We start from the raw sequence: 121,896 nt of genomic DNA on the forward strand, positions 1-121,896 counted from the left end.
GAGTGGAAGGAGAGCTGTACCCTACTGGAAGCACAGTGGCCCTGTCCATCCAACCCATCTTTGGTAGCAGTTGCAGAGATGGAGACCAATTCCACAAAAGGAATTACTTGTGGAAATAATGAGTGCCCTGTCACAGAAGGTATACAAGAAGAGGCTGGATGAGGGGTTATCTCTATTTACTCCCTCCTGGGAGATATAGAAGAAGTGGACCATGGCCTTAAAGAATCTAAAAGGCCTTAAAAAACTCCAGAGGCAGGATAGTACAAGTGACCACTAAAGACATGTCTGGTGGCCATGACCCCAGCTTTTTTAGCAGTCTTGTTTCCTTTGAGAAGGTTCTATGTCTCAGCATCACTTGGCCATAGTGGCTGTGGTCATATCCTGTCCTGTCTCAAAGGATCATCAAAGACCAATTTTTAATAAGCCCAGAGTTGAGGAAAAACAGATCTGGAAGAAAAAAAAAAGTTCTTGAGACGTCATCTCAACCAATAAAAAGATGTGCATAGTGGAGTGTGCTTGTCATCCTAGGTACATGGGAAGTGTAAGTAGGAAGATTGTCAGCTGGTCCTAGCCCTGCCTCTCCTCCCCCACAAAAAGACTCTATTTGAAAAATAATGAAAGGAGAAAGGGTTGGAGGGTGTGTGATTAAAGTAATAGAGCACTTGCCTAGAAAGCCTGTGTTCTAACCCCAGTACTGCAGTAATAAGATTTAATAGCAATAATAGCAATGACAATATTTTGGGTTCTTTTCCAAGATTAGATAAATCAGAGTTATCTCTGGGAATATCTGGTGGTTAATTGGAGATAAGAGTCTCAGACTTTCCTGCCTGGGCTGGTTTTGAACCGAGATCCTCAGATCTCAGCCCTCCTGAGTAACTAGGATTACAGGTGTGAGCTACTGGTGCCCAGCACTCAGGCCTCACTTTCTGACCCTCTCAGAGCTTCTAGAAGCCTTCGTGCAGCATGTTTAAATTTTTCAATGTCAACTTTTATATCAAGCACTATAAACCTATAGAGAATGTCATAGGTCCAAAGCTACCAGCTCAGCAAATTTGGACAAAGTAAACAACCTGTGAAATCAGAACCCAGATCAAAAACAGAACTCAGTGCCTGAGTAGCTTCCCAGAACCCCTCATGTGCCACCACCATCTGGAGTTCTAGATTGGTGGTTGTTTTCTTTTTTTTTTTTAACTTTTCATGAACAGGGCCATGTATATGCATTGTTTTTGTTGTTGACCATACTGGGGTTTGAACTCAGGGCCTTATACTCACTCATCTTACTTGCTCAGCCAATGCTCTACCACTTGAGACACACTCCAGCTTAGCTTTTTGCTGGTTATTTTGGAGATGGAGTCTCACACTCTTGCTGTCACTCCCTGCCTGTACACAAGGACATGCAACAAGCCCCTGTTCCTGATCTAGGGTCTGGGAGAATAATTCAGACCCAACCTAAGTGAGCAAGTCGATTGGTTGAGAAAACTTCCATGCAATTCTCTCTCTTTAAACCTGAAATCAGGTCTGGAGAACAAAGCCAGACTCTGATTGTTATATTGGGTGTGTTGGGGCGCTTTGGCTACTCCCGGTTGTTATTTCTTGGTTTAGGTTCCCCAGATGACCCCACTTACAGCATCTAACCCTGGTTCCCTGCCTTTGAATTTGAAATCACCCTTATTTTGTCTAACTGGGTCAGGCTTGATGCAGCCGAGGAGAGGGCTATTTGTATTGGCTGCTTTGCTCTGCTAAGTGGTATGCACAGACCCAGCATCTGAAACCCAATTTAACATAAATCTTGACATTTGGACCAAGGCAAATGGGCTTTATTCAAAGCTGAGCAGTCTATTCCTCAAACCAGAGAAGCAGACAATAGCTGACATATTGTTCAGTTATACCCATTCTCATTACAGAAGAGACCTTCATGCTATGACATTTTTCAAAGTGCCACAAAATTTTTAGAAAGAATTCCTCCCCCCTCCTTTAAAAAAATACAGAAATGAAAGGGATGAAGGTATTCATTGTATTTATTAGTGGTATAGACTGGATCAATTCCTGAATGTCATGTATTCTGCTCCTTCCCTGCCAGGTCTGTCATGAGGATGAGGTTATGGTGGAAGTCTTTGGCAAGTGGCAAAGGAATAGAGTTATGGATCATGCATGCCTCACATGGCACTGTGCCCATAGCTAGGACAACTTTCTGCAGGCCCCAGGCTCTCCCCTCACCAGCCCCCCTCCCCTCCATACCTGCCCCTTTCCTTGTAATGGCTTCTCAACATTCAGGTGGCAACTGAAATGCCACCTTCCTGGGGAAGACCTGGCCTATCCTTCCTTGTTGCAGTCTCTGCCCTAAGTTCTCCTGCTCCTGATCCTGTCTGAAAGTGTCCCATGAGTGTTCCCAACAGTGTCAGCTCCATGAACATGACATGGGACTTTGTTTGCCTTGTGAGACTGCAGTACAGTTTGGCTTGGATAGCAAAGGAGAAGTAATAAGCTAAGGAATTAATGTATTCAGTATTATCTAAGTTACCTGGTAAAGTGCCTTGAGGCTCTAAGTCCTTAAATTGGAAGAGTGTTTGGAGACAGTGCCTAGAGCCCCTAGGTTCCCTAAATATCCACAGATGTAGGGGGGGGGCATGCACTGCTTGTCATCTCTGACAAACAGAGATGGTCCCTAAGCACCTACCTGGACCAGTATGTAGGGCAGTGCCTAGAGGCCCTAAGGATCTTAAATATGCGCAGGTGTGGGGACAACACTAGAATCCCTGGGGATCAATGGTACCAGTGTCTGGAGTCAGGCCATTATGAAGGGTCGTGCCTGAGAGGCTCTGGGGTCACTAAGTACCTGGAGAAGATGTATGGAAATGTTCCTGTAAGACCCTGGCTTCCCTCAGTACCTGAAACAGATGTCACAAAAGTCCTAAGAAGCTTGCAGATTAGTTAAGAAAGGAGGAATTTCCAGTTGTCAAATAGCTTGCACTGATAACAAGGGTTGTCAGGTCACAGTAGCTAGGAAGTAAAGTTAGAGTGATACCCACCAATGGAGACATGGTTATTTTCTCTTCAAGAGAACATGGATGGCTTCACTGTCATAACCTCTGGTGTGATCTTGGGGAGCACAGCTCGGTCTGGCTTTCTAATTCTTTTCCAGGGGACAGCCCAGTGTTGTCCCCAGTCACTCTTTGGTGGCAGCTCCCTGTCCATCTCTGCTCAGAGACCTGGCTCTGAGCTGATGTTCACAGTGTAACCTTGGCCCTTCTGATGCTAGAGTCCAGACTCTGGGCATCTCTGACGGGCCAGGTCCAGTTAGATTCAGCATACAAATCAGTGCTCTGCAAGGTCTGTGGCCAGGAGCACTGATGGCAGGAGGATGTTACGGAGACAGCAGTACTTGAGTTGGCTTGTGGTTTTGTGCAAGTTGAACCTGCTTTTGACAGCTTTTTCTTTTCTCTCCCATTGTCTCATAGCAGTTCTCTGGAAGCACTTCTGTGCATGTCTGTCAGCTAAGAAACCCTTAAGCATCTATGTTTAACAGGGATCTTGATTCTCATGTTCAAAGGAAGCTTTGAGTGACAAATTGAAAAACCTGCCTGGCTGAGTCTAAGAAAATAATGCTTACTATTTGCACTAAGTAATTTAAATTGAGGCTTTAAAAATAAAGCTATGTTTTTCTATCTATCTATCTATCTATCTATCTATCTATCTATCTATCTATCTATCTATCTATCTATCTATCTATCTATCTACTATCTATCATCTACCTGCCTATCTACCTATCTCTCTACCTGGATTTAACTAATTAAGGACATCTGAACAGAGAGGAATGACATCTTGCTAATGGCTTTTTGCTTAGATAGGTTGCTGGTCCCCAACAGAATGGAGTTTTCCTCAGAATCTCAGAATGGCCAAACAGGAAGAAGATGCTTCAAGAGCCAAACTGATCCTGTCTCTCTGTCAGAACTTGTTCCTCACCTGCCCAGCACTCCTGTCCCTTAGGCTCCTGTGGAAGGAGAGTATGGGGAGGAGGAAAAGGAAAGGATACTTTGAATGGCAGTAATAACCATCCCAAATGAAGTGAGGATGGCACATGTACCAGCAGCCCCTATGCTCTTGAGAGATGATGTTCCTCTGTCCTGTTCTTCTATTTTCGTTCCTGCAAGTCTTCATTTCAAGGCTCACCTGCTCCACCAGGAGATGCTCTCAGGCTGCAGATGGGGAGGTAAGGTCAGCAATCAGCCATAGTTCTTGTGGATTTTTTTTCCTTCCCAGAAACCCTGCCATTTTCATTTTATGTGCATGGCTCAGTCTCGTGGGCTGTCTCTTCCCTCTTCAGTGGAATGCAAGGTCGTTGGTGGAGCTGGACATGGCAGATGGGGAATAAATAGTGACTATGGAAGGCCTCCCACACTGGGACAGGCAAGAGGACAGTGCTCAACATCACTAGCTGTCCTGTGATGGGTGCTGACCAGAGTTAAGATCATTCTCTGTCTCTGTCTGTCTGTTGGTCTGTCTGTCTGTCTGCCTGCCTGCCTTTTTCTCTCTTTCACACACACTCACACATACACACCCCTCTGGCACCTAGTAGCATTACTGGAGGGATTCTAGGGAGAACATTCTAGACTAGTACAGCATTGTCATGTAAATTCCAAGAGGCCCACTGCTTCCTAGAGGAGAAAGTGTATTTGCAAGAATTTTTGCCTCTGAAAAAGACAAGCTTCAAGTCTTCTAAAAGTGAACCTAAGTGAACAGGTGTCCAGGGAGGTGGGGCTTTATCCACAGTTATATGGAGAGTTTCTGTTCTCCCCTAGAAAGACGGGAGGTTCGTGGCCACTATTCTGTAAGTCTCTGGGTCCACAAGTACAAACAGGCATGCTCTATTGTGATAGGGCTTAGTGAAAACCACAGTCATTTGGCGGAGACTACAGGGGCACAGTCAGGCCTGAACTACTTGTTTCGTGGACTAACCTATAAAAGTTAAAGTCAGGTTGGAAGAGGGGTACCAGCTCCCTGCTCACATGTGGTCCTGGATAAAGATTTTATTGACACTTACTCAGAAGAGGCCTTAGAAACTAAACAACATGTCTTCTTTTCCTGATGTATTAATAGATCCAGAGAGGTTAATAATAGTCACTACCATCACTATCACAGCCAATACCACCACCACCACCACCTCCATCATCATCATTATCCACATCATCATTTCCACTACCATCATCATCACCATCATTGTCACCATCATCACTATCATCACCAGCAACATCACTATCACCACCACCATCATTATCACCATTAGCAACATCACCACTACCACCACCATCTCCATCATCGCCTTCATCACCACCACCATCATCATCACTGTGGTTCATCATCACCACCACTACCATGATCACTATCATGTCATCACCACCAGTATCAGCACCACCAGCACCAGTACTATCATAATCATTGTTCCCATGATCAGCATACTATCGTCATAATGGTTATTATCATTGCCATTATCAGCATTATTAATTACTTTATCACCATCATTACACCTTCATCTTCTTCATCACCATCACCACTGCTAACAATTGTTAAATGTTAGCAAGCATACATACTATTTTCCAGGCATAGTGCTAAGCACTTTCCTACGTTAATTGAATCCATCCTCACTGAGACCTCCCTGTGAGGAAGATGTGATTATTATTCCAAATGGAGCAATGAAGAAATTAGTTTTCCTGCCAAAGGAGTTTGTTTATTATCCAGAAAGGACATGTATGAATGGAACTCACAGCTGGCCAACAGAAGGCATCAGTGGACAGTCAGCCATTATTAGTGATCCTCCAGGCTCAAGTTGCTAAATCTAGCTTTCCCAGTTTTTCTACAGCCAGTGATGGCATGCCATTTTGTGTTCTTCATGGTTTAAACACACATGTGTGTACATGTACCACACATAGACATGCACACATGCTTCTTTACAAAAAGAGCCCTTTAACAACATTAAAGTAAATTGTACCCCAAATAAGAATTTGGAGGTTAACTATTAGCCTTTGGCTTGCTATCCCTTTTTGTTTTTTCTGGTTGTGGGGCTTGAACTCTGGGCCTGGGCACTGTTCCTGAGCTCTTCATGAGTAGCTAGGATTCCAGGTGCCAGTGGCTTTCAATGCTATCCCTTAAGTCTCAGAGAATCACAGCCACAGGGACTGAGAGTAAGAAACAGTTCAGCACCTCCCTTGTGCCAGGGAGGCATCCTCCTTCCATCCAGTTTCATGGTAGGGTTTTACACAAAAGCAGCAGAGGTGATGCTCTTTCCAGGGTCTCTTAAAGGGCCTTCTCACCTCTTCCAGATTCACCCTCAGGCTAGCTTGAGGGATTTGAGAACAAAACACTTTTTCACCCAGCTCAGAATGGAAAGGCATTTGCATTTCCTAAAGACTGATTTTTGAAGAGCAGTGAAACTTTCACCAATGAATGATAGTCATTAGAAAAGTTCCAAACAAGGCCAGTAATCCTAGCTACTCAGAAGGCTGAGATCTGAGGATCGTGGTTCAAAGCCAGCCTAAGCAGGAAAGTCTGTGAGACTCTTATCTCCAATTAACCGCTAGAAAACTGGAATTGGTGCTGTGGTTCAAGTGGTAGAGCTCTTGCTTTGAGCTAAAGAGCTCAAGGACAGTGCCCAGACCTAGAGTTCAAGCCCCATGACTGACCAAAAAAAAAAAAAAAAAAAAAAAAAGAAAAGAAAAAGAAAAAAAAGAAAAAGAAAAAGAGGAAAGAAAAGTTCCAAATAAGTCCATCAGAAAATAGAGACCGAAATTGCCTTACCTATAGTGAACAATCAAAAACTAGTAACAAATATAGTTTCTCAGCCAAGCCTTTACCATAACATATATTCCCACCAAACCAAGTACAACACTCCAGTTCCTAAAGCAATCCACACCTTTATTCTGGAGGTCCCAGCCTATAAAAGAGAACAAGAAAAAGTAACACCAGAAATAGTAAAAGTATGCTGGGCACCAGTAACTTACACCTGTAATTCTAGCTACACATGAGACTGAGAACCAGAGCATGGAGGTTCAATGCTAGCACAGGCAAAAAAGTCCATGTGACTGCATCTCCAAATTTCCCAGCAACATGTCAATCTGGATACATGTCTCAATATTAGAGTGTTAGCTATAAACAAGAAAGCTAAGCAAGAGCACCAGCCTTGAGTTCAAGTCCTGATACTTGCTAAAAACAAACAAGAGTAAAAACATGAGATAAACACACCATTGCCCATGGACTGTTGGTGATATTGTTGATGATCTAGACAATTAAAAAATAATACATTAAAAAACTTATTAGGACTGGGAATGTGGCTGAATGATAGAGCATGGCCTAACCTGTACAAGGCCCTGGGTTCAACCCCTATACTGGAGGGGAAGAAGACATTAGAAAATCAGATGCCAATTAGGTGCGTGTGGTCATGTGGGTGGTCATGCTTGAAATCTTAGCTATTAGATCCTCTAGTCTAGAGGATCCCAATTCTAGACTCACCTAGGAAAAAAAGCCCAAGAGACTCTATCTTCAATTATCTAGTAAAATTCTAGACTATGGTCAGGGCTCCAGTGATACAGTACCAACTGAAAGCCAAGTGAAAGCCCAGGGCCTTGAGTTCAAATTCTAGTTCTCTGTCTCTGTCTCTGTCTCTCCACACACACACACACACACACACACACACACACACACACACACACACACACACGATAAAAACACACCATGCACTGGTAGCACACACCTGTAATACTAGCTACTCAAGAGGCTGAGATCTGAGGACTGAGGTTCAAAGCCAGCCTGGACAGACACATCTGAGAGACTTATTTCCAATTAACCAGGATAACAAAGCCAGAAGTGGAAGTGTAGCTCAAGTGGTAAAGTGCTATCAGAAAAGCTAAGCAAGGGCTGGGAAGGTGGCTCAGTGGTAGAGCGCTTGCCTTGCATGCCTGAGGCCCTGGGTTCGATTCCTCAGCACCACATAAGCAAAAAGAAAAAAGCCTGAAGGGGCGCTATGGCTCAAGTGGTAGAGCGCTAGCCTTTAGCTGAAGAGCTGAGGGACAGCACCCAGGCCCAGAGTTCAGGCCCCACAACCGGACCCCCCCCCCAAAAAAAAAAGAAAAAAAGAAAAAGAAAAGCTAAGCAAGAGGCCCTAAGTTTAAGCCCCCAGTATCAGTATACACACACACACACACACACACACACACACACACACACACACACACACACAAACACACACACACATACACACACACGATAAAAACACCACAGGTGATGAAATGACCATAACAGACCCTTGAACGTCTTCTTTTTCCTGGACAGTGTGGTTGTCTTAGAAACTAAGCTGAATGCCTTCCTCAGCCTCTCAGGCCTGCAAGGGTATAGGAAGGTTAGGAAAGGAATGAATGAGTGAGTGAGTGAGAAGGACCAGGCTTTATAGCTGTGCTTTGGGAGATCTAGATGTCTGTGACATTTTCTCTCTGCAGCTCTCGGGTCTTTCTCCTCCTGTAGCAGCTCCTTCCAACCTAGCAAAACCTCTAGCTCCTGGGCTAGTGTACTTAGGGTAAATGCCAAAACCCAGCCAGATACATTCAAGGCCACAGTGTCAGGAAGATGTATGCTGGGCATGTCCTTCTGGTACAGCTCGCTCTGATGGTATCAGAGCCTGATACCATCCAGGGAAAAGCAAGCCTTTAGAGAGCAAGGGCAGCCATGACGTTTCTCAGCCTCATGTGGCTGTTTGCACTGTGGGGGAAGCAAAACTGAAGAACATGACCCAGGACTTGCACTTGAAGCTTGACTTTGACTGGACTGTTTATCAATAAGCAAAAGGGATGAGTCTCAATTTTCCACTGCCTGCAAGTGCTGCCCTCCTGGTACTCAGAACACCCTGTACAGAATTGGGAAAGAATCGCTTCGCAGAGAAATGATTCTGAGACACCTGGTCCAGCTGCTGTCACTGGCAACAAAGCGCTGCAAAGGGTGGCCCTGTGCAATGCTCCTTTTGTGTTGTGTTCTTGATTCTGCTCAGGGAAGGCACTGAGACAGGTGTGGTAGGAGGGCCTTGGCTACACCACCATGGCTGGAGCCCCACGGGGAAGTCTGGGAGGCCAAAGGAACTTACTGTGTCCATGAGGCATGAGCCTCAGGTGGGTTGTTGGCTAGAATTCACATCTGGCCTTATGGCAGAATTTCTCTACAAGGACTATTGGAGTTTTCTCACTCATGGAAATTGTATTGCTTTTTTTTTTTCTCCTAGTAGTATGTGTTAGCTTTCTATTTCAAATATCACACTCAGGAAGTGCTTGTCAAATTCAAGTTGAAGTCTGCAGTATAGCTCAGGAAGCTTGCTTAGCATGCAGGAGTCCCCATGTTCATTCCCAGTACCAGGGAAGAAAAGAAGAAAGGAAGGATGAAATGTATTGAATGGATATGTTATTAATAGTCTTTGTAGTTGGAGCTATTTTTCTCAAAATCTTATTTTGCCCATAATCACCCATCAATCTCTCTTTGTCCCTCAGTCTCCCTCTGTCTTCCTCTGTGCCTCTCTGTCTCTCCCTCTCCCTTCATCCCCTTTGCATGTTGGACTTCATTTTCCTGTCTTATAAGCTAGAATTTTATTTTAATCAACCTTCGGGGAAATTATCTGGGAATCCAATGGCTTGATTTTAATTCCAGGGAGAAAGGCCAAACCTTGCCCTTGACCATCATTTCTAATCTTCCATCCCTTGTTTTTGTCTGTTTATTTAGACTATAAACTCACCTGTGGGAGCTGTACTTAGATTTCTGATTGGAGCAGTGAATGCTGGGAAGTTACCCCTCAAGGTCCTTTCTGGGTCTTTAGGCTTTTGATCAACCTGCAATGGGGGTTTATGTTTTACTGCCTGCCCATTGGGGCTTCACCAAGGTGCCTGTTGCCAAGGAAACAAACACAGCTACCACAGTGACCAGGGACAGAGAGTGGAGGGTTGTGTCCTTTTCCAGTGGCTTCTTAGGGTGATGCTGTACTGCTTATTGCTTGTTCCAGGCTCTGATGAAACAAGAGTAGAGGAACGTGTACAAAAGCAAAGATCCATCTGTTCCATACTCAAGCAAAATTGCACTCATCAGCCTGGGAGGGAGCAAGATGAAATTGTCAAGAGTGGTCCTTCTCTCTACCCGGCCACCTCCCACCGAGCAGTGTTCCCAGGTTTGCCTCATGATGTTCTTGCCAGCAATGGCTCAGGTAAAGAGCTGTGTATAACAATTTGTGCACTTTGGGCACTCCAGTAGATGCATAAATGCAGTTAATTTTGGAAATCATATATATTTTCCCTTTGAGATGACCATTAATAAATAATTTTTTTCTTTCCAGAAAGTTCAGGAGACTAAAATAGGATTGAAGGACAGCATTTTTCCTTTCCTTTCCTTTCCTTTTCTTTTTTTTTTTTTTAAGGAATCCCTTGCTGGGTACCAGTGGCTCACACCTGTAATCCTAGCTATTCAGGAGGCTCAGATCTGAGGATCTCATTTGGTTCAAAGCCAGCTTGGGAAGCAAAGTTCTTTTAGCTTTTTCAGCAGAGATATGCCAACCCCCAGATCAGTTCTGCTGTTTCCTGCCATCTGGTACAGCCTCATTTTCCTGGAGACAATGCTCCTGCCTCAGAAACACTTTTAAGAGTGATTTCATCCCTATATAATTGTTCTTTCCCACACCCCCACAAGGGGCTGAGCTGGCCAGACTCATAGACATGCAGAAATAAGATAGGGGAACAAATATATAGCCATGCCAGTGAGTTTTTGGGCCAATGGTGGCCCAATGGTCTTGTCATTCATGGGATTTTTTCCCCCATCAGATTAAAAGCTTCCTGAGGAATCTACCACCATTACACCCTCATAGCTAATAGCATGTATGCACAGCAGAGCTCAGTAAATGTGCTCAATACCTTAATCTCCCATCCCTAGAACAGGGTCAGCACTGACAATGTGACCTTGTGAGCCTGATTGCCTGTGACATTTTGTAGCTGACATGTGCAAAGCACTGGAAGAGAGATGTGAAACGTGATTTCTATTTGCCTTTCTGGTTATCCTTCCCCATAATTAGACTAATTAGGAACCATGGATGTGAAAAAAAAAGAAAAAGAAACAAACCATGGCTTTGACCCAGAGCACTGTGCTGGGCACTGCACATAACACATTGTCTCTTCCTTGGGGCAGCAGGATACATGAGAGGGGGGTAGTATCACATACTCCTCCTTACTGTGGAGAAACTCAGGCATAAAGTCACAAATAAGATTTGGATAAATGTCACCCATAAGTGTAGCCCATATTGCCATATGCCAAAAGCTCAGTCTCTAGACTATGCTATTGGAGGCGGACAATCTTTTAGAGGTAGATCCTAATGAGAAGAAGTTAGGTCATTGGGGGTATATTAGGACTCTGTTCTTCCAATCTTTTTGCTTCTCTGCTGCTCTGAGCCAGGTAGATTCCTCCACAATATGCTCCTACTATGATGATTGAACCACCAGAGAGTCAAAGTTACAGACCAAGAGACTATGGGTTAAAACTTGTGAAATCTTGATCCAAAATAAGCCTTGACTCCTAAGATTCTCTTGGGTGTTTGTAACCGTAACAAATTGCTGGCTAACAGAGTCACAGAGTTGGTTTATGGTACCTTGAAACTTTGTATCTCCTCTCCTGCTTAGACTCTCCATAGCCAAAGACCAAGTAACAAGGAGCTGCCTATGACTGGTTACACTGTATGGCTTCCAACTTCCTTTCCAGGCTTCTTAACTTACTCTATCATTTCTCCTTCCCCACCTATGCACAAAAAGACAACTTTCACCTATGAAACTACTCTTGAAGGAAGTGGTGCTGAGCTGGGAAGGTGGCTCAGTGGTAGAGCACTTGCCTAGCATGCCTGAGACCCTGGGTTCGATTCCTCAGCACCACATAAGCAAAAAGGAAGTGGTGCTGTGGCTTAAGCAGTAGAGCTCTTGCCTTGAGCTGAAGAGTATAAGGACAGTGCCCAGGCCCAGAGTTCAAGCCTCACAACCGACAAAAAAAAAAAAAAAAAAAAAAGAAAAGAAAAAAGAAAAAAAGAAAAAAAAAAAAAAAAGAAACTACCCTTGAAGACTCTTTGGGCTGCTATAACAAAAGCCCATATACTGGGTGGCTCATGGACAATTTGATTTATTGTTCACAGTTTTGGAGGCTGGAAATCCAAGATGGAGAAATGTGTAGGTGCCTGGCACTGGTAGCTCACACATGTAATCCTAGCTACTCAAGAGGCTGAGATCTGAGGATCAAGATTCAAAGCCAGCCTAGGCAAAAAAAAAAAAAAAAAAAGTCACTGAGACTCTTATCTCCAGTTAATCACTAAAAAGCCAGAAGTAGAGCTGAGGCTCAAGTGGTAGAGCATAAGCCTTGAGTAAAAGAGTTCAGGGACAGTGCTTAGGCTCTGAGTTCAAGCCCAAGGACTGACAAAAACAAAACAAACAACAAATGTGCTGGCACATTTGGTGTCTAGCAAGGGCTGGTCTCCTGCTTCATCAATATTGCCTTTTTACTGCCATCACAGATCAAGAAGTAGCCAAAGAACACACTGGAGCCTCCTTCAGAAGGGCACTAATCTCAGTTCTGAGGACTCCACCCTCAAGCTCTGATCACCTCTTAACGCCATTATCATGAGGGTTAAGATTTCAGCATAGGAGTCGGGTATGGACACAGGCATTTAGACCATCGTGACTAGCTTGGCCTTAACAAGCAGTTTTGGGACCAACTTAGAGGAGGATGCTGACTTCTGGGAGCACTTGGTCTGTGACTGGCTTTGCCTTCCTATTGTTTCTGAGGCCACAGCTACTTCAGGATCAGCAGTCACCACAAGTCCATATGCTTGCCTGCCAAGGAGGTTTCAAAAGACATCCATGAATTCCTCACCCTCTGCTGGGGATGGCTCTTCCCACACTTGCTTTTCTGTCTGTGCTTACAGCAATCCCCAGCAAGGCGGTTACATAAGCGTCCCTCTTGCCAACTGTCACCAAGGCCACCTGGAAAATTAAGACATACACAAGCCAGCAAGCGCTTGCCAGAAGCTCATGGAGGCTTGCGTTGAGCCCTCTCATTACCATCCCTGAGTTTTTCCAAAGCAGGAGAAACAACAATGTTGTGTTTTCTGTGAATTTAAAACCAGTTAAGAGGCTGGCAACAGTAACATGACTCCTGAAATCCTCTGTCCCTGGTCCCTGATTTCTTCCTGAGGTCAGGATCATACAATTGCTCCTGGTTTCCACGTCCCACTCTTCCACAAACAGACACCGTGACCTCAAATGCATTGTTCCGGTGCCCTTACCTCCCCCACCCCAACTCCCCGTCGCGTGCAGAATGGGGGATGTTATCCCCAGGTGCCTCTACAATGAAGCAACAAGTCAGGGGTGCTCCCTGCCTCCTTTTACCCACAGGTCCAGAATGGATCCTGGCAGGTGGATGGGCTCACATGGTATGTGCACAGGTAGAGGGTATTTCAGTTCTAGATCATATTGTTTGTTTGAACCAGGATTGAGCTCATGAGCCCTAGATTTATTCTGCTAGATATAATATGGCCACAGAGGCTCTTCCCAAGTCCCCACATTCTAGCTCAGCCTTGCTCGAGCACTTCTAGCTCCAAGAGAGATGAAAAAATGGTATCCATGTTCTCAATCTGCAGGCGAGGAAAGGGCACTGAGAGAAGGGGATGGATGACCTAAGCCTGCAGTGTCCAGTGGGTGACATCTCTGTCCTCTACCCAGAGCATGTTAAAGAAGGGAAATAGGATCTAGGGCACAGGTGCTAGCTCTACACTGCCCCATTAGCTATGGCTCATTCTTTCAGCCCAGCACCTCTCAGGAGAGCCCCGCTGCTCTCTACCCACATATCAGTCCCCTGTTGGCCCTACAGCCCACCTGCCTTCCCTGTCCTCACTACCTCCAAAGTGAGCTGTCTTAGCTAGAGAGAGCCAGAAGAGAGGAGCAGATGGTGTCCCTGCTAGGAGGGCAGCTGGAGGCAAGCGGGTTTATTGGAGGTTGGACTCCATCAAGGTTCAGAGGTCAGAAAGAACCACAATGTAAGCCGCTAAAAGAGGGAGGTCCACCCGAGTCTCCAGCTCACCCTGTGCCTGGAGAAGATACAGATCATTCAGAGTAGTCTAAGAAGGGAGTAAGCTCATGTAAAATACCTAGCACAAGGCTGATCAATAAATAACCATTAGCCAGGTATGGTGGCACAAGCCTGTGATCCTAGCACCTGGGAGGCCAAGGCAGGAGGGTCATGAGTTCAAGGCTATCGCCTGGGCTTTATAGTGAAATGAAGGCCATCCATAGCTACATATTGAGACCCGAATCAGAAAGCTAAAGAAAGGAGGGTCAGGGGTGAAAATCAGGTGCAGAGCTCTAAGAGATACATTTTTAGGAATGTGTTAAAAGGAGGTAAGGAGTGATGAGCACGGCTCATGCTTAGCACTGCTTCAGTATTTCAGCTTGGGATGTGTTTCCTTCCACAGCTTTAGATGGTTTGGAACATCTGTGTCTATGTGTCCTGCCCTTCCATTCTTTGGTCTGAAGGCCCAACCTGGGTACTGTGGCATCATCAACCAGCTGCAAGTACTGACATAGTTCAAGCCAACATGTGCCCTAACATTCCAATTCACTATCCTACTTTTAAATTTTATTTATTTTATTTAATTAATACATTCCCAAAACAGTTTAGAGTTAAACCCAGGGCCTTGTACATGCTAAGTACATGTTGTACACCAAACCACAATCTGAGTCCTATCACTTTTAACTGTAATTTTGAAAGGAGTAAATACTTGAATGGAAAGAGTTACAATAAATCCAAGAAGGTAGTTAGTTACCAGTTGTTCATGCCTGTAATCCTAGCTACTCAGGAAACTAAGATTTGAGGATCAGTTTGAAGCCAACCTGGGCAGGAAGGTCCATGAGATTCTTAATTCCAATTAACTACCATAAAATTGGAAGTGAAGCTCTGGCTCAAGCCATAGAGCATCAGGCTTGAATGGAAAAGAAGAGCTAAGGGACAGCATCCCAGGCCTAGAGTTCAAGCCCCAGTATTAGAACAACAAAAAAAAAAAGTCCAAAAATGCAAAATAAACTAATTTCTGGAAAAGGGAAGGAATGAAGAATATAAATAAATAAATAAGAAAGAAAGAAACAAAAAAACAAGCTGGGCCCTGGCGGCTCATTAATGTAATCCTAGCTACTCAGGAAGATCTGAGGATCTTGGTTCAAAGCCAGCCCAGGCAGGAAAGTCTGTGAGACTCTTTTTTTTTTTGGGTCCGGTTGTGGGGCCTGAACTCTGGGCCTGGGCACTGTCCCTCAGCTCTTCAGTGCAAGGCTAGCACTCTACTACTTGAGCCACAGTGCCACTTCCGGGCTTTTTTCGTTTTGCTTATGTGGTGCTGAGGAATTGAACCCAGGGCCCTACCACTGAGCCACCTTCCCAGCCCTGTGAGACTCTTATCTCCAATTAACCACCATAAAACTGGAAGTGGCGCTGTGGCTCAAGTAGTAGAGTGCTAGCCTTGAGCTGAAGAGCTGAGGGACAGTTTTCAGGCTCAGAGTTCAAGTCCCATGGCCAACCAATAGTAGTAGTAGTAGTAGTAGTAGTAGTAATAATAATAATAATAATAATAATAATAATAATAATAATAATAAGAAGAAGAAGAAGAAGAAGAAGAAGAAGAAGAAGAAGAAGAAGAAGAAGAAGAAGAAGAAAGAAAGAAAAGAAAAGGAACAGGAGGTGTGCCTCAAGTGATAGAATACCAGCTGTGAGCCAAGAAGCTAAGTGAGGAGAGTAAAGCTCTGAGTTCAAGCCTCAGTAGTAGCACAAAAAGAACAAAAGACAAAGAAATGAAGTCTTAGTTCTGGGGCTATTGTCCAATGGTATATAGCTGCTTGCCTAGCAAGCAGAAGTATACAGGTTTGAGCTACAGGATGAAATTGCAAATAAATAAGCCTTATATGTTTTTTAAATTAAGATTTCCTAGAGAATGGCATTAAAAATAATGAACAAGGGGTGAAGTTTGAGGCTTTGGGGGGAGCAGCTGGCAGACTGAAGAAGAAAAAAAAAGAAAAGAAAAAAAAACCTTGGCTAAAAAATAATTTGAATGAAAATGACTTAGTTAAGAGATTGGAAAGAATATGGTCTCCAAACAATAATGAGGCATTTTAGACAAAAGCTAGTTCCTGGAACGGATTGCTTCTCCCTGTATTATATGAAAAGCTGTTTGGAAATGTAAAGGGCAGCTGGTGAGGGTTTGACAAAAATATCACACACACACACACACACACACACACACACACACACACACACACACACACACACAGAGAAGGAATAGGGACTAAAAGAAAAATTCTCTGCATCTAAAAGAAATGTAGACAGATTTATATGCTGAAAAGCTCCAAAATGAGAGCTTCTGAGAAAGAAAGCCACATTAGTGGCTGTGAGTGGAGAAATGAGGCATAAAAGCACTCTTTGGGTAAGAAGAGGCAATTGAAAGGAAAAGAAAGAAAGAAAATCAAAAGGAGTTCAGAGACAGAAGAAAGGCTGAACCAGGAAAGCGTTTTTGTTTGGAGCTTAGACAACATATTGTGGGTGGACTGAGCTGATTCCTGGTAAATACTGAATTTCCTTTGGCTTGAGCTATGATTGCTGCTTTGTTATTATTTTTTAAAACTCACACCTACCCACCCCCCACGCACAAATCAAAGCATCCTCCTGCTCAATGCTCCCAGATAATGAAAAGAAAAGATGAATCATATGTAAGAATATAGCTTTGGTGAAAAACTGTCCAGCCACACAATGACCTGATTGGTTTAACAAGTCCCACAACGTCCATCTGACGGAAAGAGATCACTATTTTTGGACTTTTCATAGCAGAAATATATCACAAGCAAGTTCATGGTATTTGTGATGCAGGTCCACTTTAGATGTCTGAAAGAACAATTTTTAGATCAGTCTGGTTTTGGTATTTGGTCTCAGTAAGGCAGTTTAAAGTAAAAAAAGCATTTATTATGTGTTGGGCACTTCTCAACAAGCTCTTTACATGCACTGACTCTGATTATCTTTAAAGCTCCAGGCCCTGAGTTCAAATCCTAGTACTGCAAAGAAGAGAAAAGGAGGGTGAGAGAAGAGGAGGAGAAGGGAAGAAGAAGAGGAGGAGGATGGGAAGGAGGAGGTTATTAAATGTCTTACCTAAGCTTATACAGAGAGGAGCAGGGGCTGGGAAGGTGGCTCAGTGGTAGAGCACTTGCCTTGCATTCCTGAGACCCTGGGTTTGATTCCTCAGCACCACATAAGCAAAAAGAAAAAAGCCGGAAGTGGCGCTGTGTCTCAAGTGGTAGAGTGCTAGCCTTGAGCTGAAGAGCTGAGGGACAGCACCCAGGCCCAGAGTTCAGGCCCCACAACCGGACCCAAAAAAAAAAAAATACAGAGAGGAGCAGAGCTTGGTTTTCATGTAGCAACCCCCAACCCCATATTGTGGCCATGCTTCATATTTTTCCTATTTGCCTCAAAGAATTTGTGAAAGGAAACATTCACTACACAGGAAGTTTCTGAGCCTATCATACTTTAATTACATCTTCCAACCCCTGTCTCCTGCATAAGTGTACCCTCCACTTCCTTTTCTTTAAAAAAATAATTTTATGATTACTTTTTTGTTTTGGTTTATATGGTACCAAGGAATTGAGCCTAGAGCTAAATACATGCTAGGCAAGCACTCAACCACTAAGCCACATTCCCAGCCCCCTCCACTTGATTTTTCAAATATTTTTATGTATCTTGTCTCATATCTAGCTAGGGACACTATGTAGTTTTGATTTTTATATTTCAAACATTGACATAATGCTATGGTTTGGGTGCAAGTCCCCCCCCATAGCCCCTGTGTTAAACGTCTTAGTTCCCAGTGCCTTGTGCTGTTGGGAGTGGTGGGACCCGGTGGAAAGTCTTCTGGTTATTGGAGTTATGCCCTCCAAGAGGATTTTTGTTGTTGCTGTTGGTTGTGGGACTTGAATTCTGGGCCTGGGCACTGTCCCTAAGCTCTTCAGCTCAAGGCTAGCGCTCTACCACTGGAGCCACAGCACTACTTCCTGTTTTCTGGTGGTTAATTGGAGATATGGGTCTCACAGACTTTCCTACCTGGGCTGGCTTCAAGCTGCAATCCTCAGATCTCAGTTTCCAGAGTAGCCAAGATTACAGGCATGAACCACCAGTGCCTGGGAAGTCTATTTTATTTGTTTGTTGAGGGGCTTGAACTGTCAGCCCAGGTCTGTCCCTGAGCATGTTTGCTAAGGCTAGTACTCTAACACTTTGAGCCACAGTTTCACTTCCCTTTTTTCTTTCTTTCTGCTGGTGCTGGGCTTGAACTCTTGCTTGGCTTTTTCACTCAAGGCTGGCATTCTACCACTTGAGCCACAGGAACAAAGGAACCACCAAAAAACTGGGAAGTGGAGCTGTGGCTCAAGTGATATAGCACTAGATTTGAGGGAAAAAAGCTAAAGGAGAGTACCTAGGCCCTGAGTTCAAGCCCAGAACTGGCACAAAAAAATGAAATTTTAGTTTAATAATAATTTTTTTTGTTGGTCATGGGGCTTGAACTCTGGGTCTGGGCACTATCCCTCAGCTCCTCAGCTCAAGGATAGCCCTCTACCACTTGAGCTACAGTGCCACTTCTGGTTTTCTAGTGGTTTATTGGAGATAAAGAGTCTGCCTAGGCTGGCTTTGAACCATGATCTTCAGATCTCAGCCTCTGAGTAGTTAGGATTACAAGCGTGAGCCACCAGTGCCTGGCTTAATCATAATTTTTAAGATGATGTTTTAGTTGCATTAATTGGAGATATATATATATATATATATATATATATATATATATATATATAATTTTATTTTGTCGGTCACGGGGCCTGAACTCTGGCCCTGGGCACTGTCCCTCAGCTCCTCAGCTCAAGGTCAGTGCTCTACCACTTTGAGCCACAGTGCCAATTCCTGCTTTTTCTGCTTATATGGTGCTAAGGAATTGAACCTAGGCCTCATGCATGCAAGGCAAGCACTCTACCACTGAGCCACCTTCCCAGCCCGAGATATATATATTTTTAAACTGTTGTCAGTCTGGGTTTTGTTACCTGGTAAGGGAGGCAGTCCTGCATCTGAGTAATTAAAATTAATATTTACTGTGCATAGATAATTTATTCCAAGTCCTTTGCAAGTTTCTTAGTCTATTTTATGCTCTACAGCAGAATATCAGATTGGATAAATTACACACAGTTCTACAGGCTAGAAGGACAGTATTGGAAGGCCATATCTGGTGAGGGTGTTTGTGCAGAAAGCAGCAAAGGGTCAGAGAGTATGAGCAGTCTGATAATAAAGCCACTCCTTGCCATAACATAAATCCATTCTTTTTTTTTTTTCTTTTTGTTGGTTGTGGGGCTTGAACCAGAGTTCAAACTTGGGTGCTATCTCTGAGCTCTTCAGCTCAAGGCAAGCACTCTACCACTTGAGCCACAGCACCATTTCCGTTTTTCTGGTAGTTTATTGGAGATAAGCGTCTCATGGACTTTCCTGCCCTGGCTGGTTTGGAATTAGTATCCTCAGATCTCAGCCTTCTGAGTAGCTAGGATTACAGGCGTGAGCCACCACTGCCCGGCTCATGCATCCATTCTTAAAGGTGCCACTTTTCAACCTTAGGGATCATTACTAATGCATGGATTTGGGGGCCACATTCTAACCACAGCAATCTGTTATAATCCTGCAAAGTTGCATGGCTGATCCAAGTGAGATGAAGTAATTGTCCAAAGTCATACAACTTCAGAGAGGCTGCGCTGGGATTGAAGTCTGGTCTTTTAGCCACTAACCTGAAAAGGATGAGGTACTATAAGGAATAGTGAAAATCTGCCCAAGAGAGCAATGGCCTTGTAGTTGAATTTGATGTCTCTGACAATACATCCTCCTTCCCTATCAGTGGAACATTAGGCTCTTTTAACATTTTTTTTGTTTTTTTTTGGGGGGTGGGTCCGGTCGTGGGGCCTGAACTCTAGGCCTGGGCGCTGTCCCTCAGCTCTTCAGCTCAAGGCTAACGCTCTACCACTTGTAGGCTCTTTTAACTTTTAACAGAGCAGATATGTAGATACATACTTTTTTATTTTATTTTATTTTATTTTTTTGTCGGTTGTGGGGCCTAAACTCTGGACCTGGGTGCTGCCCTTCAGTTCTTCAGCTGAAGGCTGGTGCTATACCACTTGAGCCTCAGCCCCACATCCAGCTTTTTCTGCTTATGTGGTGCTGAGGAATCGAACCCAGGGCCTCATGCATGCAAGGCAAGCACTCTACCACTGAGCCACCTTCCCAGCCCCTAGATACATAATTTTTGCAGCAATTTTAGCTTTAATGAAATCCTCACAGGCAGTATTTTTCTGACATCTACTTGCAATAGTATGAAGTCAGCTTTACTCTTTGCCACTAATTATATTAGCTATTTTTAGGGCAAAATGCCAATGCCCCATATTTATTCCTGCTTTTTACGTTTTCAATTTGTTTTCTTTAGCCATATCTATTTATACCTAAAGTGTTTTATTTATTTTAAGAGATGTCCTCATTATTCTGTCAATGATAAAGTTAGGGCTTATAATTAAGTTATAAAGCACACTGGGAGGGAGTAGACAACGTGCGGTTGCCATGGGAATATTATTGATGACTATTGGATTGCTTTTAAAATTCTGAATAAAAACTCACTTTAATGTTAAAGTTGAATGTTGAATCATGAAGTTACAGAACAAGGAGGAAGCTAAGGTCACCAAAGTGTAACTTTAGATCACACTTGGTGTTTGGCAAGCTTTGTGACCAAGTGATTTTGTAGTTAGTGTCATAAACCTCAATTCCTTATCTATAAAATGGGGAAACTAATACATAGCTTCTAGAGCTCTCCTGTGGATTAAAGAAGATGGGGGTTTTAACTCTGTTCATTGTATCTACATTTATTCTATCACAATTGTGGTAATTGCTACTATTATTACCACTATTCTATCAACATTATTTCTCCAAATGACTGCCCAAAGTATCCAGTTTTTTCAGGCACATCTGGTCCTATTTCATCATGTTTTATTCACCTTTGTTCTCCATTATGACTTGAACTCATTTCTTACATAGAGAGCTATATGGTTAGAGGGAAGAACATCCTATGGGCTTTCCTTGCTTTTCCAGCTGGGGAATTCTGGGCAACTTTAACTGATAAAACCTAGCTGGGCTGACACCAATATCTTAAAATCTCTCCAGCACTCCTCCAATGTCCACTGTAAGGACTAGCCTGTACTTGCTCCTCCCAATGCACTTGAAAATACTGACATCTAGCCAGGAACCAGTGACTCACGCCTATAATCAAGCTACTCAGGAGGCTGAAATCTGAGGATCGCAGTTCAAAGCCAGCCCAGGCAGGAAAGTCCATGAGACACTTATCTCCAATAAATCACCAGAAAACAGGAAGTGGCGCTGTGGCTTAAGTGGTAGAGCGCTAGCCTTGAGGTGAAGAGCTGAGGGATAGCAGCCAGGCCCAATCAAGCCCCTCAGCCAATAATAAATAAATAAATAAATGAATAAATGAATAAATAAATAAATAAATAAAATTCAGACATTAAGGAATTAGCTACCTTGGCCTTCAGTGTCTGGATTCATCTAGATTGTGATAGTGAACTAATGCAGGATGAGCTCTGTCAACTGACATTTTCCTTGCTCATCTCCTAATTTCTTGTCTTAGGATGCCTATTCTTATTGTCCCAAAATCTATAATACATTTCCATATCATATGTGTTTTGAGCAACATGAGCACAAGCCTATCATAAGTCCATTTATTTGGACCAGGATCCTAGAGGATCTCCATGCCTATAAAACCATTTGAAGAAAACTATGCATGCAAAATTAGAATGTAGTTTAGGCTCTACAATGACCCTGGACTAACTAGCTTAGAGGTGAGCCAAGTGCCTCAAAAGTAGTGAGCGTATTAGATGCTTTCTCCTAAGGCAGTGGCATTTATTCCTGTCCCAAACTCCCTTCTGCCTTGTATGGAAAGTTGGGACAGCATCCCCTCAATTACAGACACATACACACAACCCAGCACCTGTCAGACAATAGGTTCAGGTGCATATTAAATATTTATGGAGTACAGTTATTAGTTTCTCTCTCTGCAGTCATGTGGAACTGAGGAAAATGATTTCTTTGTTCCGTGCCCCTTGCTCTTGCCTTGGGGTCTCCAGCCATGGGCCAGATTTACAGTTTCTCCTGGAAGTCAGCCAGCATGGTAAGGAAGCTCAGGTCTTTTGTCTCTGTATGGACTCTGTGTCTGCAGAGACTTACAGAAGTGCTCCCTAAATGTCATCTACTCTTCCCAGGGCTCCACTTGGGTCCCTATGGAGCTCTCAACAAACTGGGCCATGTGGTGCTTTATTATCATAGAAATAAGAAAATAGTTATTCTGAAATAAATCTCCAACCCCTTAGAACTCTCTACATTTTTTTTGTTTTTTGTTTTTGTTGTTGTTGTTGTTTTGGGGGGGGGGTCCAGTCATGGGGCCTGAACTCTGGGCCTGGGCGCTGTCCCTCAGCTCTTCAGCTCAAGGCTAGCGCTCTACCACTTGAGCCACAGCGCCACTTCTGGCTTTTTTCTTTTTGCTTATGTGGTGCTGAGGAATCGAACCCAGGGCCTCATGCATGCAAGGCAAGCACTCTACCACTGAGCCACCTTCCCAGCCCAGAAGTTTTTTTTTTGTCGGTCGTGGGGCTTGAACTCTGGGCCTGGGCGCTGTCCCTCAGCTCTTCAGCTCAAGGCGAGCGCTCTACCACTTGAGCTACAGCGCCACTTCCGGTTTTCTGGTGGTTTATTGGAGATAGGAGTCTCACGGTCTCTCCTGCCCGGGCTGGCTTTGAACCGCGATCCTCAGATCTCAGCCTCCTGAGTAGCTAGGATTACAGGCGTGAGCCACCAGCGCCCGGCTCTATATTTTTAAAATACATTTTTTATTTGGTTCTGGTTCTGAGGCCTGAATTCAGGGCCTGGGCGCTGTCCCTGAGATTTTCTAAAGACTAGTGCTCTACCTCTTGAGCCACAGCTCCACTTTCAGCTTTTGATGGCTAATTGGAGATCAGAATCTCAGGGGCTTTCCTGCCCAGGCTGGCTTCAAACCTCGATCCTCAACTATCAGCCTCCCAAGTAGATAGGATTATTAGCAGGTGCCACCGGCGCCTGACACAAAGACTATTTAATAACTCTGCTGTCGCAACCCAATCCAAACCCTTCCAGATGGGTCCACAGCCCGTCCCACAGCCATTGCTGCCCCCGCCCATGCACCTGTGCCCCGCCCACTCCAATGCGCACGCGCAGTCGTTCTGTCCTCGTATGGCGCGCGATAGTGACGTGTATAGTCTGCGACGTTCTCGGCGGGCTGATTGACTTGTTGACTTGTGTCCCGGCGCTATGGCCTCCGGGGTGGCTGCCGGGCGACAGGCGGAAGACGCGTTACCGACGGGGTCCGAGCCGCCTCTGCCCGAATCAAAGCCATTGCCGCCTCCTCAGCCGCCACCGCCAGTGGCGGCGCCCCAGCCGCCACAGCCCCCCGCGCCGCAGCCTCAGTCATCGACCGGCATGAAGGAGGAGGAGAACCACTCCTTTTTACCTTTGGTTCACAACGTCATCAAATGGTAAGCGCCCTGGAGACACCGAGCCGCCGCGTCCTTCCTCGCTTCCCGTCTCTCCGAGTTCAGACCTAGCTTCCAGAGATTTGGGCGCTCCTGGGTATGCCCCCATTTCACAGGTGGGGAAACTGAGGCCCAGAGCGGGAAGAGACCTGTCCATGAGTCCAGCATGCGCCTTGAGCCCCGTGGGTTGCAATATGTTTAAGAACGAAGCCTGCGGATTGACCAGATGAATGCACAGGCTCTTCAGTGCGACGGTTCAAGTTTGCACCCCAACGAGCTTGAGGAAGTTTACGCTTGTTTGAGCCTCAGTTTCCTCGCTTTTAATATAGGTTAATAGAGATTGCGTATCCCTTATTTGAAATGCCTGAATCAAAAGTATTTCAGCTTTAGGTGTGTTTTTTCTTCTTCAGATTGTGGAATATTTACATATACCTAATGCAAGAGCTTGGGGATGAGATCATGTACACACAGCCTGAAAGTACTTTTATATAGCTGTAGTTCACCTCGTGTTTTATCTGAAACTAGTCACATGAGACTAAGGGTGAAATTTTCCACTTGATTACCCACTTAAGTTTTCAGATTTTTGTGTATTTCTGATTTCAAAGTATAGATGTTAGCTGGGCACCAGTAGATCATGCCTGTAATACTAGCTACTCAGGAGGCTGAGATCTGAGGATCACAGTTCAAAGCCAGCCTGGGCAGGAGGGCAGGAAAGTCCCTGAGACTCTTATCTCCAATAAACCACTCAGAAAACTGGAAGTGGTGCTGTGGCTCAAGTGGTAGAGCTCTAGCCTTGAGCTAAAGGACAGTGCCCAGGTTCAGAGTTCAAGCCACGACCAAAAAAAAAAGTATAGATGTTTACCTTATCCTCAGTTTGGTTCACTTTTTCAACATATATGCATAATCTTTCTTGTGTGGCACACTGCACAGGGGCCAACTTTTACCATCCTGTACCCAGCTCAGCATGAAGAACCCATAATTTTTACTTATTGTTTTTACAGTACTTGCTGGCAGATGCTCTACTGCTTGAGCCATGCCTCCAGTTGTTTTCATTGTGGTTAGTTTTGGCTAGGATATAGCTTTTTGCCTTTTGGACCTGGTTCTCCTATCCTCCTAATTATACTTTCCTCGGTAGCTGAGATGACTAACAAATGCCATTGTGCCCAGATTTTTTGTTGGCTAAGATAGTGTCTTACTTTTTCCAAGATTCCTTCACCTGTGATTCTCTTTGATTTTAGCCTCCTGAGTAACTAGGATTACAGGCATGAGCCACCATGCCTAGGTAATATTTCCCCTCCCCCCTTTTATTTTATTTATTTTATTTTATTTTTGGGTCCGGTCGTGGGGCCTGAACTCTGGGCCTGGGCGCTGTCCCTCAGCTCTTTCAGCTCAAGGCTAGCGCTCTACCACTTGAGCCACAGCACCACTTCCAACTTTTTTCTTTTTGCTTATGTGGGGCTGAGGAATCGAACCCAGGGCCTCAAGCATGCAAGGCAAGCGCTCTACCACAGAGCCACCTTCCCAGCCCCCTCCCCCTTTTTTTTAATTGAGAAAAGACCTGATCATGGAAAACATTTGAGGCAAGAAACCCCAAATGGTTAGATCGCAGTAGTAACATAGGATCCAAGGATGTGGTCAATCTTTTGGCCCAAAGTCTCCCTGATTATAATTTTTGTATACTTTATTTCTTTTATGTTACTTCCTTACAAGTTGTATTGCTTAAGAATGGGAACATAACTGGGCACCGGTGGCTCACACCTCTATTCCTATCTATTCAGGAGGCTGAGATCTGAGGATCGAGGTTGAAAGCCAGCCAGGGCAGGAAAAGCCATGAAACTCTTATCTCCAGTAAACCACCAGAGAACCGGAAGTGGTGCTCTAGCTCAAGTGGTAGAGCACTAGCCTTGAGCTGAACAGCTGAGGCACAGCTCCCAGGTCCAGAGTTCAAGCCCCATGACCACCACCACCAACAACAACAAAAAAAAATGGGAACATGTTGAGGTGGCTCACGCCTGTAATCCTACCTACTCAGGAGGATGAGATCTGAGGATCACAGTTCAAAGCCAACCCAGGCAGGAAAGTCTCTGAGACTATTCTCTCCAATATCTCACCAGAAAACCGGAAGTGGCGCTGTGGCTCAAATGATAGAGTGCTAGTCTTGAGCTGAAGAGTGCAGGGACAGCGCCAAAGCCCAGAGTTCAAGCCCCACGACCAACCCAAAAAAAAAAAAAAAGGGAATATGTTTCAAGAGGTACATCCTGGAAGATACTTCCCTAAAACTAGGTGGTAAAGGTCAACTTCTCCTGGGGAACTCTTGATACAATCAAGAGACTTGGTAAACAGATGTATGAGGCTGCTCTTAGTATCACCTGACATACTGCCCTTTAGTGTCACATGATACACTGTGTTTGGTGGACTTTTTTTTTATTAAGTGCACCCTAAAATAACAATAAATACAGTATAGTATATACCTCAGTAGCACAGTCTTTTTTGGGGGGGATCAGGGGTCAGTCATGGAGCTTTTACTCAGGGTTTAGGCTCTGTCCTGGAGCTCTTTTGCTCAAGGCTAGTGCTCTACCACTTTGAGCTACAACTCCACTTCCAGTTTTCTCATGATTAGTTGAAAATAAGAGTCTCAGAAATTTTCCTGTCCAGGCTGGCTTTGAACTGTCCTTAGATCTCAGCCTTCTGAGTAACTAGGAGTATTATTACAACAAGTGTGAGCCACTAGCACCCAGCTTAGTACAGTCATCATTATCAAGTATGATGTACTGTCTATAATTGTACCTGCCATACTTCATACTTCCACAGTAGGCTGGTTTTCTCAGTGAGTGATGCCTCATGCTGCAGCATTATCACAGCTCCTGTGTCAGTGGACCATAGAACTTTTTAATTCATCACAGTATAATCTTATGGGATCATCATAATAACTGTGGTCTGTTGTTGACTGAAAAGTTCTTTTTTTTTTTTTTTTGGGTCCGGTTGTGGGGCCTGAACTCTGGGCCTGAGCACTGTCCCTCAGCTCTTCAGCTCAAGGCTAGTGCTCTACCACTTGAGCCACACCGCCACTTCCAGCTTTTTTCTTTTTGCTTATGTGGTGCTGAGGAATGGAGCTCAGGGCCTCATGCATGCAAGGCAAGCTCTCTACCACTGAGCCACCTTCCCAGCCCAACTGAAAAGTTCTTTGGCACATGACTGTATAGCCACATGATAGTAGGCATAAACTCCTGAGTTTATAACTTCTCTTTTAGTTATTGTAAAACCAAAATGGCAAATTAAGGCACAATTACCCTTCTCCAGTAACATTCAAATGAGCATAATGTGCTCTTGTGAATTGCTGCTCCCAACGTGGAAGCTGCTTTTGGGCTGGGTAGTTGAAATTCACGTGAGGTCAGTTCTCTTCCGTCACTTTTCTCCTCAGGTGACTATTGAGGTGAGAAGCCTTTGCTCTCACATTAGACTTTCACTTTGCTCAGTGTGAAAATGCTGTTGGTAGTACAAGGCCCACTCTGTTGTGTTTGAGTTAGCTGAGTGCAATAAAGTGGCACTACTTAGCAGTATCAAAATCACGAACAGACTTACAAATGAAGACCCAAGCCCCAGGGAAAAGCTGGATTAGCAAGGGTTATCCAGATTAATCCAAATATGCTGGGTTTGAGAAAGATATGGAGCCGGGCGCTGGTGGCTCACGCCTGTAATCCTAGCTACTCAGGAGGCTGAGATCTGAGGATCGCGGTTCAAAACCAGCCCGGGCAGGAGAGACCGTGAGACTCCTATCTCCAATAAACCACCAGAAAACCGGAAGTGGCGCTGTAGCTCAAGTGGTAGAGCTCTTGCCTTGAGCTGAAGAGCTGAGGGACAGCGCCCAGGCCCAGAGTTCAAGCCCCACGACCGACAAAAAAGAAAAAAAAATAAAGATATGGAAAAGAACTATCATTCACAAGTCATTCACAAAGACTTGGACTTTAGAAGGGGTATTCTTAAATCCTTATAGAGCATTTGGGTTGGGCTGGCCTTCAATATGGGGCAGTAAGATATACTAAGGCGAACAGGCTTTGAAGTCAGTTGGTCTTGAGTTCAAGTCTGTGTGCTGATACTTGCTGATACTTAATTTCCCCAGTTGTCATTACCTGTCTCTAATATGTGAATACTGGCCACCTCAAATAATAGATTCACATTAGAGTTCTATAATGTACTACCTGCGTGGCCTTGGGCAGGTAACTTAGCTTTCCAAGCCTCTTTTTCTTGACATATGGAACAGTGGTACTTGTCATAGAATTATGAGATATACTCACATACACACCTGTGAAAGATGGCAGGCTGATCATATGTGTTGTCTTAAAGAGTAACTGAAGTGATTTTTTTTTTTTTTACTGAAGTGATTTTTTTAAAAAGCATAAACCAAAAAGAACAGGATAGGAAATAGTTGGCTCAAAGCAGCTAGTCAAGGGCTGCCTCACCTAAAAGCCCTGAAACATCTGCCGTTGATCATAGCCTCCCACAAATCTCAGGACTTGGCTGCCAGAAGCCTCCCTAAGAGAGTATAAGGTAGGGTGTGTGTGTGTGTGTGTGTGTGTGTGTGTGTGTGTGTGTGTGTGTGTGTGTGTGTGTGTGTGTGTGTGTGTGTGTGTGTGTGTGTGTGTGTGTGTGTGTGTGTGTGTGTGTGTGTGTGTGTGTGTGTGTGTGTGTGTGTGTGTGTGTGTGTGTGTGTGTGTGTGTGTGTGTGTGTGTACACTTGTGTGCATGCTAAGAACAGAAGGAAGTCTAAGAAACAAGTACTCAAAGTCTTGCGTTCTCCCCAATTCTTGGTTATAAGCAGATGGGTGACTGCCCTTCTTCCATTTTGGCAGACAAGGAAAGCATTGCTCTTCCTAAGATTTAACATTTGGAAGGGAAACTACAGAGGATCTGTCCTGGGACATAGCAGGCACTTTGCAAGAGTTGGTAGGGGGAACCATGTCAAAAGTAGGGATTGAGAGCAAGCTCCCAGATTGAATAGTTAGCCCTTTAGTCTTTTTCCCCTGGTGTTACTGCTAAAAGTAGCCAGATTAAGGTGCCTCCTTTGGGGTATCTGACCAGCTAAATAGAAAAAGCATTGGGAAAGAAAAAAAGACACTGAATGAAAAGACTTTGTTTGGGGTTGGGAAGGGGCCTCAGTGGTACAGTTTTTGCCTTGCATGCATGAGGCCCTGGATTCCGATTCCTCAGTACCACATAAGCAGAAAAAAGCTGAAGTGGCACTGTGGATCAAGTGGTATGGTACTAGCCTTGAGCTGAAGAGCTGAGGGACAGTGTCTAGGCCTAGAGTTCAGCCACCATGACTGACAAAAACAAAACAAAACAAAACTTTGTTACCCTAAGAAAAGCCAGGTCAGTTCATTGTAAGAGAATCCTAATGTATCACTCCCAACTTAGACTGCTTTATTTGTAAGGTATGGTCTAGCAGACCACTAAGCATGAGAGAAAAAAAACCCAGTAAGAAAAACACGACAGTGCTCACAGAGAAAGTGATTCTGTCTCCATGACAGAACACTAGGAACCTGTCTGAAAGCCTTTGGTGTCTTGTGTATTTGCGTTTACTGGCCAATGAGGGGAAATGTGGACTGTGATAAGGGCAGGGGGCTGGCACAGAAGACCTCAAAAGGCTTGAAGGAGCCAGGGGCTGCCTTAGAGAGAGCAGCATCTACCATTAAACTGAAATGAGGAGAGAAAGGGAGAATGGTTTGGTTTAGACAGCAAGGGTAAGAATGTGAAGCCAAGAATTAACACTGAGTTTTTGTTCAGAAGGACCACATAGGAGAAGAAGGAGCCAGGATACATTCCCTTTACGGACAGGACTTCTGAGGGATAAGGAGCTAGCAAAATTTATAGGGACACCACCCTGGCAGACCTAGTCAGAGGGGATGAGGTCCAGCGTCAAGTGTGGTCACCCAGGACGGCACCCCCCCCTTCCCCACCCAGGGCCCTGGTCTCAGTATTTGGTAGCTTAGCAATCTGTTATGACTTGCTCTTTATCAGGATGAATAAGGGAAGGAAGGCAAAACTGATGTGAAGTGAGTGTCACCTTTCTTGTTCTCATAAAAAGCTCAGCATTACATCATCAGGTTAGTTTTGTTTTGCTTTTAAGCATTAAAAGCTATAGTTGCACAAGTACAGAAACGTGTAACTGCCAGGAATACTTTCCCAAGGTTCCTTCCAGAAGTTGTTTGCTTATGACCTTTCAGAAAGTCCCTCAAATAAAGATAAGGCCTAGCCTTTTCATTGATAAGCCTGGCGAGGACTACGTGGACTCTGTTCTGTACTCAGTTCAGCCCCCTTTCAGGCAGCTGCAGAGAATTCCATCTCTCACATGTGCTATCATTTACGAAATCCAGTCTTAGTCTTGCACCTAGGAGCTTCTAGGTGTTTCCCTCTTTTGTTGCTGCCAGCAGTACTGGTATCAGCAACCTTTAGGCAGTCAGTGAGGTAAGCCTCTATAGAGTAATTATTGGAACAGGAGACACATGCATTTACTTACTTACTTCAATAGCTATTACTCACTGCATCTTCCTTTAGCTAACTCCTCCAAAATTCAGTCCCGGAGACTGGCTGCTTAAATTAACCTAAAAGTTCTATTAACTTAAAATGGTTCATAAACCTACCACCTTAAAAGTATTAAAAAAAATTGAAAGCCATAATGGACTCCTTGAGTAGCCAGCTGTAGATATAAAATGGGAAGTGAGCCGGGTGCCGGTGGCTCACGCCTGTAATCCTAGCTACTCAGGAGGCTGAGATCTGAGGATCACAGTTCAAAGCCAGCCCGGGCAGGAAAGTTCGTGAAACTCTTACCTCCAATAAACTACCAGAAAACCGGAAGTAGCCTTGAGCTGAAGAGCTGAGGGACAGCGCTCAGGCCCAGAGTTCAAGCCCCACGATCGACAAAAAAAAAGGGAAGTGATTCTTTCTGCTGTGGGCCTCTCTGCTTCCTTTCTTGTCTCAAACTCCATTTTATGACTGTGCCATCACGTACTCAAACAATTTGTTTAAGGGCAGGAGTGGCTGGTGTTACTGTTGCATTTGGTGCTACAGTGAGCATCTGTGTCTGTGGTTCTTTTCAGATTTTCCAGAATCTCTGCAGGACAAGTTTCTAGCCATGGATTTAACTTTTGGGGGGGGGGGGTCAGTACTGGGGCCTGAACTCAAGGCCTCGAGTTCTCTCCTTAGCTTTTTCTCTAATGGCTGTGGCTCTGCTACTTGAGCCACACCTCCATTCCCTGCTTTTTGTTGGTTATTTAGAGGTAAGGGTCTCATTTTCTTTTTTCTTTTTTTCTCCTGGATTGGCTCCAAATGTCTATCCTCAGATCTCAGTCTCCTGAGTAGCTGGGATTATAGGCATTAACCAGCATTGCCCAGCTAGTTTTTAGTTTTAATCCCTGGGTGCTTTCAAAATTTATTTTGGTGGAAAGTACTAGAGAGGACAAGCTTTTCCTCAGTTAGCCACCTCTTCCCATGGCCACTTACTGAATATTTATTATTGTCCCTGCTTGAGTTACTGTCTTTATCATCTACTGAATTCCCAGATACGTTTTGGTCTGCTTCTAGACATTCTCTTTTCCTCTGGCATCAAGCCTCTATATTCTAAACTTCATGATGCATTTGTGTTCCTTTTAAAGCAGGCTTCCCCTCCTCACTCTTGCTGTACTTCCCTGTGGCTTCTTACCATTCCAGTCCAGTTTCCCAGTACCCTTTCTGAGGTCATGATACTTTTGGTTAGTGGAGCATTTCCTTTTTAACTTGCTCTTTTACTCCCATGCTTGTGGATACCACTCATCATCCTCATCTAAACCTCAGTTTTGGATCTAATAATCCCTTGATTAGTCTCTTAGACTTCAAAGTCTCTGTAGTTTATCAGTGCATGTTATCAGGTTAATATTTCCTCTGCTCAAAATTCTCTAGGGCTCCCTCTTCTCAAACTGAGCCCAAACTTTTAGCCTTCCAGTCAGGGATCTCAGCAGACAACCTTTCATAGCCTGCTTGGAAAGCCGCTGTGAGGCCTAGAGTGGGGTCTTTGAGAAGGGGGACTCCTCATGGGATCCTGTGTGTTCTTGAGGAACTCGCTCAAATGTGCCTCCTGAGCTCAGGGCTACAAGCTACAGCGTTCCATGGGATGCGCCTATAAGAACTATTACAAATCCCAACTCCAGGGAAGTTTGTAAGTTTTTCCTTCAAGTACAGCAAATCTAATCTGAGTCTAGAACTAAGTGTCCCAGCCTAGGAATTCTGAATTGTGGTTGTCTCTGCCTTCCTGCTGTTTTTGGCCCATCCAGTTCCCATATTCTGTCAGTATAGGTACTTTCACAACATGGCTCTAATTAAATGTTTTACTTCTGCACAATGCCTTAGGTTGCTAGTGGGTACAGGGGAATCATCCTTGACCCCACAGAGAGCTCAAGTGATGCACCTAGCAAGCCGGCCCCCTGCCAGGCCGGGCTGCTGAAGCAAGTCCTTGTTTTGGCAGGTCAGCAAGACCTTGGAGCTCCAGCAAGACCTCTTTCCTGGGAACAGGGTGTTATTGACCTGCCTCTTCCCACACAGGGTCTTTTTTGATCCGCCTGGCTCTCCAAGCCAGCTGAGACCGGCTCTGGGCTGTGCAAGAAGTACCTGCACCAGCACCACAGTGGAGCTGCGCATCATTACCGCAGCTCCTCAGGGAGGAGGAGGAAGGCCAATAGGGCATGTTTGGAGACTGCTTCCAAAATTGCTTCCGGGTGTACTTAAAAGTTTCTTGGTTCTCTGGCTCCCACTGCTACTTCATATGTAAAATATATATCCTTTGAACAAGAATTCCCAATGGTAGAAAACTATCTTACTAAAATACTTGCACAGGTATACAAAGATGTGTGTGTAAAATGTTCATTGCCATTCTGATAAATTGCAAACACCCCAAACACAAATAATTTCTCTGTTTGATTGTATGCCTGTTAACACAGGCATATTCCATCGTGCATAGTTATGTGAAGAAGCAACAATCAGAACCAAGTTTGGTCACATTCCTGTCAGTGTAGGTGAACAGAAGTCTGCGTACATTTGTATGTTACTGTGAGTTTTGAAATGCTCTGATAATGGTGTTTATGTCATTACCATAGGCTGTCTCTGGTACTAAAGGAGCTTCCCTTTTCTAAGCCTTGGTGTCTGTCACTTTTGAGGTGTGGTTTTTTTTTTCTCCCCCTCAATCATCCATGAATATTTAAAAGAAAAAAAAAGCAGTTTTGAAAAGATAAGGACCACTGGTGTCAATACAGTGGGAAGAAAGACTGTGAGTAGAAGAAAGGGCCAGAGCACTAGTCATGGGTGAGAAAGCAGGCATGGGTTGGGGGCATGTGGGTGAGGGGGTGGAAGTTTTGTGGAGAACATATGGAGGACCAGATGCCCAAAGGAAGGACTATTGCGTTTGGGGACCAGGTTGACTTCAATCTCATGGGTTTCCTCTGCTTCTGAGTACACACTGCCCAGTTGTCCATTTGTTTCTTTTCTTTTCTCTCTAATAAAGCATAAAGAAGAAAAAGAAAGAGAAAGAAAAGTAGGAGAGGGAGGAGGAAAGAGAGAGATGGGGGTGAGAGGAAGGAAGGTTGGTTGTAGTGTGATTGTTAGATGCACTCATCTGACTCCCATGCTTTTTGCCTAGAATCTGGAGACCCAAATGTCCTTGTCTGCTGGAAGGGTGCCCTGACTATCATCCACAGCTGTAGTATTTTTGCCCACTTTCTAATAAAGCATAGTAGGTGGGACCAAAGTGCCCTAACTTTGCCCTTGTTTGTATAATTTTCATCCTTCTTGACCTAGTCTCTTTTTTTCCCCTTCTAAAGTTGGATGATGACTAATGTTAGGCACAAAGGCAGCCCCATTTAGAGCTTTGTGCTCTTACTCTCTCAGTGTTTGGGCCTGTTCCTTTCCTTTGGGCCTGGGTACTTCACAGTCATCCTGGCATAGCAGGTTCCCACTTGGTTTGAGCTAGTTTCTGAATAGAATAGTGTGTTTTCCTCACCCCGGGACTTCTGTGCTATTTACTGCTACCAACTAGGTCAGGTGAGCAGCTCGAAGAAAGGTACTTTTCATATGGCTTCTTATTTTTTTTATCTGAAGACCACCCCATCTCCCTAAAGTTTAGTGGGTGAAGAATGGGCAGTCCTGTAGATTTGGAGGTTTTCAGAAATCACTATGTTAAACATTGCCCGCTTTTTGCTTTCAGATTTAGAGCACTGCTTTAAGAACTGGATTGCCAGTTCTTCCTCTTAAATTTTATATATTTTTGTTTGTTTTTATTACGTCCTTCTAGACTCATGAGAGTCAGTTTTCTTTAAATGAATTTAAATTCCCAAACTTTCTGGACATAAGTTTTTTAGTGTGTTAACACACATGCCATCCAAGTGTAATGCTTTTGGAAGTAAGATGCTTTCTGTCCAGATTTGTGTATTTGAGCTGAAACTGAAAGAAAGAAAGAAAGAAAGAAAGAAAGAAAGAAAGAAAGAAAGAAGAAAGAAAGAAAGAAAGAGAAAGAAAGAAAGAAAGAGAAAGAGGAAAGAAAAGAAAAAGAGGAAGGAAGGAGAGCTGGGAAGGTGGCTCAACGGTAGAGTACTTGCCTCCCATGCATGAGGCCCTGGGTTCAATTCCTCAGCATCACATAAACAGAAAAGGCCAAAAGTGGCACTGTGGCTCAAGTGATGCTGAAAAGCTCAGGGACAGCACCCAGGCCTAGAGTTTTAAGCCCCACAACCAACAAAGAAAAAAAAAAAAGAAAGAAGGAAGTTAAAACATACTTCCCTGGCTGTGGGTAGAACACTTGCCTGGTATGCATGTGGCCCCAGGTTCTATCCTCAGCACAAAAAAAAAAAAGAAAAATAAAGGAAGAAAAACTCCGTGTTTGCCTCCTTCCAAACCATTTGTAGTTCTCATGAATTCCAGTTACCCTCCCTAGCAATTGAGATAAGGTATAGTATATCATTAGTATACCATTGTTTTTTCTCTGAACTAAGGGGCATCATAGAGGAAGAAGAAATGTTTGCCTGGCTGCTCATTCCCTAGAAGAAATGATTGATTCTGTCTACCCCGCCTCTAGAGCTATTGATAAATAGCGAGCAGACCCTAGTGGTTGACAGATTCACGAGGTGTGAGACACAGCTGACAGATTGCCAGGAAAGAGAGATACTCTGTCTGCGTAAGCAGAGAACTGATGAATAAAAAGATGAATTAGCACCATCTGGGTTGAGATTTCCCACCAGGAATAAATGCATATTAAAAAAAAGATAACTGATCATTTATAGTTTTCCCTCTTGTGAGCATCGTTTTAGAACATTTTACTGAATTGGCATTTTGGTTTTACCCTCAACTGCTTGTTTTCTAAAGCTTGTCCAGGTTCTAATTTCTAAAAAGAAAATGTATAGGAACATACATTAGTGAAGTTTCTGTTTGTGTTTTGCTTTAATTTGGTAGGAGAGTAGGAGAGTAGAGCTCTCTGTGTAGCTGACAATAGCTGAGAGAGGAGATGATGACCTGACTTCAAATGAACCTAACCCAAAGGCAAGGTGCTTTCATGACTAGAGGCTGATAACTGCTAAGCATTTTCCAATAACTTGTAAGTGATTTAAAATTTATGAACAGCTCTATGGAAATTTGTCGTTATGTTAATAGGCATCAACCCTCAGCTAAAATTAGCTCTTGCTAACTGAAAGAGTCTCCTGATTGGCCTAAAAATGGCTCTCATTAAACAAACTGGAGTATATCAATAACTTTTTTGGGGGGGGGGCGGGTCTGGTTGTGGGGCCTGAACTCTGGGCCTGGGCCCTGTCCTTCAGCTTTTCAGCTCAAGGCTAGCGCTCTACCACTGAGCCACCTTCCCAGCCCCTCAATAACTTTTGTTTGGTGTTGGTCAGCTGATAATTTGTTCCTTCATGCAAGACACATGTATTCTGTCTTCAGTGTCCAGCACACCACACCACAGTGGGAGGGGATACCTGTGAGGCTGTCCTCAGAGCTGAAGAGTTTAGAGTGGAAGTGGGTTTGCTAGATGAAAGGATGCTTTTATGGCCTGGCTTAAAGCTTATACAAGAGCAAGCCAGTCCCAGCCCTCTGGGGTGCACATCCTAGTCAGAGGACAGATACATCAAAGAAAGCATTCTAAACCATATCATAAGGTGCAGAGCAGGGAAGCCAGCATGAAGGTGAACTGTGTGTGCTAATGACTGCCCTCTGCTCCTGCAGCATGGACAAGGACAGCCCAGATGTCCACCAGGACCTGAACGCCCTAAAAACCAAGTTTCAGGAGATGCGGAAGCTCATCAGCACCATGCCTGGCATCCACCTGAGCCCTGAGCAGCAGCAGCAGCAGCTGCACAGTCTCCGAGAGCAAGTCAGGACCAAGAATGAACTGCTACAGAAGTACAAGAGCCTCTGCATGTTTGAGATCCCCAAAGAATAGAGGGAGGCCATCTTCCAGGAATGCCTAAGATGCAGGAGGCAAATGGTCTGCCCTGCACACTCCCTGGGTGTGTAGCAGCTAAGGACCACAGCTCCGAACCAGATAGCCGAGTGGGGCTTGTGGAGAGCCTCGGAGCTGAAATCAGCCTTGTCTGTGTAGAGCACCCTCGAGCTTGTACTTATCCATATGTCTGCTGCTGGAATGAGAATGTTCCTGAGGCTGCGGGGAGGGGGACTGCTAGAGAGGGGCCACCTGCTGTGCCTGGGCCCTACTGGCAGATCAGAAGAACACAGTAGGAGTGGAGGCTGCTCCCTCTTCCTGACACAGCTCCTCCTACCCTGATAAGATCCATGTGCTAGGTACATATTGTTCCCCAAGCAGCAATTTCATGAATATTTGCATAGAATTCACTGGGTGAATTAGGCCTGCACTCATATGGCACAGATTTAATTTGATTAAAGAAGCCTGTGAGAGAATGAACATTGTTTCGAAAAAAAACAGAGGGTGGGTGGGTTTTTTTCCCCCTCAAATAGTATGGTTCCATTTATGTTTGAGCCAATGAATGGAACTGTATCCGTGGGGGTGTCAGCCCAGAGTTCCACTACACAGCCACTGACTCCAGGCTCTATCCTTCCACATTTGACTCTTGCTTCCTTTGTCTCTCCCACCCCCTCACCCCCCATTACCTCTGGTTAGTGCCCAACAATAGCCAAACCACTACACCTGCAGCACTTCTCTGGCATGGAGAGGACTCACCCTTCTTAAACAGGCTCAGGGAGTCTTTTAGGCAGGCAGCTTGCTCTGTTGTTTACACTGGCCTAGCTTAAACCATTATCTCTCCTCTAGTCCGCCCACAAGAGCCAGCCACATTTGCTGCCCTGTAAACAAATGGATGGCTGAAAGTGGCAGTGGGATCGTCCCACAGCCAGCAATGACTGGATGCTTCTGGAACTGTTCTGAAGAGTTAGATGGGTTAGGCCTAGAGGTTCTGGCCAGGGCTCAGCCCCATTAGTGTCCAGGTAGGCCTATGACTGTCAGACTGAGGAGAGAGAGCAGTTCTTTCCCTGCAAGGTGAGAAGTAACCGAATAGTGCTTGGATTTAGAAATGGGCACAAGCCCTGTGCTGACCACCAGTTCGGGGCTTAGCAGGTGCCTGTCACTGACCTTGTTGGCAGGAGTGCTGGCTGGAGATGTTTTTAGGAGTTCCAGTGGCATTAGCCTATAGCCCACTGTCAGAAGGTGGCTGGGACATTGGGACTGGAGTCTGTCTGTGTGTCTTGGGGCTGGGGGGAGGGTTGTGGGTAGGAAATATCAGGTTTCAGTGGCTTTAGCCAGAACAAACTCGATTTAGACAGTTCTACAGCTCTACATTGGGACTATTACTTAACTGAATCAGTTATTTGAAATTTCATTCAGAGTAGTGGGTGGGCCAGTTGTAAGGCTCAGACCAAATACCATGAAGCACATAGAGGTACAAGAACTTCAGGATCATTTCTGCAAGGCCGGAATGAGAAGTGTTCCTCACAGGACTAGAGGGAGAGGCAGCCTTCCAATATTCTCATGTCTTCACTTGTGACATTTTTTAAAAATGTGTAATTAAAAGAACTTAGGCTCTGCTCTCAGGACACTGTGGTTTTTCTCTTTGTTTTTGCAGTGATGTTTTGCAGGATCATGGTTTGTATCCTAAAGAATTCACAATGGGATAGCCCTTGGATAAATTAGAAAAAAAATATTTATTTAGACACATCCTTTTTTCCCTTTTCCCAGCACATGTCCCTAGTTAAGCCAGTATAAAAGCAGAATAATTACTCTGATAGCAATAGCATCTGTCCCATGGGTGCTGTTAGCCTGGTGGGTGGTGCCTGCATCTGCCTATGGAAGGTCTGGGTCATCCCTTGTATATGGGGACAGGTGCCTTGGGTGATTTTTTGGCGGGGGTGGGGGGGTCCAGCCCTGGCAAGGGATAGCCTTCTCCAGAACAGCATTGAGTGTTCCTCACAGTGAGCAGATAATTGAAGCCACCAATTATTTGGCTCACTGGGCAGCAGACACTTGTGCTAAGTACTTTTCAAACATTGCTCTTAATCCCCACAGCAGCCCATGCAGAGGGTGTTCTCTGTACTACTCAGGTGAAGTATTGGACCTTGGTAGTGCCCCTTGCCCTAGGTTTGCTATGAGGAATGGCAGGGAGAACGAGTCACAAGCAGGTACCCTGAGCCACTAGAGACAACAAGGTGCAGAGCAGTTTTGGAGCCCACTCACTGGGGTAGAAGGTGGAAGAGCTTGGGGGTTTTACTTGGAGCCAGGGGCCAAGGTACTAATACCAGCCTGCTCCCAGATGCCTCTCTCAGGCTCAGTGTTGTATCTGTGGCATCTGGGCCTGTGTGACATGTGAAACAATCTGAGTTCCAAATATCTTTTTTTTTGGGGGGGGGGTCTGGTTGTGGAGCCTGAACTCTGGGCCTTGGCGCTGTCCCTCAGCTCTTCAGCTCAAGGCTAGCACTCTACCACTTGAGCCACAGCGCCACTTCCGGCTTTTTTCTTTTTGCATATGCAGTGCTGAGGAATCAAACCCAGGGCCTCATGCATGCAAGGCAAGCGCTCTACCACTGAACCACCTTCCCAGCCCCCCAAATCTCTTCTTATGTAGCCTGCCCAGAGTTTAATGATAAATTGGCTCTGAAAAGAGGAAATACAAACATCCTTCTAGAAAATGAGGCTCTTGATAGGCCAAAAGACTAGGCAGGTGGATTCCTGGAAGGATCTCCAGGGAAGTCCTTGAAGTCTTGCATGCATGGTCTTCTAGAAGCCTGATCATCTGGGTCTGCTTAGAGCTGTTTCTCTCATGCATCCTCAAGTGATTTCCAAAAAGGGGATGGTAGTGTTACTTTCCAGTTCTTTTTCTTTCTAGTTCTTTTCTAGTTCTTCTAGATGCAGACCCTACTACTTGAGCCACAGCTCCACTTCCAGTTTTCTGGTGGCTAAGTGGAACTAAAAGTCTCACGGACTTTTTCCTACCGAAGCTGGCTTCAATCCTCAGATTTCAGCCTCCTGAGTAGCTAGGATTGTAGGTGTGAGCCACCAGTGCCCAGGCTCTCCCACATTTTATTTTTTTTTTTGTTTTTGGGTCGGGTCGTGAGGCTTGAACTCTGGGCCTGGGCGCTGTCCCTCAGCTCTTCAGCCCAAGGCTAGCATTCTACCACTTGAGCCACAGCGCCACTTTGGCTTTTTTTTTTTTTCTGATTATGTGGTGCTGAGGAATCGAACCCAGGGCCTCAGGCATGCAAAGCAAGTGCTCTACCACTGAGCCACCTTCCCAGCCTCTCCCACGTTTTAAAATTAGCACCACTTGGTTGTACTCTGGGTTTCATTTTAACAAGCCCTTATATGCGTACAGTGTACCTTCATTGGACTCCCTTGTCCATCTCTTGCCCGCATCCCTTTCCCCTACCCAAAACTGTGCCAGCCATTTCTAAAAGCAAGACAAAGCCAAGTTTTCCATTTTAAATTATTTTATTTTATAATAAAAAAACAATAACGTTAAAGACCTCACACAGTAGAAACACCTGGAGATTTTGTTCGTGTCCATGTGACACCAGAACTACTAGTAAAGTGCAAGTTTTGTTTTTCCTTTGTGCGACTCCACACACATGTAAACAATTCACTTCGTTATGATTGGACCCACACCCGGCCAGTGTCCGGAGGGCAGAGGCGGCTGCCAGCTTGTCCTGACAACGCCCATCACACACATGCTAATGCCCGTAGGTCCTGACCCTCAGGTGGGCACAGGGCCGCTACTTGAAGCCTCATACATGGCTGATGAACTCCACACCCCTCCCTCCCCACTCATGCTCAGGTCTCTGAGGGGAAGAGAAAAGTCAATGTCCCTCTCTGTGGGGCTCCCGGGGCCCCCACAACGTCGCCGGGGTGTGGACACTAATGGAGAGGCTCAAAGGTGGAGAAGTCCCAGTCTCAGCTAGTACTCGTTTCCTTCCACAACAGATGACCGTCCCTTCTCGGTTCGGCGGCGCCTCCCCAGCGCTCGGGACCCGGGTGGCAGGGGAGGAAGACGCCAGTCGGCTTGCGCTAGCGGGGGGCCCGGAATGCACGGGGCTGACCGGGGCGTCGGATTTGACTTTTAAACAAAAAAGGTCCTCCTTGGATCGTGTCGTGGGGTGCAGCAGGGGGCTCCTAGCTGATGACGCAGCGCTCCTTGTCTTTGGTCTGGCCGCCGCCGCTGGCCTTCTCGCGGATGTACATGAGGTCGCTGTGCACGCTGGGTCTGCGCGCGAAGGGGGCCACGATGCCGAAGGCGTCTCCGGTGTCGCCGCCGCCGCCGCCGCCGCTGCCCGCCCGCAGCAGCTTCTTGTTCCGCAGGGCTTTCTTGTGCAGCACGTCGCAGTACTGCACCGACACCTTGCGGTGCAGGTCCGGGCTCATCTCGCTCGGCAGCTTAGCCATGGCGAAGAGCGCGCGGAACATCTGGTCCAGGCTGCTGTTCTTCTTCGCCGAGATCTCGAAGTAGGCGCAGCGCTGGGGGTCGTCGCCCACCAGCTGCTCGATCTCGCGCTGCTCCACCTCGCGGTAGAAGTCCCGGTCCCCTTTGTTCCCGCAGATGACCAGCGGCACGTCCACGTTCTCTTTGGTTTTGTTCTTGAGGCACGACTTGGTGTCCAGGATCTGCTGTTTGAGTCTCTGCACCTCCTCGAAGGAGTCGCGGTTATCCAGGCTGAACACCAGGATGAAAACGTCTCCTACAGAGGGACAAGAGGGCAGGGGAAGATAGTGAGCGCGCTGCCCAGGGGTGGGGAACACACCAACCTTCTCTCTCCTTCCCCTCACCCCTTCCCCCCGGCCCGCCAAAGTCCTCCGACTTCTCTCACCTGTGAGGATGGACAGACGCCGCATGGCGGGGAACGGGTGGTTGCCGGACGTGTCCAGGATGTCCAGCTGGTAGACCTCGCCGCGGATGGAGTAGAACTTGCGGTGGAAGTCCTCGATGGTGGGCGTGTAGGTGTCCTCGAAGCGGCCCGTGAGGAAGCGCGACACGATGGCCGTCTTGCCCACCTTGGACGAGCCGAGGATGACCATGCGGTAGCAGTTCTTAGCCGGGATACTCAGTTCGGAGTCGCTCGGACACATCTTCTTGATCATCGCGGCCAGTTTCATTGGGCAGAGGGGCCACAGGGGCGGAGGCGGGCCGAGAGAAGCGCAGAGGGCGGCCCGGCGCGCGGGAGCGGCGGGGTCGGCGAGCGGCCGGAGGGTTCTGCTCAGGCCCGGCTGAGTGAGCTCCGGTTGGGCTCCGGCTGGCGCTGGGGCTGGGGGTTCGGGGCTCGAGCTCAAGCTTAGGGCGGGTGTCTCCAAGTTTTCGGGCTTAGCTAGCTCGCTCTGACTCCCGGCGTCCAACCACCGCTTATATGCTGCCGGCGTGGCCGCCCCGCCCCGCCCGCCCGGGCCCTCCCCGCGGGCTCCGCCCCGCGCCGCGCCGCGCCCTCCCAGCCTCAGTGCGTCACGCCCCGCGGGCGCCCTCCCTGCGCCCCGGCCCGCCGCGACCTCAGCCCGCCGCTGCGGCGGGAAGGAAACTTGAGCCCGTGGTGATGTTGGACAGGGACCCGGGGAGGGGTGAGGAGGAGCGGTTGGCCTGGTCCTTGTTATGCTACTGACCCTCTAGCTTCGGGCCAGGACTCCCGGCCCTCGCCACACGCCCGCGTCCCCTACACTCTTGTGCCTCAGTTTCCCGCAGAAAGTAAGATCGTAATCCAGTAATAGGAGCGGCGTTCGCTGGGTGCCTGCGCGTAACTACCTCTTTCAGCCCCCCAGTGTCAACCTCCCTTCGGTGCCCCAGGCCCGGCTGGTGGTCGGTCGGTGGTCCTTCGGCCCATGATGTCTGCGGGCTTCCTGCGCCGAGGTCCGTGCTGCCCGCTCAGGCCGCTAGAGGGCGGCAGAGAAACCAGCGGGCGGGTCGCTGGGCTGGAACTGGAGGGGCAGGGGGCAGTATAAGTTGGGGTCCAAGAGGAGCCCAGCTGAGGCCCCGCAGAAGCCGGCACCCCCTCCCGCACTCCACTGCAGACCTCGGCCTAATCCTTACTCGCAACCAGAGATGTTCCGTGGCCCCGGGGGAAGGGAGAGCCCTTGTCCTCAAGAAAGCCTAGAGTTGTGCTCTGGTTTAAGGACGGAGGCCGGCGTCCCTGCCGCCCCCATCCCATAGCATTTTGGACCTTTAGTGTCCCGTGGGTGAAGTTTTCATTTCATTATTGAGGAAGATAGGGCTGGAAGCCTCAGAGGAGGACTGGGAGCACTCGTGCCTTCTCCGGGCCACAGTTTCCCTGCAGGAAGATAGTGATTATGGTCCTGTGATTGTACAAACCACTTAGGATGACAAGGCCTGATCAAAACAATAACCATGCGTAGTAAATGACCTGTGAGGGTTGGGAGGAGGAGAAGGAGAAGGAGGCTGGGGGAAAGTTGATCAGTAACTAGGAGCCAGCCACAATGGGGCAAAAGGCACAGAAATAGGCTGTCGGTGGTTAATTCACTGCACCCCAACTAGCAAGGGAGTCCTTGCTGCCAGCGGTGGCAGAGCCTCACACCTTACTTTGGTCTCTTTTGATTTAGGAGCAACATAGGGAGCCATTTGCTAAGTTTACTCCCCCATCCACACAGTCCTGGTACCTCATGGGCAGGGCAAGGGGCGCCAGCTCCACTTGTCCAGCTGAACCCCTGGTCCTTTTCTTTTTTTCATGTTTAATCTTTCTCCTTGAATTCATGACCTTCTATAAGGCCCTATTCGAAGTCCATTCTAGGTAAGACTCTTGAGGCAATCTGATTGATGGCAAGGAGGTGGTACTATGTTCTACAGAGGAACGGAGGCACAGAGCAGTGACCTGCAAGGGTCCCACAATTAGGAACTAGATGTGGGGCTTGAGCCCTTAACCTCCAGTTCTGCTCTGCCTGTGGCTGTGCCCCTGTACTCCCCCACACACACTGGTACCAGGTATAGAGGCCACTGTGGGATGTCCAGCCCCTCTCTCAAGCTGGGTTCTACTCCTCAGAGCATCTGGCTTCTTTCTACTTCTCTGCCAGCCTTGCTTTTGCTGGCAGACATTTTAAACATATGTGTCACAGAGTGGACACCCAAGGCCGCATCAGCTGGATCTAAGATCTGTCCAGGTCCAGACTCAGCTCTGGTATAATTTATGCAGAAGTTATCTTCAGCACTGGTGGCTCATGCCTGTAATCCTAGCTACTTAGGAGGCTGATATTTGAGGGCTGCAGTTCAAAGCCAGCCTGGGCAAGAAAGGCCATGAGTCTCTTATCTCCAATTAACCACCAGAGAAACAGAAGTGGCACTGTGGCTCAAATAGTAGAGCACTAGCCTTGAGCTGAAGAGCTCAGGGACAGTGCCCAGGCCCAGAGTTCAGGTCTTCTCACCATCTTTGCTCCTTGCCCCCTCCCCTTTGTCTCCTTCCTGCATCTGGGGTGAGGGTCTGCCTTGATCTATGCGTGGCACAGGGTCTTCACTGTGGAAAGGGGTTGGTCAGTGGCTAGACTGAGGACTATTTCCTCTGCCTCCCACAAAGCACCCTGGAGACAGCTGGATCTCTGGGCTTAGGGTGAATTCTGAAAGCCACCTTTCAATGGGCTGGAGGGAAGATGGACACATGAGACCACTCCTCTAAGTCTCCAATCCTACGAGAGTCCTTTTGATAAGACTAGAGGTGCAAGCATGGCAGCGGAAGGTCAAGGATCAGGCCCAGAACTGCTCTGGCAATCCAGGGTAGCAGAGCCTCTCTCCTGACATCAAACCTCAGTCATTTCAGCCAGACAGTGACCAGCTGGCCAGGTACAGGGTGGCCATGGTGTTTCCTGGTACCTTTGAGTAACTCGCTCACTGCACAGTGCTTCTTGAATATTGAAGACCTCATCCTCTTAGCAACCCAGTTCATTCAGCCTGTCATGTAATTCCCATTCCAAATGCCTTCAGACACGTGCTACCCCATGTTTTGGCTCTGACACCTCATCCCACAAAGCAGGTGGGACAATGTTTTTATTAAGTTTAAACACCTGTTTTGGCCCTCTTCTTTTCTATTTGTGCTTAAATTCAGGGCCCAGGTGCTGTCTCTGAGCTTTTTCACTCAAAATGTCCTACCACTTGAGCCACAGCTCCTCTTCCAGCTTTTTCTGTACTTAATTGGCTATCAGATTCTCATGGACTTTCCCAGGCTAGCTTTGAACTGTGATCCTCAGATCTCAGCCTCCTGAGTAGTTAGGATTACAGGTGTGAGCCATTGGCACCTGGACCTCCTTTTCTTTTTAAGGACTATTTCTTTTTTTAATCACAAATGTAATACATGTTTGTGTTTATGAAAATTAATTTTTTTCAGGAAGAATGAGAGAGCCTCTCTCATTCTGACCCCAGGACACTTGATCTGTCCCCTCTCCCCCTTACCAGCCTCCCATCAAGACAAAGAAAGTTTACCATCCACCCTCCCCCAGCTCCGGCTGTTGATTTGTCTGCTTTTCCTTCTTCCAGGGTCTACCTCTGACTTTATCCCAGCTTGACTCATCAGAGTACTGGAGGTGGGAATAACCGGCCTGTCTGTCCCCATACACACTCTGGCCCCACACTGGGGAGCGGCCACCCTACTTCTCATGTCTCATGGGCTACAGTGATGCTTTTACATTGTCCAGACTCATGACGGCTCATGTCGTTACACAACTAATAACTGTTTCCCTCATGTTTGTAGAATGAGGCCATGAGCTACATTTGGAAGCTAGGATCCTGTCTGTAAATGTAATTTACTTGTAGCGCACCAGTTTTCCTGGTCAGAATGGAAGAACTGTGAACATCTGACCAAATGATGGAGGTAGGAGGCGTGGACAGCAGGCCCATATGCAGTTGTGTCAGCGCTACAGCCTGGCTTTAGGGCAAAAAACATTTAGAATGTTCTTGACAGCTGGGTTTGAGAGGTCCATCAGGGACTTACCTGATGCCATGCTCAGCCAGAGTCCACCTCTAATGACAGGTGCACCCATGGGCTCAGGTACTATGTGCTGTTCACCAGGATCCAGTCCATGGCCACTTGCTGAGAAGAGGGGCTATACAGAGGGGTCAGTTTCATGTAGCCTCTTTAGGCTCCTCCATCAAGCTGAGGATAGTTTGGAAGCACCTGTGAGGTCTGCCTGGGTCACAGTGCCCTGAGCTGTACAGCCCTGTTCTGGCCATGGGAGAGGCTAGTGGAGGGAGGGAGCTCCCATTGCCTAGCAGCACGCAAGCAGAGAGAAACTAGAACACTGTCAAGAAGGCCAGATGCCTCCGGAGGCCATCAGGCCCTGAAGTAGATTCTAGATTTGAGAAACCTTAAGGAGCCCCCTGGGCAGCAGGGGAAGCCCTGCCCAAGCACCTGCTTTATGCACAGGGCAGGCAGGAGACTCAGATGGCCATTTTACAGATGGGGGTGCCAAGGCTCCCAGAGCTGGGTACAGTCTCCCAACGAGACCATAAGTAAGCTGACCTCAGAGGGTTCACAGTTTGAGAGGGAAGGCTGCAGCTAAGAGAAGGAAAACTCTGTCCCAGGGCTCTACAGGTGGCTTGGCCAGAAGACTCTAGAAGCCACTGTTGGGGGCAGTGTGGTAAGGATCTCCACAGGAAGCCCTCCTGGATATACTGGGAGCTACCACCCTCTTCTTTACACACTAACCCTGACTCTGTGTGTGTGTGTGTGTGTGTGTGTGTGTGTGTGTGTGTGTGTGTGTGTGTGTTAAAGGGACAGGAAGTAGGTATGAGGACAGACCTGATCCTAGAGCAGATGTGCTTAGTCATTTGCCTGCCACCTGGGCCAGGTCACCTAGACTCTGCTAGCAAAATGATGTAGACATCATGGGAAAAAAAGTCTACAGGGCATTCAATATGTCAAATACAGCCAGACAATTCCACTCCTAAGTATAGGTGCAAAAGAAATCAGAACCTAGTATATACTTTACAACAACCCAGTGGTGAAAACAACCCAAGTGGCTACTGGCTAATGGATGAATGAATGAATATGTGCAGAGATTTGGTCTACCTACCCAGTAGAACACTGTTCAGTACTGAAAAGGAAGGAGACAGCGGGGTGGCTTAAACGTGAAATTCAGGCATGCTGCAGTGCAATCCCCACTGGGAGGTATTAAAGGCTGGAAACTTAGTCAACTATGGAGTTTGGAGATGGGGCCTTTGGGAAATGATAAAGGTTGAATGAGGTCCTAAGGGGGAGAGTAGTCTAATGGGACCATGACTTGTTATAAGAGCAGTAGAGACATGAGGCACAATGTTCAACTCTCCATCTGACTCCTTGCATCACCTTGATATTCTGCTGAGTCTTCAGTTAGCAAGGACCACGGCAGATTTTATCACCTGCTCTAGTTAGGAAGTCAAATGTCCCCCAGAGGCTCATGTTTTATTTGGTCCCTAGGATGGTGTTTTGGGAAGTTGGTAGAACCTTGAAAAGGTAGGGCCTCGTGAGAGGTCTTTAGGTTATTTCTGTGTGTGTGTGTGTGTGTGCACGCACATGTTTTTTGGATCAGTTGTGGGGCTTGAACTCTGGGCCTGGGCACTGTCCCTGAGCTCTTCAGCTCAAGGCTAGCGCTCTACCACTGAGCCATGGTGCCACTTCTGTTTTTCTGGTGGTTAATTGAAGGTAAGAATCTCAAGGGAACTTTCCTGCCCTGGTTGGCTTTGAACTGAAATTCTCAGATCTCAGCCTCCTGAGTAGCTAGGATTACAGGTGTGAGGCACTGGTGCCCGGCTTTGGTGTGTGTTTTTGAAGGTCATTGTATGACCCTGATCCCTTCCAGATTTTCTCATTCCTTCCTGGCCATAAGGTGAGGCCAACTATCCACTTCCACCAGGAACCTCTGAAACTATCAACCAATTAACTTTTTTTCCTCTTTATAAGTTGGTTGCTTGCTACCTGGGTAAGGGGCTGTGGGCCTGGCCAGTTGTTGAGGCCTTTCGAGTCCCTTTTCTTTGAAGGTAGTGCCACCACTCAGCTCTGAGAGGTTCTAATGGGAGCTAGAACTGAGGCCAGCTGGTCTCCCTTTCCCCTGCCCTGCCCTCCTGAAGCCCCATGGACAAGGATGGACAGAGCCCAGAAAGGGTGCTGGGGTCGGGGGGCCTTTATTGGTAAATGGGGCACACTGAGGACAGGGGGGCGAGATGGCCACACAGCAGCCTGGGGCCCCCAAGGCAGTGGTTTCCAAGGCACTGGAGTGGCCTGTGCCAGGCATGTTCCAGGAGCAGGGAACAACGCTCTCCCTGAGCAGAGCTGGGAGCCTGGCACGGGCTGAGAGGCCATGAGGGCCCTGGATGGGTCCACGGCCGCCCAGTCAGCTCCTTTTGTGTGACCTGATGGCTGCTTTCTGCCGGTAGATCTCTGCAGTGAAGGGCCTGTGGGGTTGGAGAAGGCCTTGTTAACTAGGTGACAGCACCTCACGTGCTCGAGCCCGTCCCGGGTCCTGTGCCACTAAAACACAAATGACCTCTCCCACAGAAGAGAGGGCACTCGCTGCCCCACCATCCCCAGAACGGCCTGAAGCCTTCCGAAAACAGGACTGGGGGCCTGGAGAGGACAGAGCCACTGTCTGCCACTGTCCCTCCGACCCAGTCCCACAGCTGCCAGGTGTGCGGGGCACCTTGGCTGAGCTTCCAAAGGAGAGGCTGGCTCAGCTCCGCTGCCATGCCCACGCCCTTCACCCTGTCACAGCCCCTACTCACTCTTCATACAGGACGGCCACCACGTAGACCAGGGCTACCAGCGCCGTCAGCAGCAGGCCCGTAGGACTGGCGTGCCTGCAGAGACAGACAGTGGTCAGGGAGCCTAGCCCTCTCCTGCTACTGCAGTGGCTGACAGTGCAGCCCCTGTTGGGATAAGCAGAGACTGAGCTTGGCTTCGTAGTGAGGGTCTCATCATTAGGATCCTGATCTCATGAGCACTGGATTCAGCAGAGACCCTGACTCCTTGTCCTGAGCTCCAGCTGGAGCTCAGGGTCTCAGGACAGTCCTGCCATCCAGCTATTCTGTGCACGGGAGGCAGCTAAGCAGCAGGAGATGCTTCTCTGCCCACCAGACACCATGTGTCCATGTGCTTTGCTTTGCTTCTTTTTCTGTGTCTCTATTAGGGCTTGAACTCAGCCAGAGCACTGTCCCTTAGCTTTTTTGCAGACGGTTGGTACCACTTGAGCCACAGCTCCATTTCCAGATTGTTGGTGATTAACTGAAGGTAAGAATCTCATGGACTTTCCTGCTGGGCTGGCTTTGAACCACAATCAGTAGATCTCACCCTCTTGAGTAGCTAGGAGTGCTTTCCTGGAAAGGGGTCTTGTGAATATACGTCCTGTGAGCAGCTCTGCCACCTGATCCCTGGTCCTTGTCCATGGGTGCAGCCCCAGGGCCACCATCCTGATCTCTCCCTTCCCCAGTCCTGGTGAGGGCTTCGTGCCTGGCCTACCTGCCAAGCCTGGCCTACCCAGTATGGGCTCCAGGAACCTGAGTAGCCCTAACTTAGAAGACAAGAAGCCCAGGCGGTGTGTGCAGTGGGCTCAGAGCTGGGCAGAGCATCTGTCATAGCTCTCTGCTGGTGACCAGTCTCTGACCTTGCTGTGCAGACAAATACAGGCAGCTTGTTAGTGACGGCACTGAGGAGCCTGCGCGTGTGCTTCAGGCTTCCAGAAATAGCCGCTGTCAAGCTGGCCCCCAATCTATTTCTATGGTTACCTCTGTATCTATGCTCCTGCAGGGGCTGGACAACCACGTCCACATCAGCAGGAAGAGCCAGAGCCCCGGGGCCATGGCTGGAGCCAGGCCTCTGAGCCACAAGGGACTCTGCTATCCTTGCCCTGTCCTAGGACAGAGGGCAAGAGGACATGTGTGCCCTGTGGAGATTCTTCCCTGCCCACTACCTAACAGCTTTCTGGACCTCACACTGTCTAGTCTGTTATCTGGCAGAGGCAGAGTAGGCCCAAAGACAGCAAAGGCGAGTCTAGGCTGTAGACGCAGGCCTGGTGTCCAGTTGTATCCTCTCTGTGGGCAATAAGGGGCTCAAGACCCCTCCTCTCCACAACACAGAACAAGAAACTCACCTTCCTGATAGCCCAGCTGCCATCGCAATTTACCATGGCCCCTGAGCCAGCTCCACTGGCACATGGAGATGTGGCAGTGTAACCAAAGCGGGGATGTAACCAAAGACCTTTCCGGAGTAGACAAGAAGCCTGCGTGAGTCAGTCACACATCGCAAGGAGTAGGGAGAAGACAGGCTGGCCCCTCACAGGAGGGGACCTGCTGTGACCCTGAAGGGCTGTGATGTTTTGTTTTTTCCTTTTTGGTGGCAGTTCTTGTATTCGAACTCACGGACTCATGTTTGCTTGAGCTGATTCACATTCATGACTATAGTCATACCTCCAGCCCTCTTTCGTGCTTATTGTGAGACAGGACGTGTGTGTGGACCATGATCTGCCTGTTTTAGACTTCCCATAGGAGCTGGGCTGACAAGCACTGCCACCACACCCAGCTTCTTCCGGGTCAGCCTAGAAACTTGATCCTCTCATTCTCAGCCTCCCACAAAGCGAGGATGACCGGCCTGAACCAACAGTGTCTGGCTTAGAGCACTGTGGCAGAGTCCTCCAGACTTGAGAGGAAGCAAAGGTACTTGAGAGACACAATGCGCAGGGATGGATCTGACCCTAGCAACTTCCATGAGGGGGTAGGCCCTGCATTGAGTTTGCTGGTTTCAGCTGTAGGTCTCCACAGAAAAACAAGCCCCAAGAGGAGTTCAGCAGGCTGTAAATCAGGACTCTGTCCTCATTGTCCCTACACCTGTAGAGGATTTCTTCGTGTGTGTGTGTGTGTGTGTGTGTGTGTGTGTGTGTGTGTGTGTGTGTGTGTGTGTGTGTGTGTGTGTGTGTGTGTGTGTGTGTGTGTGTGTGTGTGTGTGTGTCCTATTCAAAACCTATGTCCTAGTCTGTTAGGATGTGTGTGTGTGTGTGTGTGTGTGTGTGTGTGTGTGTGTGGCCAAGTTGAACCTGTGACTGACCCCTATCCCTCCTGGTGGGAGAGGAATTTGGCCCCTGGCAAGGGTTCTGTGAGAAGCCTGTCCTTCAGCCATAGTCTTAGCCACACAGGGTTCCTGAGAATACATGGGGCTGTGAGAGACATTGAAGGGAGGTTCCGCTGGTGGGACAGGTCCACCCTGACCAATCCATGGTGGGCAGCCTACTTCCTGTGGCATGCCTATTGGCAGACAGGCCCCAGGCTCAGATCAGCCACCTGACTGGGGACTGGAGATCCCCAGGAAAATGCCAAACCCTGCCATGCTGGCTGGCATGTGAGCATTTAGTCACCAGGGGCCCACCTGATCCCACGGATCACTTCCTCTTTCTGAAAAGTCCACCCACGCAAAAAGCAAGCAAACAAAGCCAAGAAGCTGTGCTCTAGGAGTCAGGGAACTGGGGACCAAGGCCACCTCTGCTCCAGACATGCAGCTGTGCTGGGGTGAGTTCAGACCTCAGGCTCTGTTCCTCCATCTGTCACAGTGGGGCTGGACTGACAGACCTTTACTTCCTTTCATGATTCCCCACTAAAGCAGACCCCTCCCCCCCACTAAGACAGTGACTGGTCCTAAAAGCCTTTCCTACCTTGATCCAAGATCCCAGAAGAGAGGAGGAAGAACCTGGGGACAATGGGCTGTGGTGCCAGCCTTCCCACAGTTGCACGTGGCCATGCCCCATGCCAGCAGAGTGAGCAGGGTGCCCACCTTCTCAGCTCCCAGGCAGCAGTAGTCAAGGCTAGCTCAGTCCTCCGCTGTGGGGTGGGGAGGTGGAGTGGGGTGGGGCCTGTAGAGGAAGGTGTGCACCCTGAACTTTCCCTTCTTACCCTGTCTCGCTGATCTCTTAGCACACCAGGTAGGGATGATGGCCCTGCTGGCACATGAGGACCCTAAGCCCAGTGTGAACCATGCTGTGTTAGAGGGCTAGAAGGAAAAATCCTGGGGCTTGTGCCAGCTTTGCTCCCCAAGGCATCCCTTGTTTGGCCTACCATGGTCCCATGTCTGGGTGCTCAGGCCGCATCAGAGGGCCTGGGAGTCAGGAGACAGATGGGATGTGGGAGGCAGGGTAATGGCCCATATTTAATGAGTCCTCAGATAGAGACTCCGTCCCCAACACAAGCAGCCAGTGTGAAGCAACTCAGGGTGCCACTAATTCGTGAGAGCCCTGGCCTGGCCACTCTGAGCCTGGGGTGCTTGTCACTGGGCACATCGGGGATACAGAAAGGACTCATGACCTCAGAGTGAAGATGGGCTGCTAATCACCAATTCCAACACAGGGGACTAGGAGTAGAGGCAGTCAGGGAGGGCTTCCTGGAGGAAGGGTTTGTCTCAAACTGCGTTTGGAAGGCCCAGGTGTGGTGGCAGTAGAGGAGACAGTGTGTGTGTGTGTGTGTGTGTGTGTGTGTGTGTATGTGTGTGTGTGTGTGTACACATACATGTGTAGCATGTAGGTAGAGGCGCTCACTGACCAGAGACTACAAGAAGGATGTAGGTGGAGGAAGGCTTAGTTTTGACTTGGGGTCCCAGGTGGCCAGCAGGGTGGGGCAGGAGGCCTGGTACTCACATGATGGCCCAGCCCAGATAGTTGATGGTGCTCCCCCAGTACATGGGGTTGTCCAGGACGTTGAAGGGGAATGTGGTCACTCTGGCCTCTTTGAGGATCCCGAAGTAGTCACCTGTGGATGGAGCAGGGCAGGGTGGGCAGGTCACCTGACCATTTGTCCGCAGAGGCACGCTGTAACTGAGGGAGGCTCCCCATGGGAGTGAGACAGGGTCCTGGCCCCCCAGTGGGCTCTAAGCAGGTTGCAAGGGCTTTCAATGGCACAGTAGGTCAGAGAGTTCCCGGGGCTGGGGCATTGAGCTCTGCCGCTCACACCACCACCTGCTTCCAGCCTCCAGCTACCTCCCCCCACTTCTTCCCACCTCTGTGCCCTTTCACCTTCTGTTCCCTCTCTTGGGATGCCTTTCCCTGCTCTCTGTACAGAATTCCTTTCCTTCATGGGTACTTCTCCCTCCTTTAGAGCCTCAGCCCAACTTTGCCTCCAGAAGCAGGCCTGCCCCATCTCCTCCCTCCTCCCCGGTCAGCTGCTCACCCCTAGGGGGGCCTTGGTTTCACCCTTAGGGCAAGCTGGCCGCTAAGGATAGCTCTGTCCCCCCTTTTCCAGGCCTGCCCACCACAGTCCTGGGAGATCAGCCACAGTATTACTGTCTCCCACCTGGCAGCCCAGAGCTGACACTGTGGGAAGAGACCATCAGACAGCAGGTCAGCCACCCACCCGTCCGGAGTAACAAGGCCTTGCCATGATGGCCGCTCTCAGCAGGAAGAGGTGGCCTGCTAGGGCCACACAACAAGGGACGCTACTGCACCCCTCCTCTCCGCAGCCTTCCCTCCTTTGTCTCCTGCCAGGCTGGGAGGACAATGGCACTTCATCCATCCTGGCAGAAAGTAGGGCAGACAGCCTACAATGGGTAGCCACCGGCAGGAGGGGCTTGTTGGGTGCTGTGCTGCCCATTGTTGGGGACAAAAGATGCAGGGGGCCTGAGGAGCCACTTGGGAGACTGCTGGGAGGCTCTTTCTTCCCAGGAAGCAGGAAGCGGGGCAGTGGGGCCGGGCGGCGGGTGGCATAGAAACCCCTCTTCGGGGTTTCTGACTCACAGGGGAGTGACTGCTCTGCTCTACATCCCAAGACTGCTGGGCCACTCTGGAGTTTCTAGGCCATGTCTATGGGAGAGAGGGTGGTCCCAAAGCCGTGGTTGCCATTCCCTGGTCTAGGAGTCCTGCCATCCTGCCATCCCATCCCAGATCCTGGGGAGTCCCTCCTTGTTGCTCCTTGCCCCTCTCTAATTCTGCCCTCTGTCCTAGCAGTCTCCACTCTACCTTGCCCTCCCAGGGCTCCCAGTTTGCTGGGAATGAAATCTCAGCCTCTGCATGTACTTCAGGGCCTCAGCCTGACCTTCGGCCCTCGACTAGTCACTGCAGCCAGGGTCCTTGCCACCTCTCCGGGCAAGTCTGCCGCGCTTCAGGCTGCATTCTGTCTGCTCCACATCCTGCCTGCACCTGGCAGGTCCAAGGGCTCTCATCTCCTACTTCCCAGGCTTGTACCTCTCTAACAGGTCAGTTTTTACCTGAAGGCAAAGCACTGCCCTTCAGCCACAGTCCCAGAAAGCTGAAATCAAACACGGCTTGCTGGGCTCCTGAGTACCCCCGACAGAGCCCTGAGCCTGGACATTGGGAGGCTGGGCTGAGGAAGAGGCAGAGGGAGAGCCAGGCAGCTGTGCTATGCAGTCAGCCTGGGCATTGTGTGGGGCTCCCTTAGTGGACTACAGCTGCCACCTTCTCTTCATGCCTGTTCTCATACCTCCCTAGCTCTCCTCCCCTGCTGGTGTCCTCTCCTCTTTTCCTGCTGTTGTAAAGTGAGGTGGCATCTGGTCTTCCCAGATGAAAACAGCACAAGCAGCAAGGAATGGAGAAAAGACACTGTCTCTCATTCCTGGATCCTGCCTTAGACTTGCAGCAGCCCTGCCTGTGGCCCAGACACAGCAAACCAAGATCCCACCTAGCTCGGCAGCCAAGGGTACTGGGAGCTTCCTAGGGCAGACCCAGGGGTGGCTGTGAGGACAGTGGGTCTTGTTGCTGGGCCTTTGGGTGGCTCACCCCCTCACCTCTCCAGGCAAACAGGGCCTGGAAGCTTTCTGCAATGGAGTAAGTGTTGCCCCACAGGCCCATAAGAGGAGCTGTCCCCAACCAGGAGTTCAGAGCCAGGTGAGACAGTAGAACCCGGACTGCTGTTCTAACCATGGAGCTGCTGGGTCTGCAGAGCTCCTCAGGGTACGTCACAGACAGCAGGTGGTAGCTACTGTGCCCTGCTCTGCCTTGAACTCCAGTGTACCTGCCCAAGGTGACTCCCGCCCAGGGTTTTACCTAGGAAGGTTCCGGTGAACCCCAGTGCGAAGAAGCTGGACAGCACAAACACGACACCTGCACCCACGAGCACAAGGCCCAGGCAGTAGGCAGCGGGGTTATCCAGGCCCTCCATCTTGGGCTGTTTCAACATTGCCTGTGTGAAGCTGTGGGTGGGGGACAGGGAGAGACAGCATGTCACAGTGCGTGGCTCAGGGGTCTGCTCTTCTCCGAGTAGCTGGCCCAGGGCTCATCCATTCAAAGGCAGCTCAGGAGACTGCAAGTGGGGTCTGAGCAGAGCACTGCTCCGTTGTCAGTCCCAGCCTGCAAGGGTGTTTGATTTTTTTCAAGAGAAGCCAGAAGGGCTGGCTTACGTGCAACCTGTGCCTACCGAGTGCCCGTGTAGCTATGGGAACCCCGATCTCTGAGCAGATGCATGGTCTGAGGTTGGGCTCCGCGCTGCTCCGGTGGCTTCAAGGCCACACCAGGACAGCTGACCTGAGTGTTAAGTTACCTCAAAGGCCCTTAATGTCCCCCTTAACCTCTAAAATCCTCTGCTGGGCTTCCTTTGGGCCAAATGATTGAAGGTCTTGCTCAAAGATTGAGCCAAGGGTCCATGACTGATGGCAGATGAACAGGTGTGGGGGTTCGGGTTCTCCAGGTGATCCCCTGTATGGGGGAAGAGGGGGGCCTGCAGGTGAACAGGCTGGCTGTGGGTCTGAGCCTTACTAGGAGGGAGTGGGTACTGGTGAGAGGAATGACACTCAGTAGACCCGAGGGGTACACCACAGGGCAGGATGTGTGAGGCCAACATGCATGTGCAAACCACGCTTTTCCCACTCTACCCACTGTGACGCTTAGAACAGCCCTGGTGCTATACTGTTCACACAGAGCAGCTGCTTACACTCACTCTGTACCAGCCTCCTCCCCGCAATGGCTGCTCGCCACCCCCCATTGGTCCTACCTACCTGTCCACCCACCTTACTTCCATCTACCTATCTAGCCACCCACCTTCCCACCTACCTATTTAGACAGCCAGCTGCATACCCACCTACCTACCTGCCTATGCATCCCTATTCTTCCATTCATTCATTCATTCATTCACCCACCCATCCACCTCTCTATCCACCCACCCTCCCATCTACCTACCCATCTGTCTACCCACTTACCTACCCACCCAGCTAACCTACCTAACTACTCTTCCATCTACCCTCCTATCTACCTACACATCCATCTACCCAACCATGCATCTACTCACCCATCCATCTACCCATCCAACCATTCTGTCCATCCACCTATCCATCCATCTATCCACTTACATATCCATCTATTCTTCTACCCACCCATCCATTCACCTCTCCATTCACCACCATTATCTCAGCGGTCTTTGTTGGCTAGGCTCTTCCAGATGGAACTCCTTTACCCTCTTCCTGCACCCACTCACTGGGAAGGGCAGGTTGCTATTACTTTATTCTTGAGCTACATAAGCATCACCCCCCTGGACCTCTTCCCTACAGCTACCCTTCCGGCTCATCTCCCCAGGCATCTCCTTGGCACCCAGCACAGGCCAGCAGATGGGTCGGAGCAGAAGAGCGAACAGAGGCCTGGGAACAAACACTGACAGAAGCCTGCAGGTGACCTGCCCCCAGCAGCACATGATGTCAGGGCAAACCCAGCCACTGGTTAGGCTGCCCACATCCCCGACTCTCCACCCACCACCGCCTTCCCTCACTGCTGCTGCTGCCCTGGCTCAGGGTCACCCTGCTGGGATTGGCTCAGGGTCACAGCTGCCACAACCAGGTCCAGCCCTCTGGCCAGCAGTGCAACCCACTTCGCAGATCCTGCTGCAGAGGTCCATGCAGCTTGGATCCCTGGTCTCAGCGCCTCTCCATTGTCCCCTTTGCAAATATTAAGGGGTAGGAACGATAAAGGAGAAGCTCAGCCAGGTGGAGGGCTGAGTCCTGCTGAGAATGAAGTCACACACAGCTCCTTGGCTACACTGTAACAGAGCCCATGGAGGGAAGTGTGTGTGAGGCTCTTAGGGCCTGGGTGACCCGGGCTGCCAGCCTCTGGATTTCATCTGCCTGAACAAAAGGCAGGAGGCCTGACTTGAGTTTTCTAGAGTCCCCAATGACCACATGGAAAGTGCTAGCTCCTGGAGGAAGAGGGAGATGGGCTTCCAACAGACCTGGGTCCCCAGCCTCAGTTTTTCCTCTGAGAGGTGATGGTGCCTCCTCCCTTGCCTCCTTGTACAACATTGCTGCTGAGTGGCTGCCCACATGAAGCAGTCCACAGCTCTGGGACTGTAGACAGGAGCAAGCCAAAGCAGACTCTGGAAGAGGAAGCACGTGCTATAGGAAAAGGAAATATACTGACCACTGGCTATTAGCCAGTGATATTGGGGGGGTGTTACTGAAGGGAGGAAGAGCTGCTTCAGCCGAGAGCTGAAGGAAGAATTTAGCAAGGGGAAAGGGGAAATGGGCAGGAAGAATATTTCAGAAACAGGAATGGCCAAGGCTGGATGCCTTGAGGCTGGGGCCTGGTGGGGTTAGAAGGAACTCGGGTTGCCTACGTGAAGGAGAGCAGAGCACAGGTCAGCCAGGCTGCAAAACCACGGTGAAAGCTGGGGCAGGCCAGGGCCTAGAGGCTAGAGGGCCATGTTGGAGGGAGATCCTAAACTGATTCCTCCTACCCTGGGGGTAAGAGGACCAAGCCAGCCTAGCTGCTAGGCCTAGGTTTGCTATTCCACATGGAGGCATCTCATTCTGTTGCTTGGTCCACCTGCATCTGCCCCCCACACACACCTTTTTTTTGGGCTGGTATTGGGGCTTGAGCTAAGGGTTGGTACTATACCACTCGAGCCAATTTCCATTTCCAGCTGTTTATGGTTAACTGTAGATCAGAGTCTCACAGATTTGTCCTCAGAGGTCTCAGCCTTCTGAGTAGTCAGGATTACAGGCATGAACCACCAGCATCCAGCCTTCCACATGCATCTTGAAAGCAGACAGACAATACAAGAGGAGCTTCTTACTTCTACAAGGCTGAAACTAAAGCCCAGCACATTTCCACCCTGCTTGAAAGGAAGGAGATTCCTGTCAAGGACAGACGGTAGGTGGACAGAAGAGACCCAAAAGTGGCCTGCTAGCTGCCTGCTTCTCTCCCCAGTTCTGCCTGTGGCTCCAGCCCAGGGCTGAACCTCTCAGTTCTCTTTTTCCTCACTAGCTGAAGGAGCTCAATCTCCCTCCAAGGTCAGGGTCCAGCCAGAGCTCAATAGATCTGCTCCAGAGTCTATTTACTCCAGCAGCAGCTCCTCCCTAGTGGCCTAATGTGGGCTCAGGGCCACACATGCTCGGTGACACATGGCAGGTTTACTGGAATCGATGCCCAATTAGGCGGCCACTGTTCCAGGTCGTCATTGAGCCAAGAAAGCACAGTCCATTCCACAGACAGAATTAACAGGGGATGAGTAGCTCTGTGGCCATGAGCGCAGTGGCAGATGAAGTAATAGGAGCGATTTCCTTTGGAAATATTCTGCACTGGGCTGGAAGTGGGTGGAGGTTGGTTTATGTGTCTCAGGGGCTATTTTTAAAACTTAGATTGAACTTTCAGTCACCAATGTGACTTGAGGATACTTGTGTTCTGCTCTCCTGAAATCCCGGAAACCTCACACCAGGCAACACGTATGTGGCCCCACAGCTTCCACAGCTTGGAGACATGCCTGTCCTCTGTTCCTGTGTATGACTGTAAGAAAACACTTCCCAAACTCAGCCTTTCTAGTGCGTCTGCGTGATGTCAGCTTCAGGCCTGCCTGGCCTATGCTTTCTCTCCTTCAACTCAGATGGCAAGACTATGCATGACAGGCTTCTAATTCATATTCCAATGGACAAATACTAAAACAATAACCCAGGCTGGGAATGTGTCTTAGTGATAGAGTGCTTGCCTAGCATGCATGAAGCCCTGGGTTTGATTCCTTAGTACCACATACATAGAAAAAGCTGGAAGTGGTGCTGTGGCTCAAATGGTAGAGTGTTAGCTTTGGGCAAAAGAAGCTCAAGGACAGTGTCCAAGCCCTGAGTTCAAGCTCCAGGACTGGCCAAAAAGCAAACAAAACAATAAACAATAACCCATGCAATTCATCCATGCAGTTCCCTTCCCATCAATCTACCTGAAATTTGAATTTGGGGCTCCCATGCAATTCAAATTCCAGGCAGGCCTCCAAGTGTTTCCAAAACCTACCTACAGTCCAGGGTCTGTGTAATGTCACGAGTGAGGTAAGAGGTAAAAGGTGGGGAGTATGACATGCAGGAGTCAGGCCAAGGGTTTCTCTTCTGGCTCCCCATGACCAGTGCATAGCCTCCAGGGGACACAGAGCCTGCAGATTTGCACGCACACCATCTTCTGCACCCTCCTAGGCCTGGGAACCCCAGGCTGCTCTGCTTCTTGGGGCTTCAGGCCAGAGGGCAGCTCCTGGGGGTGGGGGTGGGGTGCACGTCCAATTCCTATCCTCACAGCTGCAGAACTACCTGGCCCCTGAGCCCCACTCTGGCCTCAATGACTGAGATGAAGCCCTGTCCTTCTCCCTTTTCTAGGGTCCAGAAATGTCTAATGTGCCTACATTTTCCCCTCTCCAGTTTTCTAGAAGTTCTCTGTCCAGGCAAAAGCTGGGGGTGGGGAGAGACAGCTATCTCCTATGTGTGACATAGGCGAAGTCCTGTGGGTTCATTACAGGGCAGCAAGCCCAGACTACTAGATCCAGCCAGGCCTGTTGGGCAGGAGGAAGGGAGCTGGTTAGGGGACGGGTTTAAACAGATGCCCCACCACCACATATTAGACTCCCTCCCCACACTGGGCCAACAGCCAGGGCAAACAGGTCTGTATTAATTGCCCCCTTGAATCTTGTCTTAGCACCATCTGCCTCCAATAACCATCTTCACAAGCTCCTCTTGCCAGGCCTCCAAACCACTAACCAGCAAAGACCAGCTAGCAGTGGCTCCTTCGGACCTGCCAGCCTCTGCCGGGGCTGTGGCATAGAGCTGGGCAGGCAGGCTAGTTGCTGAGTGGTCTCTTGAACTAGCTGTGACCCTGACTGGGTTCAAATGCCCACTGTCCCGACTGTGTGCTGGGCACACAGTCCCTGTCCTTTGCGGCTTGCATCTTTCTGGGAAAATAAGTGAGAACAGACACATCTAAAATGTCCAGAAAAGAGGCTGGAGGTATGGCTCAGTGGTAGAGCACTTGTCTAGCATGTGTGAGGCCCTGGGTTTGATCCCCAGCACTTCACATTGTGTACTTAAAATGGTAACTTTTGTTATGTGTACTCTAACACATGGAGAACACATACCTCTAGGTGGGGACTGAAGGAGGAGGAGGGTGCAGGGTGCTGTGGGGTGCAGAGCTTGCCCCAACAGGATTTTCTTGCCAGCCCTTCCTCTAACTACCAATCCCACCCTCGTGCCTGAACCAACTCACTAGCCACTAGGTAGCACAGGGAAGAAGATGGCCTGTCCGCCAATGCGCAAGGGCTGTGGGAGGAATGGGCAGTGCAGGCAGGGACTAGGGAACTGGTCCTAGTAGAAGATGGGACTTGTAGCATCTGTGTAGAAGGCAGGAGGAAGACACACATCTTGTGGCTAGACATGAGCCTGCTTTGTCTTCCTTGGTTTCCTGGGACAAGTTCAACACAGAGAAGGAAGTCATGGACTGCTGGACAGACAGATCCCCAAAACCTAGTGATGCTTATAAGCAGAGTATCCTCCTGCTGGGAGCCCAACAGCCAAGGTATGACTATGCTACGCTCTTGTTTGAGTCAACCGAAGGTGTGCCTGCGGCCTCGCTCTCCATGGTACCCACGAGCAGGAGCCTGGAGGAGGAAGAAGAGGAAGAGGAAGAAGAGGAGGTAGAGGAAGAAGCGGAGGCCCCACTCATCTGGAAGATGTGGCAAAAAAATTATTTCATTTTGATTTAGGATGGAGTCTCACTATATTGCTCATCATGGCCTTGAACTCCTGGGATCCCAGTGATCCTCTTGCCTCAGCCTCCTGAGTAGCTGAGACTTAATAGGAGTGTGCCACAGGTGTGTGCCGTGGTAGTGGTGGTCACTGCACCCATCATTCACTGTGCCCCCACCATGGAGGCCTGTCCACATCACACCTCACCTCTACCATACACTCTTCCGTGGGTTCCCTGGGCCTGGAAAGCCCTGAGCGTACTAAGCCCGCCCAGCCAATGCCCCATGGGGAAGCAGTGTGCACTGCTGTGTGGAAGGAGCTGCCGAGCAGCTCTGCTGGGTTCCAGCTGGCTTCCTGTCTCTCACAGCTGAGTTTTCAGGGAGCAACGCCCACCGTCTGGAAGAGGAAGGCTGATTTACAGCACAACCACATCCTTATCCAGCTACCAGCACCGAGCTGTGGGGTAGCAGACACAGGGCTTATCTGAAGCTGCACAGCTGCTTCTGGGCTCACATTCGGGGTTGTTTACTTGCCCTGTTTTGCCACCCCGGTAAGTCCTCCCTCTAGAAGCGGGTCTGTCAGTTGAACAGGGCAAGTAAGTGAGATTAGCTCAGAAAGGCAAGGAAACCCTGTACACATCCAAAATCCAACTTGGGTCACTGACCTCCCTCTCCCTTCCCCAACTTTCCATGGCTCTCTATTTCTCACCACATCTAGCTCAACAGCTGATCCCACCTGAATTATCCAGGCTAGTTCTACCACAAGCCATCTCATCTCTGGCTCAGTAGCAGGCCCAGGTGGGAGTCATCAAGGTTTACCTGGGGTGCGTGTGCCAAGGAAGGAGGCAGGCCCTTCCCCATTTTAGATGAGGCCCTTGGGCCCAGGTCACAAGTCGGCAAGGTTGCACGCAGGTTAGGAACAACTGAGGAGCGCAGGAGAGTATATGTTCTAACTGCATGGAACATGGAAGAAGTGGAACAGCTCAAGTGTTGTGTGTGCAGGGCTGGGGAAGAATAAATAGGGTGCACCATGCTTTGGAGCTCTAGGGATGAAAGGAATCTGTCCATTTCTGGGGAACAGCTTTCATTAAGTTCAACCATAAGGCTGTAGACACCACATCTGGGGAACAGCTTTCATTAAGTTCAACCATAAGGCTGTAGACACCACATACCAGGCCTCATTGGAGACTGATTCCCCAAAGGGCAGCTGAGATGTGGGTAGCACATCACCCTGGTGCCCACACTCCCCATGCATGTTCTTCTATATCTTATATACATTAAATACTTGTTTGCTGGGCCGGTAACATGAGGCACAGGGAAGGCTGTTGCACTCTGCTTTTAACTTGCATCCCACTGCTCCAGCACTGACTGCTGCTGGCCCCAGGTGTGGGCGGTGTAGGGGTGTGGAGGTGATTTCTGAGGAGCTATACCTGCTGAAGATATACAGAGCCCGGGGCAGGGTTAGGCCAGGAAGCAAGGCCTATGTGAAGAGCATGGGAGCCCTCCTGTGTACCTGGACTCTGCTGGGAAGGGGTTCTCTTGCATTGTGGGAGGGAAAACCAAGTGAAGCCCCAGCAGGATGAACAGTTGGAATGAGGCCTAGCAGATAGAAGAAGGGCCCAGAGCAACCAGGCAACTTGTTTAATCAGGGGGCCTTAGAGAGCAGAGGTCAAAGGTCAGCTAGGCATGAACTGGGCTCATCTGATCTGGCCCAGCTCAGCCCACCCCTCCTGATGCCTGCCTGGCCTGGAGCTGTATGTATGTCCAGTACTCTGTGCTTGCTCAGCTTCTGTGCTCCCATGAGGAACATCTACTTGGAAGCAGTGACAGCCTTCTTTCCCCATTTCCCAGGAAGGTACAGGTCCTCTGTCCTACTGATGCAACCCCAAGGACCTGTCTTCTATGAGGTGGGATGTAACACTGCACAGATGACCCACCTCCAGGAGGTAGGGTGGGAAATAGGTCCCTTTCCCTCCCCTCTAGAGATCCTCATCCCATGAGCCTGGCGCAGTAGCACTGCTGGCAACCTTCTGGCCTAACTGGATGGGATTTTCCCTCATGAAGTTGTGATGCCCCAGGCAGATCACTGTGTCCTGCCAAGTCTCACTGTCTTCACTTGCACACTGAGCCTCCTCTCTGTGTGGACAAAGACAGATGAAAAACATGTTCCCAGGGGCTGTGGAGCCTGGTAGCTGGTCAGCATCTGTATTCCACCTAGATTCCATCCCCTGCTCATAGCAGGAGGGTACACAGATGGGCTGAGTGGCACTGGTCCAAACCTACGAAGAAGGCTAGGTCCTTAGAGGATCCTAACCAGGGCCTCTGCCTCCTATCTCAGCACTTGTCACAGGGGATTCCAGGGATGGAAGTATAAGGGTTATCTGGGATGGTCCTCTGTGCTCCTCCCAGCCCCCCTGGCTCAGTGGCATTCATACCACCCCTTCCTGAGGTCACTGAGAGCTCCTCCTCTAAGGAATAGAGAAATCCAGGTGGCTATGACACCAGGTCTTTGAGAGTAGAGTTCCTGTGCATCCAACACTGGGCCTCTCTATGGCCCTCCGTCTCTTGGCTATGCATTCTCACAGGAGCAGGGGCTATACCAGGTGGCCAGTCTGATAGGGAGACTTACCAGTATGAGCGTAAGAAGTTCAGGAACAAGATGACACAGCCCAGGGAGTAGCAGGCCAGGTAGGGGGACCCGAAGGACTTGCTCAGCTTGTGAGTTCTCTGCTCCCATCTTGCCACCTACATGTCGATCGGAGAACAAGACCTGAGGTGCTGCCTGGAGAGTCTTGGGCAGAAAAGCAATGAGCAAGTATCTCTGCATTACTAGGCTTCGAGCTGAGTTCCAAGGAAGGATAATTGTCTGGGTGCAGCTCCTGTACCCATCCAGGAAGCCAGGGAGGTCTGAGGGCCAGTTCTATGGGACTTCTATCCTCTCTTGGTTCAGACTGGATAAGCAGGACCCACCATCAGCCAAATAACCACTGATAAAAAAGCCTGTGTAGCTTGGTGCTGGTGGCTCACACCTGTAATCCTACCTATACAGGAGGCTGAGATCTGAGGATCGCAGTTCAAAGCCAGCCCGGGCAGGAAAGTCCATGAGACTCTTATCTCCAATTCACACCAGAAAACTGTAAATGGCACTGTGGCTCAAATGGTAGAGTGCTTGCCTTGAGCTGAAGAGCTGAGGGGCAGTGCCCAGGCCCAGAGTTCAAGCCCCATGACTGGGGCGGGGGAGCCTGTACCTACTAAGAAGCACATCTCCAGGCTAATATGGGGCTGAGTTGGGGGCAGGGTGGGGGGGAGATAGAGTAGACTCTCAGGCCCATCCTGGAGCCACAGCACCCTGTTGCATACACTTACAAAAGGGGCCAGAGCAAGGAGGCTCACACTTGGGATCCTACCTACTTGAGGCCAGCCCCAGGCAAGGCCCCTTTCTCATCCAATATCTGAAGAGTGGTGGTATATGCTTATCATCTACTATGGCAGGAAGTGGGAAATAAGATTAAGTTCTAGGCATAAACAGGTTAGGGGGGGACTGAAACTCCATCTCAAAATAACCAGAGCAAAGAAAGGGCTGAAGGTGGTAAAACCTAGCAGGTATGATAGGCCCTGAGTTCATACTGGGGGAAAAAAGATCCAGAAATGCTCCAGCAGGCAAGAAGAAGCAAAGGGTGGCCAAAACAAACAAAAGGAACTCCAGATTGTGCCGTGATCTGAACCCCAGGGTCTGCTCCTTCTTGCTGGGGGTTCTCCCACAGTGGTCATCCAAAGGGTAGAAGAAGGGAAGCCCCCATCTGTACCCCCAACACTCCCAGAGCCTCTCCTGAAGACATAGACATGCAAGTGCCTAACTTTAGCATCAGAATCCTGTTCTTGTTGTTTTCCAATGAATCATATCTTGATCCTCAACTTTCATGTGCAAACATGCTGGGAGGTTAGAGGTGGTTCTCATTCTAGTCTCTCAGCTAGCTCCACCATCCCAGAGTCTCTGCATATCCCAGATAGGCTGCTCTGCCCTGAGGGGTTTCTCCTACACAGTGCCCTGACCCTGGAGTGGGGCAAGTATAGGACTGTATTTGCAGAAGGGAGGGAGAAGACAGGGACAATGCAAAAGAGCACATACACAGTCTGGGGCTCTAATATACAAGTCTTTTATCTGGGCTCTGGATATGAATCCATATGTGCATTTGCAGACAGTTCCCAACTTACAGTGTGTCAACTTAATTTTCTTTTTAACTTTGTGGTTAAAAAAAAAAAGCAAGAGGTGACACTGACCAAAAAAAAAAAAAAGAAAAGAAAAGAAATATACTCATCACCTGAGTTATGAAATGGTAGCCCTCTGTATAACACCTTAATAACAATAGAATTTAAAAAGCAGTATGTTTTCAGTAAAGGTGTACTTTGAATTTTGAATTTGGTCCTCTCCTGGGTAATAAACCAACTGTGAGGTTGACCCTCTCTTACCACTGTGGGCAGCAAAAGCTCCTAACCAGCCCTGGATCACAAAGGAAAGTAACAGGCAGTGTTCTGCAGTGTGCTATGCAGCCAGAACTTTCTAGAATCAGGTAGTCAATATATTACATAAGCCATTCTCTATTTACACATCTGGCTGTGGCCAGGCATAGTGCTCAAGTCTGTAATCCTAGTTACTTTGGAGGCAGAAATAGGAAAGACTGCAGTCAGGACAGCCTGGGAAACACATGAGACCCTGTCCAGAAAACAAAAGCAAAAATAGGCTGAGAGCACAGTTCAAGTATTACAGTACCTGTCTAACAAGCTGCAAGGCCCTGAATTCACATGCCCATTTTAAAAAATGGGCACCAGTGGCTGACATTTGTATTCCTAGTTATTCAAGGGGTTGAGATCTAAGGATTGGGGTCAAAAGCCAGTCTAAGCAGGAAAGTCTGTGAGACTCTTATCTCCAATTAACCACCAAAACCTGAAGTAGAGCTTGGGCTCAAGCAGTAGAGTATCAGCCTTGAGCAGAAAAAGCTAAAAGGAGAGTGCCCTGAGTTCAAGTCCCAAGTACCTGCACAAAAGTAAAAATAGAGTGAAATATAAACAATTAAGCTATGATTTTGCTGGACTGTATGTAGGCTAACATGGATGCTGTTGGCATGTTGAGAACAAATGAGGCTGAGTTGTGATATTCCTTCCCTCCCTCCCTCCCTTCCTTCCTTCCTTCCTTCCTTCTTCTTTCTTTCTTTCTTTCTTTCTTTCTTTCTTTCTTTCTTTCTTTCTTTCTTTCTTTCTTTCTTTCTTTCTTTCTTTCTTTGTTCAAGATTAGGACTTTTAGGGCTGGGAAGGTGGCTCAGTGGTAGAGCGCTTGCCTTGCATGCCTGAGGCCCTGGGTTCGATTCCTCAGCACCACATAAGCAAAAAGAAAAAAGCCGGAAGTAGCGCTGTGGCTCAAGTGGTAGAGCGCTAGCCTTGAGCTGAAGAGCCGAGGGACAGTGCCCAGGCCCAGAGTTCAGGCCCCACGACTGGACCCCCCCCCCAAAAAAAAAAAAGATTAGGACTTTTATTTGAGACTTTTGCTTATTGGCTGGCACTCTACCACCTGAGCCATGCCTCCAACATCCTAAATACATTTTTGCCAGTCATGGGGCTTGAACTTAGGGCCTGGATACCATCCCTGAGCTTCTTTTTTCTCAAGGCTAGCACTCTATCACGTGAGCCACAGCACCACTTCCTATTTTTTCTGTGTATGTGGTACTGAGGAATCAAACCCAGGGCTTCATGCACACTAGGCCAGCACTCTACCACTAAGCCACATTCCCAGCCCCTAAATACATTTTTTTTGGGGGGTCCGGTCATGGGGCCTGAACTCTGGGCCTGGGCGCTGTCCCTCAGCTCTTCAGCTCAAGGCTAGCACTCTACCACTTGAGCCACAGCACCACTTCTGGCTTTTTTCTTATGTGGTGCTAAGGAATCAAACCCAGGGCCTCAGGCATGCAAGGCAAGCACTCTACCACTGAGCCAACTTCCCAGCCCCATACATTTTTGACTATATATATTTTCAAATCACAATGGCTCTAACAGGTCAGAACCCCACTGTAAGTTGAGTATCAATAGGAAGCATCCTAAAGCTCTCTAGTACATTATTAGTACTAGAGGGGTATTAGCCCCTGTCCTGGGGTTCCATAATGTCAGTGAGGTTATTTATCATTATTCTGGCCTCACAAAGACTGTCTGCTCCCCAGCCTGGCTTCTCAGAAGGACCAGGCGTTTCTTGGAAGTTGATGGGGGAGGATGCTATAACCACCAGCTCCAGGTCCTACCCAAGAGTTTGCCCAAGGCCACCAAGAGGCAGCTCCTGAGCACATCCTAGGAGCTTGAGCCACCTGTGCTGGTGGGCTGTCCTCAGAGCATCTGGGCAGTCGCACTGCAGGGAGGGGTCTAGACAAAGGCATGCAGGAAGGAAGGCCAGGGAGGGGCTCTGGGCCTTCCCCTTAATTCATCTGTCTACACAGCTACCCAGCTCTCCTGGAAGGTAAACAGCCCTTTGACCTGTCAGCTAGGTGGCATCTGCTGGCCTGGTGGGCAGCTCAGTCCTCTCTCCCAGAAGGAGGAGGGATGATCAGAGGGTCTGGGGGAGTTGCAGGGGGCCCTAATGCCGAAAGGCCTTCTTCAGAGTCCAGCGTTCCACTCAGCACACTCCTTAGGGATGCTTCTTGTTTTCCTTTTCTTTTTTGTTTTAACTTTTAATTTAGGGATGCCCATACTGGAGCTTGAATTCAAGGTCTCTTCCTCTCACTTGGCCTTTTCCACTCAAGGCTGGCTCTCTACTACATAAGTCACACCTCTACCTCCATCCAGCTTTTTTTTTGGTGGTCATGGGCCTTGAACTCTGGGCCTGGGCACTGTCCCTCAGCTCTTCAGCTCCAAGCTAGTGCTCTACCACTTGAGCCACAGCACCATTTCCAGTTTCCTGACTGGTTTATTGGAGATAAGAGTCTCATGGATTTTCCTGCCCAGGCTGGCTCTCAGCCTCTTGAGTAGCTAGGATTACAGGTGTGAGCCACCAACGCCTGGCCAGCTTTTTTTTTTTTAACAGTCCTGAGGCTTGAACTTGGCCTGGGCCTTGTCTCTGAGCTCTTTTGCTCCAGGCTAGTACTCTACCACTTCCTGCTTTTTCTATGATTTAATTGGAGATAAGAGTCTCATAGACTTTCCTTCCTGGATGGCTTTGAACCATGATCCTCAGACCTCAGCCTCTTCTGAGTAGTTAGGGTTATAGGCATTGAGCTATCAGTCCTTGACTCTATTTTTAATGTTTGAGACTTGAAACTTGAAGAGCCTTTTAATTGTATAACTATCATCACAATCTCATTTTAGACCCCTTCCAAGAACACAAAGAGAAGCCTGTATTCATTAGTAGTCTGTCCCTCACCTCCATCTCCCCTTCTTTGTCCCTAGCAGCTACTAGCCTGCTCTGTCTATATATACTTGTTATTCTAGACATATGATATAAACAAAATGCTACAACATGTGGCCTTTTGTGCATGACATCTTCAAGATTCATTTATGCTACTACACAAATGTGGACTTCTGTCCTTTTTGTGGCTATCATTCAATTATAGCAAAATCCTACATTTTGTCTATCCAGGAAGCAAATGTCAGGGACTTTGGCTGTGAACATTCATATCCAGGCTTTGTGTGAACATGAGCTGTCGTTCTTTGTGGTCTATATACCTGGAAATGATATCACTAGATCACAAATGAATTGCTCTCCTGGCAGCCGCAACATCGTGCATACCCCCAGCAGTGATGTCTGCCCATCTTCTCCAACATTTGTTATTTTCCAGTTTTCAAAGTCACAGTCACTGCCCCCCTCACTAGTGTGAAGTGTTACCTTTTGTCTATCATTTTTATTTCCTCATCAACTAACAATGTAGAGCATTTTGTTCAGACCTCATTAGCCATTTGTACACCTTCTTTGGAGAAATACGTACTCAAGTCCTTCATCCACTTTTAATTTTTTTTTTCTCTTTAATACTGGTACTGGGGTTTGAACTCAAGGCCTGGGCACTGTCCTTTAGTTTTTTTTTCCCTCAAGGCTGGTGCTCTACCACCTGAGCCACAGCTCCATTCCTGGCATTTGGTGTTTAGTTGGAGGTAAGAGTCTCCTGGACTTTCCTGCTCAGGCTGGATTCTAACCATGATCCTCAGACTCAGCCTCCTAAGTAGCTAGGGTCAAAGGTATAAGCTCCCAGTACCTAGTTCCTTTGCCCACTTTTAAAATTGAGTTTTATATATTCAGGAGACAAGATGCTTTAGCAGATATATGATTTGTCAACATCTCCTCCCATTCTGTGTGTTGTCTTTTCCATTTCTTAATAAAGTCATTTACTGGGTGTGGTAGTATATGCCTATAATCCAAGCTACATATGAGGTGGAAGCAGCAGGATTTTGGTCCAAGGCCAGCCCTGGGCACAACATGCAGAATCTTATCTGAAAAATAAGCTAAAGCAAAAAAAATGTAGCTCAAATGGTTGAGTGCTTGCCCATTAAGCACAAGGTCCTGAGTTCAATCCCCAGTACTGCTGCCATACAATAAAAAATGTCTTTCATATACAAAAGCTTTTTATTTAGATAGACTGCTTTATTCTACCCTTTAAGATTCAACCCAACTCAGCCAGTTCTTCTTTTGGCCTACTGGTGTATTCCTGGCATGGCACCAACTGTTGCTAAGGTTCTGGAAAAACCAGTCGAGCTGTCTGAAGGGCTCAGTCCACCAAGACTATACCCATGTGTACCCTGTATCACAGGGCCAGATGGACTGGCCCCCAATCTGGGAAGGTATGGGGTAGTGACTCATGTGCAGGCTATAGGGCTTGCTGGGGAACCCCTGGGAGACATAACCACTCTCCAAAGCAGCCCAACCAAGCGGTACAGAAAGGCCCCTTTAGGAACACCCCACCTATAATAGTAGCTCAGACCTGTAACAACCCTGGTCTTTGAGTACATGGTCTGGTATCCAAATTGAAGACATTTGAGTCATGACAGCAAACATGTAAAACACCACTAATTAAAGTGACACCATGGATTCATCTTGTGTAGTTCACAAATGCTTCTGCTTGACTTCATTTGGTCTCAAAACTACCCAGAAGTGTGGGCATTCTTACACAGAGGCTGAGGTCTATGAGGGACCTCTAGGGTAAGTCAGAAAGAGGCATAGCAGAGCCAAACACCAGTGGCTTATGCCTGTAATCACAGCTACTCAGGAGGCTGAGATCTGAGGATCCAAGTTGGATCTGGGTAGAAAAGTTTGTGGGGCTTGAACTCTGGGCTTGAGCGCTGTCCATGCGCTCTTCAGCTCAAGGCTAATGCTCTACCGCTTGAGCCACAGCGCCACCTCTGGTTTTCTAGTGGTTTTATTGGAGATAAGAGTCTCACAGACTTTCCTGCCCAGGCTGGCTTTGAACCGTGATCCTCAGATCTCAGCCTCCTGAGTAGCTAGGATTACGGGCGTGAGCCACCGGCGCCCGGCTGTGACTCTTATATCCAAATAACTAGCAGAAAACTAGAAGAGCTGCCACTCAAATGGTAGAGCAACAACATTGTGTGAAAAAGACAAGCAGAACATGTGAAGCCTTGAGTTCATGACCCAGTACAGGCATACACAAAAGAGAGAGAGAAAGAAAGAGACAGACAGAGAGAGACAGAGAGAAAGATCCCTGCTGAACGGGACCAACAAGCAAAGCATGATCTACTCACACTGGGAAAGGGAGTTGGGGAGAGATGGGCCTATTAGGAGCCAGGATGACTTTGTGGGGATGGAGTGTTATGAATTTTGATAGGGGTCATTGTGACATAGGTGCAGATATCAGTCAAAATGAGTGTTTTATGGCACGAACAGCACACCTCCAAATGCTAAAATTCCCATCCTTGTTAAACCTGACCTCTAAGGTCTGGAGAAGGCCTGCCAATGTCAAGTACCTGAGGGTCCTCCCTCGCTCCCCTGAAAGCAAGTCTCCTCCTGCTTTAATGAGGGCTCTGGGATGGGACTGTGAATGTCCAACCATGGGTGGCAGGCAAGCTGAGCCCATACTCCTCACTGTACCTGTTCACAGCATCATCCTGTATAGTGGGAGGGAAGGTCTCTCGATTTGCAGCTAAGCAAACTGAGGGACTAGAAAAAGCTCAGGCAAGGCAGGCCTGTCTGTAATCCCTGGTCTGGCACAGCTCCCCAACAGTTGGGGCTGGGAGCTTTCAAGACCATTCTGCCAGCCCCCACGAGAGCACTGCATATCCCTCAGCCTGACAAAGGGCTGATGATGACTGTACTTTCACAGGAATCTGATGACAAGCAAAAACCTAGTGGGAAAGGAAACGAGGAAAGGGCCAGCTTTGATTTGATCACTGTTATTTCAAGGCAATCAATAAATCAGCAGCCAGCTCAACTCTGGATCCAAGGTGATTTCCCTCCCAGCCTGACAGCTCGGCCGCCCCTCTTCTGGTGCCCAGCTGCAGGCTTTATCCAATTAAGGGGCCGGAAGCAGGCAGTGAGAAAGACACCAGGGCTGCAGCAAGGGGCCAAGGATACATGACGTCATGACGCAGGGGCCATTAGCATGATGCGAAGCAGGTGAGTGGGCATTTGGCTGTCACTGCTCAGTTTCCAGATTTCCAAAGATCCCATCCCTGTCCTGAACTTCCTAGGGTTGCCAGACAGACACAGGAGCCCCTGGGGGGTAAACTAGAATGTCCCAAAGATAGCAGAGTAATTGTTAGACTGTGTCACCCTAATAGTCACATGGGATTCTCTTCCCACGGTTGTTTACCTGCAACTCACACTCCCCAGGGCCCTGTGTTTGTCTTTGCTCTGGCAGCCCTATATCTCTACACCAGACCTGGGCTAGCAGCTCAGCTCTGTCACACACAGACCTCTACCTCCATGTATTGATTGGTCAAGTCTCTCTCCCACAGGGAAGGAAGGGCAAGCCAGTGGAGTAGGAGGAAAAGTGCAATGAGGCAGAAGCCCAGGATATCATCCACTGGACATTTGAATGCCAGATCATCCAGCTGTCACCACAGCCCTGAGTTCCCTCCCACCCCTCTCAGTATGATGAGAGGATCAGAGGCAGCAATGGATAGAACCTTTTAGCACAAGTGTGTTGTCTAAGGTGTATGATTGTCATCTTTTTTGGTTCTGTGGGTCTCTTGGGAGCAGGGACAGCACACTGTTTACTTTTGACCTCCTGCTGTGCTGATGGTGCCAGCCTAGCTGTGTGCTCTGTCTGTGGTCAGTGTACCTGCCATTTCATACAAGAGATACACTCCCTCCCTGCAGTTTCTGGCTCTGCTCTTGGCCTCCCAGGACCCCAAACTTGAGCTCAGACAGGGATCCTAACTGGTAGTTCAAGATGTGATTTGGCCAAACTCATAGAATTCAAAGTATATTTGGGTCAGGACCAGTGGCTCACTCCTCTAATCTTAGCTACTCAAGAGGCAGAGATCTAAGGATCATGGTTTGAAGTCAGGCCAGGCAGGAAAGTCCATGAGATTGTTATCTCCAATTAATCACTGAAAAATCCAAAAGTGGAGCTGTGGCTCAGGTGATAGAGCACTAGCCTTAAGCAAAAGGAGCTTAGAGAAAGTACCCAGGCCAAGAGTTGAAGCCTCAGGACTGGGGGGGGGGGGGGGGGGGAGGGGAGAGGGGAGAAGCAAATATATATATATTTGAGGTTAGGAACTGGTGGTTTATACTTAATCTTGTAGCTACTGAGGAGGCTAAAATTTGAGGATCATGATTCAAAGCCAGGAAAGACTTTATCAAGTATGTCAAATTAACTTAGAAGTGGAGGTGTGGCTCAAGTGGTAGAACACCAGCCTTGAGCAAAAAAAAAAAAAAAACAACCAAGTGAGAGTTCAGGGCCTTGAGTTCAAGTCCCAGTACTGGACTTGTGCGTGTGCATACACACATGAACATTTGGGGCTCAGTGGTAGAGCCCTTGCCTTACATGCAGGAGACACTAGGTTCAATCCTCAGCACTGCAATCAATGAACCAATTAATCAGTAAAGTACAATAAAGATATATTTGATCCAGCAATGAAATTAAATAATAATCCAGACTTCTAGTTTATGGTGAGAAGTCTGAGATGGCCTGGTCTTAGGCTCTTTGATGGCCTGTACCACTGGCCAATGCTAGGCAGCCTACCCCTGCAGACAGAAGGGGCAGTGCAATTCCCCTGTCATTATAGACTTCACTCACTGCTATAGTCTGGATCAGAAGTGTCCCTAAAAGGCCATGTGCCAAAGACTAGGTCTATCAGAAGGTGGCAAAGCCTTTAAGAGGCAGAGCAGCTGGGAGCTGGTTGGCTCACGCCTATATTCCTAGCTACTCAGGAGGCTGAGATCTGAGGATTATGGTTCAAAGCCAGCCCGGGTAGGAAAGTCCGTGAGACTCTTATCTCCAATTAACCACCAGAAAACTCAAAGTGGAGCTGTGGCTCAAAGTGGTAGAGTGCTAGCCTTGAGCAAAAGAACTCAGGGATAGCACCCAAGCCCTGAATTCAAGCCCCACAACCTGCCAAAAAAAAAAAAAAGAGGCAGAACATAGTGGGATGTCTTCATGTCACTGGAGAGCTTGGTAATGGGCCCCCAGCGATGCCTCTTTCTCTCTTGACTTCTCTGCCATCAGTGAATAGTTCTGTTCTGACACACATACACATTGCCACCACCTCCATCACCAGGCCCAAAAGCAACAGGACCTCTAAAATTGTGAGCCAAAATTAATCTTTTTTCTAAGTTGATCATCTTAGGTTATTTATCACGGCCATAGGAAGCGAACAGACACACTCACTTGTGTGAATGGCTGAGCTGCTGGAGGCTGTTGTGGGAGAAGTCACAGAGGTGCCTATCAGGGAGCTGTGTATCCACACACAGCCTGCAGGAGGCATACAGTGGCCTCACTCCTGCCCCGCCCCCCCTTCCCTCCTCCCCCCTCCACCCCCCCCCACTCCCAAGCCTCAGTGTTGAGCACCCAGCATTCTGTCACTGCACCCTTAAGCAATGCCCAATTAATTAGTGGTCAGTGCCCACAGGAAAAAGGGCTCTGTCTTCATGAAGTTTCCGAGACAACAGGGGCTTGGACTTGTATGCAATGTGTTGGGGCCAGGAGCCAGCAGCGTCCTGTAGTGACCTGGCCTTCCACACAACCCCTGAGACTGCCAGACTTTTAGGAAAAGGCCTACAACAGGTTGTGGTGCAAACACAAGAATACATGCAGGTGACTGCAACTTGCTCGGATCATTGAGCCAGGCTTTAGAAACAAGGTGACCTTGGACCATTTCCTCTGCTTGAAATAACAATCGAACCTATCAGAGAGCTACTGTGGATTACAGAGGATCTACAAGCTGTGCTCAGCCCAGGGCCACGTAAGGGCTCAGTGACTGACTATTAATCGTACTGCCCAGTAAAGGTGTGTCCTTAGGAGGCCCTTTCCCAGGGATACTGACAACTCAGTGGTAGTGGCAGAACTGGGGAGGGCCAGGATCTGCAGAGGTTGGCACAGGTCTTGCTTGGCCTCTGTGTCTTTACTTACGACCTTGGGCAGGTGATTTGTTTCTCTCTGCCTCAGTTTCCTGATCTGCAAAATGAAGCTAACAATGTACTGCCTGAGAGTCTCTTGCATAGTAATCACTGCATAGTTCTTGGGTCTAGAAGGTGACACTTTCCTGGTGGCCAAGTCATTTGTTTTCACTGTGGCAAGAACAAGTGGGAGGGAATGGAGAAGCTTGAGGAAGGCCTGACAGGATGTAGCAAGGCTGATGAAAACAAGTCTGTAGTGACCAGAGTCTTCAAGGCACCAGGGCCACACTGGTGTCACATGTGTAAGCATTATGCCCACCTTTGGTCCTCAGCTCCACCCAGACCTGAGCTTCTCCCTGTCCCGGAGTTCCCACCATACAGCTGGTCCCTCTCTCTCTCTGCCCAGACCCACCTGAGCTCCCACCTACCTCACTTTCTACCTTGAGACCCTGCTGCTACCTAGATAGTGTAGGGTGTCATGTGCTCCCTCTCTGGGGGAAATATGGCTCCTCTAATAAACCTTGTAATAATCTTTCTCCTGTGCCTGCCTGCTTCTGCGTGGTCCCCTGGGAGGGATGTGATGGATCCTTTCCATGTGCACTCAGAGCCAGGCGATGGTCCTCATTCTAGTGAACTCTTGGTGACTTCTCCCAGTCAGCCTCCTTCCTGCCAAAATCTAGCTAAGGCTCAGTTGTGGTCACGGGATCCCACCTCAGGCAGAAGCCATGTTCCACTAAATAGCCTAGGGGTCCCCACTGGGCCCCAAGATATGCTATGGAGTCTGGGAACATTCCCAAATAAAGGCTATGTCTGTGACTTCTGCTGGGAAGGGCTCAGGGCTTCCACTAGCTAGTCAAAGTGTCCAGAAGAACTGCAGACAGCTGGGCACTGGTAGCTCATGCCTATAATCCCAGCTACTCAGGAGGCAGAGATCTGAGGATTGCATCTTGAAGCCAGCCCAGGCAGGAAAGTCTGTGAGATGCTGATCTCTAATTAACTACTCAGAAAAACCCAGAACTGTCATTGTGGCTCAAGGGGCAGAATGCTAGCCTTGAGTGAAAGAAGCTCAAGGCCAGCACCTAGGCCTGGAGTTCAAGCCCCAGGACAGGGAAAAAAAAAAAACTGTAGTTAGAGCCCTATCCCTTCCATTCAGATGATGTGGTCAGCAATTTGAGGCTCCAAGGCTGCCTCTCACATCTCCTCTTTTTTATCTTCCCACCTGGCAGAGAGACCAAGTGGGTCTTGCCAGAAGGTTCCATTTATCAGTGAGCGGGTTCCAGAGAGGCGAGGGAGTGAGGAGTCACTGATGAGGAATAGGTGCACAAAGAATGAAGTGGCCTTGAGGCACCCAGATAAAAGATGAGTATGAAACAATGTGCAAAATGCTTCCCCAGGTGAGCAAGAGGACAGAAAGACAGATGAAGAGGTCTCCAAGAGCATCTGGCTTAGTTGGGCTGAGTAGCTCACATCTGTAATCCTAGCTACTTACAAGGCTGAGATGTGAGGATTGAGGTTCAAAATGAGCATGGGTAGGAAACGCTACATGATTCTTATCTCCAATTAACTACCAAAAAGCCAGAAGTGGAGCTGTGGCTCCAGTGGTAGAGCTTCAGCCTTGAAGGAAAATGCTCAGGGAGAGTGCGCAGGCCATGAATTCAAGCCCCAGTACTAGCACAAAAATAACTAACCAAACACAAATAATAAATAAAATAAAAAGAGCAATTGACCCTTGGCTCTTCCTCAACCCAACCCAGGCCTCGGCAGACCAACCTCCACACCAGCCTTTATAGCTGGAATGGGGGTCTTGTAGTCTATAGGCCAGAGGAGCAGAAGGGGAAGCTGAGGTCATTAGGTGTCCTTCCGTCTGCCAGGCTAGTGTCATGAGAACAGCTCATCAGAAGTGGGCTTCCTGCCTATCCTGGGACATCATTAAACACACCGGGGCACACTGCCCATAGCCTGGCAAGGCCTGGACTGGAAGTTTAGTAGAGCCTTGCATGTGGCTTGGTCCCTGCTGAGCCAAGCAGCTCCTGACCCATGAATTAGCTCTCATCCCAGTCTTCCTGGCCAACCCATGTCCTTGTCCCTCCCACCACAGTGTAGTCCTTGTCCCACCTGTCCTCCCCCTCATACCCTGTGCCACCTGTTCCTTAAGGCCTGTCCCATATAGCCAGAGGACCTCTCATTCCTCAGACAGCCTGAGATTGTGACCCAGAACCAGCAGCAGCACAGGACACTGCCTTATGGTGGGACACAGCCTGCCTGTGGTCTCTTAACAATGATTACCTGCCATTTCTACCAGCATGGTGAGGGGATCAGTCAATGTCCAAGGTACATCTTGGGAACCAGGGCACAGATCCCTCACTAAGTCAAAGCCAGCTACAGTTTCCAGACAGCCCCCTGAAAGTCTATGGCAGGTGGAGCATTCAGGCCTTTCATGGAACTATGGTATCAAAAGAGTCTGCTATTACCTCATTCTCTCCTCTTCTTGATGCTTGGTCCCCCTCACTCCCTGCCACCACCCCCCCAAATACAATCCAACAGCCCTGAAGAACAGAGGAAAAAACAGAACCCCGAGGAAGTCCAGCAGATGCTCAAGCCCTGACATCTGGTCCAGCAGGAGGAGGTGGGCAGCCTTGCCCTGGAGAATGACTCATCAGTAAAGGGAAGGAGGAAGCTGTCTACCTATGGATGTAGAGTATGTGCAGGGTATATAGTTCAGTGAGAAAGCAGGTGCAGGAGAATCACAGCTGGCTTCTGTGCAGACATGGACAAGGTGATCCTAACAATCATATGGATACTCAGAGGTCCCCGAAATTGCCAATACAGTCTTAAAAGTTGGAAGACATACTTCCCAATTTCAAACTTGCAACAAAGCACAAGAACTCAAGAGGATGTGGAACTGGCATAAGCATGGACATACAGACCATCAAAACAGAATAGAGCCAGAAATAAATCTCACACACAATCAACCAGGCTGCCAAAACAAGTGAGTAGGGGAAAGAATAGTCTTTTCAGCCAACAGTGCTATAGACAGCTAAATGAACACAGGCAGAAGACTGAATGAAGCTGGATCCTTACCCATATACACATTTAACTCAACAGAGATTGATAACTTACAGAGAAGAGCTAAAACTATAAAACTCTTAGTATAAATCTTCATGAGCTTGGAGTAAGTGGTGGTTTCTCAGCTATGACACCAAAAGCATAAGCAGCAGCAGCAGCGGCAGCCACCACCACAACAAAATAGATAAAGAAACTGGATTTCACCAAGTGGATTTAAATGTTTACTAGAGGTGTGGCTCAGCAATAGATTACCTGCCTAGCAAAGCCCTGTGTTTGAACTCTAATACTTGCTTCCCTCATCAGAATTTTAGCTTTTGTGTTTCAAAGGACACTCATGAAAAATATAAAGATAACCCAAAGAAAGGGAGAGAATATTCATAAATCATATCTGATAAAGGATTCCTATCTAGGTATATATAAAGAATTCTTCCAACCCTAATAACAAGACAAATATAAGTCATTAGAATGGCTAAAACTGAAAAGACTGACCATACCAAGCGTTGGAGAGAGGGGAGTAACTGGAAGTCTCACTCCCTGGTCAGAATATAGATAATACAATCACTTGAGAATGTAGTTCAGAAGTTCCTTAAAAAAAGCTAAATACATGCCAGGTGCTGATGGCTCACAGCTGTAATCCTAGCCACTCAGTAGGCTGAGATCTGGAAGATCTTGATTTGAAGTCAGCTTGGGCAGAAAAGTCCTATAGACTCCCCAGCAAAAATTTGGGAGGAGGGCTGGGAAGGTGGCTAAGTGGTAGAGCGCTTGCCTTGCATGCCTGAGGCCCTGGGTTCGATTCCTCAGCACCACATAAGCAAAAAGAAAAAAGCCAGAAGTGGCGTTGTGACTCAAGTGATAGAGCACTAGCCTTGAGCTGAAGAGCTGAGGGACAATGCCCAGGCCCAGAGTTCAGGCCCCACGACCGGACCCCCCAAAAAAAACTGGGGAGGAGTCATGGCTCATATGGTAGAACCTAGTTGAGCAGAGCAAACACAAGGCCCAGAGTACAAACATAAGTACCATCCTCTCCCCCTCAAAAATGAAGTTAAAACACCTATAATTTGACCCAGCCATTCTACTCCTAGGTATTTACTCAAGAGAGAGGAAAGCAGCTGTGCATGCAAAGACTTGAAGATGGATGTTTACAGCAGCCTTATTTGTAATAGCCAGAAACTGGAAACAACCCAGATGGCCATTGATGGTGAATGAGTAAACAAACTTTGTGAACCTATATGATACAATACTACTCAGCAATAAAAAGGAGCTATCGATAATGCAGCAACGTCAGTCTCTCATAAAATAACCATGCAGGGTGAAGGAAGCTGGAGGAAACAAGTATATACTGAATAATTCCATTTATTGAAAAAAAATCCCAAAGGCAGCCTGGGATAATGGGAAGGATCACCAAGGGGCTCAAGGAAAGTTTGGGACAGGGTCGGATGGGGGGGGGTATTCCTCTTCCGAATGGATGAGGTGATTTACTGGCTGTGTACAGTATGCCAAAACTTAAATTGTCCACTTCACACACATACACTTTCCAATTACAAAACAAAATTAGTCAATTTTCAGAATATGATAAAATATTATGGTCATGCCAGGGGCACCAATGGCTCATGCCTGTAATTCTAACTACTTAGGAGGTTGAGATCTGAGGATTATTGAGGTTCAAAGCCAGCCTGGGCAAAAAAGTCTGTGAGAGTCTTATGTCCAATTAACAAGTGAAAAAAAATCTGGAAGTGGAGCTGTGGCTCAAGTAGTAGAGAGCCATTCTTGAGGGGAAAAAAAAAGTTCAGGGACAGTGCTCACGCCCTGAGTTCAAAAAGCCCGCATATAACACATACAAAAATATATATGTGGATATGATACTAACACTCTAGCAAAAGGGGAGAAGAGAGGAGCGGGAGGCCGTGCTGGGGATAGATGGAGAAAGGGAGACATGTAAGCCAGTTCCCAGCAGGGCTGTAGGGACAGTGTAAAGGTCATCAGGCTCAACTCATCTTATGCATAGAGGATACTGTTTATCATAAAGTGTAGAAGAACAATGTGGGCTCTGCTGCTTACTGCTGGTGAGCTTCTCTCAGGGTTGGGGTCCTCACTGGAGAGCCAGAAAATCCACCCTTCCCCATGTTCTATGGGGAGGCCTTAACTTAGTGACTGGATAAATAACCGGAAGTGGTGGTGGTTACGCCAAGTGGTTACTCCAATTTGTCCAGTGTGATCATAGGTCATACATGTCTAGTGTGAACACAGTCCCCTTACCTGTCAGGGCTGGAGGACACTAATGGGATCATAATGCCCACTGAGTAGGCAGTCTCAGTGCTTGCTGTGACATGGGTCCTGCAGAACCCAAGGGACATCCTAAAGCCTTAAACATAAGAGATTACCCAAGGACATACAGTGAGAAACTGGATCAAACCCAGGCTCCCCCACGAGGATAGATGCTGCTCTGTTGCCGCTGGGAATGCTGCAGATCAGACACACTTTCCCCTTCCTGAATCCTCGCCTGGCCCCACAGCCCTCAGCAGGATCTCCCAATGCTGTCCTCAGGCAGGACCATTGTGGCCTGCTCACCCAGCTAACACACTCTGCCTAACATACTCTGCCTCATGACCACCTCCTTCCATCTTTGGTAGAAAATAAAAGGAAAGATAAGATGGGGAAGGTGAAGGAAAATTATATTCCTGGATACTCTGTTCCTAGAAGCTCCAGGAATCAAAGCTCTGGCCCAGGCTTGGCAAGGTAGACAGGCTGATACATCTGTGGCTCCCTTGGTCCTGGGGCCGAGGAATGGGGACAGCAGACAGCTGGGGTGGATGGGCCCCTCCCTATGCTTTCATCTCTGGGGGTGGGGTGGGGTGTAAATGTACCTGGACAGGGACAAGACAAGTGACCTTCCCAACTCAAGCCTTCTGGGGGCTCATATAATGGTGCTTACTTAGATCTGGGCAGAAGGGCCAGGGAGTGGTCAGTAAGCAAAAACCTAAAGAAGAACAGACTAGGCATACCTATAATCCTAGCTACTCTAGAGGCTGAGATCTGGGGATTATGGTTCAAAGCCAACCCCAGGCAAGGAAATCCATGAGACTCTTATCTCTAATTAAGCATAAAACAAGTTGAAAGTGGAGCTTTGGCTGAAGTGGTAGGGTGTTAGCCTTGAGCAATAAAGTTCAGGGCATCAGGGCAGTACCAAGCCCTGAGTTCCAGCCCCAGGACTGGTGCATGTGCGTGTGTGCGCATGCTCACGCGCGCGCGCACGCGCACACACACACACACACACACACACACACACTTGCACGCGCGCACACGCACACACAAACACACACACAAAGAGGAAGAAGAGGAGGAGGAGGAAAAGGAAGGAGAAGAAAAAGAGGGGGATACTTTGGTTGCTGGGACCCACAATGTAGCTCATCCTAACTTCATCTGCTCCAGTCCAGGGCCTTCGTTAGCCCTCAGGTTCCTCTGGTCCCAGAATGCTAGACGGAGGAGGCTTAGACAAGTGCTTGGCTCCACCTTGACAGAAAGGCAGGGAATTGTCTAGAGATCTGTGGGGCTCAATCAGTATTTCAAGGACTGTGCATCCCTCAAGTCACAGTCCCCACCGACCTAATAAAATGTGTATTTTAAAAATCTGCTTCATAAACACAATAAAAGGAAAAGGGGAGCTAGCTGTGTTATCATTTTCTCTGAGACACATTTATTTACCTCTGTGGGCTCTTTCTATTGGTTTATCTTGTCTGAGATTTTAAGTTTTTCCTTTTCTTTTCAAAAAAAAAAGAAAAAAAGAAAAAAAGCAAGGCCCACCTGTTCAAAGCCACTGGAAAAAATAGGCTGAGGGTGACTCCTTGACTGCTAATCAAATACATGGCAAACCCAGGGCAGCCTTCTGTGGTCAATATTGACATGGACTTCAGCCTGCCTCGGAAGGGAAACTTGAAAGTATCTGGTGAGCGGGGAGTGGTTGTCTGGATACACAGGGTCCCCCGATAAGCAGCTGGGGCCAGGCACCCATCGGCCCTTTTATGGGCAACCCCTACCCCAGCTGGGTCCCTGGCAGGGAACCAACATTCATCACCAGCATCATCATGCTGGCAGCACCTATTCTCAACCCACTTTGGGCTTCGTTTGGTTTTATTTGTTTGTGTTTGGTTCTTAAAGGAAGATTGGTGGATTTGAGAAGTTGGAACTTTAGGGAAAAAAATACATCTGATTTATATATGAGAAAAGTTGTTGTTTTTGATGGTTTTTGTTTTTGGGTTTTTTGTTTTTTTTTTTTTTTGGAAACAGAGTTTTACTATGTATTCCTGGAGGGCTTGAAACTCACTACGTAGCCTGGGCTGGCCTTGAACTTCTGCTCTTCCTGCCTTAGCCTCCCAAGTGTTAGGATCATAGGCATATACATCTTCAAATATATTCTGAGTTTTGACAAATGAATGCAGTTACTACTGCAGACACTGCCAACCAAGTCAGAGAACAAACCTGTCCATCCTTTAAAAAGCCCTGAGCCAGGCGGGCACTGTGGCTCATGCCTGTAATCCTAGCTACTCAGGAGACTGAGATCTGAGGCTCATGGTTCTAAACCAGCCCAGGCAGGAAAGTCTGTGAGGCTCTTACCTCCAATAAACCACCAGAAAACTGGAAGTGGCGCTGTGGCTCAAGTGGTAGAGCACTAGCCTTGATCTGAAGAACTGAGAAACAGCATCCAGGCCCAAAGTTCAAGCCCCATGACTGACAAAAAAAAAAAAAAAGGGCCCTGGGCCACCAGACCTTCCCTGCTTATCCCTGGATGCCTGGGCTCTGCTCTCTTGAACTGGAAACCCCTTTCCTAAGCCCGATGCCCCTGTGATGTATAAGTGGCTCTGAAGCTTGCTACGGGAAAGATTTCAGTGTGGAGGTTGTCTGAAGAGCATTCAGGCTTTGCATGAGATAATGCTGCAGCACACATCCGTGGGCACACAGCTTTACCACCCCCCCACAAGGCTACTGACTGCCAACTGGGCCAGTGGGTGGCCATCTGCCCAAGCTGTATTGTCTGGCTGTGCAAGAGATCTGCTACCTTCACACTCATGCTGGTCTGCAGCAGACTCTATATCCTCTCTGCCAAGGTCCTTGAGCTCTATTCACCCATTGGCTGTCCAAGCCCCACCCCCACCCCATTCCCAGGAGGATAAGAAGGAAAGACCTGGGTGGCTTTACAGGAAGAGTGACCAGATAGGTGACAGGAGGCCTAAAATATGCCACACTCCTTGTCTGCTTCCCATATGCCTTGCAGGTGGCAGACCAGGGCCAGGAAAAGCTTCAGAGGAGAGTGATGAACCAATGCTGGGCACAGAGGTCAGAGACACCCTTCATGGAAATCTGAGTGGAGACTGGCACCCACATGCAAAAGGGGGCCAGAATGCCCAGTGATGTCAGCAACCAGGCAGGGTGGGGCAGCAGGAGGACATGTAGGACTTGAGGTAGGAATACAAGAAGGTGGAGAGGAGAGCAACAGACATCTCCCCCCAGCAACTGCTAAGCACAGAAGTCCTGACAGGGCTTAGGGCTGCCCTAAATTAGGGGCAGCAACACTGAGGAGGGGCTGTGGGGCCACAGGAGTGGCTAAATGGTTATTCCTGCCCCTGTGGCAGGATTATTGTTGATGTCCGTGGCGCTGTGCTCAGCCCTGCCACAGTGTAGAGCACTATGTGGAGCAGGTACTGGCCAAGGTGTCACCTCCTAGAACCCCTGATGCAGCCTGGGTTCTTCCTGCTCCCCCAGTAACTTGAATCCCTACTTCCCAGACTACTTTTCATCTGGGAAGCAGGAGTCACTACTGTGGTGTCACAGAGGCCGGTGAGGCCCAGTCCCAGGTGGAAAGGCTGGAAGGAGGCCAGGATCACCAGCTGTGGCTGTGGGGGTGTGGCCAAGCATGCCACTGCATTAGTCCTTCATCCCCAGTGACCTGGTCTTTTCATCCTCTGTAGCTCACAGACTCTGCCCAATCTGGGTCTGCTGTAGTAGCAAGCATGGGCCCATTTCCCAGGTAAAAGCTCTGTGCTTCAGAGAAATGGAGTACAAGAATGCACAGCCCTGGAAACAAGGTGGGGACTGTGTCCAGGGAACCTGTAGCCTCATGGTCCAGCTGGACCTGGGGGCCAGCTTGATCTGCCACTGCTGATGGGTTTCTTCCAATCCCCAAGGTTCTAGGCCCAGCTCCAAAGCCAGCCAGATAGGCCAGGGCCACCTAGAGAGGCCCAAGCATCACCTGCCTGGCATTACCTACAAAAAGGTCTTTTCAGGCCAGTGAAGCTCCTTGAATATTAGCACTAGGCCAGAAAGGCACAGCTAATCTTGTTATTCTTTAAGGTGAGCACTATGCCAGAGAGAATTATTTACCTAATTGAGCTCCTCGAAATTAATCTAGAAACAGGGACAGTGCAGTGTCTTTGGGCTGATGTGACACAACCAGCAGGACCCTGGCCTGGGACAATGAGTGCCAGCTCAGGTAAGCCTCAGGAGTGTGCCCTGTGCCCTTGGCCCACCTCAGCCTCCTAATATTATCCCTGGGACATAGCTGATGCTTTCCACACAGCTCTGGGTACCCACAGACTGGGAGACACCTCCTAGAGAAAGCTAAGCCAGGTGAACAGCAACAAGGACACAAACAGATGCAGAGCAGGGATATCCAGTGTTTTGTGGGAGTATCTTTCACAGAATGAGCGGATAGCTGGAACCTTCCAGAAATGACAGCAACCACCCAGTCTGCAGGATTCTGATGTTGGGAGGGGCCTAGGAAAACAACTCTTCCTGGTGGCTTCCCTGCTTCCTCAAAACCCATTACATTCAGTGAGCTTTCCCAGGCAGGCATTCCTAGAGAGCAGGTTAGAATGCAGACTCTCAGGCCCCATTCAGAGGCTCCAGCCTTAAAACTTCCATTTTATCCAGACCCCAGAGCTTGCTAAGAAGAGCCTAGCCGCCATTCCTCCAAGCAAGAAGGGCCTCACATACTCCATGACTCATAATCCTACAACCATTTTCAGGGCCATAAAGTTCTTCTGAAGAATTCTCACCACAGCTCTCCTCTTCCCACAGTTCCCAGTACAGAGGAAACATTTCAAAACCATAGTAAGGTAGGATTTCTCCCTCCACTTCCTGATCAACAGGTGTGGGTCCAAGAGCCCTTTCTACTACATCAGACACTCCACCCATGTGAATATTAGGCAGAAGCGCTGACATCTCAGCCACCCAGCTCCAGGCCCAAGACCGTTTCCAGCTGCAGTCTTTCCACCAAGCTACGTACAGTTAGTTGTGATTTGGGGAGGAGGGAGCAGCCAGAATGTCCTGGGGATGAAGGATGAATTCTTCCTGAGGCAGTCCTCCTCCATCTCCTGAGCAGCCAAGGTACTTCCTGTTCCAGAAGGTCATTCAGTGTCTTTAGCTTCTTTGTAAGGAGAGCCACCATGGGGGTGACTAGCCTGTTCCTGAGTCCTTGTCAAGCAGTAACCCAATGTGTTAGTTTACCATTAGTATCTTCAATACTTGGATAATCTATTTGCAAAGAGAAAAAGTAGCCATGGCTCATACCTATAGTCCTAGCTACTCAAGAGGCTGAGATCTGAGGTTTGTGGTGCAAACTCAGCCCAGGCAGACAAATATCAAGTCTGAGATACTTATTAACCAGCAAAGCATCAGAAGTAGAGGTATGGTTCAAGTGGTAGCGTGCTGGCCTTTACATAAATAAAACCAAGCAAGAGTGCAAGGTCCTGATTTCAAGCCCCAGTACCAGCATGAAGAATAAGTTTATTTCACCTCATTTTTCTAGAGGTTTCAGTCCTATCTGGTTGACCTGGTTGCTTTGGGTCTGTGGTGGCACATCATGTCAAACTTTTAACACATGGGAGATTATTTGGGAAATATTTAGCCAAACCACTGCCTGTGTTTAAAGGCTGACTTCCAGAGCCAGTCAGGCATCATGTGGCCTGTCAGGAAGGGCCAATGAGGTCCTTGCGCATGGAGTCAGATTGTTTGTCACGCTGTAGGCCACAGAGCTTACAGGACTGTGGTCCTCCAGGCATCTCATCATCAAGTGTCCTGGTGTACCTGTACCTGCTCTGACAGCTAGGTGTCCCATGGTCTCTGGCACTTGCTCCCTAGAGGACCCTGCCCCCTGCCTTCTGGATGCCTACATGGCACAGTGGTCAAGCAACGCTCATCAGCCTCCACATGTGCACCTGTCCTGGTGGGTCTTGGCCCTAGAGCCAGACACTGGAGCAGACACTGCACAAGCCACCCAATCTATCCTGGCCTCATTTCCTCCAGCAGACTTGCAGCTGAGGCCCGGACAGACTCCTCTAGCCCCTCCCAGGGCTGGTACATTCATGACTCATTCATTCATTCCATTCCAGAACAAGCCCTGCTCTCTCCTGCTCCCAAACTTTTGCTCAGAATGTTCTCTTTTGTGATAATGAAGTTACGCTGAAGTAGGAAATGTCCTTAGTTTTAGAAATGTTATGAAGTGTTGAAGGGGGACATGTCCTGACATCTGTGATGTCAGCAAATACAAGATGTTCTGGAATCTTGGTGACAGTCTTCCCTACTTGTCTGTTGGCTTGAAATCTGTCCATGAAAAGAAGCCCCCTGGTGCCTGTACCCATTCCTTCCCAGGCTCACCCTTTTTGCTACAATCTCTTCTCTCGGGGCATCTGCCTCCTCCACCTCTCCGCTCTCCAGACCCCTCAGCCTCCTGGCCTGGGCCTTGCTTGCAGCACAGCATCTTCGGCACTTCCATACTCATCACACCTCCCAGGCCCTGCATGACCTTCTAGAACTCTACAGATGCACTGGCTGAATCCCTAACAACTGAAGGGTTGATATAGCCAATGCCACTTTGTACTGTGTCTCCTGCAACAGATGCTGACGTCATCTAAGGCCACCAAAGCTATCACTATTGGGGAAAGGAAAAGAATGGGTGCCTTACAGGGCAGGGAAGGGTGGGAAAGAGACCTACTGATGCCACCCTGCCCTAGCTTTGCCAGGTTCATCTCTTCTCCACAGCCTGGGTCCCTTCAGATGCTGGCTCTAATGGCCTAGGAACCCTAGTCCATTTGATGCTCCAGCATCAAACTGGAGCCACCTGGGAGCCAGTCCAGTGATCCAGCGTGGGGGCCATGGACGTAAGAAGATAGGAACAATCTCAGTGCTCAGACACTTGCTGGATGGGCCAAGGCCAGAGAAAGAAAATCCTGAGATGAGAAGACAACACCCCCAGGGCTGTAAGCAGCCATGTGAAACACTGGGATGGTGCCCACACAACCTAGTTGCCCATCCGCCCACAGTGTCCTGTCTGCAGTAGACAACGTGTATCCAGCACTAGGGGTGGGGGAGCAGGGGGTACATCATTGCCCTGCTGCTGACTTGGCACCCCCCACCCCCTACGCTTCAAGTATGCTCTCCAGCAAAACAGCAAGGCCAAGGAGAACCTGGGACAGAGTAGGTCCTGGGGGGCCTGCAGGCTTCTCAATCTAGAAGCAGGCCATGAATTGCCAATGAGCTCCTAATAACTGCTGAGTTTCAATGCTGAAGCAGGTCATCTCATTATCCACCCAGCTCCCAGCGGCAGCCCCAGCCAGGCTGGCGTGGCTCCATTTACTGTGAGCCTGACCATTGAGCTTAGTGCTCCTGTCCTTTCCCAGGACAGAAAAGAAAGATGTAATCTTGAGTTTGCAGGAGTCTCAGCAGCTGCAGAACAAAACTAAGGACGTGCTCTTCTGCAGCACATAGGGTCTCCTAATTTCCATGCTTCCAGCACGCTCAAACACAGTAGCCCCCTCTTCCTCGTCCTCCTCCTCCCCTTCCTGGCACCCAATGTTCTCTATTAGCAGCTCCACTGTTAATGCAGGATAATGAAGTCAGGAGAAGGCATTCCACGGGTGAGGAGTTCCACTGGCTCATTCACACCTGCTGAGGTGAAGGGATGCATCTGCCAACCGCCTAGACCCAACAGCAAGCCAACACCAGGCTCAGGCACCCCAACAGCTGTTGTCAGGCAATGTGGGAGCCACAGGCCAGGCACCAGGTGCAAAGGAGAACAAGTGAGAAGGAGCCTCTGTCCTCAGGAGGTCTCCTGTTATGCTGGTAGAGATCTGCTTGCCCAAGAAGGAGAGAAAGGTAACTTGGAGTAGGGACAAACAGGGAGGCTGAGGCTCAGGCCAAGGCCTGAGGAGTGAACAGGGGATGTCACACAGAACACAGACATGAGGGCTCTGCCAGTTGCTCTAATCTAGCTGTCATGTCACCCTGTTCTCTTCCCCATGTTTCTGCTCCCCAGAGCATAGGCAGCTGAAGTAGGGGAGGAGGGGGCGGAGAATAAGCTCAGACTTTGTATTTAAGAGAGATGTGACAAGATAGAACAGAAAAATCTACATTTTACCATATCTCACGTCTGAAATCTGGGGTCACCATGTCCCCAATCCTTGTACCAGGCCCCAATCATCTCCATTCTCCTCATGGCTCAGACAAAGCAGGACAGGAAATGGAGCCAAGGAGCTGGCTAAGCTGTGTATGACTAAGCCTAGCCAAGTCTAGAGCTCTGGGTGTCCTGTGCTGGGCCGGCTGGGCCAGACGATGCTGCCTTCCATCCACAGGGAAGGGTCAAGTGTGTGTGGGCAGCGTGGCAGTCAAGAGCCATACCTGGGATCCAAAGTAGTAAGGATTACAGAGGCTTTGCGCTAGAGGGGTGCCTATCCTATCTGGCCCTCAAGGAGTAAGGATGCTGAAGCATCCCTCCAGATTTACAATGGATACAGCATTGAACAGCAGGCTAAGGAAAACCTGACCTAATAGATGCCTAAGTGCTGTGTATTTGACACCAGCAGCTCTCTAAGCAGCCAGCCTTCTCTAGCAAACTCTATCTATATCTTGGGGTTGACCCTCTGCAGCAATAAGCAGATGGCCTGTCACATTTTAAAAAACAGCCTCGCCAGGCACTGGAGGCTCCCATTTGTAATATTAGCTACTCAGGAGGCTGGAATCTGAGGATTGTGGTTCAAAGCCAGCCCAGGCAAGAAAGTCTGTGAGACTCTTATCTCCAGTTTACCACAAGAAAACCAGAAGTAGCACTGTGGCTCAAATGGCAGAGTGCTAGCCTTGAGCAAAAAGAGCTCAGGGACAGTGCCCAGGCCCTATGACCAACAACAACATTTAAAAAAATAGCCTTTTTTAAAAAAAATTGTCCATCATGGGCCTTGAACTCTGGGCTTGGGCACTGTCCCTCAGCTTTTCAGCTCAAGGCTAGCGCTCTACCACTTGAGCCACAGTGTCACTTCCAGTTTTCTGGTGGTTTATTGGAGATACGAGTCTCACAGACTTTCTTGCCTAGGCTGGCTTTGAACTGCGATCCTCAAATCTCAGCCTCCTGATCTTGTTTTTTTTGGGGGGGGGAGGGACGTCCAGTCGTGGGGCCTGAACTCTGGGCCTGGGCGCTGTCCCTTCAGCTCTTCAGCTCAAGGCTAGCACTCTACCACTTGAGCCACAGCGCCACCTCCGGCTTTTTTCTTTTTGCTTATGTGGTGCTGAGGAATGAGGAATCGAACCCAGGGCCTCAGGCATGCAAGGCAAGTGCTCTACCACTGAGCCACCTTCCCAGCCCCCTCTCAGCCTCCTGAGTAGCTAGAATTACAGGCATGAGCCACTAGTGCCTAGCGCCTTTTTATTTTTGAATACTTTGCAATTTCCTGAAGAGCTGGAAAGAGACACACAGGGGCTCTATAGGCCTCTACCCAGCTCCTTACAGGTAGTGCCTCACATATCCACAGGCTGTTTGTCATGGACTACAGCAGTGACAATACATCCATCCTAGGAGCAAAAGCAATGTTCTTTTGTTGGATGTGGAAGTTTCTCAGTTTTCTAGGCCGACAGATGGGAGATGCAACCCCATCTAGCCATGCCACCCAATGCCTGCTTGTCTATACCTGCTCACAGTTTCTCAGAGGCTCCCCAGAGACTGTGCAATGCAGGGGGTAGGGGTAATGGAGGAACAGAAAGGACAGCCTGCTCAAAGAAATCTGATCGCCCCACCCACTTTTCACAGTGTGGTGTCACTGTCCTGAAAACAGCAAAAGGACAGCACGCTGGGCACAGGGACGTTGTCTCCTTGCTGGGTACAGCCTGGCTTCCAAATACGGTGTTCTGTGCACCTTGTCTCCTCCCCCACCAGAACATTCCTGTGACCCTCAGAGGACGGGGGTGTTCAGGCTCTGGCGCCCAAGGGAGGGGCAGGAGAACAGCATGCTCTTTGCCTGTTCCAGGCCGCTGCAGCTCAGGGTCTCTGGGGATGAACTAGTCAGGTTTAAGCATTGCAGGTGCAAAGCTGGAACAGAATATGAAGCCCCTGTACTCCGGTGCGTGCATCACATTCACAAACCATGCTGGGACAGCCTGCTTCAGGTCACAGGGTCTTAGTCCATCAGGAACACAGTCCCTTTCCCTGTTCTGTCATTGTCACAGTATTAGAAGTTCCAGGTCTAAAGGGAGACCCTGCATAGATCGGTACACATGGCAAAGGAATAGCATAAGGTGGCTACTTCAGCTCTTTTTTTTTTTTTTTTAAGCAGGCTGAGTTACAGAATAGACATGATAGAGTGCTACATAACCATGAAATGAAGATCTGCAGATGTCAATGTGGAAAAATCTCCATATACACTAAGGGCCCTTGCTTGGCATGCCTTCAAGGCCAAATCAGAACATGATCTAGCACTTAGGAAACACTAGTAAATGTCAGTTGTTGTGACATGGTCACTGTGCAGTTTGTAGTACTGTCGAATCTTCATCACACCCATATATCACCTATTGAAAATTGTTTAAGCAGGGCACTGGTGGCTCCCGCCTGTAGTCCTAGCTATTCAGGAGGCTGAGATCTGAAGATTGCGGGTTTTTAGCCAGCCCAGGCAGGAAAATCCATGAGACACTTATCTCCAATTAACCATTTCCAGGAAACTGGAAGTGGTGCTTTGGTTCAAAGTGGTAGAACACTAGCATTGAGTGAAAGAGTTCAGGGACAGTGCCCAGGCCCTGAGTTCAAGCCCCATGACTGACCAAAAATAATTTTTTTTAAATTGTAGTTACTGAAGAGATAACTAGAAACTTAACAACTCTGTCCCTGCTGGTGTCAGGCAGGTGGCTACAGAGGGTGGCAGGTGTCCATTAGCTAAGTGTGGCCAACATGGGCTATGGCCTCCATGCTCTTAGCCCCACCAAAGGTCATAAATGAGATGCAGGAGAACTTGTCTTGTTCCAGCTATCTGTGATTTCACTTTACACTAGGTTCTACTAACCACATGGATGTCCCAAATATGACACGCAGCGGCAGGAAAGGAGAGAGGATGGGTAGGCACTGGGCCCTGTGAGCATCGAGACATGGTGGCTGATGGCAGGTCAGAATCACAGAGCACACACAAGGCTCCAAGGAATTGATATCAGGGTTACTCATGCAGGTGCCAGGGCCTGAGTCCCAGTGGTCCTGATGGATCTGCTGCTGGTGACCCCCACATCATCATGGTGTGGCTGGATTGAGGAGGTCAGGGAACCTATGCATGACTTGGAAAGACTAAACAAAACAAAATAATGAGGGACACTGGACGTTTCACTAAAAGCTGGAAAATTGTCTGGTACAAAACATCACTCCTGAAGGTCCTAGATAAGCAGTGCTCTCATTTACTTGTGACCCAAACAGCTACCACAGTCCCTCCCTAATCCTCCATCTCTGTGTTCTGCCCCATGGGGAGACAGGCCCCTATGAGTAAAACATAGCTCATCTGTAGGGACCTTAGACAAAGTTCGGGTGGTGATGGAATTATGCCTTGTCTCAGGGCCACTGTGCTCTGGAGGCCCCCAGGGACAAAATACAAACATGGTGGCCCTACTGGACAATGTGTCCTTTCTCACATGGAAAGGTGCTCTACCTATAATCGCCAGAGGTCAAGGCCATGCTGTCATTCTTCTTTCTTTTTAATTATCCTGCTGCCATCTGGAGAGGGACACCTGAGGTCTAAAATTAGCATCTCACACCTGACTTTGCAAGCTCCCCCGTGGAAGAGGTGTAAATCCTCACTCAGGGACATTGTCTTCTGAACATGCTGCTCCCTCTGCCCTCTTCCCCTTCACTCCCCTCCAGGATCCCTGGGTGCGGGCCACCTACTGAGGTGGGCTGGGGATTCAGTGGAGGCCTTCAGACTGGGGCTAGAAACCTCCTTCTTATATACCAGGACCACACAGCTTTCACCCAGGTGGGAGGGCACCTGGTGGGTGGGGGATTTGAAAGGCTTTAATGTCCCCACACATGGTATTCTTTGCAGACCCAGTACCATGGGAAGAGGCTAATAGCACTACCTCTTGAAATCCAGGCCATAAAGTCAGACACAGGGACAAAGAACAAGGTCAAGGTCAGAGCTCCAACAACTCTCAGACATGCAGCCCCACCCCTACCTAAAATCCAGTCACCTCCTTTACCTGTTACCTGGCAGGCAGCAAGGAGGTGCCCCCAGGTGTCCATCCTGGCTCAGAGAACAGCACCCTGGGCTTGGCTGTAGACATTTAGGAATGCCTGCCCACCCAGAGAAGTCTGGCACTAACAAAGACCCTGGGGGTATCTTACCTCTTACTGCTGGGGTAACTCTGGACAGATGCTCTCTTCCTGGAATACTTTCTTCTAAAATATGGGGATGAACTTTCTAGAACTGCCACCTTTTAGGCCTGCATCACCAAAGAGGGAAGGGTAGTGGCCTGTTTGGCCAGGCCAGGACTGGGCAGCTCCAGGGCCAGGGGTTTGAATCTGAACCTCTCTCTCCTTTGGCCCTTGGGACTCTACTCAGTGTTCTGGGTATCTTTGAAAGCCCACCCAGCCTTTTAACTGTGCACACTGACCACTGATATCATCATGTACTAGGAGCCCCAACAGAGCAGGTAAGGAAAGGGGTATGTTCTCCCTGGCTGAAGTCAGGTGTGTTTTGTTACCACACGTCCTCTGGGTGGAAGGTCAACAGGTGGTAGACTGCCCCCATTCCTCATTTTGCCCAGGAGTTGTGGATGCCGAAGACCTACAGGTGATGTGCACTATTGTTTGGGCATGATGTGTCCCCCAAGGGTTCAAAGGCTGCCAGCTTAGGGCCCAGAGTGGTGATGTGAAAGGTGGTAGACCTGTAAGAGGAGGGACCTATTGGGAGGTACTTAGGTCACTGGGGCCATGCCCTCAGAAGCTCTCATGGGACCCCAAAGCTCATGAGTCAGTTGTTATTAATACAAAAGAGGACCAGCCGGGTGCCAGTAGCTCACGGCTATAACCATAGCGATTCAGGAGGCTGAAATCTGAGGATCATGGTTTGAAGCCAGCCCTGGCAGGAAACTCTGTGAGACTCTTAACTACAATTTACCACCAGAAAACTTGAAGTGGTGCTGTGTCTCAAAGTGGTAAAGTGCTAGCCTCAAGCAAAAAAAAAAAAAAAAAAAAAAGCCCGGGGACAGCACCTAGGCCTTGAGTTCAAGTCCTGCAACAACAACCAAAAAAAAGAGGACCAATTCAATGTTGTATTAGGCAAACAGTTCCTGAGTTTTAGAAGTATCAGGCACCCAAGCTCAGCAATGAACCTAACACCACTCCCTCACCAAGAGAAGGCGAGACACAAGCAGGATCCACGCATGCCAAAGGCAGAGGCAGGCAGGGCTTAGACCTCAGCACAGGGTAAGAAAATGACTAAGGAGCTCAGAGGCAGGTAAGGGAGCTCTACCCAGACCCTAAGTTTACCAAAAACTCCTGATCCTCCTGATCCTCAAGGTACTAATTTGGGGTTACTTGCCAGGAGTCCCACTGCTTGAGAGAAGGGCCCAGAGCCACTAGAACATCACTTCCTTGAAGTGGGTCCTGTGGGCCTCTAACACACACACACACACACACACACACACACACACACACACACACACACACACACACACACACACACACACACACACACACACGAGACCCTGAAGCCTCTCCTCCCTCCTCTTAAAGCAGCAGAAACTAAGAAGATAAAAGGCCTTTTATTGCTAAAAAGATTCTCTGGGGACCAGGGGTGATGCTGTTAATGGGATCCTAGGATGCATTTGCAGACACACAGACTCATAGTGCTGACCTGCACAGCGGGCTCTCATCTTTACCTAAGAGCAAGACAGAGGGAGACAGCCAGGAATCCCTCAGTCCTGGCAGATCTCAGAACCCTGCCAGAGGCATTACTGGGTCTTCCTCCACCTCCCTCCAGCTATGCTTCTCTCAGAGCCCTTGCCCTCCCCACAGCCCCTCATGGCCTCTGCACAGTCTGCAGCTGACCCTTATTACCTGCCCACTGTGCCCCACCTGAGACATATCCAGCACTGGCCACCTTTCCTCCTGGGATTCTGCTGCATGAAGCACAAGCCCACTTAATCATCCTTAACTACACTTGGTAGTCTTTGTTTCCTGGTCCCTAGCTTCTTTATTAAAAGGAGATGAGGAGCTGACAGTAAACAAAGGAAGAAGAGGGGGCTGGGAAGTTGGCTCAGTGGTAGAGTGCTTGCCTTGCATGCATGAGGCCCTGGGTTCGATTCCTCAGCACCACATAAGCAAAAAGAAAAAAGCCGGAAGTGGCGCTGTGGCTCAAGTGGTAGAGCGCTAGCCTTGAGCTGAAGAGCTGAGGGACAGCATCCAGGCCCAGAGTTCAGGCCCCACGACCGGACCCAAAAAAAAAAAAAAAAAAACAAAGGAAGAAGAGAAGCAGAAAATGCTGGTGCACAAAGAGCCCTGCAGGGCATGCAGGCTAGGGACCAAGGTGGTCATGGACACTCAGGCAGGGGTAGCCAACGGGGGCTGGTCAGCAGACTGCAACACAGGCTCCTTGGGCATCTCTAATGCTAGTAGCATTACAACCATCACAACAGTGCTGTCCCCAGGCAAACACTGGGGAAATGGCTGCTGAATGAGTAAAGATCTAAAGCAAAAGGCCAGCCATAGTAGAGCATATCTATAGTGTCAGCTACTCAGGAGGCTGAGGTGGGAGAATCTTGTCTCACAAGCAAAACAAAGCACCAAAGCAAATCTCAGTAGGACTGAGGTTTGGGGATGGGTCCAGGGCAGTACAGTGTTTGGTGGGCTGGGCCAGGCACCAGAGCCCCAAGTGGGTGAGTGGCACTTCAGTTGGCTTCCTGATGCATGCAGAACCATCAGAGGAGCAGGAGGGGACCCTGACCAAAGCCCAGCTGAGCAAAAGGCTGACTTCCTACCCTGCAAAGGTCTCTGGTCTTTTATGTGTGACAGGATGATGAGCCTCTCTCTTGTGTGCCTGGGGCTTGGGTGCCCACCAAGAAAGCTGTCCATCAGAGGTCCTCTGCTATTTCCAAATGTGTCTTGACTTGCCCAGCTATCCTGTGAATCCCTATTATGGCTGTAGAGACCTTCTTCCTGAGACTGAAGGCAGCTCCTGTTTGCTCACTTCACCCTGTGTCCTCACAGCCTCAGTAAAGCAGGCAGCCATTATCACACACTCCAGAGGCCTCATGACCCACCTAGTGCCACAGCTAGCACATGGTTCAGGCCAGGCTGCCCCCTCTACACCCTCCTGGCAGGACTGGAACTATTAGGGGTAGCCTGAGTGGGAACTATGTGTGTAGGCCCTGCCTCCAGGTCAACATCTTTGTGTCTGTTTCTCAGAAGAAGAAACTGAGGCTGAGGGTAGGCAGCACCAGGACTGAACAGAGACAGCCTATCTAAGGCCAATGCTGAGGAAGGGTCCTGGCATGCACAGAGGGATGGGTGTGTCCTCGCTGGGAGTGAGATGCTGCAGTTGCTCAGAGGAGGGTGGGGTTAGGATGAAGAGGAATCAGGTAGGCATGTGGGGGGACAAAGGGGCTGGGACGGGTAAGCACTGGGAGATGCTGGTCACTGTAGGGGTACGACTCCCAGGTAAACCTAAGCACAGGGTAGCCACAGAATCCTGAGGGTATGAGCTCCCATGTAGCTACCCCTCCAGTCAAGAGACAGGGAGAGAGGCTAAGGGGGTGAGCTGGCTGCTCCCAGCCAGTCAGAACTGTGATTGGGACTGGAGCCAACTGCAGGCTCCCTGTCCAGTGCTCTCCACCAGGCAGCTCTGACCCTCTGAGGTCATCACAGCAGTTATATTCTCCTCCAGGCAGCTCCGCGTGGCCGAGATGTGGCCTCACCTGGACAGTTTCCTAGGAGACTGTGGTTGAGCTGTGTTTCTTGTCCAGCAGCTTCTGCACCTGACCTGGCCATGGGCTAGTTAGTTCCTGATAAAGGCAGACCGGAAACCTTCCAGCATATGAGAGGAAATGGGTGAGTCCAGGGGAGGCAGGGGTAGAAGGTTCACAGATGAGCCCTGGGCTAGGTGGGCCTATGTGGAAGGCAGGCACCAGCATAGTAACTGACCCCACCCATGCCATCCCCAGCTGTGGGCCAGGACCTAGGTCCTGCCCTTGGTACACACACAATCTGAATCCATCACCAAACAAAAACCAAGGTGGGTGCCCAGAATGGTGGCACACACCTGTAATCTCAGCTACTTAGGAGATGAAGATTGTGATGATTGATGTCAGAGGCCATCCCCAAGCAAAAGAGAGAGAGAGAGAGAGAGAGAGAGAGAGAGAGAGAGAGACTTTATCTGAAAAAAATAACTAAATAAAACAAAGCTAGAGGCATGGTTCAGATCACAGCTTACTTAGCAAGCTCTAACAAAAGTGGCAATTGTCTGGGGAAGAAACTGAGGCACAGAGAAAGACATTAACTTGCCCCAAGCCCCACAGTCAATCAGCAATGCAGACTGGACTGAGACTGGCTGGTGCAAACCCACATCCTTACTAGCTACCACATGGAGCCCAGGGTATTGTAAGAGAAAGACCGGGAGAAGGAGCCCAGATTGGTGGGGGGAGCTCAGAGCTAAATCCTACAAACGTCAGCTGTTAACCAGTCAGCATCTGAGGAAAAGTCTGGCAGTGCCAAGAAGCAATGCAGTGATTGGCTGAGGGATCTCCAGAATACCAACATGCCCACACTTAGCCACCCTGTCCAATGCCAGGTGCAAGGCAGTGCCAGTCTCACCCTGTCATCCCTTTCCAACTCCACCCCTTCCCTGCATATAGCCCTTCACTGCCTTTAGCCAACCCTGAGTCCAGGCCAGGCATGGTACAAGTGAAGGACTCAGGACTCAGTAACCAGATACAGGGAGCCTGTTGACACCCTCTTCTCCTTTCTCTTTAACTCAGATCCTACTTACCCACAGAGGCCTCACAGCATCAGCAGGACCCATGTCATCACATGTTTACTTGGCACCCATGGGGTGGACTCTGGGGACAACAGCCATGCAACACTCACCATTGTGCAAGGTACTACCCTGAGTACTGTTCAAATGGCATGTCTTTCCTTTCCTTTTTTTTTTTCCTGTGCCATTGTTGGGGTTTGAACTCAGGGCCTGAGTGCTGTATCTTAATTGTTGTTTTGTTTTGCTCAAGGCTGGCATTCTACCACTTGAGCCACAGCTCCACTTCTGGCCTTCTGTTGATTAATTGGACATAAGTCTCAGGGTCTTTGCCACCCCAGCTGGCTTTGAACCATGACCCTCAGATCTCGGCCTCCTATGTAGCTAGGATTATAGGCATGGGCCACAGGCACTCACCTAAAGAAACATTTCATGTCCAACCTTCATCATACCCCTAGCAGGAGCAGCCTAGAAGAAGCTGGGAGTGAAACATAGACAGGCAAGGTCCGGGGCTGGATGGTTGGCCTGCTGTTTGGTCTAAGTCCTCTCTACAGAGGCCTGGGCAGGCTCCTCAGAAGAACCACACAGGTGAGATCCACAGCCGGAACCAGACAGCTAGGTTGATGTGAGAAGAGGCAACAGACTAGTGTAGAAGCTGCTGAGCTGGCTCCAGGCACAGACCTCACCCCAGCCTCCGCCACCTTTGTGGGGAACTGCTGCTCCCAAACCCACATGCAGAGGAGAAGCCAGGAATCCTGCCTGGGGCCCTCTGCTCAGAGGTCCATCAGCAGGACAAGCCTGTGTGTGCCCAAAAGCTAAGGGAGGGATGGGAAGAAGACCTACAACTGCATCAAGCTCCTGAGGATGACTAGGAAGGACTCGGAAGCCTGAAGGACATAAAGACACCCCTTCCATGTGGCTGCCTCACGTGGACAGCCCACGTGAGCCATTTCCCACAGGAAGTCTCACGTACGGTCAAAATATTGACACAGGCAAGTGCATACTGGCCTGGAAGTCAGACTGTTGGAAAGCTATTGTGTGGCACGTGCAGACAACAGGCTCCAGAGGGGATGGGATGGGGAAACTGGCAGCTAGTACTTGCACTATCTTTCTGCCAGCAGGGCCTGGCATCCAGGCCAGGCCATGCGGCCACGTGGGGCAACGTAACACACTCATGCCCTAGGTAGTGCAGGTGTGCATTTGTGCATGAGCATGCACTCGTGGGAGTATGTAGGGGGCAGGTGAGAGGGGGAAGCTCAGAGATCAGGAGCCCAACTGCTAGGCCCAGCTCTGCACTCACAGCTGTGTGATCCAGGCAAATGGAATAACTTCTCTGATCCACAGTGGCCATTTCTGTAAAACTTGGGGTGGACCCCTCTGGGGGCAGTCAAGTGGAACTGGCTCTGATCATAACGAGAACATAGTTAGCAGAGAATCATAACAATGACATACTGTGACTATCAGGGCAGAGCTATTCATCACAGAGCACTGGGGAAGCCACTGTCTTCTGCCCCTGTTCATATGGCTGCTTAGCCCCTTTACCACAGGCTGGATTTCCCCCCCCCCGCCCCCCGCCCTGCCATCCCACCCTCAAAGGCAGAGGGGATGATGCCTGGGAACAAGAAAGGCCGCTGAGTTCAACCAGTCCCCTTGCTGGCATCCAGCTTCCCAGGTAGCCTCACCTACCTGACAAGCGACAGACAGCAAATACAGCTATACACAGCCACACACACACACACACACACACACACAGAGCAACTTCTCCTCATCACCTTTCCCAGAAGAAAGGCACCACATCTTAACATCTTCCCCTTCTACGGGAAGGAAGCCTTGGGGGAAGAGAAGGCTGGTGGCCCAGACTCCCGCCCTGGACACATCATAACTAGGACAGCCTGGCTGGGGATAAAACTGATAGGAATACAGTGTTGACTTGTATGGTGATATAAGAATGAAATCATGACTAACATAAGCCAATATTTTTTTAATCCCCTCCTTGAAATTCTCCTGTAGAATCAAAATTGGCTTCCACAGTAGGTCCAGGATCAGAAAATAAACTAGTACTGCCATGACAAATAGTAGAAGTTCCTCAAGAAGCTAAAAATTAAAGATAGACCTACTGTATAATTCAGTAATTGCACTACTGTGTACACAGACAAAGGAAATGAAATCAGTAGGTCAAAGAGACACCTGCACTATGAACAACAGCTAAGATAGGGATTCAGCTCAATTGGATAAAGATGTGACCTATAAACTATGAGATATTATTCAGCCATTAAAAAATGAATGAAATCCTATCACTTATGGGAGAATGGTTAGAACTGGTGAAATAAGCCAGGTACAGAAAGGTACTCACCTGTGGAAACTGAAAGAATTTCTGTCATAGGAATAGAAAGCAGAATAAAGGTGACTGGAGGTGGAGAAGGAGAGAGGAGAAGGCAGGAAGAGGGGAGAGGAGAAAAAGCAACTACCAAAATAGTTAGGAGCTGGGCCTGGTGGTTCATGCCTGTAATCCTAGCTACTCAGGTGGCTGAGATCTGAGAAATGAAGTTCAAAGCCACCCTAGGCAGGAAAGTCAATGAGACTCTTATCTCTAATTAACCACCAGAAAACCAGAAGTGGCACTGTGGCTTGAAGTGGTGGAATGCTTGCCTTGAGCAAAAGAGCTCAGCGACAGCACCTAGATCCTGAGTTACAGCCCCACCACTGACCAAAAAAAAAAAAAAACACAGGGAGAAGCACTAGGTTCTGGTGCTCTACAGCATAAGAAAGTAACTATAATCCATAACTGTTTATTGCACATTTTCTCAGGAACTAGAAGGGAGGAGTTGGGAGACTCCCAACACAAGCAATGATGAGTACATAAGGAGATAGAATCATTCATTACTCTGACAAACAGAATATATTGTATCAAATTATCACACTCTACCGAATAAATATGTACAGCTATTATGTGTTGACTATAAGAAAACTGAAACTGCAGGCTGGGAGGGTGGCTCAGTGGTAGAGCGCTTGCCTTGCATACAGGAGGCCCTGGGTTTGATTCCTCAGCACCACATAAGCAGAAAAAAAAAGCCAGAAGTGGTGCTGTGGCTCAAGTGGTAGAGCGCTAGCCTTGAGCTGAAGAGCTGAGGGACAGCGCCCAGGCCTAGAGTTCAGGCCCCACGACCGGAAAAAAAAAAGAAAAAGAAAAAAGAAAACCGAAACTGGGATAAAAGAAAGAACACAGAAGGTCAGGCTCCGTCAAGACTCTGGTGGGTATCCCTCCTTAACTCCCAACATCTCCCTTTACAGCTAGAGGAGCTCTCCAGAAAGGCAGAAATGTGTGATCCCAGCACAGCAGGGGCTGACCAGGCCCAGCACCACCTCTCCCTAGAGCCATGTTATGCTCCTCCTCCAGGAAAGAGGCACCTTTACCCAGTCCTCCCTTCTGACACTGGGTCCAGCTCAGGGCATCTATGAGTGGTTCTGATCCTTCCCTTAGCTTCCAGGAGCTCTCAGACTGGGAGGAAGTAAACATACATTTGCCAGGAGGAGTGCCCAGAAGCACGGGTAGGCAGTGCAGGGGCTCAGCCAAAAACCAGGGCTCAGGGAAGCCTAGCTGAAGGAGGGCCAAGCAGCTCTCAAGTAGGGCAGTAGAAGCCTCTCTAGGAAAAGGGAACAGAATCTGCAAAGACATGGAGGCACATGCAGAATGGGAGTGAATCAGGTAGCTAGAGTTCTGGGAGATGTCACAGGAAATGCAGACCTGGGTCATGAAAGTACTTTTCAAACCAGGAGACCTAAACTGAAGGTGACCAGGATCTATAGAAGGTCAAAAGCACAGATGTAGCTCAATGGCTTGCTTAGCATGCATGAGGCCTTGAATTCAATAAGGGAAGAAAGGAAAAGGAGAGAAAAGGGAGATAGGAAGAGAAGGATGGAGGGAAAGGTCAAGGTCTGCTGGGAATACAGAGGATTTAAAAAAAAAAAAAAAAAAAGTCCCTCACCTGGTGCCGATGGCTCACACCGGTAATCCTAGCTATTCAGGAGGCTGAGATCTGAGGATTGTGGTTCAAAGCCAGATTGGGCTGCAAAGTCTGTGAGATTCTTATCTCCAATTGACTACCCAAAAGCCAGAAGTGAAGCTGTGGCTCAAAGTAGTAGAGCGCTAGCCTGGAGCACAAATGTTCAGGGATAGTGTCCAGGTGCTGATTTCAAGCCCTAGTACAGGCACAGAGAAACAAAACAAAACAAAAACTCCCCTGACCCCCCTATTTCCTCTCCCTTGCTCCTTATGCACAGGAAGGATCCCAAGAGATCATCTACACACAGCCAAGTGACTCCAGTTCCCCTGACTCCACGCATGCTCTTGTAGGGGGTGGCTACCTATGCCAGCCAGAATCGAAAACAGTCAGAAGGGAAGACATACTTGAACCTATTCCACCCAACATGCACTTCCCCCAAGATGTTGCAAGTGCAGGTTTAGACCATCAGGGACCTGGAGGCAGGAGGAGGCAGACTAATACCAGCTCCCTAAGGTTTGCCTGGCTTCGAGGGAGGAGAGAGCTCTCTCCCTCACTTCCTTTTGTCCTTGACTATGTCACTATGAGCCATCCTGGCCAAAAAAAAAAAAAAAAAGCTGTGTGCTGACCCAGTTTGAGACACCTTGTCATCATACTTCATCCTTCCATTATTGGGACACGACAATGCTAAAGTTAGCCCTGGTGCTGCCGGCCGGCACTGGCTCGTTTTCAGGTGGGAGGGGTCATGGGGTGGCAAGCCGGGCTGTTTCCAGCTAAAAACACACTTTTGCTGTCTGGCTCTGGCTCATCTGCCCTGGGACATCTTTGCACCTGAGCCAACATCAAGGGCCAAAAGGAGCATCCTGGGTCTCTCTTGACTTTCTCTGGCCATGGTCGAAGGCTAGACTTGCCATTAGTTCTGAGTGAATCCAACTTTGAGCATGGCATGATCAGAGCTAGAGGTTTGGGGCTGGAGGGGGTACCATGGTGCCTCAGGGGGCATTGGTCAGAAAGGACAAGTGGCTAGAAAACACCGTTCCCTCAGAGCCAAGGTCTCAGTCGGGCCTAGTGAGCCAGCTGGCTTCACTCAGAGAAAAAGTCTTTGGCTGACATAGCTTATGCCAGCCAGCCCAGTTCAGGTCAGCACCCACACAATCCAAGATGTGCCTGGCAGGGAAGGGTGTCTTCTGGTCCCAAGCATTGCCTCAGAGCCCACTGGATCCATGGCTATGCCCTGGGAGCAGGTTCGTAAGTCAGAGGGGAGCAGGGATCCACAGAGCTTAGTTCATACTGAATTCCCTAGCTGCAGGAGTGAGACAGATATACACCCATATCCATGCACATGCAAAATACAACACAGACACCTGCAGCCTCCAGCACACAAGCTGGGTGGCAGGCCAGCACCCAGGGTTCTCCTGCCACCTCACACATGCTCTGACTTTATCTTCCCTTGGGCTAACAAATCTGGCTCCCAGGGTATGGCCATGTACCCACTGGACTTGGGCCTGTGCTCCCTCCCTGTCTCCTCTCCCCTGCTGTCACTTCTTTTTTCCCTGATCTCACCTCTCCCTTTCACTCACCTCCTCATCCCTGTCCTCTGTTTCCCCATTACTTCCTCCTGGGAGTCTGGAGAGCAAATTGTCCTTTGCCTACAGCGCCATCTACTGACCAGCCACCCTTGAAGCGCCCTCCAAGGTAGCTGCCATCAGCCCAGGAGCCATGGGCCCTGGGAGTCAAATACCCCACCATAGATACCTCCATCCCAGATAATCTGGCCTCCTGGAGAGAAAATTCTCCTCTTCCCAAACTTGCTATCCAGATGAGGTAACTACTAGCCTGGACTGACCAGGACTGAGGGGCTATAGGTTAGCAGGATTCTCTAGCTACATTTAAAAAAAAAAAAAAAAGCAAACTGTCCTTGGTAGACAGATTAACTGCCCTGAAACAGACCAGGGCCAAAGCTGGGCCCTGCTGTGGTGTGAGAGTTGGGGCTACTCCACTCCTCACCCAGGAGTACCTAAAGAACTGCCCTAGCCCCTGGTATGCCCCTCAAGAAAGGAAAGCGGGGCAAGGTGTGGGGGGGTGCTGCACACTGTCCTTGAGAGGGGCTGGGCTCCCAAGGGAAAGCAGGACAACAATCACAGAAGACTCCTGGCAGGGTTGCAGGGCTTGGACCAAGGTTCTGGTCAAAGACAGAAACCCAGACAACAAGGGGAAGAGCCCCTCTATGTTCCCTACGTAACATCTGACCTTCTCCCACCCTTATCACAGCTTCCACTGCACACAGATGTGTGCTCCAAGAGAATGTGCGCATATAGCACAGCGCCTGGAACACATCAGGCCTCAGTATCTGCCAACTATGTGGGTGTCAGGCAGAGGAAGAGAAGCACACGGGGCAGAAGAGAGCCAGGAGGGCTGCAAGGGAACCCAGGGAGGCCGACATCAAGGACAGCAAGCCACAATGAAAAACTCCGCCTCCCCCTGGGGGTGGGGTCCCTCGGGAACAAGGGGAGGAGCTATCTCAACTGTGTAAACTCTGATACCCACAGTGGGCACCACCTGGCCTAAAGATACTGAAGCACTTTGCCAGCTATAGCCCAGACAGGCTCTAGAATAGATGGCCCAGCTCAGAGACCAGCCAGGATCTTCCTCACCACCAGCAGGGTTTGGCACACACTAAGGCCTCAATACATATTTGAAGAATACATGAATGAACCTCTTTGCTCTGGTTTGCTCGTGATTTAAGTGTGTCCCCCGCATACTCACAAAGATATGGAAGCGTGGTCCCTAATGTGGCTACATCATGAGGTGATGGGACCTCTAAGAGGGGCTTTGTGTGAGGTGGTAGCTCATGGAGAGCTGCCCTGGGAAGTGACTGATGCTGATCTCACTGGACTGAGTTAGTTTTCCTAACAATGGGTCACCCTGCACTTGGCTCCTTCTCCGTTGACCATTTCCTTTTCTGTTTCTCTGTCACATTTTTTTTTTATGCCTATACTGGGGCCTGGGCACTGTCCCTTAGCTTTTTTGCTCAAGGCTGGCACTCTAGCATTTGAGCCACAGCTCCACTTCTGGCTTTTTTTGGGGGGGGGAGAGCATTGGGGAGAAGTCCTGGGGCTTGAACTCAGGACCTGGGTACTGAGGTTTTTTTTTTTCCCCCTTAAGGCTAGCTCTTTACCATTTGAGCCACAGCTCTACTTTTAGCTTTTTTTGTGGTTAATTGGAGATGAGAATCTTATGGACTTTCCTGCCCAGGCTGGCTTCACACCACAATCTTCACATCTCAACCTCCTGAGGATTAAAAGCTTGAGCCACTGGTGCCCAGGTCCACTTCTGGCTTTTGCTGGCTAATTGGAAATAAGAGTCTCACAGGCTTTCCTGCCTGGACTGGCTTGGAATTGTGATCCTCAGATCTCAGCCTCCTGAGTAGTTTAAGATTATAGGCATGAGCCACAGGTACCCAGCCTCTCCAGCTCATTTTTCTGTAGATAGGAGGGGGTCCTTCCCAGGACACCATGTTATTTGGACACTGGCTACCAGGTGAGCCAGCTAACCACCCCCCCTTTTTCTTAAAATAAAGTATCCAGCTTCTAGTATAGAACAACAATAACAAATGGACCAATATATTCTTCAAGTACCAGTTTCCAAAGGGAGTAAGAGCAACATTTTGCTGTGGAGACTCATTGAAATACTTCATGAATATGCACTGTGCAAGGCATGTGTATGGTAATCTGTCCAATACCAACAATCAGTAAAATTTCATAACTGTTCTGTAAGTGCTTTCACAGATAGGGCTTCTTTCTTGTTCATAGTGAAGCTTCTCATCCCCCCCAACCAGCACCCAACCCCCTCCCACGCCTGCCCCCATCCCACTTCCCCTGACTCCAGATGCTGTTCCGCAGCTCCCCTGGGCAGCCAGCCACAAAACTGCAATGCTATGTTGCTCTTCTCATTCTGAAATGACTTTGAAGGGTTTGCTCTTTCCCCCACTATGACGATAAACTTTTTTTTTCAAAGTGAGGCAAATCAAAAACATATGACTGAAAAAAAAAATCACTAAGGGCACACACAGAAAGGCAAGCAGACCCCTCTCCCAGTCTTCCTGTGGGGCTGTTTTGTATGTCCTTGAGGACTAAGATGCGGCTTCAACATGAAGTGTGCGGTGGAAGGGTGACACTGATCAGACGCACTGTACTCACAAAATGAAACCCCCTTATAACTATGTAGGGTTTTTTTTATTGTGAAAATACCATACAGAGGGGTTACAGTTACATGAGCAAGGTAATGAGTGTATTTCTTATCAATCATTGTTGCCTCCTCCTTTGTTTCCCCCTACTGATCCTTCCCATCTCTCCCTCCACCCCGCCCCCCACCATGAAGGATTTTTTTTAAATTTATTTTTATTTTTTTGTCAGTCATGGGGCTTGAACTCTGGGCTTGGGCGCTGTCCCTCAGCTCTTCAGCTGAAGGAGAGCACTCTACCACTTGAGCTACAGTGCCACTTCTGGTTTTCTGGTGGTTTATTGGAGATAGGATTCTCACGGTCTTTCCTACCTGGACTGGCTTTGAACCATGATCCTCAGATCTCAGCCTCCTGAGTAGCTAAGATTATAGGCGTGAGCCACCAGTGCCCGGCAGGATTTTTTTTTGGGGGGGGGGTCCTGTCGTGGGGCCTGAACTCTGGGCCTGGGCACTGTCCCTCAGCTCTTCAGCTCAAGGCTAGTGCTCTACCACTTGAGCCACAGCACCACTTCCGGCTTTTTTCTTTTTGCTTATGTGGTGCTGAGGAATTGAACCCAGGGCCTCAAGCATGCAAGGCAAGCGCTCTACCACTGAGCCACTTTCCCAGCCCCCAGCAGGATTTTTTAAGAGAGGAAAATAAAATAAAATAGATTTTTGTTTTGTTTTGTTTTGTTTTTGGGTCCAGTCATGGGGCCTGAACTCTGGGCCTGGGCGCTGTCCCTCAGCTCTTCAGCTCAAGGCTAGTACTCTACCACTTTAGCCACAGCGCTACTTCTGGCTTTTTTTCTTTTTGCGTATGTGGTGCTGAGGAATCGAACCCAGGGCTTCATGCATGCAAGGCAAGTGCTCTACCACTGAGCCACCTTCCCATCCCCTGGATTTTTTTTTTTTTTAGTGCAAAACATACGATAGGAAGGGCCATCAGGAAATGACCAAAGGAGCTGTGCAAGATGGAAAGCATCCCCTGGACCTGCTGTGGGGGTAGAGTCAGGTGTTCAGAGGACAGGATCTATCTAGCTGTAAGCATAGCAGATGGAGAAGCCTGAGGCCAGGAAGCAGCATATAGGCCCTGGACCAATGGCCTTCTCAATAAATACCCTGCATTGCTTCGCTCTGGCTCCTGTGACAAATTGCCATAAACTTAAAACAACAGAAATGTATCCTCTCATGGTTTTAGTGGCCATTAGGTTGAAGTCTGTGCCTTTTTCCGTGGGGGTGCATAGGACAGTACATGCAGTGGAAGTGGGAGGTAATGGACACAGACAAGGTCAAGCTGACAGCGCTAAGCACTTTGGATGCCCATACTTGCTGAGAGGCCATGTCAGTGGGTCAGTGCTGACAAAACCCAGGCCTCACACTTGGAGACCCAGCCTTTTCAAGATCAAGGAGCAATCACTGCCTATTCCCTTACTCCCTGGCCTTGACGCTACCTCAAGACCCGTCCCTTCCCTCTTGAATAGATAGGTCCAGTGTGTTCAGGGAAGTGGGTGCAGCACATCCAGACTGCAGCTGCTGCTTTGAGATGAGCAGTCCCCGCCCCCATTGTGCTTACCCCCACAGGGAGAAAAGTCCCAAGTCATAAGCCATGCCATGTTCTGCCCCAGGACTAAGGGCTCACCTTTAATTAAAAAAGAAAGAAAGAAAGAAAGAAAGAAAGAAAGAAAAAACAGCCAGGAACAGCATGCCGCTAGTGTGGAACTCAGTCTTCCAAAGATTGGCCTCCGGGGTGATCACAGGATGTCCAATGCTCTGCCTCAGCAAGCCCAAACACTGGCTGAGCCCCAGTTGGACCTTAGCTGGACCCCCACCTTGACTGTACTGAGAAGGAGGCTGGGAAGCAGCTCTAAGAGCACCCTGCAGAGCTGGCCATGGCAGCCAGTGGGCAGAGACCTCAGCCTCTCCTACGATCAGTGGATCGTAGGCCCTATGGAAAGGCCACTGTAAAGCTGGGTGGCAGAGGGTCACACCTGTTATCCTAGCTACTCAGGAGGCTGAGATCTGAAGATCTCAGTCTCAAGCCAGCCTGGATTAGAAAGCCTATGAGACTCTTATCTCTAATTAAGCATCAAAAAAAGGCTGGAAATGGAGCTGTGATTCAAGTGGTAGAGTGCTAGCCTTGAGCACAAAAGCTCAAGGATAATACTCCAGACTGAGTTTAAGCCCCAAGGACTGATAGAAGGAGAAGAATAAGGAAGAGGAGGAGGAGGGGGAGAAGAAGAGGAAAAGGAAGAGGAAGAAGAAGAGGAGGAAGATGAGAGGAAGAGGAAAAGGGAGAGGAAGAAGAGGAAGAAAAGCCCCTGCAGGAATCAAATGTCAGTCTCTCTGGTCTCTTCTTCTCAAGGCTAGAGCCTACTACCCTGGCAGCTCCAGGACCAACATAGAGCTCTGTTCTGGGGACTCCAAATGTCCCCTTGTGCCCAGTAATGAGCTGAGCACCACTGCCTGCAGATTTCAGTCCGACATTGATTTTTGCCACCAGCAGGGCAGCCTATGGATTGGTATGCAAGCTTGTTTGCAGGAAGCCTCATATGGAGTACCCTCCAGGATAGGGTAGGGTGGGGGCCTCACAAGAAAACAGGCTGCTGGTATGATCAGTGGAGGAAGGAAATTCCTGACAGCCCAGGCAAGCACCTTCCTGAACCAGAAGGCTCCTGGTGTGGAAATTGGACCACTGCACACCAGCCTGGCTTCTTGTGGTCCAAGCAGGGCCAGCCTCTGCCGCCCTGGACCACCCTGACATCAGCCCAGGGTCACCTACTGGTGCCCAGACATTGCTGAAACCCCCCCTAAGGCAAGGAACTTCCCACAGTGTGCTTTCACAGGGTGCCCACCACAAGCAGGAAATAGGGAAGAAAATGGCGACAAATGGGAGGACAGAGCAGAGCTAGCTAGCCAGCTACTCATGCATTAGCCTGGCTGGCAACAGCAAGCCTCCGTAGACCATGCCAGGCTCGCCGGCTGATGGTACTGGGTGTACTTACTCACCACATTCCAGAAGAGTGGGTTGAAAGCAATGGTGAGCACAGCGGCCATAAAGCTGGGATCCGAGGGGTCTACGTAGCCAAGCAGCCGGGTCATAACGCAGAGGTCTGCCTGCGGGGGACAGAGCAGAGTCAGGAGGAGACTCATCCAGCACGGCCCCAACTGCCAGGACTGGGGGAGCCCCCAGAACTCAGAGATCAATCTGCCCTCTGGGAACACGCCAGGAGGCTCAGGAACATCCAAGTCTCATAAAAGGAAAGATTTAAAAAGAAAAAAAGCTGAAAACTGGTCAGCTGTGTCACGCCCTGGTAGGAGGGCAGCCGCAGAGGTGTGCATGGCGCTGGAAAAGGTCAGTGACTCTGAAGATGGAAACCTGGAACTCTCAAAGGGAAGTGACACCAAAGCTGAATGTGACTGGGGTCCTCCAGGATGAGGGGGCCTCAGAAACTGCCACATAAGTCAAAATGCCCAGCCTCACAAGGGAACAGTGAAAGCAAATATGCTCACCCATATTCAACCACAAACCATGAGGACTGTTGCAAGGTGGTGGGCAGGGCTGAGCAGCCCAGATGTGTCCCTACACCTGTACTATCACACAGTGAAAGGAGCTCATGTAAGAGTGAGACTTCCAGCCAGTGCCAAAATGGTCAGTAACAATTAGACAACTTGGGTGGAGGATCTGGGGGTGTGGCCCCATGGTACCATGCTTGTGGAGCACGTGTGAGGCCCTGGGTCCCATACCCATTGGGGAAAAAGGAAATCTGGAAGAATAGAGAACCCAAACGAATCCCATATCAAATAGCTAAAGCCATAGAAGTTAAAGGCTAAGTGGCACTGGGGTTCAAAGCTGTAGAGCACTAGCCTTGAGCAGAAGAGCCCAGGGACAGTGCCCAGGCCCTGAGTTCAAACCCCACAACTGACAAAAAAAAAAAGCAGGAATCTTTTTGTTGGGCACTGGTGGCTTATGCCTGTAATCCTGGCTACTCAGGAGGCTGAGATCTGAGGATCACAGTTCAAAGCCAGCCAGGTAGAAAAGTCCCCATTGGGAAGGAAGTTCATTGGAAGGTGGCTCAGTGGTAGAGTGCTTGTCTCACATGCATTAGGCCCTGGATTCGATTCCTCAGCACCACATAAGCAGAAAAAAGCTGGAAGTGGCACTGTGGCTCAAGTGGTAGAGCGCTACCCTAGAGCTGAAGAGCTGAGGGACAGTGCTCAGGCCCAGAGTTCAAGCCTCATAACCAGAAAACAAAAAGAGAGAAAGAAAGAAAGAAAGAAAGAAAGAAAGAAAGAAAGAAAGAAAGAAAGAAAGAAAGAAAGAGAAAGGCAGGAAGGAAGGAAGGAAGGAAGGAAGGAAGGAAAGAAGGAAGGAAGGAAGGAGAGAAAGAGAGAAAGAAAGAAAAGTCCCCATTAGACTCTTATCTCCAATTAACCATTGAAAAACTGTAAGTAGAGCTGTGGCTCAAAGTGATAGTGGGGACAGTGCCCAGGCCCTGAGTTCAAGCCCCATGATAGAAAAAAAAAAAAAAACTGTGTGACAAGTCATATGACAACAGGCTGGACCCAGTTGATATTTGGGCTATATTAGTCCATTGTGGCCTGGGCTATGCATTCTAGCACAGTTGGAAGCTCATGCATGTGCGCATGCACACACACACACACACACACACACACACACACACACACACACACACACACACAGCCTCCATATACACACAGGTGACAGCAGCAACACCCTAGTGTGGCATCCAAAACTGTCTCTAGACATTTCCAAATGTTCCCTGGGAACAGCCCGCCCAGCTGAGACCCTCTGCTCCAGAAGAGGGGACTGCAAGCCACTTTCAACAGTTGTTTCCTTTGTATAAAAAAGGGCACTGCTGCTGGGTGCTGATGGCTCACACTTGTAGTGACCCTACCAGGAGGCTGAGATCTAAGGATCAAGGTTCAAAGCCAACCCAGGAAGAAAAGTCCATGAGACTAATGTTCAATTAACCAATATAAAAGTTGGATGTGGAGCTGTGGCTCAACTGGTAGAGGCTGAGAGACAGCCCAAGGCCCTGATTTCAGAAGGGCACTGCTGATATTTTGGGCTTTAATGAGTCCTCAGATTCTTCCCTAAACTTTCCCTTACTTTGAAAGAGTCCAGAGGCCCCAAGCACTAAAAATACCATGGTGTCTCTCCAGATGTAACTCAAATGTCATCTAAATTGTAAGACAGGGGTCAAGGCATCAGCGGTGACCTTTTCTATAAGATCAACTTTGGTGGTATGCTTTGTTCCATTTCATTTCAGGATACAGTAAATTCTTTCAAAAAGTGTTTTGCCTCTCATTTGGGGGAGGAGTAAGTAATCCCTGACCTATCTCCCCAGCTCACTCTTATCCTGGAGGGCAAGAAGCAATCTCCACCCCAATCCTTGCTTCACTGAGTGAACTCCTCCTGGAGGAACTCAGCCTGCCATCTAAACCAAATAGCCAAGTGTGACACAGGGGAATGGTCTGGAAAACCACTAGGCTCAGAAGGCATCAATACAAAGTTGCTTCCTACTGTGTCCTCCCCACCCAGCCAGCCTGCTCTGGGGATTTGAACTCAGGGCCTCACATTTGAGCCCCCGTTTTTTTCCATTCAGTGTTTTTTAGATAAGGAAGGGTTTTTGTTTGTTTGTTTGTTTGTTTAGGGTTTTTGGTCCAGGCCAGCCTCAAATCTTGAGCCTCTTTCTACCTGCCTAGTAGCTGGTATGATAGGTATGTGCCATGATGCCCATCCTGCTTCACAAACCTTCATTTTGCTCTGGGGCCAAGGATAGAGCTACGTAGATGCTAAATGTTCAAATACGGTCATAACCCTCATCCACAGAGAACCATCCCAAAGTCTCCAGTGGGTGCTTAAAACTGCAGAGTACTGAACCCTGAATATACTATGGCTTTTCCTGTACACATAGGCCTATAACAACAACTGGGTATAAATCAGGTACAGTAAGAGGTTAACAAGTAACTAATCAAGTAGAACAATTTATACTGAAATAAGTTTACATAAAGATGTATTCTCACATACACACACACACACACACACACACACACACACACACACACACACACACACACACACACACGGTACTGCACTCAGCCTCCTTCTTGCTGATCATGGCTGAGTCAAATCATGGAGAAACTGTAAAAGAGGAGACTGCCATCTAGGCACCCTCTCCCCATTGAGAGCAGCGACAACAGACCAACGATGTACTAGCAAGTGAGCAGGGGTGAGCTGCAAGCTGTGCAGCGTGTGGCTTGGCAATGAGCAGGCAAACCCACCTGGCCTTCTAACTCCCCTAGTCACAGCCCCTTGGAGGCCCCAGCAGATCAGAGCCCTGCAGGCTGCAGGAAGGCTTCTCCAGCTGCTTCTTGAGCACTGCCTTGCGCTGGGGGTAGAGGGCTATGAGCCACTCATAAAGGACAAAGCCACTGGAACAGACCTCAAAACCCGCTACCTTGCCCTCAAAAAAAAAGGGAAGTTAGCTGTGTAGCTGCAATGCTTCTAGAACCTTCTATGTAATAACATTTATGAAGCTTCCAATTGCAAGGCCCTGTGCATTGACAGGCTGGAGATTGGGATGGGGACCGGGAGGGACAGTGCTATGGAGGAAGGACAGATGGAAGGAGGCTAGCTAGCTTGACACGGAAGGCCAGGTTTCGTGTGCCGTTTCCGGAGCGCGCTGAGGTGAGCTGCCTTCCTCCGTGTGGACAGCACACCCTTGGCCAACAAGAAGTCCTCCCTCACCCCAACTCGTTCCCATCCCATCCCTCAGTCAAATCCCAGCCTTGTTCTTTCTCCTGTCCAGTTCCACCTCCTACAGAACACACCTACTCCTTGACCAAGACTCCTCCCCACACAGTAAAGACTTCAATGGCCTCCTATCCTGTGACTCCCTGTTCTGGTCTTCAGGAGAGGCTCCAGGGGCCTCACCTGGCCCCCTTCATCTAGGCCTCCTTACCTACAAGGACTTATTCTCCTCAACCGGCACTGGCGGACGGGCTCACACCTCCTCCCAGGGTGGACCATCACACCTGGCCAGTGTCTCATCTGCCACCCCAATCACGTACAGACACTTTCAGAAAGGCTTCTGTGCATGCATGAAATGCCTCCTGCCATTCTGCACTCCACTAAAGAACTCATATTTTCCCCTCAAAATCCAATTGGAGCTTTCCTCTCTTGCCCAATTTTATTTTATTTTTGGTCTGAGACAGACTCGAACTCAGTACTTAATGCTTTTGCTCACTGACTAGGGCCTGAAACCATTATTGTTATTATTATTATTATTCCTATCTTATAATAGTTCCTCAGGCTAGGGACTATTTCTTTCCTGATCTTTGAATATCCAGTGCCCTCTTCTCTGGGCTGGCCCAAAGAGTAAATATTAGCTAAGTGAAACGTGGCTATCATTTCATCATCAGTTTGACTCCAGGGCTAGCAGTCTCTCTAAGGGTCTCTCAGCTAAGCTGCCCTGTGGCCTCCTCCAGCCTGCCTTGGGAAGGAGGTAAGAAACTGCCAAAGCAGCCCCTGTGGGGATTCAGCTGGACACCAGCCATCACAAACAGGTCCCTCCGGACACAAGGGCATGGCCTCCTGTGAGACCTCCAGCCAGCCTGATGCTGGATTTCATAAATATTCATTTCTGCGGTCCTGGGAGGGAGGGCTGACAAGTGAAGCAATGCTTTCCAAGCATTGGCAGGGGTGGATGGCTGACTATGAGTAGGGCTTCCCACAGCAACCTGAAGTTCCTGGGTGGGGCCTGTCTGCAGCTAGGTGGCAGATATATTGAAAGAGAGGCAAGAGAGACACAGAGACACAGCTAGAACTACAGTCCTGAGGGCCTGGGTTGGCCTTCAATCCCATTGCCCACCCCCATCCCCGACTCTACTCCCTATCTCCCAGGAAAGGACAACTAGGGTTTGTGTGTTGGGGCTGGAGTTTCCATAATACCTGGATTCACTCTCTCAACAGAGCAGCTCTTAACCAACTTTTAAAACAATTCAGATTCAGGTGCTAGTAGGTCACTCCTGTAATTCTAGCTACTCAGGAGGCTGAGATCTGAGGATTGAGTTCAAATTAACTACCCAAAAGTTTGAAGTAGAGGCGTGGCTCAAAGTGATAAAGCACTAGCCTTGAGGAAAAAAAGCTAAGCAGAGTGTGAGGCCCTGAGGTCTAGCCCCAGTACTGGCACAAAAGAACAAACAAACAAACAAACAAAAACCAAAACCCTCAGGCTGGAGTGTGGCTCAGTACATGCTGGAGGCACTGGGGTCCAGCACTGATTCCCCCCAGAGAGAAAAAAAAAAAGCCATTCCCACAGCAGAAGTTAGTGATCCCTCTACAGGTAAGATTTTACTAACAGATGCCCTTCAAAGGTATGTTCTTGCCCAGCATTGGTAGCTCACCCTGTAATCCTAGCTATTCGGAAGACTGAGATCTGATGATGGAAGGTCAAAACCAGCCCAGTCAGGAAAGTCTGTGTGACTCTTATCTCCAGTTAGCCAGCAAAAAAGACAGAAGTGGAGCTGTGGCTCAAGTGATAGAGAGCTGGCCATGAGCACAAAAGCTCAGGAACAGCAATAAGCCCCAAGACCACAAAAAAAAGAAGAAAAAAAAAGGTGAGTTCTTTTTTTTTTTTTTGGTTCCAGTCATGGGGCCTGAACTCTGGGCCTGGGCGCTGTCCCTCAGCTCTTCAGCTCAAGGCTAGCGCTCTACCACTTGAGTCACAGCGCCACTTCCGGCTTTTTTCTTTTTGCTTATGTGGTGCTGAGGAATCGAACCCAGGGCCTCATGCATGCAAGGCAAGCACTCTACCACTGAGCCACCTTCCCAGTCCCTGAGTTCTTTACAAGATGCCAAGTGTTTGGGATGATGGACAATGCCCCCCAGCCACATGCAGGGTCCACAGTTGTGCAGCCACAGAGAAGTAAATTGTGTTCTCATCCCACCCCCAAACCCAGTGAAGCAGAGACTCCCCTACCCCACCCCATATTACAGAGAAGAAGGGGAAGCAGCTGGCCCAGAGTCTCTGGGGGGGGGGGCGTGTCTTTGGGGTGCTGCTCCTGGTGGCTGGTTAGTTACTCAGGCCAGGCTTTAGCTGAGAACACAGCTGGTACTAGCGATCACACAGATTTGTGGACATCTATGGATCTAGTGGCAGCTGAGCAAATGCACCCCTGGGGACCTATGTCCCAAGCTGTACTGAGCTAGCCCTCAGGGTCTAAGGCTGGATCTGTACCCTGGGCACTGAGCCCCAGGACCAAACACACTTATCCAAGCCAAAGAGGAAAAGAGGGGAGAGTGGAGGGCATGGCAGAGGGGGGAACGGCAGGAAGGCCTGAGGACACTGACTTGGGGAGGGTCCTTTAAAAGGCTTCAGCCAGGGCTGGGAAGGTAGCTCAGCGGTAGAGTGCATGCCTTGCAAGCATGAGGCCCTGGGTGCGATTCCTCAGCACCACATAAGCAGAAAAAGCCAGAAGTGGCACTGTGGCTCCAGTGGTAGAGCGCTAGCCTTGAGCTGAAGAGCTGAGGGACAGCACCCAGGCCCAGAGTTCAGGCCTCATGACCGGCCAAAAAAAAAAAAAAAAAAGGCTTCAGCCCCAGAGATGACTGTCTGGGGATCAGGGAGGAACAAGGGCATCTTTCAGGACAAGAGAGTTGTCTGGCCCCTTTGCTGTGGGAACTCTCCCCCTCTTTTCCCCAGGCTCTGGGGAGAAAACTGCTCCACAGCTATGAATCCTTGGGAGATTATAAAGAATTTGACTCAGTGCCATTGGCTGAATGCTGTGCATGTAGGAGGATTTTCCTTACTTGGGGAAGGGGGGTGAGGGTCAGAGCCCAACAAGGTAGTCCGGATTTAGGGCCCCACCAGCACCAGTTATCGAAGTCAGTGCCTGATCACAAGCCTTATTTCTTGCAATTTCCTCAACCACTCTAAAAAAGCCATTCTGTTGTTAGCCTACACTGCAGATGAGGAAACCAGTGGCTTCTAGGGGTAGTCATCTAGCCCAGCCCCTCCAGCTCCCAGCAGGAAACCCCACAGGGTATACACAGTGTAATCTAGAGGTTGTCTGGGGTCTGCCTCACACAAGCAGCTGGAGTTCTGGGTTCCTGCCACTCAATAGCTCTAAGAAAAGACACCCCCAAAGTCATGGGCTACAGAGCTGCCAGCGGCAGAGGAGAGGAGAGGAGCGACCTACCAGAGCCAAAAGAAATCGTCAGCTGAACTCCAGGGGTAGGTCAGGTCACCAGGTTTGAGGAATGGGCTCAGCGACAAACACCCCAAAGGCCGCTAAGGAGGAGGCGCATCGCCGTTTCACTTCGCTGGGGAACCTGGGGGCTCTTGGGAGCAGTGCCCTGTGGTTAGGGAATGATTTGCAGGGAGTCAATAGCACCCAGGGTGCAGGACACATTGTGACATCCAAACAAATAGTAGGAACCCGTGAGCATCAAAGTCACATCGATCATACACATCAAAGGACAGCTGGGACAAGGTGGGGCTGTCCAGAGAGAGGACAGGGTCTCGGCAGGACCCACCGGCATAGCCCCTTCTGTACTGTTGTCCTAGGGGACATCTAATAGGTAACTCTGGGAATATCCTTGGGTGTGGAAAGTGACAGGATATGCAGGGCACTGGTGGCGTGGGCATGTAATCTTAGCTACTCAGGAAGCTGAGAAATGAGCCAGCTCGGGCAGACAAATCCATGAGACTCTCCTCCCCAATTAACCAGCAAAAAGCCAGAAGTGGAGGTATGGCTCAAGTGGCAGGGTGCCAGTCTTGAGCCAAACAAGAACTCGAGGCCCAGAATTCAACCCCCAACAAAAAAAAGAAAGAGAGAACAAGCCAGGAGAATGACTTCATAGAGTCCTTTCCTCTAGGTCTGTGCTCTGGCTGGAGTGGGGAATGATGTTTGATATTAAAGCAAGACCCTTCCCCTTTTATTCTACACCAGGTAACCATCTGGTTGGAGGAAGAGCTCTGGACTTTGGCAGTCACAGTCTGAGCTGAAAGCAGGCTCCACCTCCACCCTGTGAGGGACAGCAGGCAAGCTGCCCAGAGCCGATCTGAGCCAGCCCAGGTTTCCCTCCCCTGAAATGGGGTGATGGGACATGCTATGCAGGGCCAAAAGTGAGGACAGGTATGAAAGCTCAGGGGCATCAGGTAGGTCCAGATAAAAACTGCTTTGAAGTGATCCTAAATCCCACAATAAAATGGACCATCCCCCACAATAGTAAGAAAAAATATGCATAAGGTGAACAAATGCAACAGTGGCACTCACTAGACACTACTCACTACTCACTAGACACTATGTTGAAAATGAACTATACAACTTGTGGGTGGGGATGGGAAGGAAAAACTGGGAGAGAGTGAGGGAAGAAATGTACTCTTTATCTGACAACATAACTGTAACCCCTTTGTATATCACCTTTATATTAACAATTGAAAAAATTTAATGAACCATCCAGGTGCAGGTAGCTCACACCTGTAATCCTAGTTATTCAGGAGGCTGAGGCCTAGAGATCAAGCCAGCCTACACAAGACAGTCCTTGAGAATGGTTTTACCAATTAACCACCCAAAAGCCGGAAGTGGAACGGTGACTCAAGTGGTAGAGAACCAGCAATGAGAGAAAAAGCTAAAGGATGTTTCCCAGTCCCATGAGTTCAAGCCCCAGTACTGTTATGCAGAAGAAAAAGATAGGAAAGAAGGAAGGAAGGAAGGAAGGAAGGAAGGAAGGAAGGAAGGAAGGAAGGAAGGAAGGAAGGAAGGGAAACAAAAACAAAGTTTTAGGCCTGTGGTACAACTCAATAGTAGATGCCAAGCATGCATGAGGCACTCCCCCCCCAAAAAAAAATAAAATAAAATAAAAACTAGAAATGGCCACTGTTTTTCTGACGTGTAAATCTCTACAACTCTCATCTCAGGAAGGTAGGCATATTGAGTCCTTCATTCATCATTCAACACTGTGCCCTGGGGGAGTACAAATGGCTCTCCCAGATCCTGGCTCCTCACAAGGTGCCCACACAGTATTTAGGGTAGGACACATGGGTGGAACTTGACCTCCCTCCATGAGCAGCTTCTGCACTGGAGCCGCCAACCCATCTCAGCAGATGCATCTTCCAGGGCCCAGCAGAACCTATGTGGATGGTGTTCCCCACACTAACCACATACCACATGTTGCAGTCTAGTACAATAGCCCAGTGGCCTCCACTCAAACACACATCAACCACCTGCCAAGCCTGGTATAGGATGTGATATGGCAGGATGGTGTGGTCATGGGACAGGGTACCCTAGCAGGCAAATCTCACCAGGTATCTGTGAGTCAGGAATAACTTCTAATGCTGAAGATGCCTTCAGATCAAAGGAGATGAAAGCAGGAAAGTAACAGGCATGGTGTCTGGTGTCCAGCCATGCTGGGGGCCCATCTTAACTCTGAACAACGACCCACGGAGGTTTTCCACCTTTCAGATTAAAAGCTGAGGCTGAAGACCAAAAGTGTGGCTCAAGGGGTAGGGCCAGCCAAAAGAATTCAAAGCCCTGAATTCAAGCCCTAGTACAGACATGCATGTGCGTACGCGTGTACCTGCCCATGCACACATGTGCGCACGCACGCGCGTGCGCACGCACACACACACACACACCCGTAAGGCTGAAGCATGAATCAAAAACAGGTGTGGCCAGTCAGGTGCAGGGCCTGTAGTCCCAGCACTTAGGAAGTTCAGGCAGGAAATCACTTGAGCCCAAGAATTAAATCCAGCCTGAACAACACAGTCATCCTGACTTGTAAAAAAAAAAAAAAATCTAAAACTGAGAACAAAATGATGAAAGCCAGGCACTGATGGCTCACACTTGTGAGCTGAAAGGCTGATATTTGAGGATTGGGATTCAAAATCAGTCTCAGATTTGTCATCTCAAAGTTATGTCTCACAGAAGTAGAGCTATGGTTCTACTTAAGTCTACTAGAGTGCTAGACTTAAGTGAAAAGGTGAAGTGAGAGCAGGAGGCCCTGACTTCAAGCCCCAGTATTGGCACAAACAAAACAAAATGGTAAAGGTGAAATAAACCCACACATCTAAATTGGGGCTTTGACACTTCTCCTTCAGTAATGAGTAGATGCAAATAGGAAAAACTAACCCAGGGCACAGTTGATTCAAGCAAGTCCTCAACTACTCAGCCTAACTGATACTGCATGCCTATGGTAGGAAGGTGGTCCATTCACCAAAGAGAAATCACCTTCTCTACCATAAAGCATGTCTTAAATTGAGAATAGGATGCAAAAGATATTCTCAAACCACAGCAGAATTGAATGAGAAATTCATACACTAGACCAACAGAAAGTTTCAAGAGAAATTTAAAAATATTTTGAACTGGGCTGGGAAGTTGGCTCAGTGGTAGAGTGCTTGCCTTGCATGCATGAGGCCCTGGGTTCAATTCCTCAGCACCACATAAGCAGAAAAAAAAACCAGAAGTGGTCTGTGGCTCCAGTGGTAGCGAGCGAGCTACCTTGAGCTGAAGAGTTCAGGGACAGCACCCAGGCCTAGAGTTCAGGCACCATGACCGACCATAAAATATATCTATATATGTTTTAAACTAAAAAGGAGCTGGTGGCTCATGCCTGTAATCCTAACTACATAGGAGGCTGAGAACTGAGGATACAACTTCAAAGCCAGCCTGGGTAGGAAAGTCCATGAGACTCTTTATCTTCAATTAACATTTTAAAAAAAAGTCCTGAAACTCAGAAATTGACATATCTTAGACTCAGAAACCCAAAGCCTGAGTGCAGTCCCTTAGCTTTTATACTCAAGGCTGGCACTCTACCATTGGAGCCCACACCTCCACTTCTGGTTAATTGGAGATGAGTGTCTCTTGGATTTATCTGCCCCGACTGGCTTCACACCGCAATCCTGGCTCTGTCTATAAGCATGAGCCACAAGCACCTGGTCAAAACCCAGAGGTTTTTTTTGTTTTGTTTTTTAGACAAGAACGACTGCACAAATTGTGTATATAAGGTTATATATTGATGTTATTGGGTTTCTTTTCTTTTAGATTTTTGTTTATGGGGAGCTAGTCAGGTAGGCATTCTACCACTTGAATCACACCTCCAGTCCCTTTTTCTGTTGATTATTTACAAGGTAGAGTCTCACTTTATGGCCAGGCTGGCCTGGCTTGTAATTCTATTTGTATTTCCCTGGGTCACTGGGGATGACAGGTACCTGCCACTGTGTCCAACCATGGCATCCATTGGGATAGAGTGTGGAAATCTTTGTGTGTGTGTGTGTATGTGTGTGCCAATACCAGGATTTGAACTCAGTATTCAGAGTGTGGGACAGCAGAGGGCACTTTCTCTTATCCTTTTTGCTCAAGGTTTACCATGTAAGCCTTCAGCTCTACTGCCAGCTGTTTGGTGATCTCACCAACTTTCCTGCCCAGCTGGCTTCAAACTGCAATTGTCTTATTTCAGCCTCCTAAATTAGCTAGGATTACAGGAGTGAGCCACTGGACCCAGGCAGGTCTCTCTCTCTCTCTCTCTCTCTCTCTCTCTCTCTCTCTCTCTCTCTCTCTCTCTCTCTCTCTCTCTCTCTCTCTCTCTGTGTCTCTCTCTATCTCTGTCTCTGTCTCTGTCTCTCTCTCTGTCTCTGTCTCTGACTCTGTCTCTGTCTCTGTCTCTCTCTCTCTCTCTCTCTCTCTCTCTCTCTCTCTCTCTCTCTCTCTCTCTCACCAATCCTGGGGCTTGCACTCAGGGCCTGGGCACTATCCCTCTATCCCTGAGCTTTTTTTTGCTCAAGGTTAGTATGCTACCACTTGAGTCAGAAGTCCATCCACTTCTGGCTTTTGGAAGTTTATTGGAGATAAGAGTCTCACAGACTTTCCTGCCCAGGCTGGCTTTGAACTGTGATCCTCAGATCTCAGCCTCCTGAGTAGCTAGGATTACAAGTGGGAGTCACAGGTACTCAGCTCTTGTTGTTGTTTAGAAAGGACTCTAATCTCTAATTAACCACCAAAAAAGATGGAAATTGAGTTGTGGTAGGGTGTCAGCCTTGAGCAAAAAAAAGAGAAAGTGACCTTAGCTGTCCCACACAGCACTGAAGAAAGAAAAGAAGAAGGGGTAAAAAAAAAGAAAAGAAAGGAAGGAAGGGATCCCTTGGAATAGGACAGCAGTGGAAAAACAATGTTAGCCAACAAGGGTCATCTTAACCTATGTCCTCCAGCTGTCCTGTTGCCAGGTTCTAAATGGGGAGAGCAAGCAGGAAAGACCTCACCACACAGCCAGGTAACCTTCCCATTCACCACCTGCACTTTCATTTCTTGGTTTTAGGCCTATGGAAGTCCTAGTTCCTAGTACCCAGGGACAGGCCAATAATCCTCTGATGGTGCTGGTGGCTCTGTCCACTTCAATTCTTCCTCCTCACACCCAAATTCAAAGTGACCTACCCTTCCAAGCCAGGGCTTTTTCCATATGTGAGGTACTAAGCTAGAAAACGTGTGTCATATGGACTGGCTCAGGAGAGGGAAGAAGAGAGGAGGGGAGGGAAAGGGAGGGAAGGAATTCGGAAAAGAGGGGAGGGGCAGAGAGGAGAGGGGAGGGAAGGGAATCGAGGGGAAAAAAAAGAAGAGATAAAGGAAAGAAAGACAAAAGGGAGCTGGGCGCTGGTGGCTCACACCTGTAATCTTAGCTATTCAGGAGGCTGTAAGGATCACAGTTCAAAGCCAGTCCAGGGCAGTCCATGAGACTCTTGTTTCCAATTAACCACTAGAAAACCAGAAGTGGTGCTGGGCTCAAAGTGATAGCATGCTTGAGCAAAAGAGTTCAGGGGGCCGGGCGCTGGTGGCTCACGCCTGTAATCCTAGCTACTCAGGAGGCTGAGATCTGAGGATCGCGGTTCAAAGCCAGCCCGGGCAGGAGAGACCGTGAGACTCCTATCTCCAATAAACCACCAGAAAACCGGAAGTGGCGCTGTAGCTCAAGTGGTAGAGTGCTCGCCTTAAGCTGAAGAGCTGAGGGACAGCGCCCAGGCCCAGAGTTCAAGTCCCACGACCGACCAAAAAAAAAAAAAAAAAAAAAAGAGTTCAGTGGCAGGGCCCAGGCCCTGAGTTCAAAACCCAAGATGGACAATAAAAAAGAAGGAAGAAAAGATGGGTGCTGGTTGCTCACGCCTGTAATCCTAGCTACTCAGGAGGCTGAGATCTGAGGATCGCAGTTCAAAGCCAGCCCAGAAAGGAAAGACTGTGAGACTCTTATCTCCAATTAACCACCAGAAAACCAGAAGTGGCGCTGTGGCTCAAGTGGTAGAGCGCTAGTCTTGAGCTGAAGAGCTGAGGGACAGCGTCCAGGCACAGAGTTCAAGCCCCACAACCAACAACTAGGAGGAGGAGGAGGAGGAAGAAGAGGAGGAAGAAGAAGAAGAAAGAAGAAGAAGAAGAAGAAGAAGAAGAAGAAAAGAAAGGAAGGAAGGGAAACATGAGTCACAGCCTTAATGCTGATCATTTGGGTCTAGCGTTTCCTTTAACACCATGGAGGGCAGAAAATGCTAAAGATTCCATCAGCTCTAGAGACAAAGATCATCCTTCCAAGGCAGGGTCCTCAGGGAGGCTCCAGGGGCTGTTCGCTTTGAGTGTTCACAATAAATAAAGTTATCAAGTGCAAACACAGAAGGCCTAGAGGAGGACTCCCACACATCCACACAGCATGTCCCTAATCATGCCAGTCAGCCTCCTTCATTGCACACGCAGTCACACACACTCCCAGAGCAACTGTAACCACCCAATTCCTCACTCACATGCAAAAATCCCAGATACCCACCAGCGTGCGCGCGCGCGCACACACACACACACACACACACACACACACACACACACACAGAGACTTCAATGGAGAGTTCCAGGGCACGCCACGCCCCGTTGCCGGGCAACAGAGTGGTCCCGCCTCCAACGCTTGGTGGGCGGGGCCTGTCGCACTCGGCCGGTCTTACCCCTTCCTCTCTGGGTATACACACCCAGGCATCCGCATAACCAGTACCTGCCTAAAATCGATATTGCCGAGGCCTCCGCAGCAGTCTGGCCCCGCCACCGAACTGAGCATAGTTCGGCGACCCGGTCTGCAGTTCCTTCCGCCCGATGGGCCACTCAGGAGGTACCGCGCGGGTAACTCGCGCTGCCGCTCGGCCCCAGAGTCGGCTCCATCGCGCTGGGGAAGCGCAGCCGGTCGGAACGCTTTCTCTGTGACTCCAGTTCTTCTTGGCCTTCTGGGAAATGTAGTTCCCCATTCCCTTCCTCGCGGGGTCCACACTAGCAGGTCCAGAAACCGAGGACTACAAGTCCCAGTGCCGGTCGCGGGAGAACCCGCAGGTTGCGAGGTGACCGAACGGCAGTGTCCCTCGGACTCACTCTCCCACCTAATTCTTTTGGCCTCCTATCCCTGGGCTGTCCGAGCTGGGATAGAATCTGACAGACACCTGCTTTAAATAGCTTCCCGATCCACCCCTGGCAGTCACGGATTTTGCCGCAGGCAGTGCCCTCTGCCCCCTTCTGAAATTCGCATTAGGGTAGTGCAGGCTGAGGTGCAGCTTCTGGCCCGCAAAGCTGAGCTCCTGCCCTGCGGCCCACAAGACCTTTCGCTCAGCCAGTGACCCTGTCCTCACTCGATCATCCATTCTCTCGTTCATTCACACCCAAGTGTTTGTTGGGCATATCTGTAAACTT

At 48.9% G+C, this 121,896-nt stretch overlaps 3 protein-coding genes and 1 long non-coding RNA gene across 6 annotated transcripts; 1 reads left to right on the plus strand and 3 right to left on the minus strand.

Annotated features, from left to right (window-relative positions):
• Positions 1–2,029: 2,029 nt before the first annotated feature.
• On the minus strand, positions 2,030–9,869 carry LOC138830406 (uncharacterized). Its single transcript, XR_011373018.1, has 3 exons — positions 9,764–9,869; positions 4,034–4,196; positions 2,030–2,112 (listed from the first exon to the last, which is right to left on the minus strand). It is a non-coding gene; the product is annotated as an uncharacterized lncRNA (long non-coding RNA).
• A 13,579-nt stretch (positions 9,870–23,448) lies between these two features.
• On the plus strand, positions 23,449–37,785 carry Med9 (mediator complex subunit 9). The gene is made up of 2 exons (XM_070027544.1): positions 23,449–23,711; positions 35,946–37,785. The coding sequence occupies exons 1-2, from the start codon at positions 23,488–23,490 to the stop codon at positions 36,160–36,162; spliced, it is 441 nt and encodes a 146-aa protein (XP_069883645.1). The 5' UTR covers positions 23,449–23,487; the 3' UTR covers positions 36,163–37,785.
• Positions 37,786–39,665: 1,880 nt separating this feature from the next.
• Positions 39,666–41,562, minus strand: Rasd1 (ras related dexamethasone induced 1). The gene is made up of 2 exons (XM_070026781.1): positions 41,046–41,562; positions 39,666–40,916 (listed from the first exon to the last, which is right to left on the minus strand). The coding sequence occupies exons 1-2, from the start codon at positions 41,329–41,331 to the stop codon at positions 40,354–40,356; spliced, it is 849 nt and encodes a 282-aa protein (XP_069882882.1). The 5' UTR covers positions 41,332–41,562; the 3' UTR covers positions 39,666–40,353.
• Positions 41,563–47,298: 5,736 nt separating this feature from the next.
• Pemt (phosphatidylethanolamine N-methyltransferase) lies at positions 47,299–121,370 on the minus strand. Of its 3 annotated transcripts, none has more exons than XM_070026782.1 (7): positions 121,214–121,370; positions 107,179–107,286; positions 62,718–62,833; positions 54,163–54,308; positions 51,805–51,916; positions 47,915–47,989; positions 47,299–47,587 (listed from the first exon to the last, which is right to left on the minus strand). In XM_070026782.1, the coding sequence occupies exons 1-7, from the start codon at positions 121,274–121,276 to the stop codon at positions 47,527–47,529; spliced, it is 681 nt and encodes a 226-aa protein (XP_069882883.1). In that variant the 5' UTR covers positions 121,277–121,370; the 3' UTR covers positions 47,299–47,526. The 3 variants fall into 3 exon arrangements, with proteins under 3 accessions (XP_069882883.1, XP_069882885.1, XP_069882884.1); XM_070026784.1 differs by having other exon boundaries at positions 107,179–107,282; positions 121,214–121,356; XM_070026783.1 differs by lacking the exon at positions 121,214–121,370 and adding an exon at positions 114,397–114,566.
• Positions 121,371–121,896: the final 526 nt, after the last annotated feature.

The sequence above is a fragment of the Dipodomys merriami genome, unplaced genomic scaffold, assembly GCF_024711535.1.
Source record: "Dipodomys merriami isolate MVZ:Mamm:240054 unplaced genomic scaffold, mDipMer1.0.p SCAF_19, whole genome shotgun sequence".
NCBI classification, from domain to species: Eukaryota; Metazoa; Chordata; class Mammalia; order Rodentia; family Heteromyidae; genus Dipodomys; species Dipodomys merriami.

Bases quoted from the DNA above. Each gene is read 5' to 3' on its own strand.
- Rasd1 (XM_070026781.1), bottom strand. From the start codon at position 41,331: ATGAAACTGGCCGCGATGATCAAGAAGATGTGTCCGAGCGACTCCGAA. The intron at 40,917-41,045 runs GTGAGAGAAGTC...GTCCCTCTGTAG, and splicing joins GCGTCTGTCCATCCTCACAG to GAGACGTTTTCATCCTGGTG.
- Med9 (XM_070027544.1), top strand. From the start codon at position 23,488: ATGGCCTCCGGGGTGGCTGCCGGGCGACAGGCGGAAGACGCGTTACCG. The intron at 23,712-35,945 runs GTAAGCGCCCTG...CTGCTCCTGCAG, and splicing joins GTTCACAACGTCATCAAATG to CATGGACAAGGACAGCCCAG.
- Pemt (XM_070026782.1), bottom strand. From the start codon at position 121,276: ATGCTCAGTTCGGTGGCGGGGCCAGACTGCTGCGGAGGCCTCGGCAAT. The intron at 51,917-54,162 runs GTAAAACCCTGG...CTCCATCCACAG, and splicing joins GTTCACCGGAACCTTCCTAG to GTGACTACTTCGGGATCCTC. The intron at 47,990-51,804 runs GTGAGTACCAGG...CTGTCTCTGCAG, and splicing joins TATCTGGGCTGGGCCATCAT to GCACGCCAGTCCTACGGGCC.